The following is a 144179-nucleotide window of genomic DNA, read 5'->3' as shown; positions in this document are numbered from 1 at the left end:
TCGGCGGAACACAGCGCAAGCGCTATTTCACGCCGGTTTTCTGTGAGAACGTGGTATTTCTCCGGTTGAGCCGGCCCATTCATGCCGAAGCATGGCTTTCCCACGTATGTAAAAACTGGTGCTCAGAATTCGGAAGTTGGGCTGCGAGTGAGATTTGGTGCACGACGCATACCGCATACCTGATACCAGAAAATATCGTTATATTTACCGGTATTTTTATAACGATATTTTTTGGTTATGTTACTAGATATCGATAAAAAAAATACCGTTATCTGGCTACCATTATGCTAATACCGGTACGTAACGCCCTGCCCGGTCGGGAGTCGGGACAGGCAAAGGGAGCGTTGGCTTGCCCATACCATTGACTTTTATAAGTGGACGCGGCATAATGGTCTCTACCAAATCAAAATACTGTGGCCGGTCCGCCATTTTATGTTCTGGTTCTCCGAGGTACATAAACTGTCAAAGTGTCGTTTTATAGGGATATCTAAATTGAAAGAAAATATTTTTTCAATATATCGATATATCGATACATCGATATTTGAAAAAATATCAATATCGGTCTCGATATATTATCGCGAAAAAAATATCGATACATCGGTCAAATTTTTCGACTAATTTGCTTTTTTTTTAAATTAATTTATAGTCCGTCAAAAAGTGAAGAAATTTAAAAAAGTATGTCCTTGGATCGGTACGTTTATATTTTTACTAAAATTTTTGTTATTTTACCGATGGCTTGACTTCGTATGTGCTAATTTAGTTAATAATTAGACAATAAATAAGATTTGTGATAGAATAGAATATAACATGGCTTGATTTTCGATATTTAATCAACATAGAAATTAGTAGATTTGACGTTTAGTGATGTACTTTTTTATCGAATTTAAAAAATATAAGATGAAGAATCTGATCAGTTATTTAAAAGATTTTAACCTTAATAGCTCACTTATAACATATTACTTATAGGTATCGTCGACAAATATCAACCGAGTGTCCCATCACTATAGACCGCCATGTTTAGTTCTTGGCAATATGGCACCGGCCACACTTTTTTGTAGTTATGTCGCTTCCATCTGTTTCCTTATTCATTGGCCCATACAGCCATTGGCATAGACACCTCACGCCAAAGAGTATAATCATAGACACGGGTTTTTTTTTTGTTTTTGAACGTGGTGAAAAAAGGAATGGAAAAAGGAACTAACTAAAATCTAGCTTGCTACATAATATATTAATCTGTGCTAAAATCTGTGGAACTTTGGTCGTGTTCGTTTCGTTTTTCAATGTACATTGCGCATGCGCAAAGTTAAAAATTAGTGTCAGTGTGAGTGTCATGTTCTAAAATCTGACAGAAATTGTTAGAACATGACACTCCATTATGAAGTTGACAGTCAGCTGCCAAACTGCGAAAAAATGAAACGAACACGGCTATTTACTAGCCTACTCTTGAAACCTCTGTGGAACTAACGCTGCCAAATGCTAATGTCATCATACAAAAATGCAAGTACCTATATAGGTATATAATAGGTGGTGGCGGGCACGGCGCTCCCGCCGCGCCGACCACCTACTTCTACAATATATACTAGTAATCTGTGCCACCTACCGCCTACGTTCATTTAAAAATTTAAGCCAATTTCAATTTGTCGATAAAATATGCCATAGATAATAACGTTAAAGGATCGGAGTTCGGACCACCAGGCGTGGTGTCAGGACCATAGATAAAGTATTATTGTATAGATGAAGTCTTAGCCCGTCATTGCGTGGCCATTTTGTGCTTATTTTCATACAAGTCGTGTGCGTTTATTTTCTTGAATATTTCTATTTGTCGATTATTTCGAAGAACATTATGATACAGGAAAGAAAGTCAATTAGTTTATGATATCGATTAACTATAGTTTATGTGATGAGAATCCGTAAAAATGCGTAAAAAGCTATGCAATTTTTATAGCTAAATTATTAATTGATGTGATATTTTTAACACTAATGCCTTATAAAGCATGAATAAGGGATTAAAAACTTATAAATTATCTTTTTAGCTTACAAAAATACCAATTGAAAAGCCCAAAAAACGTTGTTCAAAACTTACATATTTAATGTTAAATCCACGTGTTTGAGGCATTCTTTGACTATTCTTATGGTTTATTATTTAGCGGAACCACAAAACTCAACAATATCTAGCATTAAATGTTCACTACAAACCTTTATTTAACACTTTTATTACATGAAATATGCAGACCGACTCCTTTGTTATGTTTTAGTAAGTAGGACATAACATTACACGCTTTTGACGCTTATACACCGATATAAGACTCTCTTCACTCTCCAGTCTATAGTAATTAGTACCTCAATGGACACATTGTATTTAATAGAGTCTGGCTCGCGAAAGATGAGACTGGAAAAAGGCGGCAAATTCAAAAAATCGACGTATAACAACCCTGTCTATAGGCGGCATTATAGTTTTGTTCTACGAACTACGAAAAATAATAACTAAGAAACCTTATTATTCGTAGTTCGTAGATCAAAACTATAATTCCGGCTATAGACAGGGTTGTTATACGTTGATTTTTTGAATTTGCCGCCTTTTTCCAGTATCATCTTTCGCTAGCCAGACTCTATTTAAATATATTTTATAAATATTTGTTATCTGTACAAAATGTATACTCTGTGAAAGTGAAACGTAGTTTGACGTTTTACATAAATGTCATATCATCTGCATCTGTCATCTGTCACATCCTCGTCGCTCACGGCAGCACTGGGTACGTGTGCTCATGAAATTTATTTTGTTTTTTGTGTAAATTTATGTAGTTTTAACTGTATTTTTTTCTATAGGAGATAGAAAAATCGACCGTGGCGTCTTAAAGATAGATATCCAGGTTGATTTGCTACAGTACATAAGGTAAGAAAAGAAAAAATTATACTCGACATGTTCCACGTCAAATGTGTTGGAAAAAGGTGACACGTACTATCACAATCCTAGATGCCACTCGGCGTAAAATAAACTTAATATCGCGGTTAAAATTTTGAACAGTATGATATCTTAATAATAAATATTATCATCAGATTATTGCTAAAACAGAAGTTTCAAAGATGTAACTCTCTTGTTAGATCATTTAAATGTTTTCATACATTAGTGATTAGGCTATGATTAGCTTGCTCCTTCTTTTTAGTGCAACCCATAAAGTTAGTTGCACCATAAAGTTAATAGTTATACTTATTAACTTTATGGTGCAACCAAAAAATTACATAAAATAGAAATAAAAGTACTATCCTTTTTCAACTATAACTATAACTTATCATGATATCTTCACTAACCTAATTTCACTTTGATTGTTGATAGCAAAGGCCCAAAAACCGAAACCCCTATATTCAGTAAATATTTTCATAAGCCTGTGTACTTTTGTAATAAATTGTCTCTATAATAAACCTCACTTATGCTTTACTTTTGTTACCAACAACACTATTATTAATAGTTAAGCAATAAAAGGATAGAATACGAAGTAGGAAAAATAGGCTGAAGAAATAAGGGATAAAGAAAATCTTATCTTTTAATAATTTGTATTTTATGTAACATTAACAATAAATTAATGATACTGCTATCAAATTGATATGAAGAATTGTAATTTTTTGATAACGATTGATAATTTTTAATAAGTATGTAATCTGTTGAAAGTCTGAATAGGACCAGTAATGAATCTTATGTATTAATTGAAAAAAAAACCTATTGCCTGCAAACAATTGTTTTCTTTATGCAATGCATCAACTATATCTTTTTATGATTATGAACATGATGTTTTCCTGTCCATAATTTTTATGATTATAAACAGATTCACACTTACAACCAGGGACTGAAGTACCAGCTAGATACAACAATATTTCATATTACGTCCAATATCCATGCTCACACATGCCTATAAAATGAAATATATATAATTTCTCCCTTATCAAAACAACTATTTTATCAATTTAAAACATAGATAATAGAGTTTAAAACATTGAATACTTACTACATTTTATTTTGACCTTTAAACTTGACCTATGTAAATTTTATCACTTCTGATACTCTGCATCATTTATAGGTGTTATTTTAATTTTCTTTAGAAAAAATTTACCTTGAATAAGCATGATATTACTCATAAGTGTTAAATGCAAATAATAAGTGAAAATCATAAATACTATGTTTAAACAAGTGTTAGTTTGTATAAATTAATGATGTCTACATGTAATCTTTACGTCTTTTAGTACTGTAACGACTTGGCGCGGACAAGGACTGCAATAGGAGACGAAAATGATGCATCAGCAATCCATGATGGTTGGCGATATGATCCCCGTACACTCTGAAATACCCGTGCATACTGAAGAGATTAACAATGTGGCTTACGACAATAGCAACTCGTTTGCCTATGATGACCTGTTTCCAGCGCTTCCTCACTCTCAGCCACCTGTGCAACGTAACATCCAACAAGTTACTAATAAAATGCGTGTTGGATCATCCTTGCATACGCAGGTAAGCTCACTTAGAGCCTGTCCAGATGAGGCGTTTTACGCGCGAGTGAGCGACTCGAGTTTTGTGTTTTACGCGCGTACACGAGATACTAGAGCTAGCTACATATAATATATCGCGTCCAGATGCCTACGCGCTTTTTCTTACTCGCGCGTAAAACGCTTGCAATGAGCGGCTACCTTATCACGTAAAAGCAATAATCGCGCAAGCGATTGCTGGGTGTCATGTATAGTGATATATTGCAATCGTATTGTTTTGGCTGATACGTGATACGAAATTGCGATTTTGGAGCAATTATCGCGTAATTAACTATTCGCTTTTGTAGCGTAAAAATGCGCGTAAAATGCGGTATCTGGATGCAGAAATTAAAACGCGCGTAAAAACGCCTCATCACAGGCACTTAGTTATTCAGAGCTATCATTAGGATTTATACTAATTCTATAGCAAACTATGTATTTATAAAGTAGCTTTTCTGTTCAACCCATTTTTTTTAAATTAAGTATGTATTTTGTGATGATTTAAAATTTTTGTGAATAAACACACTGTTTGAACATGTGCTTGTTTTAGGTTTTCCATGTGCCATATGAAGAAAGAAAACTAGACAATGCTAACACCTTTGGTGAGGGAGAGTCACTGAGGACTTGTCAGTCTATTACCAAGGAAACCGGAGCCCACATTGAGATCTCGACCGGCAAAGATGGAAGCTTAACGTTTTTGATTACTGGCAAGAATAGTGCTGTGCTTGACGCTAGGCGCCTTATACTTTCTTATTTCCAACAACAGGTGTGTATTTTTTTTTCCTAAAATATTAACTTTGACTTATACCACTTCCTGATAAGTGCTGGATAGACTATTCACAACTTATCTGATCTGACAGATAGAGTATGGATTATCTGTCAGATAAGTTGTGGATAGCTTATCCGGCACTTATCGGGAAGTAATAAAACAGCCTCATAATCTTGTAAATAATATCTTATTTTTAAATGGTTTTAGGCGAGTAAACAAATAAACATCCCTAAGGAACATTTCCGTTGGATTTTGGGAAAACAAGGTCAAAAATTGAAGGACTTGGAAAAACTGACTGCTACTAAGATCAGTGTTCCAAGCATAGCTGACAGTAGTGAAGTAATTACGATTACTGGTACCAAGGAGGGAATCGAAAAAGCAGAACATGAGATTCGTGTTTGTTCTGAGGAACAGGTAAAAATATAGTATTTTTTACTTGCACTCATCATGATATATTTACATATTGTTGTTATTTGTATATGTATTACTTGCGCTCATCATAATTTATTTACATAATGTCTTGTCTATAACAGCATTTTAAGTTTTAATACAATTAGTAGCACAAATTATTAAATTATTTTTGTAATATGTAAGAGTTGGTTCTTAGGTAAGATCTGGAATATATTATATTAATATCAAGCCCATAACATTGATTCTAAATACCATAATATTTTGTTATGTAGATGATGACTGTGTTGTATGCAGAGGATTCCAGACCATTATAATTAATTTATTTTTAAAGCAAAATTTTCCTTTTTTTTTTTCAAATACAGTCGCGTAAGGCATTGGAACGTGTTACGGTCCCGAAGATTTACCATCCATTTATACAAGGACCGTTTGGGGAGCGCGTGGCGGCTCTTAGCGCCGAAACTGGCGCCCGCATCCATATACCGCCAGCTTCCACTCAGAGCGACGAAATTGTGATTGCTGGGGAGAAAAATGGCGTTTTAGCTGCTAAAGCTCAGATTGTGCAAATTCACGAGGAAATGGTGAGTTATAAAATAAACTTGGCCTCTGCTAGCTGAGGCCGACAAATGTTTGAACAGCGCTGAGACATACTATTAATGTATGAACATCTCTGAGGCGGTCGCTTGCCGCGGACATACGTGGGAGAGCCATGCTTTGGCACGAATGGGCCGGCTCAACCGGAGAAATACCACGTTCTCACAGAAAACCGGCGTGAAACAGTGCTTGCGCTGTGTTTCGCCGAGTGAGTGAGTTTACCGGAGGCTCAATCCCCTACCCTATTTCCTTCCCTACCTTCCCTATTCCCTTCCCTTCCCATCCCTACGCTCCCCTATTACCCTATTTCCTCTTAAAAGGCCGGCAACGCACCTGCAGCTCTTCTGATGCTGCGAGTGTCCATGGGCGACGGAAGTTGCTTTCCATCAGGTGACCCGTTTGCTCGTTTGCCCCCTTATTTCATAATAAAATAAAAAACATTACATACATTTTTATGCCGCTGCCTTCCGCAGCTAGTGACGGCCTTTAGAATCATATATTTTAATGCTCTTTCACTCATATGATTATGATTTATAGGCCAAGAAGTGTTCAACTGTGCGTGTGGAGGTTCCCAAGTCCCAGCACAAGTACGTTATTGGCGCCCGCGGTACAACTATTCAGGAAATATTAAAGGAGACGGGTGTGTCGGTGGAGATGCCGCCACCGGATTCTCCCACTGGAACAATCACCCTCCATGGCCCTCATAATAAAATTGGAATGGGTAAGTTGGGTTTCGTGGAAATCATTTTGGATTTGCTATACCTATTTTGATGATATAATATGAAAATGAAATCTGTAACTAATACAATAATATCATTTAATAACTGACTGATATGTTTTTGTAGCTCTATCGAAGGTGTGCGAAAAAGCGAACTCTGTTAAGACTGCAACTGTCGATGCTCCTACATGGATTCATAAATACATTATTGGAAAGAATGGCTCCAACATCAAGAAAATAACTCAAGATTTCTCCAAGGTAAGAAATAATTTTGAAATAAAACAATGGGTTTGTTTTGTTATAAGTACTTACATACAACACTACTGTATAAATGTGTTTAATTTAAGGCTTATAATTAACTGATCACCAGAAATAGTAACATTTCACAGACAAAAATAGTAAACGAACACCAAAATACAGACCACCATTTTAATGTACAATGATAACCAAAGATTTAACATCTTAAACCCAAAAGAAGTAAATGATCACCAAAATAAGTAAATGATCACCAAAATTAGTAAATGATCACCAGCATTATACTAGCATTTTAAAGTAAAATGATCACCAAAATTAGTAAATGATCATCAACATTATACTAGTATTTTAATGTAATATGATCACCAAAGATTTATTATCTCGCTATCCTATTTATGCAAAATGACTCCAAATAAATCATTGTTACTTAAACCAAAAGTAGTAAACGATCACCAACATTATACGTTAGCATTTTAATGTAAAATTTTAACCAAATATATTTTTATTTAGCAGATATCCTATTAAAGAGAAGAAGACAGATAGACGGACAGACATAGTTCATCGAAGTCTTAGTAAAAGAGTCCCGTTTGTACCCTTTGGGTACGGAACCCTAAAAACGGGACTCTATTACTGAGACTTTGATGTTTGTCCATCTGTCCGTCCGTCTGTCTTTCTCTAGGACTAATATTGCTATACTTTTTTTTTTTTTTTTTTTTTTTTTTTTTTCTCTTTTGAACACTGTTACTTGGCGATCTGTGTTACACAATAAGCCATTTTTATGAAGGGGGTTTGAATTATTTGGCTTTTGACAGCAGAGAAAGCTTGGTTATAAGCTTTTACTCCTATGATGGGTCAATTTAGTTGTTATTGGCCAAATCTAAGGTTTAGTGTCGGTACACTATGTCTGCTCAGTCTGGAGTGAGTGACACTGCCTGTGCCAGCAAGTCTTGATGCCAGTATGTTAGTGTGTTTTGCTATTCTTTCTTGATAGACCTTGCTGTATTTTGAGATCTCTTCCTTAACCGTGCTCATTTCAAGGTCTTTGTAAATGTACTTATTAGAAAGATAGTATGGTATTCTCAGCATTGTTCTTAGCGCTTTACTCTGGAAACGTTCCAGAATCTCTATGTTGCTGATGCTGGCAGTACCCCATAACTGAATGCCATATGCCCAGATAGGTTTAAGGATGGCTTTGTAAACTGATATTTTGCATTCTGTTGAAAGTCTAGCTTTTGGACCTATGAGCCAGTACATAGATCTGAGTTTTGTGTCAAGTTGTTTCCTTTTTGTCCAGATATGTTTTCTCCATGTAAGCCTGCGGTCTAAATGCATGCCCAGGTATTTTGCATCTTCGGCCTGAACAATATACCTATTGTGTAATTTAATTGGAGGACATGTTTGCTTTCTTAGAGTAAAGGTTACGTGGACCGACTTGTCCTGGTTTGCCTGGATACGCCAGTCATCGAGCCAGGTTTCTACTTGACTGACGTGTTCTTGTAGTTTGGCTGATGCTGTGGTGGGGTTTTCATGCACAGAGAGGAAGGCTGTGTCGTCGGCATATGTAGCCGTTGTTGTATCGTCTCTAGTTGGCAGGTCTGCAGTGAAGATGAGATAAAGCACTGGACCGAGTATGCTTCCTTGCGGGACTCCTGACAATATTTCGCATAGTGCCGAAGTCTCATCACCGATTTTTACCTCGAAACATCTGCCACTTAGGTATGACTTGAGTATTAGGAAGAAGCAGTGCGGTAATAACTTTTTTAGTTTGAAGAGTAGCCCCTCGTGCCATACTTTATCGAATGCCTGACTGATGTCAAGAAAGACAGCAGAGCAATATTTTTTGCTTTCTAGCGATCGGCTTATGGCGTCTGTGAGTCGGTGGATTTGTTCTATCGTTCCATGTTGTTGCCTAAATCCGAACTGGTGGTGGGGGATAACGTGTGGTAAATGTTGAAGCATCCGGTTTAGCAGGATTTTTTCCATTAGTTTGCCTAGTAAAGATAGCAGACTTATCGGTCTATAGGACTTGACTTCATTTAATGGTTTGCCAGGTTTTGGGACCATAATGATCTGGGCAATTTTCCATTGAGCAGGAAAGAACTCGAGTCGTAAACAGGCGTTAATTATAGCAGTAATAAAAATTACACCTTTTTTAGGCAGTTGTTTCAGCAATTTTGCATCAATCTGGTCAAACCCTGGTGCTTTACCGATTTTTAACCTTAAGATTTCTTTCCAAATTTCTTTCGGGCTAGCACTTTTAATTGGTGGGCACATTTGGAGTGGCGCATCAAGATATTCTTGGATTATTTGGTCATGAGCTGGGTTTCTACTTGGTAATGGCTTGAACACTGATGCAAGATGTTCCATGTAGACTTGAGCCTTGGCAGAGTTAGTCCTTGCCCAGTTACCAGATGAGTCTTTAATAGGTGGAATGTGAGCTGTAGGCCTTTTCAGTATTTTAGTGATCTTCCAAAGTGAGTGGTTTGTGTCCTTGTAAGGTGTTAGGTTAGCTAGTTGGTTTTGCAATTGTTCATCTTCCGCGTCTGAGAGCAGACGTTTCAATTCCTCAGAGGCTTTGTTAAAAGCTTTTTTATCACAGGGATACTTTGTGCGATGCCATACTTTACGAAGATGCCTTCTTTCACTTACTTTTTGTTTGATAGCTTTAGAAAACCGGATATCTTTGGAAAAGTTTAGCTTTGGCTTTATTATGGGCGTCGACTCATTAGCTGCTTCATGAATTAATTTTACAAAGTCTTCAATAGCTTCTTCAACAAGATCTACACTGTTAAGCGGCGTTTTCAAGTTTATGCCTTCTGTGATTTTTTCTTTATACTTAACCCAGTCGGTTTTAGGATTATACAGTCTATTTGGAGTTTCTTTTAATAAAGGCTTGTGATAAAGGTTAAGTATAACCGGTGTGTGGTCAGAGGATAAGTCTGTACATTCCTCTAGTTTTATTTGACTCTGTTGGATATTCTTCATTATAAAAAAGTCCAATAAGTCTGGGACCTTTTGTGTATCTGTGGGCCAATATGTTGGGATGCCATGTGAGGCACAACGAAGATTTAAATCGTTTACAGCAGAAAACAGTTGGCGACCTCGTGGCAAAGTTAACCTGGATCCCCAGAACACATGTTTAGCATTCCAGTCTCCTCCACATATGTATCTGGTTCCTAATGTTTTAAAGTATGTTTTAAAGTCGTCACTGCATATAGTATGCCTAGGTGGGCAATATATTGCAGACACTGTAATATCAAAGTTTTTGCCTTGGATGCAAACAGATGTGGCTTGTATCATTTCTGTTTTGTATTGCTCAAGTGGATAGTGTTTTATGTTGTTTTTTATGATTATTGCAGTTCCACCGTGTGAATTGCCAGATGGGTGATCTGTTGTGTACACTTCGTAGTTTTTAATACTAAAGTGTGTTTTGTGCGTAAATCGTGTTTCGGAAATAAGGGCGACATCAACTTTTTCTGTTTTGAGAAAATGGTCCAGTTCTTGGCGTCGTTCGTTTAACCCGTTGGCGTTCCAGGTAATAATCCTCAGGTTTATGGATTTTTCACAAGGCTTGTGACTAAGTGAATCATACGATCCATCATGTTGTCTAACATAATGCTCATTATGTTTTGGAATTTCTCAAACATCACATTTAAGAGTTCCGTAATGTTGTTTGGGTCCCTGATTTCCATATTAGTGTTATGTATATTTTGATGTCTATTTTTGGTGATATTTGCATAAGTATCTTTCGAATCGTGTTTGGAGTAATAGTTTTGTTTATTGTACATATTGTGTCTTATTACTGATTTGTTATTATTAATTTTATCTTTAGTGTCATTATCTATATTTTGATCATTCTTAATTTTCAATTGGCTTGTCTTGTTCATCTTGTTTTTATTAAGCAGAAGTTCCTTGTATTGTTTGTATTTCGTGCATCCTTTATAGCTTGCGGGATGTTTTTCTTCACAATTTGCACATGTCGCATCCGTATCTGGTCTTTTCAGGCAACTAGCAGTAGGGTGTTCTTCGCCACATTTCACACATCTGAAGGGTCTGTTGCATTGGTTTTTCGCATGACCGAATCTTTGACATCTCTTGCACTGAAGGACCTCGAACTTTTTGTATGGTGCTTCAAATGAGACTTTTGTATAATTTAGTTTATTAATTTTAAATATTTCTTTGTTATTATGTTTTGGTTCTAAGTCTATGTAGAATAGAGATAGTGGTTGTTTTGTGGTTTTGTGCCTTATGTTTGTTATATTCCTAACTTCATGTCCAAGCTCTAACAGTTCTTGTTTAATTACATCTGTATCTTCTGATGCATGGAGACCACGTAAAACTACTCGGTAGGCTCTCTCACTCTTTAATCTGTAAGTATAGTGGCTTACATCTTTAGCAATAAATGCTGCTCTTATGTTTTTATATGTGTCTATGTCTGCTGGCATAATCTATAGGCCCTAGACACAGCTATACTGTGTCTAGGGCCTAGGCTGTATCTCAAGAACCACTCTGGCTAGACTTCTAAAAATTTCACAGATTGTGTATATTATTTGTTTCCGCTCCGCTATAACGGAAACAAATAATATAACTGGTTGTTATCAACCAGTACTAAAACAAAATAAAATAATTATTTGAGAGGGGCTCCCATACAACAAACATTATTTTTGGCCTTTTTTGCTCGATATCAATAATGGCAACCGGTAGGCACGTTGATATTTTCGCAAAGTCCTTGATTATATTATGTTAACTTCAATTATTAGGTAATAATAATAATAAAAAAAAATATATTTAAAAGGGGCTCCCATACAAAAACACAATTTTAGGTCTAATTTTGTTCTATAACGGTACAGAACCCTCCATGTCCGACTCACACTTGGCTGACTATTTTGTTAATAATATGCTTACATGTTTTGTCAATCGTAATGATTTATTTGGACAGAAATATCGCATTGATTTGCTCACAAGGATTTGATGATCATTTACTATATTTGGTGATCATTTACTATATTTGGTGATCATTTACTGTATTTAGTGATCATTTACTATATTCGGTGATCATTTACAATATTTGGTGATCATTTACTATATTTGATGATCATTTACTATATTTGGTGATCATTTATTTGGTGATCATCCATACTAATATTATAAATGTGAAAGTATCTCTGTCTGTCTGTCTGTCTCGCTTTCACGCCAAAACTACTGAACCGATTGCAATGAAATTTTGTACACAGTTATTCTAGAGTCTGAGAAAGGACATAGGCTACATTTTGATGTGGGAAAATATCTTATTTCCATGAAAATATCGATGAAAATTAATTCGCATTGCGCGTGGCCAGCGCTCATCCCGGGGGTCCTGGGTTCGAGTCCCGCAGGCGGAACAAAAAGTTTTCAATGTTCCTGGGTCTTGGATATGTATTAAAATAATATTTCAAAAATCTTAAATATATTTTATGTATAATATTATTAAAAAATCCAGAAATATATTGATGCAATGAACATTTTAGTTCTAATACGATTCAACAGATGGCGTTTTATTTTTTACTTCATTGTAACATAGAACTAATCATACTTATAATAATTAGTTATTATGTTTTTGTTTATAGTTTTTAATACGTAAGAATAATATGTTTAATAATATTATTACTTGGTATAATAATAATCAATCTATCTTATCTTATAGAACTCCTACTGCATTTCTAATATAATATATTAGAAATGCATGCATTATGAATGAATGAATATACTTTATTGCGCACATCACAGTTACAAACACACACATAAAATAAAGAACATATAAAATGAAGAGTTGACAACAGATGGCGGTCTAAAATAAAGGAGTTCGAGTGTTGTACCGTGTTGGCCTGTATTCCATCCAGAAAATATATCAATGCAATCAACATTTTAATTCTAATATATGAAAACAGATGGCGTTTTATTTTTTACTTCATTATTGTAACAGAACTAATCATACCTACTTTATTATATATTGTTTTTATTCATAACTAGAAGTTGCCCGCGACTTCGTCCGCGTGGAATTTAGTTTATAGCGCGCGGTGTCAACAAAATTTGTGTCAAATTTAAAAACTTTTTAAAACCCTGGTAACTGGTACCCCTCTTAGGGCCGCGCTACACCGGAATGGCAGCGCTGAAAGTGCTCGCCTCGCCGCTGCCATTCCGGTGTAGCGCGGCCCTTAATTAATCAAAATACCCAAAAACAGCTGTGCAGTGTGCACATAATCTATACTAATATTATAAATGCGAAAGTATCTCTGTCTGTCTGTCAGTCTCGCTTTCACGCCAAACGCCAAAACTACCGAACCGATTGTAATGAAATTTTGTATACAGATAGTCTATAGCCTGAGAAAGGACATAGGCTACTTTTTTACTGAAGAAAGGCTTGTAAGGGGGTGAAAATGCGTAAATTTGTTCAAATTAAGTTAGTTCCAAAAATTCATAATAGATGGCGCCGTGCGTCTTCTACATCGCACTGACGCTTGCTCAAAAGTCTTTCTATAAGAGGTGGTATCATCTTCCATGATTTTTTTCGATTGTTGATCTATTCTACGGTAGGTATCAAATAACTCAGTACTTTATCTGTGCAGTGACGTAACCTTAAACCTATCAATGATAAATAGTTTATGGGTAAAGTTGTGTAATTGGGGGGCTAAATAAGCTTTAAAATTTGGCATAAAATGTAAAGTTTAATATAAAAAAATTAAATACTTATTGTGTGCACACTGGACAGCTGTATTGATTTAAGGGGTACCGGGGTTTTTTTATAAAAGCATTTGTCACCAATTTTGTTGACATCGCGCGCTATAAACTGAAGTCCACGCGGACGAAGTCGCGGGCAACAGCTAGTTTACTATATTTGGTGTTCGATTACAATTTGAAGTGTTGTCATGACTAAAATAGCTGGTAGTATTGCAATTTTCGACTTTAATTTTTTGGTGTTAATTGTCTTTTTTTGGTAAACAAGTTTAGGGTATCAGTGCATTTTTTGGTGGTATTATATTTGTTCTCTTAATTTAATAGGTACATGTCGACATAACTCACTCTGAAGACAAGGTTAAGATTGATGGACCTCCAGAGGAAGTTGAGCGGGCGCAAGTGGAACTGGACAACTTTGTCAAGAACTTGCTCGCAACACTCACATATGTTGAACTTTCCGTTGATCCAAAATTCTTCAAACATATTATTGGCAAAAGCGGAACAAATAGTAAGTCACAATTTTATTTCGTATGAGTTAGTTGGGTTATAATCCAAATATATTCAGTACAGAGCACTTTTTAAAACAATAACACTAGCAGGTAGCAACTCTTATCAATTTGTAATAATATTGTACCCCACATAGATAAAATGATGCAGTGTGACATCATTGCAAAGTCATTCATAGTAAATAGTAATTAGCATTTAATTCTGAAACTTACAAACTTACCATTTTTGTTTTTTTTCCAGTCAACAGACTGAAAGTTGAGACCAACGTAGTTATTAATATAATTGAAAATGAAGGAAACAATATAATAAGAATAGAAGGGAGGAAGGAGGGTGTGGCGGAAGCTGAAAAAGAGTTGAGGGAAATGGTAAATAAACTAGAGAACGAAAGAACTAAAGAAGTTTTTGTTGATCATAGATACATTAAGTCGTTGATTGGTGTAAGAGGCGATAAGATTAAGGAAATACGCGAGAAATTCGATCGCGTCCTTATCAGCTTGCCCGATCAGGGTCAAAAACGAAGCCCCATCAAGCTGAGGGGCCCCCAGGAGGACATCGAAAAATGCGAAAAGTACCTCCACAAACTCATGAAAGAAATTGCGGAATCGTCGTACGTCCAAGAAGTTCCTATATTCAAACAATTCCACAAATTCATTATCGGTAAAGGTGGTGCTAACCTTCGAAAGATACGCGACGAGACGCAGACGAATATCGATCTCCCGGCCGAAGGCGACGACAGCGACGTGATAACGGTAAGAGGTAAACGCGAAAACGTCGAGGAGGCCGTCAAGAGGATACAGCAGATTCACAACGAGAAGGCCAATATCGTCACGGAGGAGGTGACGATCGCGCCCAAATATTACAACTCCTTGATCGGGGCCGGCGGGAAACTCATTCACTCGATCATGGAGGAGTGCGGGGGGGTGCTCATTAAGTTCCCGCCGACCGATAGCGACAGCGACAAGGTCGTCATCCGGGGCCCGGTGGAGGACGTGGAGAAAGCCAAGCAGCAGCTGCTCGCCCACGCCTCGGAGCGCGAGCTGACGTCGCACACGGCGACAGTACGCGCCAAGCCCGAACACCACAAGTTCTTGATCGGCAAGAGCGGCGCCAATATCAAGAAGATTCGCGAGCAAACCGGCGCTCGTATTATTTTCCCCACGGAAAAGGATGAAGATAAGGAGGCCATTTTCATTATCGGTTAGTGGCTTTATCATTTAATAAAATTATTACAGTAAATATTTGATTAAGCATATTTGATTAAGTAAATATTTGAATAAGCAAAATTTTACATTGAGTAACTGATTGTGTTTACCGATGTTTTTTTTTTTACTAGGACGCGAGGAGCAAGTTGAAGCGGCTCGTAAGCAGTTGGAGGTGGCTGTGGCAGAAATCAGCAACGTATCGGAGGGAGAGATGTCCGTGGATCCCCGCCACCATCGCCACTTTGTCGCGCGTCGCGGCGAGGTGCTGCGCCGTATCGCCGACGACTGCGGCGGTGTACAAATCTCCTTCCCGCGTCAAGGCGTCAACAGCGACCGCGTCGTGCTTAAGGGACCAAAGGACTGCATCGAAGCGGCCAAAACACGTATCAACGAAATTATCGAAGATCTAGAAGCTAAGGTATTATTTATTGATTTTTATCGTAGAACACAGAAATAAATATGTTATAAATCGTCTCTTATTTCTTAAGGGCTCCCACACACATATCTGCGAAAAAATGACATTACGATGCGATGCGAAATCGCAGTTTTGTGTGAGAGATAAATACCGCGCCTGGCTCCCATACAAAAAACACAATTTTCAGCCTATTTTTTTTTACTCAATTGTGGTACGAAACCCTTCGTGCGCGAGTCCAACTCGTACTTTGCCGATTTTTACTGTATTAATAACATTGCATGTGTCCAAAATATTTATGTGATAGCTTATTAGTCATTAATTTTGCAGGTTACAATTGAATGTATTATTCCACAAAGACACCATAGGACAGTAATGGGTGCGCGTGGAGCCAAAGTCAAGGACATCACATCCGAGTTCGACGTACAAATCAAGTTCCCCGAACGGGACATGACTGAAGGTGCCGATATCCCTGTGAGGAATGAGGAGTCATCGGAACCGACATCCAACGATATCATTAGAATCTCAGGACGCCCTGAGAATTGTGAAGCGGCAAAGAAAGCTTTGCTCGATCAAGTAAGCTCCTTTGAACACATACTATTATATAATATGTTACTTGTTAGATATTGTCTCTGTTACATAGCATATTTATCGTATAGTCGTCAAAAATACGACGATGATTAATAGCACACCAAAACGCATCTTATAAAATTTAAGGATTTTCATCAATTATATGTGTGGAAACAATTCAGTATACCAATTTAAACTACTGTCGTATCAATAATTGTATCCCGGAAGACGATTGACTTAAATTAAATTGAGATTTATTTAATCACTGTATATTTATCTGATATTTGCCTAACGGAAAACACGATTCACTTATTTTGACTCAATAGTTATATTTTTCGAAATTATGAATCTTTCTGGGCTTTTCAACAAATATCTGTTACACTTATTGAGTTACTATCATTAAATAACAAGCACTAGTACAATCACATACTTTATAAAATAATGGCTAAAGGAAATATTAGTATTGTCATTAATTTTTAAGTTAAATCATCAAAAAGTTTTAGGACTTAGGACTTTTACTTTCGTACTATAATGCGGGAACCGTTGGTACGCGATATTGTTCATTATTAGCTGCGGCGCAAAGTACAATCCTCCTGGGTACGATTCATGGAATCATTATATCACGATTGGATGATAGTGGGGTGTGAAGGCGAGGCTAGCGTGCTTTGATATTTTTGGCAGCAGGCTCTTAACATAAAAACGTGTTTTAGGTGCCAATAACGATTGACGTGGAGGTTCCAAATGAATTGCATCGTCTTCTTGCTGGTCAGAAGAGAAGAGAACTGATGCAAACCTATGATGTTCACATCTTAATGCCGCCGAACGATGATAACAGCGACATTGTCAAGGTAAAATCGTAAAAATTATTATAAAACTATTATAAACGCAAATAAGTGTTTTTAAATATCTAAGCCTAGATTTCTAGCAAATAACTTGCATAATATTGAAATCAAGCAAGCCAATTAGAATTTAAATCATAACTGAGATGCTAATTAAATATTACAGGTAACAGGAACACCAACTAATGTTGAAAAAGCTAAGGCAGCACTTGCTGATAAAATTGTAGATATGGAAAAGGAGAAAGAGGACAGACTGCTAAGGTAAGATTTTGAGCAATTTTTTTTTTAATTAAGCGTAAAAATTAAATTAAGGTTTCAGACGTATCTTTTTACTTCAATAGGTTAAGACCCAATTTCACCAACCTCTGTTTGTTAAATCCTAACAAGGCCAAAACAAGGCATTACTTCACGTACCTTGGAAAATTAAACAGACTGTTAAAATAATTATGTCCCACAGTAAAAATTTAACAGCGGATTAGTAAATGCAATGTTAAGTGAACAACGAGTGAACAACTATCAATTCGTTCATTCTTGTTATAAGGCGACGAAATTGCAATGTACAAGATTAATACGACATGTTTGCTGCAATGTGTCACTTTCTTCCTTATTAGTATAATAGTAGATAATGCGACCAAATTAAAATATCACTGATCGCATACATTTGTTACGCTATAATAGTTCTTCTTAATTTACCAGGTTAATAATTATTATTTGTCAAAGCTGAAAACATGAATCATAATACAAAACTTTTATTTACATATTTTGGTTTGGTAATTTTGATACGAGTTAGTATATTTGCAATGTCAACGAAAATCCGAGGACTGAATTTTTGACAAAGTGAAAATAAATAATTATTCATAACTATGAAAATAATTAATAATAAGGACGTAGCGGAAACATGGCGGAAAGACTCAAAAGTCAAAACAGATTCTTTTATTGATATTGCATATTATTGTCTTTGAAAGTTGTTATTTTGACTCATATAATAGCCTGTTAAATATTTAACGGACCTCCACAGCAGGAATTAAATTTAACACCGTGTTAGGTTAGGTTATTTAACATGACATTAGGGCATGCTGGAACGCTCGATAGCTCTAACAGGCCATTAACTGATTTAACAAGCCATTATTTATTTAACATTGCTTGATGAAACTGGGTCTAAGTAATTTATTTAGAAATTCTAAGTGAAATAATAGTGTGTACCTATATTGAACGAAAATTTAATTTTTAGATCATATGAATTAAAATTTAAAGTGGATCCTGAATACCATCCTCTCGTGATCGGCAAAGGTGGTTCCGTGATAACAAAAATAAGGGCCGACTATGGTGTACAAATAAACCTGCCCAAACGCGGAGAGCCTGATGATGACATCATCACTATTCAGGGGTACGAGGAGAAGGCGCATCAGGCAAAAGATGCTATAATGGCCATCGTCCATCAACTTGTAAGTAAAAATTACACTATGAGCATAGCTGGGCATTAACTCGTTAATCCGTTAATCGTTAATTAACGAAGTTAACATTTTGATTAATGCATTAACTTTTAAGTTAAATTTAGAAAATGTTAACGGACACGTTAACTTCCGTTAATTTGTAGAAGTCCGTTAATCGTTAATCCAATTCCTACTATTTACCGCACAGCACCGCGGCGTGGCGCGAAAAACAGTTTCAAGTCTGTCTCTCAAGAAAGAGTAGACGCAGTACAAAATTTTCTAAACGTAATCACGCTCAAAAGTTGTTTTTTCCTCTTTGTTTTTCCACAGAGAACGCTTATAAGTACACTAATATACCTTGCACATTTTATCTCAATTTAATAATGCATATTATCTTTTTTTCCACGGGTAAAGACATTTTAACACCAAAACGAGCCTCGCTTTAAAGACGAGAACTTCAACTTCATAAAGGGGAATATGCACCTTATGCCCGAATATTAAATAATACATTAGAATTATATGAATATTTTTTTTGTTTCTAACCTGTTAACTTCCAGAACCTAAACCAACAGGTTTTTGAATAAGTTCACTAACGCAACAATATAAAAATGCAATTTTACATAAATTAACGGATTAACGTTAACTTGCGTTAATTCTTTCGAGATGTAACGCTTTAACGTTTAACGAAGCTAACTTTTTTTGTAGCGGATTAGCGAAGTTAACTACTTGGTTAACGGTGCCCAGCTATGACTATGAGTAATTATGTTATGACACACATTTAACTCCCAGTTTTTCGTAACATTGCTATAAGCTTTTAGTTGTTAGTTTTTATATTATTTAGACCTTGCAAAAAATTTGTGACAAGGTTATATTATTATTATAAATGTTTTCTTTCTTTTCCAGGATAACCAATTCAGGGATGAGGTTGATATCGATCCTCGCGTCCACAGGCGGCTCATAGGGCTCCGTGGCAAAAATATCAGGCGTATCATGGACGAGTACAAGGTCGACATTCGCTTCCCCAAACAAGGCGATGACAGCATCGTCGTGATTACCGGCGACGAGGACAACGTTCTCGATGCGAAGGACCATCTTTTGAATTTGGCTGAAGAATATGTAAGTGACATAGCAATTAACAATGCTATGTTAAAGTGAATCTTTTTAGTTTTTACTCATTTTATATCAAACGATCTGCTACTTACGATGCTGCTAAACCAAATCTTAACGAGTTTATTTTCTCTTATTCTCAGTTGCAAGACGTCGTCGATAGATATCAGAGGCCCGCTGCACCGTCCCTCGACTTCGGTGAAGTGCTCAGTGGCGAAAGTGCCAGCAGCGGCGTTGGGACACAAAACTCCGCTGGTTTCGTAGTTAAGGGAGGCCCCTGGGAGCAGCGGGCCCCGGACACGGCGTCCACTCACGACTTCCCCAGCATGCCCTCGGGTCCCCGCGCCGCTCCCGCGCCCGCCCCCGCCGCGCCCTCCGCGCCCGCTGCCTGGGGCCCCCGCCGCTAGTGGACTATTCGAAACACTACTAATCTCATTGAATAAAAAGCTTATTTTTGTCAAAATATCAACATCACATATTTGCCAGTTTATGAATTTACATAGCCGATATATCAAGTGTAGGCTCCCTAACGATAATACAATATTATGTAGACCAGAATGTTTCTATGTATTCCATATTTCATTCGATTTTCTTCTTTACGATATTTAACTGGTTATTAATAGAGTCCTATTTTGTTTCATATTTTACAAAGTAAATGAACCAATTGATTTCTATTTTTCTTTACTATTAGTAATTATTGATATATTTTTAAATAGGTTATATCCATCAATTTATACAAAATAATAGGCATATCTAGACAAACATTATATTCATAATCTAGGTTAATTATATATATTAGCGTTATGATGATTTTAGTTTTTTTTTTTTTTGCAATCATGATTTATGATATTAATTGTTTTGTTTTGAATTGGCCTAAAATATTATTACTTTTATAATGTATTTTCATTGCAATGATTTAAAATTATGTATTCTACAAAATATGCATGTGTACACCTATTATTAATTATCTTTATTTTGTTTTTATTAGGGTATTATAGTACATATCTAAATATTTTTTATTATGTTAGAATAGTTTTTTTGATGCTTATCGGTATGTTGTTCAAAACATTTTAATATTATGTGAATGTTTTGCTTTTACTTTATTAGAACATTGCTGAAAGTTCTCATAAAACAAATGTATACAAGTTAATAATAAATAATAATATTAATTCATGAAGCCCTAAGCGGCCGTAACAATAGATAAGCTATTGTATCTCGTTATTCCACCATCGATGGGTTAAGAGGTTACCAAGTTTAATAAATTTAATATTGGGCCTCAGACATGGAAACACCATAATCCCAGTTTGCATAATATTCATAAATTGAAGTGTTCATATTTCACTAACTATACTTAATTGACTGTAACTAGAACCGTCTAATCTGAATATCTATTTTTTTTTTCAGAGCTCTTCAAATGTGTTAAATTTATGACCTTGTACTTATTGAATAACATAACAATGGATGCGTAATAATAATACTATTGTTTTTTACATGTAATGTTTTAAGCGTTATATTAAGACAAGAATGAATATTTTTACAAAAATAATTTGTACATAGTTAATTGTGTTTGAACTATTAATAAAATCTTTTACAAGAATTAATTAGTCTTTTAAAGTCATTCCCTACCCTACCAGATTCCTTTCCTCAGCTCTTTGTGCCATTGTCCCTCAGCAAGGTTAGCTCAACTTAGGGTCAATTTATAATAGCGCAGAGTGGAAGCGTCAAATTCGCATCAAGTCGAAAAATGCGCGTGAATTAGCCAGAGTGCCTACAGTGATGACTGATGACGCCACAGAGTACTTATTGATGACGCGTAGATTCGCTTGGATGCTCGATAATACGCGCGCACCAAAAAGCGGTGGTCAAGCGAATTCACAAAAGAACACGCGGACGCGCGCACCTTTTTAAATTCTCAGAATTGTAATATGTGCGTTAAGAGGAGTCCACACCGCCGTTTTTCCATACAAAACGTTGTCCCCTATTTCCTCCCTGGATGCCGATGCCGGTAGAGTTATGATTTTTTTCCTGAATATATGTATAGTCTGTCAGGAACATTGAGATACTATAATAATTTATCTAAGGTCAAGAAAGTGAATAAATTAAAAAGTGGCAACATCGTCGTGCCATCCCTTTCAAATTACCTATCTAAGAAAAAAGGGATGACACTAAGATGTTGCCACTTTTTAATTTCTTCACTTTCTTGACAGACTGTAGAGTGTAGTATCCCTAACTTCCCTAAGTAGTTAGTAGTATAAGACTATAAGTAATCTGTGGTAGTATGTGATTCATGAATCATTGGCTGTATGGGCAACGCTCCCTTTGCCTGTCACGACCGCGCCGGGACGAATTAAAAAATAAACATGAATCATGTCAATTGTCAAATGTCAAATCATCAATCATCATCAGTTAAAAGTATTCTGTGATCATCATTCATCTGCAAACACTGACCTCTATTCAGTGTCTGCAAATGACCAAAAATTTGAAAAATTTGGCCCCAATAATTCCCCATGAATCTATTTAGGTACATAAATAATACTGTAAATGTACAAGTATCCCTTAGTAGTCTGTGCAGATGTATAGTGGTGGTCACTGGTGCCTGAGGTGGTCACATTTAAGATATTTTATCTCTACTTTGGACATGTCACAATTCACATGCCTGATGGTTATTGTCTAATCTCTAGTACCTACTTATGATATTATTATACACGAATTTTAAGCCCTTGCTTTCACTATAAATATTTTTGTAGAATATTACCTACCCAAATAATGATTATGGGCGATAGCCAAGAGAAGTCTATGTAAGTCTCTATCTTATGTTAATATTCTTATTTAACTCTTTAACTACAACTGAAGTGAACCATGGTATCAACTTAACATTCTAAAAAATATAATATGAAATAGCTAAGTATTGTTAGAACAATTAAGTACTTACACATTAAATTTTCAGCCACTTAAATATACCCTTTTCTAAGAAAGAACATGCTAAGATAGCCTATGATGTGTTGGGTGTAGATGAAGAGCTAAAGAAAAGTGGAATAAAAAGGATTATTCATATTATTGATGATCTCAATTTAGCTGTGTAAGTATACAATCCCTATACTTAATTATTACTTATTAATAATAAACATTCAAACAATTTTGTATAATGTATATAAATGGATTTATGTTACAGTGAGTTCACAGGAGCAGATTTGAAGAAATTAAGAACATCCGTAAATGCCTTTTTAAAAAATATTACATTGATAGTGAAGACTTTTGAATGCTTTAGGTGAATATAGAGTAGGAACTATGCCCGAACATACCCCGGCCCCGACACCTGCAAGATCATTATATGGATTTTTTATGTATTTGTTTAGTAAAACAATGCTAGCAACTTACTGTATATGGGCATTTACTCCCAGTTACCATCTCCATTATTTAAATATCTACTACTATCCACAGAAATATTGGGCCACAGCAATACCTATACAGTGTTTGGTGGCTCTGACCATGTTTGCTTTCTTTGTATATCCTAGTTCAAATTTGATGCTAACCTGTGGAATAGACAGCATTCATTCTATTAGTGATAATTACTCTCAAACAAGTAATGTGAATAATAAACCTATTAATTCAAGTTATAATGAATGTGTGTGCTTGGATGATAAAATATGTTTTAAGAATAAATATGTAGCCTCATGTAAAGAACTAAAAGAAAACACTGTACCACCACTCTTAGATTTAGATATACGGATGGTATCAAGAAAATTATATTTAAATAGGAAATTAAAGTAAGTAAGTACAGGTAAATATTGTGCTTGTGTATTCAATTTTTTATACATTTTGTGTTAAATTTCTTTAGTAATAAAAATATTATAAAAAGGATTCTTTTCTTTAATAAAATTTACCATTTTTATTGTGCCCTGGTCTCTGGCCATACTTACATTTTGTAGATACAACTCTGAGTACTGTATTTACAGTTTTAAGAAACAACTTAGATAAAAATATGTCACCTTTATCTATACCTACCTACTGTATGGGTGTAACTTGTGCTGTATCCACACATGCCGTCGGCATATACCGGCGGCACGGTCGGCGGCCCGGCCGCCGGCCAAGCATACATGCCGCCGGCTTCGGTGGCAAGGTAGGTAATCTGAAAGCTGGCGGCAAACCCGGCGGTATAAGCCGGCGGCATGTGTGGATGCGCCATTAGGTAACGTGAAACGTCAATGTGTAGCCCCATGGCCCAGTCGATAAGAGCTTAGCTGTTGATTCAAGGACGTCGTGGGTTCAAATCTCGTGTTTCAACAACAAAAGATGTGTTGTTTTTTAAGTTTGGTTGGACAACGCAGGCTAATCACCTGATTGATAAGATAATCTATTGGTCGGATAGGCACAAGTGACACAAAGCATGTAAAAAGCCGGCTCTGCATTTTAAGTGTAGAGCCGGCATTTTTAGGGTTCCGTACCCAAAGGGTAAAAACGGGACCCTATTACTGAGACTTCGATGTCTGTCCGTCTGTCTCCAGGCTGTAACTCAAGAACGGTAATAGCTAGGGAGTTGAAATTTTCACAGATTATGTATTTCTGTTGCCGCTATGTATAACAACAAATACTAAAACAAAATAAATTAAATATTTAAGGGGGGCTCCCATAAAACAAACTCGATTTTTTCAAATATTTTTTGCTCGGTATCAAATATCAATGATGACAGCAGATAGGCACTTGAAATGTACACAAAATACTCAGCTGTATTTATACTTACTTAATAATTAATAATAAAATTTAAATAAAACAAATAATTAAGGGGGCACCCATACAAAAAACACAATTTTTTACTATTTTTGCTTTATAATGGCACGGAACCCTTCTTGCGCGAGTCCAACTCGCACTTGGCCGATTATTGTTTTCTTACCGATTTATCTCTTACCGAGAGTGTCGGACTCGGTTATCGCTGATCCCAAATCAGTTCTACTGGTGCCCTCCGTGGCTCAGTGGTGAGCGCGTTCGTAGCTCAAGCCGGAGGTCGCGGGTTCGAATCCCGCCGACGGAACAAAAAGTTTTCAATGTTGTGTATGATATAATAAAAATCTTAAATATATGTATAGTATAAAAGTATTAAATATATTTCCGTTGTCTGGTACCTGTAACACAAGTCCTTTAGGTACTTAGCACGGGGCCAGACTGACGTGGTGAGAAGCGTCCATAGATATTATTATTATTATTATTACTGGGTTTCTGCGCTCCGAGCGCTTGTCGTTTGGTCTCTACAAAATTACTCCTGCGTTTTTATTTTAATTACTAGCTGACAGCTGTTGCCCGCGACTTCGTCCGCGTGGACTTTATAGTTGTTCTCGTTTGAATAGTTTACGCGCAAATCATAAAAGTATATTATGCGGGAACCGCACATTTTTTCGGAACAAAAAGTATTCCTTGTCCCGAGATTCAAATTAGTATCTCAATGCCAAATTTCATCAAAACAGATTGAATAGTTTAGGTGAAAATCATAAAAGTTGATTGTGCAGGAACCGTACATTTTCCGTGACAAAAAGTATCCCTTCTCCTTTCCCGAGACTCAAAGTGTCTCCATACCAAATTTCATTAAAATAGATTGAATAGTTTAGGCGCAAATCATAAAATTTTACTGTGCGGGAACCGTACATTTTCCGGGACAAAAAGTATCCCTTGTCCTTTCCCGAGGTATATTGTGCAGTAACCGTACTTTTTCCGGGACAAAACCTACTTTCGTCTTCGGGACTCAAATTAGTATCACTCAAGTATCTCTATCATGGGCGTACCGAGGGGGGGGGGGGGGGGGGCTGCAGGGGGGGCAACTGCCAGAGTCATAGTAAAAGGAGGGGAAGTAGGTAGGTAAGTTATCTTCATACAAAGGCACCACGCGCGGCTTATATGTGTGCGCCATAGTATCAATGCGTCGCCTTTCCATGTGACGCGTAGATTCGCTTGTGTGCGCTTGGATGCGCGAGAATGCGCGCGAACCAAAAAGCGGTGGTCAAGCGAATTCGCGAGTGTGCGCGCCTTTTTAAATTCTCAGAAGTAATAATGTGCGTTAACGCTTTGGAGTTAAGGTTGAATTTGTTATGTTCAGTTTTGATAATTCGCTTCGACTCTGCGCTAGTATAAATTGACCCTAAGGTGAGGGGAGCATCTCATTAATCACGTTTATTGTATGGGAGCCCCTCCCATACAAAAAAACGTGATTTTTTTGGCCTTTTTTGCTTTATATCAAAAATGGCAACAGGTAGGTACTTGATTTTTTCTCAAAATCTTTGTGTACCTACTTTAATATTTAATTTTAATACTTACTAAAATAAAATAAAAAAATTAAGGGGGGCTCCCATACAAAAAAAACACAACTTTTGGCCTAATTTTGCTCTATAATGGTACGGAACCCTTCGTGTGCGAGTCCGACTCGCACTTGGCCGATTATTTTAGTATTTGTTAGTATAGCGGCAACAGAAATAAATAATCGGTGAAAATTTCAGAAGTCTAGCTAAAGCCGTTCTAAAGAATAATAATAGTAATAACTAATAGGGTCCCGTTTTTAGGGTTCCGTAGCCAATTGGCAAAAAACGGAACCCTTATAGATTCGTCATGTCTGTCTGTCTGTCTGTCTGTCCGTCCGTATGTCACAGCCACTTTTCTCCGAAACTATAAGAGCTATACTATTGAAAACTTGGTAAGTAGATGTAGTCCATGAACCGCATTAAGATTTTGATACAAAAATTGAATTATTAAAGTATTAAAAATTTTAGGGGTCATAGGTACAACTGGGTACAACTACAACTTTATACGTGGGAGAGCCATGCTTGCGCTGTGTTTCGCCGAGTGAGTGAGTTTACCGGAGGCCCGATTCTTTACCCTTTTCCCTTCCCTACCCTCCCCTATTCGCTTCCCTTCCCTACCCTCCCCTATTCCTTCTTAAAAGGCCGGCAACGCACCTGCAGCTCTTCTGATGCTGCGAGTGTCCATGGGTGACGGAAGTTGCTTTCCATCAGGTGACCCGTTTGCTCGTTTGCCCCCTTATTTCATAAAAAAAAATCATCTAACCTATGCGTATCTATGGATAGGTCTTCAAAAATCATATTGAGGTTTCTATTATCATTTTTTTCTAACCTGAATAGTTTGCGAGAGAGACTTCCAAAGGGGTAAAATGTGTGTCCCAACTTCTAAAGTAGGGGCATGATAATTCTAAAAAAGTATATGATGTACATTACTATAAAAACTATCAACGAAAATTGGTTTGAACGATATCTAGCCAGTAGTTCTTTTTATACGTCATAAATAGTAAACCTTAATTTAACTTTCATTAAATCAACTGAAATATAAAAATAAATCGAAAACCCTTTAATTTCATAGAAATAAATCTTATTGCTGCTGCGGAACCCTTCATGGGCGAGTCCAACTCGCACTTGGCCGGTTTTATTACCCTTTCGGTACGGAACCCTAAAAATATCAAATCATAACGTTTCAATCATACATTGTTGGAAAAAAACTATTAAGATTTTCACATGAAAACAGGTTTTCAATATTTCTCACAGTGAGTTGTATAATATACTAGCTGTTGCCCGCGACTTCGTCCGCGTGGACTTCAGAAGCGCGCGATGTCAACAAAATTGGTGTCAAAAGCTTTTATAAAAAAACCCTGGTACCCCTTAAATCAATACAGCTGTGCAGTGTGCACACAATAAGTACCTACTTCATTTTTTATATTAAACTTTATATTTTATGCCAAATTTTAAACCTTATTTAGCCCACCAATTACACAACTTTACCCATAAACTATTTATCATTGATAGGTTTAGCCCCAATTTCACCAACGTCTGTTAGTGTTAACGGCTTGTTAAAATGTCCTGTCTTCTCTTTCATTCATATGAAAAACGAAACAGCTAACGTGATACTAATTCGAGCATTAACTTTAACAGTCGTTGGTGAAATTTGGTCTTAAGGTTACGTCACTGCCTGCACAGATAAAGTACTGAGTTATTTAATACCGTAGAATAGATATAACAATCGAAAAAAATCGAGACTTAAATGTAAGATGATACCACCGCTTATAGAAAGACTTTTGAGCAAGCGTCAGCGCGATGTAGAAGACGCACGGCGCCATCTATTATGAATTTTTTGAACAAATTTACGACCCTTACAACCCTTTTTTCCAGTAAAAAAGTAGCCTATGTCCTTTTTCAGGCTTTAGACTATGTGTATACAAAATTTCATTACAATCGGTTCGATAGTTTTGGCGTTTGGCGTGAAAGCAAGACTGACAGACAGACAGACAGAGATACTTTCGCATTTATAATATTAGTATAGATTATGTGCACACTGCACAGCTGTTTTAGGGTATTTTGATTAATTAAGGGCCGCGCTACACCGGAATGGCAGCGGCGAGGCGAGCAATTTCAGCGCTGCCATTTCAGTGTAGCGCGGCCCTAAGAGGGGTACCACTTACCAGGGTTTTAAAAAGTTTTGAAATTTGACACAAATTTTGTTGACACCGCGCGCTATAAACTAAAGTCCACGCGGACGAAGTCGCGGGCAACAGCTAGTTATGAATAAAAACAATAATGTATAATAAAGTAGGTAGGTACATAAAAACAATAATATATAATAGGTGGGATTAGTTCTGTTACAATAATGAAGTAAAAAATAAAACGCCATCTGTTTTCATATATTAGAATTAAAATGTTGATTGCATTGATATATTTTCTGGATGGAATATAGGCCAACACGGTAAACTCGAACTCCTTAGAAATGCAGTAGGAGTTCTATAAGATAAGATAGATTGATTATTATTATACCAAGTGATAATATTATTAAACATAATATTCTAACGTATTAAAAACTATAAACAAAAACATAATAACTAATAAGTATGATTATTGATTAGTTCTATGTTACAATGAAGTAAAAAATAAAACGCCATCTGTTGAATCGTATTAGAACTAAAATGTTCATTGCATCGATATATTTCTGGATTTTTTATAATATTATACATAAAATATATTTAAGATTTTTGAAATATTATTTTAATACACATCCAAGACCCAGGAACATTGAAAACTTTTTGTTCCGCCTGCGGGACTCGAACCCAGGACCCCCGGGATGAGCGCGCCACGTGCAATGCGAATTAATTTTCATCGATATTTTCATGGAAATAAGATATTTTCCCACATCAAAATGTAGCCTATGTCCTTTCTCAGACTATAGAATAACTGTGTACAAAATTTCATTGCAATCGGTTCAGTAGTTTTGGCGGGAAAGCGAGACAGACAGACAGACAGACAGACAGAGATACTTTCGCATTTATAATATTAGTATAGATTTACTAGATGTGCCGCGCGGCTTCGCCTGCGTAAATAAGGAATTTTACAGAAACCGTACATTTTCCCATAAAAAATAGCTATGGGAGCAATTTTAATGACAATTAAAATTTCGTGAGATAAACCCTTTCTAATATTTCCCCCGCTTTTTCCACATTTTCCTAAGTTTCTTCAGTCGTACTTATCAGTCTTAGCGTGATAATATTATATAGCCTATATATAGCCTTACTCGATAAATGAGCTATCTAACACTGAAATTAGTTTTTAAATCGGACCCGTAGTTCCTGAGATTAGCGCGTTCAAGCAAACATACTCTTCAGGTTTATAATAGACTTTTATAATTATCGCTTGACAAACTTGAGTCTCGATCTAAAAGACTATGAAAAGTACCAACAACAGGGTCATAATAGGCTCATAATCATGGGACGATGCATGGTATAATATGGTAGTGATGATGATGATGATGATGAATGATTCCGTTCTTAAAACAACGTCGAAACTCCCAAACTTGTATTTATAAAGAACTAGCTGTTGCCCGCGACTTCGTCCGCGTGGACTTCAGTTTATAGCGCGCGATGTCAACAAAATTGGTGTCAAAAGCTTTTATAAAAAAACCCTGGTACCCCTTAAATCAATACAGCTGTGCAGTGTGCACACAATAAGTATTTCATTTTTTTATATTAAACTTTATATTTTATGCCAAATTTTAAAGCTTATTTAGTCCTCCAATTACACAACTTTACCCATAAACTATTTATCATTGATAGATTTAAGGTTACGTCACTGCACAGATAAAGTACTGAGTTATTTAATACCGTAGAATAGATATAACAATCGAAAAAAATCGAAACTTAAATGTAAGGATACCACGTCTTGTAGAAAGACTTTTGAGCAAGCGTCAGCGCGATCTAGAAGACGGACGGCGCCATCTATTATGAATTGTACTAACTTAATTTGAACAAATTTACGCATTTTCACCCCCTTACAACCCTTTTTTCCAGTAAAAAAAGTAGCCTATGTCCTTTCTCAGGCTTTAGACTATCTGTATACAAAATTTCATTACAATCGGTTCGGAAGTTTAGGCGTTTGGCGTGAAAGCGAGACTGACAGACAGACAGACAGAGATACTTTCGCATTTATAATATTAGTATAGATTATGTGCACACTGCACAGCTGTTTTTGGGTATTTTGATTAATTAAGGGCCGCGCTACACCGGAATGGCAGCGGCGAGGCGAGCACTTTCAGCGCTGCCATTCCGGTGTAGCGCGGCCCTAAGAGGGGTACCAATTACCAGGGTTTTAAAAAGTTTTTAAATTTGACACAAATTTTGTTGACACCGCGCGCTATAAACTAAAGTCCACGCAGACAAAGTCGCGGGCAACAGCTAGTTATGAATAAAAACAATATTATATAGTAAAGTAGGTATCCTTTAGGTTTCGGTTATGGTTTAGAAAAAAATGAATTGCACATTTTCAATGTACTATTTATGCTCTACTTTGCTGTACATTAATTGTTTTAATCGACTATGGGTTTTTTTTGGGCATTGTCCTTTGACAGTACCTATGTGGTAACTTGATGTTCTGTTATAGTTCGTCTGGTGGAACCAAAGAAGCCACCGCTTAGAATCCTCACCCTTAAGCGGCCGGACAAACTGTACTTTTACTTAGTACCCATTTCATTTTGACCGCGCACGCGCTTGTTAGCGGGCGCTAGGGTAATGTTTGCACACGGGCGTCACATGGGCTAGATACGGCCCTGTTAGTTAATATCAAATAATTGAATATTGCATGAGTTACTGAGTAACACCTGCACGTTCGAAGCGAAAACGCGTTGTGAATAGAATGTACATAATTACAGAGAACTAATATTATGTAAATTATTTATAAGTGTATATTGTTCACTTGTAACACAATTCTTTCACAGGTATTTTTTAATATGCATATGCGAAACTACGTTTAGTTGAGCTCTGCCATGTAACTTTACAAATAAAAACAATAGCAAATAAATAAAACTTAGCTTTGCTTCTGTTAGAGAAAAAATATGAAGTCGTGAGACCTCAAATTCATTTAGTTTTTGTTGTAACATAACATACCTACCTGAGATGAAATTCAAGGCTACAGTAAAGGCTATTGGTTGAGTAAAGTCTTTAGATTAGGATTGATTTATTGAAACTATAATACTTAGAGCTCAATGTTAATATATTTTATAAGGATAAAACAACACTTCCCATGATTAGTACAAAATAAAATAAGATATATTGTTAGTTTTCTTTACATAGGTAAAATTTATTTAAAAATACAGAACATATGAAGGACTACACACTGAATTGAGATAAAATTCTCAGAACTGACTTTGAAAATTATGTAAGCCACTTTAGTTTTCACAATAAGAAGTTATTGCATTGATTAATAAATAATCTTTGGCAGACCAAAAGAGATTTTCCAACAGTGCAAAGGTCATTAAACCTATTTAAATATATAAGTGAAACTTGGAATAGAAGCTGTAAGAAAATCTGCAATTAGACTAGCCACTACACCTTATATACCGAAACATTATGACTAAGAAAATTTATTAATGTGATGTTCCAGCATACAGGTTCAGCTGCATGCAGGCAACAAGAGGCCAGCATACACCCAAGTATATAAATTAATTTTTAAGTATAGTTTATAGATAGTAATTAATATATTTTGTACAATAAAATACAATTAAGTACAACTTGTAGCAAAGATATTAAAGAGAGTAATATTTATCCCAAGTGTTAAAGCTGCAATAACGTGTGTGTACGCACAAGGCATATTTACACAGCACACACGCATGGCAATAACACACCACGTGCTGCACACTATAGTACATAATTCATTTTATTAGTTATTACTTAATAGAATATAAAGACACGCCCAAGCTGCGAACCTCACCACTTTACATATTTCAATGCATGATTAGCCAATGAACATGCCCATACTTCTGCTAGCTGATCGCTATTAAATAACATATGATCGCTTAATATCACAGCTAATTATGCTTTGAAAATTATAGACATGTCTAATTTTCACTAATGTGGATAACAATGTAGAGTATAAGTAGACAATCTGAATAAATTTACATTACAATATCATGTCTTTTCATATGAAATTTTAAAAATTACATTACCAAAAATTAAACAGTGCAGCGCATTATAAATTAATGTGCATACCTTAATATTTAATTGACTAAATAAATTTGTTGCCTGCAGATCTGACATATTTTAAATATCGAGAGGTAATATCTTAAAGAGAAATTTTAATTTCAACTATTGAAAAAAAGTTTAAATCCAAATTTAAAAATATTTAGTATCTATAATGACAATTCCCTTCAAATCCACCCATTTTGATTGAATGTGAAATATCATACATTCCGTAGCTGAGTCTCCTTCACAATATTTCACTACCACTCCGTTAGTGGGCTAAAAAGTAAGGATCGAAGAGAAATAACGACAAACACTTCACGAGTGGGTGTTGCTGTTCACATGACCTTTCTTGTCCTGTGAATCTGGAGTACGCTGATCATCGCGACGTGGTGGCATACGCTCATTGATAGCATCCAAGCCCTTAGCCTCCGCAAAAGATGTAATTTTGTGGTTAGGGGAAAAGCCTTGTAAAGCATTCTTGAGAGATGTTTTGCCGCCCGAAAGTGCCCCCAGAGGCAAGGCACCAGTTGGTGTAAGCCCTTTTAGTTGCAAAACTGACTCGCTCTCTTCACGGAGTACTGAGAATACATGTGCCATCTTACCAATGGCTCGTATCTTGTTACGTATGACTTCTTTTCTGAGATTAGCCTCCTCCAGTGCATCATCACCTTCTGCAATCAGCTCATCATCAGAGCAGATGTTCAAAACATTCACCAACATTTCTGTCACCTTTTCACCAACAAATGGTAGAGACCAGGTAAAGACATCCATAAAGTTGGGTAACCAGTACGGATGCGGGGAACAATTGAACTGTCTGATATTCATTACATTGTTCTCATACTTAAGAACAGCAGCTTTGTTATTGTACACATCCAAGTAGTTAGGGGCTGAGAAAATTGTGATGAGACTTGGGAAACCAGTGGTTTGGCTTTTTCTATACATACGATAGCCTGCATCTTGAGCTTCATGAGCGCGTATAATAGATAATAAGTTGTTTCTCTGCAGGAAATCACAGCATGCTGCATAGCTGTAGAAGTAGGAACAACCTCTTACTGAGTTGTGCGAGAAATGTTCAGCGTTTTTTTCATTGCCAAAATCTTCGAGAGGATCTGACCATAACAGATCACACATAGCTCCAAATGCTGGTGGCTCTTTGAATCTATCTAGTTTTCGAATATCATCTAAGCTGTTAATTTCGGGTGACAGTCCCCCGTGCACACACAAAAACTGCTGGTTCATAAGCGCAGCTAATGGTAAGCAATCAAATGCATCCATACAGGCATCATACACTTTTTCGGAATATTTAATTTTGCACTCTTGTTTAAAAGTAAAATATTCTGTCAAATGTCGGCATTCGTGATTGCCGCGTAATAGAAATAATGTCTTCGGGTAACATAATTTCAAAGCCCACAGGTAAAGGACACATTCTATACTAAAATAACCTCGGTCGACATAATCACCTAAGAATAAATACTTGGTGCATGAGGGAGAGCCTCCCACCTCAAACAGTTTCATCAAATCGTAAAACTGGCCATGGACGTCTCCGCACACGGTCACCGGTGAATCAATCTCGATCATAGTTTTTTCAGATCGTAATAGGGTGGCACCATCTTGAATAATTCGTAAGGCTGCATTTTCCTCAATTCGGCCCTCTAAGATAAAGTGTTGCTTCAGTACATCTGGTATAGGTTTTCCAGTTTTTTCATCAAATACTTCAGATACAGTGAGCTTATGGCTGGGTGGAAAAGCAACACTTTGGATCATACGTTGCGTTGTCGACACTTTATCATTGCTCCCGGACATATTTGTCACATAAAAAACACTAGGTCTAATCCATACACCCCACTATTTTCAAAATGGCAGAATAGATGTAATACTAAAACAGAATCCCGATTTCACGACAGAGAACCTACTGCGCACTGGAAAACAATGCGCAAACATCTGGCGAGTGGTCAATAAAATAAACAGGGATATCGAGCGCGTTTTATTACTTTTGAACATATCATTATGTTAGTAACACTGGTGATATCACGGACGGTTGCCAGCATATTCATCTATAAATTAAACCTAGGTACTAAAATATATTTCTCGCAAATCATGCTTCTAATAATTATTTATAAATAAGAAATTAATAACCTCCTCCTTTTTGGACGTCGGTTAAAAATAATCATATTCTTTAAAAATTGCGATTTTTTTAGGTAACTAAGTACCAACTAGGTACATTTATTATACTTAACATAGGTAAGTTAAAAAAAAAGACGGGTTGCACTCCGTGAGTGCCGGCAGAAGTGAAAACTTGATTAATAACGTTGTGCATTATTTTTTTAACCCATTTTTTTAATCGATTTTTAAAAAATCGATTTTTTTAATTAGTCGAAACCCTTACAATCGATTAAATTTTTAACCCTATTAAAGCCGTGTTCGTTTCATTTTTTCGCAGTTTGGCAGCTGACTGTCAACTTCATAATTAAGTGTCATGTTCAATAACATCCTAACAGTTCTGACAGAAATTGTTAGGATTTTATTGTTGCCCGCGACTTCTTCCGCGTCAGCAAAATGTGATAAAAGAAGAAAATGAAAAAGAGAGAAATTTTCTCCTTCCTTACCCAAATAATAAAAATGGGATCTTGACGATCTTGTTAAGTAGTTGATCTGGTCACTTTTCATGAACCTAAAGTTGTAAATAAAAACGCCAATACTGTATAAAAAATCTTAAGGATAAGGAATAAAAGTAAAATTATTATTTTTAAACAAAAATTGAAACCGACTTCCAAGGTAAAGACAATAGTAATTTTCTTAAGAGGAGTCCACACCGCCCTTTTTCCCATACAAACGTTGTCCCCTGTTTCCTCCCTGGATAATGCTAGTAGAGTTATAATTTTTTTCCTGAATATCTACGGCCACTAATACAATGTCCCTATGTTTTCTTTTTTTTCATAATTTAATTATTGAAAAAGATATGAACGTGCAAAAACCCAAAAAAAATGCCAGATTTTTCGCTGTGTTCAAACGTCCAGAAAACAGATTTGGCTAGATTATACAAAGAAAGCAAAACATAGGAACACAGCTCAAGCCTTTTTTTAATCTTTAATGAAAAAAGTACTTAAATCGGTTAAGTTTTGTAGAAGGAATCAGGGGACAACGAATCGTTGATTTTCTGGATTTTCTGCAGTTGTCTCTATCGCGTTCTGCGGTATAGGCTTGAGGTAAGGGAGACAGCTATAGATATTTCACGTACTTTTTTTTATTTCTCTAGCCCCTGGTGTATCCTCTTAAATGAACTAAAAAATATTAATTAATAATTCATATTCTGTACTCAGTATTTCTGTTCTCAATGTTTATAATTTGAAGTCGGCACCAGTCGTGTAAGTTGCTGTTATATTTTGTCATAGAACTGGCGTTCAGGATAGCTGGTAGTTGATACCGAATTTAAAATAATGAAGACTGTGAACAGAAATACTGAGTACAGAATATGAATTATTTAATACTTTTTAGTTCATTTAATATAGATCTACAAAAAAGCGATTAATTGCACATAGAAATTGCGCTAAAGTTAGCTGCTACGGAGTAAAAAAATATTATGAAGATTGAATACAGAAATAGTTGACGCGTCTATGTGTGTCCCAAAAAATATCCAGGAGTTCCCTCTATATCTCACGAATTTCAGTACCAAATCACCACTTTCGTAAGCATTGTACCAATTTCAGGTTATTGTTACCTCCATAAACACTAAGTAGCAAGAAAAGAGTTTTGAAAATCAGTCAACAAACGGTGGAACAATAATATAATCAAAGGCTCGGCCTCATATGGAATATTGTTCTCATCTCTGGGCAGGGGCGCCAAAATACCAACTGCTCCCTCTGGATCGTATCCAACGAAGGGCTGCTCGAATTGTTGACTGCCATAGTGTTTCAAACAGCTTGGACCCCCTGGAATTACGCCGAGATGTTGCTTCACTCTGCATCCTCTATCGGTTGTATCACGGGGAGTGCTCTGAGGAATTGTTCGGAATCATACCACCTGCAACTTTTCGCTATCGTCCCACGCGAAAAACATACCATCCTCATCACCTTGATGAGTGGCAGTCTTCCACAGTGCGTTTTTCGCGTAACTTTCTGCCGCGCACTGTAAAACTCTGGAATGGGCTGTCACCAGCAGTATTTCCGGACCGATACGACCTGCAATTTGCAAACCTTCAAGAAAAGAGCGTATACCCTCTTAAAAGGCCGGCAACGCACCTGCAGCTCTTCTGATGTTGCGAGTGTCCATGGGCGACGGTAGTTGCTTACCATCAGGTGACCCGTTTGCTCGTTTGCCCCCTTATTTAATATATAAAAAAAAAAAAAAAAAGGCAAGATTTTTGAAAATAACGTGATGATTCAGGGCATAATTATAGTGATGATGATGATGATTAGTATCATTGACACATTGACATAATAATATGCTTTTAGTTGTTGAAACAACGCCAAAATTGCCGAACATTTATCTATAAGGATTCAAGAGTTCTGTACAGCATTTTCGGAACCAGGGTGTACTTCGGCGCAAATTCTTATTTTTGGGTAGTTTAAGCTTAAAATCTTTAAGAAAAACGTAAAATTGCTATATGTTTCCATATAAATTTTAAGGAGTACTGTCGATTTCTCATGGATTGCATCATCAGATCACCTCTTTTGTGATCATGTTACAAAATTCGGGCTACATCACATACAACAACAAAGGAATTTTGGATATCGGTCCACAAATGACGGAGTGGTCCGCGAACCAATATAAAAAAGGTGAAATATATCCTCTTCCTTTTCGGAAGTCGGTTAAAAAGTAGCCTAAGTTATGCCTTACTATATCGGCTATGTGCCAAAAAAAGTCCCGTCAAAATCGCTCCAGCCATTTCAGAGATTAGCCGGAATAAACAGACAGACAGACAGACAGACATACAGACAAAAATTGTAAAAAATGTTGTTTTGGTGTCTGTACCCCATACACATTCATATGCATGTAGTAAAAAACGGTTCTTTCAATATTACAAACAGACACTCCAATTTTATTTATATGTATGTATGTATGTATAATTGTATAGATGTATAGATGTATATGTCGCAGGCGGATTGTATATTTAGCCGTATTATATTACGGCTAGCTGTTTTAAAAAACGGCGCGGTTTTGTAATGTGGCGTGTCGATGTTTAGCCGGATTGAATGCGGCTGAATTACAAACCGCCGGAATGCATTCGGCGCTAAACGTTATTCAATACGGCTAGCCGTAATGTAATAAGGCTACAGACAATGACATAAGAAGTGTTTCTTATGTCATTGGTTAGAGACTAGTCGCCTTCTTGACAGTTTTAGTTTCGTATTCGTTTCTTAACACTCGTGGCGCTGCCCGTGTCACAGATTAATATATGAGAAGTAATTAATCGCGTATGCAATTTAAAAAATTGGTTTGCAAGAAATAACAGCTAATAAATAATTTTGTCAGCATACAAAGATTTTGTTAGCAATAATTAAAATCAGGCTGCAATTCGTGTTCTGTAAATAATCATGACAATGGTCAGTAATTTAAACACATAACTGGCAGCGAGTTTTATTATGTACGGTATCTGCAAAATAAACAGTCACTCGGCAGTATAATTACTTGGTCGGCAAGATTATACATTCGGTCAGCAGTGAAAACATTTCAGTATTTTATTTCATTTCATTATTAATTTATTTTATTAGTTAATAAAGACTTAACAGAAGGCCTACTTACCACGGATACCGAAGCGGGGGGACGGGGGGGGTGCTGCCCACCCGAAAGGGGGGCTCGGGGGGCGCAGCCCCCCGCCAAAATAAAAACAAACACAATCCAGAAAGTCCAAAAGTAGGTTAGGTTAGAACTTAGACCACAACACAGAGGGAGCCGAGCGAGCGAAGCGAGCGTGCTGCGGCAGCAGCCGGCGACTGTCATAAAACAAAAGATAAATCCAGAATTTTTTGCTTATTCTTACATAGGACTACGATGCGGCTAAACGTGGGCCGCCTTATTGAAGAACGTATCGCAATTACAATCCGGCTAAACGTCGACACGCCGCATTACAAAACGGCTAGCCGTAATGTAATACGGCTAAATATACCATGTGCCTGCGACATATAGATGACACGCAATTATGAAGTTGACAGTCAGCTGCCAAACTGCGAAAAAATGAAACGAACACGGCTATTTTTTAATGAAAATCGATTACAATTTTTTTAACCCATTTTTTATGAAAATCGATTTTAAAAAATCGATTTTTTAAAAAATGATTTTTTTAATTTATCGAAACTCTTCAATCGAAAAAAAAAACAATCTATTGTTCGATTAATCGATTTCGATGTTATAACACTTCTCTCCAACCGTCTAACGGTATTTCGATCAGCACGAGAATCTGATGCGAGTTTCACAGTTTTTACCCATCCCACAAAAGTGCTCAACACCGCTAAAGAAGTTTCCACTTCAAAAATTGTGGTGAGTCACCGCGATTTTTAAAGATTCTGAAAAGCAAATAATCACATTATTTCACTCTACAAAAATATTATAGACTAGACGTTCCGCGCGGCTTCGCCCGCGTAAATAAGCTGATATTTCACAGACAAATTATTAGTCCACAAAAAATTGCCTTTGATACTTAACGTGGTCTATAGACTACAGGCCCATGTCGAAATTTCAAGAGAATTTAAAAGGAATAAAAGTACATAAAATAACCCTTAAATTCATAAGAAAGATATTAAAGATGTAAATTAATGTCTTTTCTTAGTGCAATAGTTAGTAATAATTAGGTACCTACTAATAAGTAATAACTAACGCCCGTGGTGTAACCTATGTGAGAGAGGGGCGGTAGCGAGCCCAAGGTGCCATACATTCGCTTGGGACACGTTTTGACTGACGCTTTTTAATTTGATTGTTTATGTGGTTTGTATTTCGTTTAATAAGTATTTCGTTTGAATATGTATAGTCTGTCAAGAAAATGAAGAAATAAAAAAGTGGCAACATCGTAGTGTCATCCCTTTCAAACAACTTTCAAATCATTGAGGTACTATAGAATGAAGAGAGCCTTATATCGGTGTATAAGCGTCAAAAGCGTGTAATGTTATGTCCTACTTACTAGGACATAACAAAGGAGTCGGTCTGCATGTAATAAAAGTGTTAATAAAGATTTTTAGTGAACATTTAATGCTAGATATTCTTGAGTTTTGTGGTTCCGCTAAATAATAAACCATAAGAATGGTCACAGAATGCCTCAAACACGTGGATTTAACATTAAATACGTAAGTACTTTTCAATCGGTATTTTTGTAAGCTAAAAAGATTATTTATAAATTTATTAGTCCCTTATTCGTGTTATATAAAGTATTAGTGCTAAAAATGTCACATCAATTAATAAAATAATTGAACTATAGTTAATCGATATCATGAACTAATTGACTTTCTTTCCTGTATCATAATGTGCTTCGAAATAATCGACAAATAGAAATATTCAAGAAAATAAACGCACACTACTTGTATTAAAATAAGCACAAAATGGCCACGCGATGACGGGCTAAGACTACATCTATACGGCAATAATTGCCCGGCGACACGAATGGACCGATCTGGAGCAATTAGTGGAGCAATATGGAGCAATTTCAATAAATTGCGGCAATTATTTCAGCGATATTGCTCCAGATATTTCATAACGCTCAATGTCGCCGATACGAATTGACGAATATCCGATGGGCTCGTGTATGACAGTATTGCCTAGTAACTAGTTGATGAAGTTGCGCCATATCGCTCAATTGTATTGCGATGTATTGCGCAATATTGCTGCTTGTTGTTGCTTGTTGCCGAAAATTGCTTGATGTAGTCGTGACGTCAAATTTGACGAGAATCGACTGGAGTGGAGCAATTTTAGTTGCCCGTATAAGCGTACCTTAACAATTACCTATAGTATGACGCTTTTGACAATTGAAGCCAAAATACCTTAAGTTAGCACTACCAGTCTACTATATTACCTTACCGACTCTTCCTGATTAGCCTAGGAGCCATGTGAAAAACGCTCGAAGTGCATTCTGTCAACTTAAAAAAATACATTGAACTCTTTTAAAGACACAAATTACATCGTAAATTCATCACAAAATCTCTTAGTTGCTCTAAGAATGATTATTTATAAATTTATTATCTCCAGCCTTCCATGAGTTTAAAGCAATTTACTGCTTATTTAGTTTTAACCGAGTATGCCAAACTTAATAGCGTTGCTATGCCTATACTAGAAAAATCCGTCACTTGTCAATCGCAGTCTGAATAGAAATAAAAAACGATGGAATTTACAATTCTTTTCACATGGGTCAATAATCGCTACAGCCAGAATACGGCACTACGAATATACATGGAATAAAATTATTGAGATTGTATAATATAGTATACCCTGTAGGTACTTTAAAATAAACGGGCAATCAAACCGTTGTCAAATAAAATGGTAAGGTCTCACCAGTTTCTGTCGTTATTGTACCTCGCGTGACGCGTCTTGCGCTCGCACATGTGAACCTCCTCAACAATCGCTCGCTTACGTTTTTGTTCTCTGTGGTGCAGATTGAATCTCCTCAGAATTCAGATTGAATTAGCCCTTCTATCCCGCTTCTGATAAAGGGACTAGGCTGTTATCAGGATAGGTCTTCATCGTAAAGTGCTGCTTCAGGAGTCAAGATAGTGGTGTAGGAAAACGGGCGAGGAGAATTCAGTACGAAAAGATACCACCTCTACTATAATTGTTATTGAGTTTCTACTAATAGAGATTATGAAACAACGACAATTAGTCGTAATAATTTCCAATTGAAACTTTGGCGTCCGCCAAACACTTGAATTGTGAGCGCGTTCTACACCGGTCACCGGAATCACATGTCCGATTCCGACCATTTTCTCCTTCTCCTTCTTTTTTATCCACAGACAATAAATCATAGAACTTGATAGTTTTGCCATATTCGGCCAGTATTTGGCCGCCTATTCAGTGTTTAGCGTTACGTCAGAGCAATAACTCTATTTCGTTTGGAAATTACCAATTACAATATTAATCTACCGAAAATCATATTTGAAGTAAAACTATTTCCGCAGCGCCGTCATATTTATTATTTTTCATGTTATGCATTATTATTTATTTTCATTTTGTCAAAAATTCAGCCCTCGGATTTTCCTTGACATTGCAAATACACTGACTTGTATCAAAATTACCAAACCGAAATAAGTAAACAAAAGTTTGTATCATGATTCATGTTTTCAGCTTTGACAGATCATAATTATGAGGGATTTTCCTATATTTTTAATTTGATACAGTTTCCATTTTAGTAACTAGATGGCGTATAGGTAGACAACTATAGGTAATACCAGGGAATACCATCAATAATTGCTACAAAACTGGGCAAAAGAATGTAAAACTTGATTCATTGCAACTTGAAAAAGACGCAATAATATTCCAATGAATAGGATAATAAAGTTATTATAACGATGTTTAAGCTAAATTTCACGGAAGAAATAGCCCTTTTTACCAATATTCACACCAAATGTCACAGGAATTATACATTTTGTTATGAGTGTGGCACTATTGTCAGGGAACATCACTATTGTTAGGGAACATCACTATTGCGCGACGCGTGCACTGCGAAGATGGCGTCATCAATGTCTTTTGTAAATTAGTGTTAAACATGATTATACATTACATTAAACTACGTTGAGTGTTATTATTTATATTTTATAAACACCTAACAATACATGGTGTCAGGTGTCGGTCGTAACCTATATGTCGTGCAGTCAGTGTCCATTGGAAATCGTCATCGTCTGAAAAGTCGGCGTCATGTCGGAAGACAAACAAAAGCCAAAGAAGATTTCTGGAATGTCCACTCCGCAGCCTATGGTGATGAATGGTAACTTAGCGCAACAATGGAAAAGATGGGTGCAATCATTTAATTTTATTTGCGTGCGTCAGGCATGGATGAAGAAAGTGATAGCAGAAAGGTAGCTTTATTTTTACATGCCATTGGCGAAAAAGGCGTAGATGTGTTCAATACATTTGGAAAAAACGAAGACACTGTTAAGTATGACGAGCTTATTCAGTTGTTTCAAGATCATTTTGCCCCAAAAGCCAATATCATTTATGAATGTCATAATTTTTTCACATACAGACAAGGTGAAAATGAAACCTTAGATGATTTTGTTTGTACATTAAAATTACGGGCACAGAACTGTGAATTAGGACAGCTGCAAGAACGCCTTGTGAAAGTAATGTTTATATGTAACATGCATCAAAAATACAACTATATCAGAGAAAAATTATTGCTTGAAGATAAGCTGGATCTTGACAAGGCCTTGGAGATGGCAAAAGCCATGCTAGCTTCCAGACATCAAACGGATGAGTTGGCAGCAGAACAAAGTTCCGTCTTGTACAACAAAAGTCAGTCACGCTCAGTCAGTCAGTATGGGCAAAAGCTTACAAACAAAGCCTGTACAAGATGTGGTCAGATGCATCGTTATAAGTGTCCAGCATCAAATGTCAACTGTAATAAATGTGGAAAAGTGGGTCATTTTGCAGTCTGTTGTCGGTCAATTAAGTCAAAGTCAGTAAAATATGTACAGTCAGACAGTGATGTACAACAGGTACAAGGAGAACAAGATGAATTGTTTATAGGCCATATTCAGTCATCCACGTCGTTGAATGACTGGAAAATTACTTTATATATAAAGAACTCACTAATAAATTGCATAATTGATACAGGAAGTGATGTCAATATTATGTCTAAAAGTGTATTTGATTCATTTAATATTAAAAATGAGATGACTAAGGCAAATGTAAAAATTAAGTCATACACTGGTAATACTCTTGAGGTACTAGGTCAACAAAACTTACAATGTAAATTCCAGTTTAATAATTCATATGTAACAAAACAAATTAATTTTATTATTGCAAATGTAAATTCTCCAACCATAATAGGTAAAATAACTTGCTCTGAAATTGGGCTTATTAAAAGAGTTTTTTGTGTAGAAACTTCTAATAGTCAAAATAATCATAGTAAGTCCAATGTAAGTCAATCACAGTCATTCCCATTACAATCAAGTCAGTCACAGAATGTTAATTTAAATAAACTTATTGAATGTAATAATTCTGTTTTCACCGGTCTTGGTTGTCTTCCTGGTGAGTGCCACATCAGTACAAATCCTGAGATTCAGCCAAGAGTGGATGCTCCAAGAAAAGTACCATTTGCATTACATAATAGACTGCAACAAGAACTTGAGTAGAAAAAAAAAAAGGTCAATTAAGGGTGTGTCTAGACCCACGTAATTTAAATCAGGCAATTAAGAGGACTCATTATCCTATCCCATCAGTAGACACGGTCCGTGCTAAGGTGGCTGGGGCTAGATTTTACTCTACGTTGGATGCAAGTAGTGGATTTTGGATGTGTAAATTAAGTAAGAAAAGTTCTTACCTTACAACTTTTAATACACCTTTTGGTCGATACCGCTTTAAACGCCTTCCATATGGAATCAACTGTGCTCCTGAGTATTTTCATAGAATCATGACTGAAATATTTGGCGATATACCAGGGGAGGCAGTATACAGCGATGACATTTTGGTAAGCGGACAAACAATACAAGAGCATAACGAACGGCTTAATGCAGTATTCCAAAGAGCAAAGGAATATAATGTAAAATTTAATAAAGAAAAATGTACATTTGCCAAGGAGAGTATTAAATATCTGGGTCATATTTTTTCAGGATGCGGAATCACGGCAGATCCAGATAAAATCCGAGCAATCAAAGAGATGCCTTCACCTACTTGTCTAAAGGATTTACAAAGATTTCTTGGTATGCTGAATTATTTAAGTCCTTTTATTAAAAATATGGCTGGTGAAACAGAAATGATACGCCAACTTTTAAAAAAATCTGTTGATTGGCAGTGGACAGCTAATCATGAAGCAGCATTCTGTCATTTGAAGCAATTAATATGTCAAGTTCCAGTATTATCACATTTTAATGTTCATGATCCTATAGTCATACAAAGTGATGCAAGTAACAGAGCTGTTGGAGCAGTGTTGTTACAAAATCAACATCCTGTTTATTATGCTTCAAAAACTTTGACAGATACACAACAAAAAATGGCTCAGATCGAAAAAGAACTTTATTCAATAGTTTTTGCCTGTATAAAGTTCCATCAGTTCATATATGGACAATCTATAACTGTAGAGACAGATCATGCACCTTTAATAACATTGTTTAAAAAATCCCTTGTTGAGGTTCCAACACGTCTCCAACGAATGATGTTAAGAATACAACCCTATAGTTTAAACGTAGTTTACAAAAAAGGTAGTCACATGTACATTGCTGATACCTTATCAAGAGCAGCACTTTCTGATACAAGTTCCGATGAATTGGATGATGATGTTGTTGTTCATGTAAATTTACTGATTAAGTCATTACCTGTATCTTCTGAACGTCTACAGTGGTTAATCACTGGCACAAACCAAGATGAAAGTATGCAAATTTTGAAAAAATACTGTAAAGAAGGATGGCCAACAAGTAAAACACAAATTCACAAAGATTTGCATGAATATTGGCAGCATAGATTTGATTTACATACAGAACATGATTTAATTTTTAGAAGTAGCAGTATTGTCATACCTAAAAAATTAAGGCCAGATATTTTGAAAATAATACACAGCGGTCATTTGGGTATAGAAAGGTCAAAAGCATTTGCTAGAGGACATGTTTTTTGGCCATTTATGTCATCTGATATAAAAAACCTAGTTCAGTCATGTCATATTTGTTTGTCTCATAGAAGTTCGAATGCTCCAGAACCACTTTTGCCTCATGATGTGACATTATTTCCATGGGAAAAAGTTGGTGTTGATTTTATGGATTATAAATCAAAAAAATATATTGTAGTACAAGATTATTACTCCAATTATATTGAAATAATGTCAGTGGCAAGTACTAATGCTAAAACAGTAATTGTCTGTCTCAAGAGCATTTTTAGTAGACATGGTATACCAGTGGAGTTATTCTCTGACAATGGGCCACCATTCAATTCAGCAGAGTTTAGAAAATTTACCTTTGAATGGGGAATAAATCATACTACGTCAAGTCCTTATTTACCTCGATCAAATGGGTTGGTAGAATCTGCAGTAAAGATATGTAAACGTTTTCTCACCAAATCAGAGGAGTCTGGAACTGATCCATATCTTGCTTTGCTTCAATTCAGGAATACACCTAGAGGAAATCTGCCATCTCCAGCACAACTGTTAATGTCACGTTCACTTAGAACACAATTGCCAACAGTCACAAGCAATTTAAAACCAAGAACGGTAAAATTTCACAAATAGGTAAAGGCAAAGGAAGAAAATAAACATAAAATGAAAGACTACTATGATAAAAAGACTAAATCATTAACAGAACTACAAGAAGGAGATAAAGTATATTTTAAGAAAATGCCAGACACTCCATGGGTTCCAGGTGCAGTAAAGGCCAAATGCGAGCAGCCGCGATCCTATACTATTGAGGGTTCAGATGGATTTATAGGACGAAGGAACAGACAGCATATACTGAAGCCTCAAACTCAACCTGAAACTGAATTTCCAGAGATATCACAAGAAAGTCCAAATATCAAGACACCTCCAAAATCACCTACTACAACAATATCTACTGAGGAGCATACCACTCCAGTTAAAAAGCGCACCAGATGTGGAAGGGTCATAAGGCCACCAAGACGGTTAGACTTATAGGTTTTATATATTATTTATTGGTTGGTTTGGATAAGTTAATTAGACTAAGTATATAAAATAACTTAAGTACATTGTATAGTTTTATATTCTTCCCTCTCTTTAATAAGGGGGATGTTATGAGTGTGGCACTATTGTCAGGGAACATCACTATTGTCAGGGAACATCACTATTGCGCGACGCGTGCACTGCGAAGATGGCGTCATCAATGTCTTTTGTAAATTAGTGTTAAACATGCTTATACATTACATTAAACTACGTTGAGTGTTATTATTTATATTTTATAAACACCTAACAATACACATTTTGGTTTTGACAACATCTTACCTGCACTTGTGCAAGATAACGGATATTTAATGGCTAATATTTTACCAATAATGAATATCAAAAACCCAAATAACACAATTTGGAAAAAAATAATAAAAACCACACCAACAATAAAAAGTAGAAGAAGTTTGAAAGTAACATGCCCGCCAAAACTCTTTCAGTTGTCAAGTTTCAGTTTGACAAGTTTTTATTATGTCAGCGTGTTCCTAAACTATTACCAGTGTACTGGCCTAATCGCTTAGGCCAATGATCGCTTAGGTTTAAGATATTTTGATTTATGTCGCACTTGACAGTACACTGATATTTTTTGGAAACACAACCCATATGTAGTCAGCGATGCCAACCTGCAGATAATTTCAGATCGGTGAGGAACCAATAGAAAATCTAGAAGTGTCTATCCTTACGCCATCTAGTTAAGATTGTTAAAATTAGAATTAAAAAATATAAATGAAAATCCCTCATTAACCTGGTAAATTAAAAAGAACTATTGTAGTGTAACAAATGTATGCGATCAGATCGCATCGAATTTCTTGAGCTACTTCAAGCAGAAGCCTCAAAAATTTAATTATATAATAAAAAATGTAATGCACTCAAATAAAATAGAATGATAGCGTCCACAAAATAGTCGTCCAATCTGTCAGCCATCTTTGCAATAACTGTGCCGTAAAACATTTGAAAACAAGTCTGGCAGGCATATTTGTGATCCTGTTTGCGCACATCAAAGTTTTCAAAAAGTTTGCTCAAACTTTGAAGCACATGTCTGGCGCCGGCTTTAGAGTGAATAAAATTCAATTCGCTCGTTCTTGCTATAAGGCGACGAAATTGCAATTTACAAGTTTAATACGACATGTTGGCTGCAATGTGTCATTTTCACCTTATTCGTATAATACGTCATCTGGTAGATAATGCGACCAAATTAAAATATCACTGATCGCAAACATTTGTTACACTACAATAGTTCTTTTTGATTTACCAGGTTAATAATTATGATCTGTCAAAGCTGAAAACATGAATCATGATACAAACTTTTATATAGCCGTGTTCGTTTCAGTTTTTCGCAGTTTGGCAGCTGACTGTCAACTTCATAATTGAGTGTCATGTTCAATAAAATCCTAACAATTTCTGTCAGAACTGATAAGACGATTGAACATGACACTCAATCAAGAAGTTGACAGTCAGCTGCCAAACTGTGAAAATGAATCGAACACGGCTATTATTCAGGGCTTCAAATACCGGTATTTTTTCATAACGTTATTGCTTCAAGGGCACAGATAACGGTATGAAAATTTACCCGATACTAGAAATAACGGTAAAAATTGGAATTAATACCGGTAAATGTTATAACGGTAAATAGGATTTACAACGGTAAATATATGTTCTTTGATGAAGATACCTTTTGTAAAATAAGTACTTAATTTAATCAGTCAATTCAGTATGCAGTATGCTAAATTAAACTAGACGTGTCTGGTGACCAGCAGGTATATATTATAGGAAAAACGACGTCTTATGAGAATGACATGGTCAGTACTCAGTAGTTCTCAGTTCAGTGCATCAGTACTCAGTTCAGTGCTCAGTATCTTTGTTCAAATATTACTAATTTATGGTTTGTATAGTAAATTATTGTACTGTCAGCACGTGCGCCGTGCGCTGGCTGACATGACATGACGGACTCTGTTGTTTTGCAGACGACGGTGGTACACAAAGCACACGACGAGTGGAGGCAGTCAGTTCAGGACGTTCGTTCTAGTGGAGATAGAGAGAATAGAGCTAGCTGCCACCTTGCGCCGCCGTGCCGTCTGCGTTTCTGCATGTAAACTGGTTTGTGTGATCCACGGACATGCCGCGCCGCCAGAGCCCGCCGGGGACCTGCGGAGCGGTCTTTTTGCCCTTGGTGTGCGACGTGCGTTGGTAATACATATTGTAGAATTCCCTTTGTGCTATCGTTCGCGGCGAAATTGACCGGTCCGCCCCGCCCCGTCGTGTGCAAAGCGCCTCTGATCCGACGGGCTACGCTCCTTAAAATATTCTCCGTGTTATAATACCTACATATTTTGTAAATGCTATCATATAATTTTGTGCTTCCTTTTTTAAATATGTTGATATTTTAACTACAGTCTACAATATATACAGTGTGTAACAAAAATAAGTGATAATATTTTAGGGTGTGTACGTGTTCCTTGTAGAGAAGTTACTGTGAAAGTAGCAGCGCTGAAAGACGAATTTTTTTTTTCACTTTTGTATGGGCAAGGGCCCGAGCGTCACGAGTTTCCCCATACAAAAGTGAAAAAAAAAATTTGTCTTTCAGCGCTGCTACTTTCACAGTGAACTCTCTGCAAGGAACACATACACACCCTAAAGTATTATCACTTATTTTTGTTACACCCTGTATATGTATTAAACTTAGAATTCTAGTAATAAATACAATTAATTATCCTTATATTGCCAATCCCCCGCATTCACCACAATTAAAACAAGTAAATAAATACGGTCATAGGTACCTTGCCTAATTTTCTGCATTCATTGACAAGTCAAGATGGTGCTGCAATTTGTTTATTGCAGTACCATCTTGACTGTAAAGTCAAAGTTTTTTTTGTAATGAAAATAAGGGGGCGAACGAGCAAACGGGTCACCTGATGGAAAGCAACTTCCGTCACCCATGGACACTCGTAGCATCAGGAGGAGCTGCAGGTGCGTTGCCGGCCTTTTAAGAGGGAATAGGGTAATAGGGGGGGTAGGGAAGAGAAGGGAGGGGATTGGGGAGGGGATTATGCCTCCGGTAAACTCACTCACTCGGCGAAACACAGCCCAAGCGCTGTTTTACGCCGGTTTTCTATGAGAACGTGGTATTTCTCCGGTCGAGCCGGCCCATTCGTGCCGAAGCATGCTCTCCTACGTATATAAAAACTGGTGCTCGGAAGTCGGAAGTTGGGCTGCGAGTGAGATTTGGTGCACGACGCATACCGCATACCTGATACCAGAAAATATCGTTATATTTACCGATATTTTCATAACGATAGTTTTTGGTTATGTTACTAGATATCGATAAAAAAATACCGTTATCTGGCTACCATTATGAAAATACTGGTACGTAACGATATTTTTTCGGGTATTCGATAACGTTATGAAGCCCTGCTATTATTTCGGTTTGGTAAATTTGATACAAGCCAGTGTATTTGCAATGTCAAGGAAAATCCGAGGGCTGAATTTTTGACAAAATGAAAATAAATAATTATGCATTACATGAAAAATAATCTATACTAATATTATAAATGCGAAAGTATCTCTGTCTGTCTGTCTGTGCTTTCCCGCCAAAACTACTGAACCGATTGCAATGAAATTTTGTACACAGTTATTCTAGAGTCTGAGAAAGGACATAGGCTACATTTTGATGTGGGAAAATATCTTATTTCCATGAAAATATCGATGAAAATTTATTCGCATTGCACGTGGCGCGCTCATCCCGGGGGTCCTGGGATCGAGTCCCGCAGGCGGAACAAAAAGTTTTCAATGTTCCTGGGTCTTGGATGTGTATTAAAATAATATTTCAAAAATCTTAAATATATTTTATGTATAATATTATAAAAATCCAGAAATATATCGATGCAATGAACATTTTAGTTCTAATACGATTCAACAGATGGCGTTTTATTTTTTACTTTATTGTAACATAGAACTAATCATACTTATTAGTTATTATGTTTTTGTTTATAGTTTTTAATACGTTAGAATATTATGTTTAATAATATTATCACTTGGTATAATAATAATCAATCTATCTTATCTTATAGAACTCCTACTGCATTTCTAAGGAGTTCGAGTGTACCGTGTTGGCCTATATTCCATCCAGAAAATATATCAATGCAATCAACATTTTAATTCTAATATATGAAAACAGATGGCGTTTTATTTTTTACTTCATTATTGTAACAGAACTAATCCTACCTATTATATATTATTGTTTTTATGTACCTACCTACTTTATTATACATTATTGTTTTTATTCATAACTAGCTGTTGCCCGCGACTTCGTCCGCGTGGACTTTAGTTTATAGCGCGCGGTGTCAACAAAATTTGTGTCAAATTTCAAAACTTTTTAAAACCCTGGTAAGTGGTACCCCTCTTAGGGCCGCGCTACACTGGAATGGCAGCGCTGAAATTGCTCGCCTCGCCGCTGCCATTCCGGTGTAGCGCGGCCCTTAATTAATCAAAATACCCAAAAACAGCTGTGCAGTGTGCACATAATCTATACTAATATTATAAATGCGAAAGTATCTCTGTCTGTCTGTCTGTCTGTCAGTCTTGCTTTCACGCCAAACGCCAAAACTATCGAACCGATTGTAATTAAATTTTGTATACACATAGTCTAAAGCCTGAGAAAGGACATAGGCTACTTTTTTACTGGAAAAAAAGGGTTTTAAGGGTCGTAAATTTGTTCAAAAAATTCATAATAGATGGCGCCGTGCGTCTTCTACATCGCGCTGACGCTTGCTCAAAAGTCTTTCTATAAGCGGTGGTATCATCTTACATTTAAGTCTCGATTTTTTCGATTGTTATATCTATTCTACGGTATTAAATAACTCAGTACTTTATCTGTGCAGGCAGTGACGTAACCTTAAGACCAAATTTCACCAACGACTGTTAAAGTTAATGCTCGAATTAGTATCACGTTAGCTGTTTCGTTTTTCATATGAATGAAAGAGAAGACAGGACATTTTAACAAGCTGTTAACACTAACAGACGTTGGTGAAATTGGGGCTAAACCTATCAATGATAAATAGTTTATGGGTAAAGTTGTGTAATTGGTGGGCTAAATAAGGTTTAAAATTTGGCATAAAATATAAAGTTTAATATAAAAAATGAAGTACTTATTGTGTGCACACTGCACAGCTGTATTGATTTAAGGGGTACCAGGGTTTTTTTTATAAAAGCTTTTGACACCAATTTTGTTGACATCGCGCGCTATAAACTGAAGTCCACGCGGACGAAGTCGCGGGCAACAGCTAGTAAATAATATTATGTAAGGATGTGGCGAAAAATGGCGGAAACACTCAAAAGTCAAAACAGATTCTTTTATTGATATTGGATATTGTCTTTGACAGTTGTTGTTTTGACTATTATAACGGCCTGTTATATATTTAACGGACCTCCCCAGCAGGAATTAAAATTTAACACCGTGTTAGGCGATTTGACATGACATTAGCGTATGGTGGAACGCTCGATAGCTCTACAGGCCGTTAACTGATTTAACAATCCATTATTTATTTAACATTGCTTGATGAAACTGGGTCTAAATCAAAATGTTAACTTTGTTAATTAACGATTAACGGATTAATTGCCCAGCTATGTTGGTGACAAAATATAAATTGAAGTTAGCCGAATAGCCGAGTCACAGAATTACTGGGTTGATACCAATATATTTTGAAAAATATAACCTCAAATAGCTGAAATAAAAGCTGCTAAATCGTATCCATTATACGTAGTATCCCCTTAGTAGTCTGAGGGTGTAATGAAAAAATATATAATATTAGAGACCAAAAAATATTTTTGCTAACATTTGCAATCTTAAGTAGAGTATAGAAATACATAATCTTAAACAATTTGCGGCTATTTAATTACCGATATTTTACAATGTCACCTTATAAAACTAGCCTCATCTAACAAAATCAATTTAAGAGCAGTAATAAGAACCAAACAATAAATACAATTGAAACATAATAATATAAATTGTATTTCTAAAATTATTAGCATACAACAGTTTTATATATACTTTACTCTGCCTGTACTCTGTGTCAGTTCACTGATAGAGATGCATCCACAGTTCTGTATTTGGGCTTATTGTGAGTGAAAGGCAAGTACCGGTACTTGATCATGTGCTGAAACAAGCAAAATTTAATTGTTAATTACATAGCACTTACAAAATTATAAATATATTGATGAAATGATAATATTATATAAGAAATAATAATCGGCCAAGTGCGAGTTGGACTCGCGCACAAACGGTTCCGTCACTTCCATACCATTATAGAACAAAAATAGGAAAAAAATGTTTTTTTTGTATGGAAGCCCCCCCTTAATTATTTATTTTATTTAAATTTCATTATTAAATATTAAAGTATAAACACAATTAAGTAATTTGTGAATATTTCAGGTGCCTATCTATTGCCATCATTTATATCGAGCAAAAATGACAAAAAAAACACATTTCTTGTATGGGAGCCCCCCTTAAATATTTAATTTATTTCGTTTTTAGTATTTGTTGTTATAGCGGCAACAGAAATACATAATCTGTAAAAAAATATTTTCTCTAGCTACAGTAATAATATATAGGTATAACTCAAGAACGGTCTTGAGTTACAGCCTGAGAGACAGACAGACATCGAAGTCTTAGAAATATGGTCCCGATTTAACCCTAGAAAACAATACTTACTTTTATTTGCCTTTTCATTGTTATGCAGAATAATGTGATAAAATACATAACTAGTATAGGCCAAAATACTGGAATATTAAAGGCATCTATAAATGTGCAACCAAAAGCAATAGTTGTGCTGTTGGTAACAGCAAGCCAAAATTTAAATTCTGGCAATCTCCGTATAAATGGTCTAAATTCTTCAGTGGCTCTTGTTGGCAATGCTGGACCATTGTCATCTTCTCCTGCAAGCAAAACATATATTTATTTAGTAGAACAAGACAATTTCATAATTTGATTTTAGTTGTAAATTTTGCTGTAAAAACAATAAATAAAAAGCAGTTGATATAAAAATTTGATGAACCATGGAATTGTTTATGAGTTGAGTTGAATGTTTCAAAATGAATGAATAGATAATAACTAATCTCGAAAATTAGTTATTATCTATTCAGGATATAATGAACTGAATGTGACAACACTACAATCTAAATATACTCACCATCAAAGTCCATGGCTGGATCTATTTTTGGTGTAAGGAATGCAATGAATAAGTTCAAATGGTAGATGCCCAAGGCATAAGTTACGATGTACCAGCCCTGAAAAGTAGAAAAGATTAAGAAAGTGCTTTTTCTATAATAACATTTAAATTTGTGTTTGGATAATTAAGTAAAATAAGAATTGAAAAAGTTAAAACATTGTGCAACTATGATTTAAGGTAACACAATATTCACACATGACACAGTAAATCTTTGATTTTGCCTGTTTCACTGGTTCAGTGCATGGGCATACCCAAGATTTTAGCTGGGGCAGCATATCTGTTTCGAGAAGATGGTCGGTCTGGTATATTGAAACAAAAAAAATCATGAAAATTTACTTTTATTAATCTGAATTGTGCATTTTACACAGAGTAGGTACCAATTTTTTTAATTCCCACTTACCAGGAAAATTTACATTTATTTTATCTTCTAGGGGACGGGGGGCCGCTGCCCCCCCCTGCTCTTACCTGAGTATGCCCATGGACTTTAGTGACTTCAGTATTCCCTACACAGGGTATGTAACAATAGTATAATTTTCTTGCCTCTGGGGACAGTGCTTCAGAAAGTATAATCGACTTGGCGGGGGGCACTGCCGTGCCCCCAGATTATTGATCTTCAGAAAGTAAATTATCCATGTCAGATAATTTTATTAGCTTTATCTTTTTGGACTGTTTTAAACAGTCCAAAATATAGAAGCAGGCAAGCTTAATGTGTCCAAAATTTATTGAACAACAAGACGCAGTTGTTCTTTAAATAAAATAATAAAAACTGTATAGAATATACTTACTTGCTTCAATACTACCCGAAGAATAAATATACACAAGAGGAAAATAGCCGCAGCCCATCGAGTTTTAGTGTAAGGAGTCCATTTGTCTAGTAATCCTTGATATATCTACAAAAACGTTATGATTAGTGTAACTTTTAATCCTTGACATATCTACAAAGACGTTATGAGTAGTGTAACTTTTATTTAGTTTGTTATTGCAAAAATTATCAAATTAAGATATTTACCTGGGATAAACGAGTCCATGCCTGTGATACTACACCTTTTCTATTAGTTTCAGAGGCTAGGTCATTAGCATCCATCATCATAATATAGGTATTAAACACATGTACAGTTAATTACAATAACTACTTAAAGGACTTGGATATTACAATTAAAATCAACTAGTTTTAAGTATTGCTTTATTGAATTAGATATTAAACATCTTTACATTTTAATAATTTCACGTCAGCGAGCGATTTTATTAAAATGACAGCAAAATGCAAATTGACATTTTGTCTTTTGACAAATCAGTCAATAAACTGTCATCGTATTTTTTTTAACGAGCTTAATATGGGTAGCTTAGCATTAAATCAAAAATCCATAATCAATATCAAAATATTTATTTCTATAGGCTGGCAAGAAAGTGAAGAAATTAAAAAGTGGCAACATCGTAGTTCCATTTTCCAACATAGGTATTCGTGTTCGCTTCGTTTTTCAATGTACATTGCGCATGCGCAAAGTTAAAACTTAGTGTCAGTGTGAGTGTCATGTTCTAAAATCTGACAGAAATTGTTAGAACATGGTTAGAACCAATGAATAAGGAAACAGATGGAAGCGACATAACTACAAAAAAGTGTGGCCGGCGCCATATTGCCAAGAACTAAACATGGCGGTCTATAGTGATGGGACACTCGATTGATACTTGTCGAGGATATCAATAAGTAAAATGTTATAAGTGAGCTATTAAGGTTAGAATCTTTTAAATAAATGATCAGATTCTTCACCTTATATTTTTTTAATTCGATAAAAAAGTTCATCACTAAACGTCAAATCTACTAATTTCTATGTTGATTAAATATCGAAAATCAAACCATGTTATATTCTATTCTATCACAAATCTTATTTATTGTCTAATTATTAACTAAATTAGCACAATAATAGTGGCTACGGTCTTCATGGCGTTTGCAGAGTTTCATAACATCTCCACAAAATGGCGGCACTACTATTATTACCGGCGCAGCGACAAGCAGCAGCTAGACGACGTCGGAATGGCGCGCGCGGGCATACTGAATTCGCGTCGTACATCGTCTCACACCTGGCCCTGGATGTGGGCCTGGGTGGGGAAACATGCCCAGGGGCTAAGCCCCTCTACATGTGGAGATCCATGTTGTTTTTACGCACCCGGTGTGGTACCAGAGTGCGCAGAAAATTAAATTTATTTTTTTAGGGTAAAACCCCGCTGTAACGCGGGGAAAACCCGGGGGCCTGGGACGACCAGGGGATGTCTTGTGGCCGGAAACCCGAACTCGGCCGGGACAGGTAGGGTCCCGGCGGCACACGAGGGTCCCCGCCCGGGGGCGGAGAAATACGTGTATGAGTCCACTCCCGCGCGCGCCGTCTCTCCACTACTCTGTGGGCCAGACCGAGCTGGGAAAGGGGAAAAACGGGAGAAAGTGAATTCCCGAGGCCCTGGCTTGTGTTGCCAGGGGGGAAAGGGACACCGAGGGGTCGGCGGTAATGGCAATAGGGCTGCCACTCGCCAGGCCCCTGGTGTCACTCAGAAGTGTGGGGAGTAGCCGCACTGGGGTTTAAGTGCCCAGTGCCGGGGGGGCTGGTTGGGGGGCTGCATCCATGGGTGCAGCTGCCGGAGTGGTGCGGGGCGCTGTGGCGCTCGTCCGCACGGCTCCTCCTCTTCGGGGGCGCTGCGGTGGGCGGCGCAGTTCTCCGTCCTCCGTGGGGATGGTGTCACGGGGGTCATTTTAATGACGAAAAATTGTTTAAGACTAGGAAACTTAGGAAGATTGCATTAATATTAGTTTACTAAGCATAATCAACGCATGTGTGACAGTTGCGTGGTTTATGTCTAGGAAATGCACTATGTTTATCAAAGGTACCTAATGGAATTACTTACATTTAATCACCTTCAGAGGCTTCATGAGCCTATAACTCACTACTTTGACATTACATATACCCATGGTTCTCCAGCTTTGTCATTAGAATAATTATTTGTATCGCAGAACATACACGGCACGAATGCGTTTTCAGAAACCATATTTGCATAAGGATCGGTATTTCACGATCGGAAATTCTAGTCGTGGCCGTAGGGATCTTCTGGTAGAAGCAAACTGTTCTCCGGTTCTTGTGCCTCTGTACTTACTAATGGGGCTTCTCCCACTACCAAGTACCAGATAGGTACGCTTTTAATGCTTAGTATTTCATACGTCGAAATTCTAAGTAAACTAGACACTAGTCATAAAAAACGCATGTTTGCCTATTCATTATGATGCTTATTACTAGTATAAATAGAACGATGCTTATGACTAGTAATAAGTTTGGAAAAGATCACATACGTTGTTTATGACTAACAATAAAATGAAAACTATAGAAGATGAAAAACGAGTGATTGATCCTGGTAGAATATACTATTAACTCAATTTCGTAAAATATGTCGATTGCGTTGTTTATGGTAAGGACGGCAGAATTACTATTGGTATGAATAGCAAACCTTTTTATAGTAATATAAAATTTTAGTAACCCAACCTATATTTTATAGTGGTTTATATATTCGATTAAAGTCCAGGAAACTTTTACAATTTAAACATAGTAACTTGTGTTTATTTCTGTGTAGTTTGTGTGTTTCTTTGTATGAAATTGGTTTATTTGCTATGTTTGTATAGTTTTTATCTACTTTTTGTATTTAAATACTTACCTTATTCAAATACATATTTCATTGGCCTCTCTCAATTGTTCATTTTTAAGTATAAGATCTATAACGATATTGTCACAGCGGTTAAATCAGTATCATGAATAAAATTCCTCTATGATCAGTAATCAGTAGATACGCGACGAAAAATCTTGCGCGTGCGTCACCGCTCGCTTGTGAGTCCCTACTGATTGGCCACCCGCGGGTGGTACTTACAGTTCGATACCTATTCTCGCGAGTGGGACAGCCGACAGGCCAAGTGCCAACGATATCAAAATGATGCATGAAAGCAGATGATTTCCAAAAGGCTGATGACGCGGCTCCGTGCTCTATGCGATATGATGCGCCTTCTCAATCTAGTCGGTGAGACCCGCTTGTGGGAGGCCGACCAAACCGATTCGCTTTGTTAAAGTTGATGATGATATATATATATTCCAACGTTGGTGATAAATGATACTATGATTGATAATCTTGATTGTTTGCCTTGATTGATAATCTTGATTGATTGTGTTGATTGATAATCTTGATTCCTTCGGAAGTAGATGATTTCCAAAAGGCTGATGACGCGGCTCCGTGCTCTGTGCGATATGATGCGCCTTCTCAATCTAGTCGGTGATACCCGCTTGTAGGAGGCCGACCAAACCGATTCGCTTTGTTAAAGTTGATAATGATATAAATTCCAACGTTGGTGATAAATGATATTGATAAATCTTGATTGAAAATCTTGACTGATTGTGTCGACGTCTTGCTTGATCCTGATATGATTGATACTCTTGATTGATTGCGTCGACGTCTTGTTTGATGCTTGATTCCTTCGGATGCAGATGATTTCCAAAAGGCTGATGACGCGGCTCCGTGCTTTATGCGATATGATGCGCCTTCTCAATCTAGTCGGTGAGACCCGCTTGTGGGAGGCCGACCAAACCGATTCGCTACCGCACAAAACCCAGAACCACTTGCTTATGATTGAAGGACCACAAAGATGCACGGGTCTGTACACCCAGTGTGTAAGGTGTACAGACCCGTACCTGATATAACAAGAAGTGCTATAAGAATAAGTGATCGCGTATTATAGCAGACACATTTTTTATACACAAAGATAATGATGAGTATAGCAAAAATTAAAACTTTACGAAATCGTATTTGTAAAAAATTAAAATATGTTGTGTTGTGTGTGGCTTGACAATGAGCACTAGAGAAATAATCAGCGACTGATTGATTGGATTTATTGGGTACCATCGTCCACATGCATTGTTACACACTAAAAACACTTTACGCTTGCCGTTTGTGTAAGTATGAACTACCCCAATTATGAAGTTTTATATTTGTTTTTCTTGTGCACATTGCCGAGCCACTATAATAATTATAAAATAAAGAAAACTATTGATAAATTCACTGAATGTTGATTTAAATTACAAAATAAGTTGAAGGCTTAGCTTGAATGTGATCTGAAAACTTTTTACGATAGATATATTGCATGGCTACGCAATATTTTGCTTGGCTCCTTTTTACATTTAATGTTTTGGTGTTTGGTGGGATATATATATATATATATATATATATATATATATATATATATATATATATATATATATATATATATATATATATATATATATATATATATATATATACAGTGTGTGTAACCAAAATAAGTGATAATACTTTAGGGTGTGTACGTGTTCCTTGTAGAGATTTCACTGTGAAAGTAGCACGAAAATTTTTTTTCACTTTTGTATGGGCAAGGGCCCGAGCGTCACGAGTTTCCCCATACAAAAGTGAAAAAAATTTTTGGTCTTTCAGCTCTGCTACTTTCACATTGAACTCTCGACAAGGAACACGTACACACCCTAAAGTATTATCATTTATTTTTGTTACACCCTGTATATATATATATCATGATTAGGGTATGTTATTCGAATATTCGAATAGTCGTTTTATTCGAATATTCGACGATTTTATTATTCGAATATTCGCCAAATAATTTTTCGAATAATTCGAATAATAAGAATATTTTTATTTTTCTTTAAAATGCTATTAACACATAAAATTAATATGAACTAAGAACATAATTAAGTTTATTTTATAAAAATAATATTATTTATGAATATTCTAGATCTTTTATGATATAAAAATCTATTTTTAGTCTAACAAATGAATATATACGACCATTCATCGTTGCCGTTGACCATGTTTTAGTCGTTAGGATTCAACTTGGACTCAAGGACTTATTGACTACAGAACCCTAATACGGAACCCCGAACCAGCAGATTTTTTGTATGGTGATAGGTTATTTTATTTAATTTAACAGTAGCATTGTCGTTACAGATAGAACAATCCATATTTTAGGACCATCAAATCGAAATATTTAATCCTTTCTAGATAGAAACACATAGAACAGAGATCTGTTAGCTACATCTTTCGAGAATTTTCGCGGAGGAAATTGATGTTTGTCTTACACCTATTTTCTAACATACCCATTAAAGAATATATAAATAATATTGACGAAATTTTTTGCACTTCAAATTTATTTTGAAACCGGTCGTGTAATTTGTTAAAATTTATAATTATTTCTGAATATAGTGGAAAAAGTGCACGAAAAATAGTGTTTTAGTGTTCAACATGAATTTCGGTGCCAGATCTCGGTCTTGGCCGAGAACGGAAACCCCGTCTCGGTCGGTGGCTCCCTAATATCATGTTATTAATGGCATTAGCAAACTTCAAGTTACTAAAGTCACCAGCTCCATGATTATTTCACCCTCCCCAGAGCTTCGTTGCAATTTTTTTCTTTGTTCGGTGTTTGTTTTCTAGCGGGCCTTTTTTATAGTTTCGAGCCACGTTGACACAGGCGAAGCCACCTACGTGAATCAGAATGTGGCTCGAAAATATCAAATAGACGGGTGAGCTGGCTCAGTATCAATCCCTAAGCGGCAGCCGGCTGCCGCATAACAATTGAAAATCTATTGTGTCTGCGATACCCACGATGGGGGTGTTAAGGAACAGATACCATAACGTCGTTAGACTAAGCATAATCACATTAGAAAGTAAAAGGTGGTACGATCGAAAACTGTTTACAATTTACAGCAGTTCCTTTGCCCAGCTGTAACCTTATATTATAAAGTTTTAAAGTGTTTAACAATGAACATTAACTGTTGATAAAAGTAAAAACAAGAATTATTTACTTTATACTATTAACAAAAAGGTTGTACAAAGCTTCGTCTTACTTTTAATCAGAGTTTTCAGCATTTTTCAGAATTTTCCAATTATTCGAATAGTATTCGAATTATTCGAACATTTTTGTAAAATATTCGAATTATTCGAATAGTAAATTTGTCGAATAATAACATTCCCTAATCATGATTCATGACAGACAAGATGTTGTTGAATCTATAAAGCATAAAGTGTTCATTTTGTTGGTTTCTGACTTGGAGATAGGACACACGAGGACGTGTGATATACAGGACGGCCGTAACGGCGTGCGCGATTAACTTGTCTATTGGCAACTTATTTTGAGATAAGTTTCATAATGTATGCTGTTGGAGCGGCCAGTACCGGATGGGGTTTTGAGTGACGCTGTCTGACTGACGATGACATTTGGATAGGTGACAACCATCGTCTGAAAAATGCCCGGATTATTGAATGTCGGGAAGTACGGTGGATGCTCCCAAACCCATCGGCTCCAAATCTGACGATATCTGGTGCAGTATTATTCCACAGTCATTGAATCTGTTTCTTATACCGCTCGACGATCCGATTATATATATATATATATATGTAGCGAGAGTAGGCAACACAGTCGGGTGACGGTTGCTAGGCGACGGACTGTGAGGGATCGGAACTCGGTTCTTGGCGATATTGTATGTTTTGTAACCATTTCTAATTTACACTTTGTGGATTCTGTGGTAATAGACGATTGCACTGCATTACACTGGCGCCCAACCCGTGGCTATATTTTTTTTCAAAGAAATAACAGACCCAATCCCAGTGCTCCGTGAACTGTTTAGCTAGCCGCTAGCCGGACTGGTATCGAAAATGCCACGAAACACAAGACAACATCCCCGTTACGAGAGTGACAAGGAGACACAGCAAGCAAGCGACGACGGAGAGCCCGGGAACGAGACGATGGTTTTCGCCGACCCGCGGCCCACCCCGTCTACATCTACCGCGGCTGCTGGAGCATCTACCACCACCTCGACAGAACGAGTGATGACGGCGATGTTAGAAATGATGATGCAATCGCAGCGTACGCAGGAGGAGACCAACAGAGCCCTCCTGGAAACACTTCGAGCCCTCCCACGGTATGACCCATCCGGCAATTTCGGAGCTTTCACCCCAAACACGGCGACCTCAATGCAGAGAAGCTCGACTGCCCCTGCTGCAGTCGCCGCCCCGCCGGGCAATTTCACTAAATGCACCGCGCGGTTCAACGGGAAATCACGCGACGCCGAGAAACTGGAGGCCTTCTTGGACGCCGTGGAGGTATATAAGGAATGCGCAGACGTCAGTGAACAGCACGCGCTACGCGGCCTGAGCATGCTGCTGGAGGACGACGCGGCTCTCTTCTGGCGCGGCGTCAAGGACAACGTCTCAACATGGGCGGACGCCGTCGCGCGGCTGCGAGGCATGTACGGCACCCAGCTGCCACCGTACAAGATCTTCAGAGAAGTTTTCCGAACTGAACAGTGTGAGACTGAACGTGCCGACGTATTCGTGTCGAGACTGCGTGCCCTAGTAGTGAAGCTACCCTATAAGGTTCCGGATGCGATGCAGATCGATATGGTTTACGGGTTATTGCATAGGCGTATTCGTAAAAGACTGTCGCGAGACGATGTAACTTCTATGGACAAGTTCATAGAGAAATTGCGAGCCGTAGAGGATGCGATCGCGGAAACCAATAGGTTATCTATTGTAATCCCTTCCCTCTCGCCCGCGCTCACGACCCCGGCTAAAATCGTAGAACCCGCCCAAGAAAGAGGCCCTAATACACGTTCGGCCCCTACTATGAATTCGGTTCTCACGCCAAACTCGAATCAATTATTGAAACGTAAACGGATACGTTGCGCGTATTGTAAATTGTATGGCCATATTATTGACAATTGCCGCAACCTGCAAGGTAAAAGCGAGAACATCGGTAAGTCAGAGTCTAATGATATTTCTAGTACTTTAAGGTGTTATGGATGTGGCCAGCAAGGAGTAGTAAAGTCGAAATGTAAAGTCTGTTCGAACACACAGAGAGCTGGTTCGAAACCAGCTGATTTCAACACTTTTTCTTGCGATATCGATTTGTCAAATACTTCTTTAAGTACGGTCCCGAGTGAGAATAGTGTGAGTTCAAACTCACAAAATCTGGGGGCACGGCAGTGCCACCGCCAAGTCGAGCACGATATATTTTTGAATCATAATAATCGCCCTTGCAATTTACTTTCGAGTAATGTTTATTGCGACGGCGACGACAAAGCCGCTTTTATAATAAACAATTCCAATGTAAAGGAATCCGAGGCTTATGATATTGATGCGACATCACTTCCCACCGTATGTATTAATGTTGCAAATCGCGAAGGAGTGGCTATTATTGATACCGGCGCAACTCATTCTATAGCTAGTACTAAGCTGTACTCCGTGTTAGTTGAACAGGGTGTTCGATTTAAGGAGACAGAGCGCACAATAGGATTGGCTGATGGAACGCATAGTAAAAGAAGAGTACTTACCGCTGATGTAAAAGTCACTATTGGAAATCGCGATGCAATTATTGAGGACCTGCTTGTCTTACCAGGAGCCTCAACTAGGACGTTGTTAGGACGTAAATTTGTTAAAGAGGCTAATATTATCCTCGACATTCCGCACGATGTATGGTATTTTAGGGATAAACCGGATCAGACTTTTGATTTTGTTAAGTCTTATTTCCTTATCAGTCCCGAGCCGATCGCGGACAGCAGTGGATACGGTTTGGGAGCGGCTTTAATGCAGGGGGAGAATCAGGTAAAAGATCCGCATATTAGGAAAATATTAGAAGACATTAAATCCGAAGATCCAATCCGTCGTAGACTATGGATGGATAAAGGTCAGACTTATTTTGTGCCCAAGAGGAATAGCCCTTATAAAATAAACAAAATAATAAATACCTATGAGTTGGGTAGTTTCAGTAATGGCACCTCCATAGGCGAATATCACGCGACACGCCTTACCCCATTTGTTGGTCCCATCCAAACTCCTCTAAAGGACAAGCGCAAACGTGGACGGCCACGAAAGGGTCCTATCCCAAACGCGGGGACGTCAGGTTCGGGATAGAGGGGGAGGATGTAGCGAGTAGATGTAGCGAGTAGGCAACACAGTCGGGTGACGGTTGCTAGGCGACGGACTGTGAGGGATCGGAACTTGGTTCTTGGCGATATTGTATGTTTTGTAACCATTTCTAATTTACACTTTGTGGATTCTGTGGTAATAAACGATTGCAGGGGGAGGATGTAGCGAGAGTAGGCAACACAGTCGGGTGACGGTTGCTAGGCGACGGACTGTGAGGGATCGGAACTCGGTTCTTGGCGATATTGTATGTTTTGTAACCATTTCTAATTTACACTTTGTGGATTCTGTGGTAATAGACGATTGCACTGCATTACATATATATATATATATATATATATATATATATATATATATATATATATATATATATATATATATATATATATGATGCAAGCTGCGACAACATTCACAATCCTGCATAAGCTGGCGAGTGGCGGACGGCAAAGCGGTCTGCCGTGAATGGGCCCCATTACACGGTTATATTACCATATTTAAATAGATCATTACCATGCCAATACCAACAACGTCGACTGCGAAAAGCGTGCGCCCGCGCCGTGTGCACGCCGTCCGCCGCGCGTGTGGCAGTTCGTCGCCCGCGTCCGTGCTCCGTCGCACGCGTCTGCGCTGCCCATACTATTTTTCATTATATACACGCGTGCGTGCGCCCGCGCGAATTTTAGCCCGGGCGCGCACTAGCGGCCAGGTTGCGGCGGCCATTGAAAGTATGGTGTGGCCGTATGCCGCGAGGCGGCCAGGTGCGCGTAATCTATACCGGTTTGATACTAAGGTATCGTCCACACCATACTTTCGATGGCCGCCGCGACCTGGCCGCTAGTGCGCGTCTTGCCTTAGCGTTGGCCCTAAAAACACGGACCCGTATAATATTATATTTATTATTTTTATATAAGTACGGCACAAAAATACCAGCACTACTAAATACCACTAATAAAGTCCCGGTGGGCTGCAGGTTGCGTATGGCTGACCTATTGGAATAATTATTTATTTCAGGTATATGCAAGCCAGGGCAGCTTAAATTTAAACGTGGGAGAGCCATGCTTCGGCACGAATGCGCCGGCTCAACCGGAGAAACACGTTCTCACAGAAAACCGGCGTGAAACAGCGCTTGCGCTGTGTTTCGCCGAGTTCCCTTCCCTACCCTATTCCCTCTAAAAGGCCGGCAACGCACCTGCAGCTCTTCTGATGCTGCGAGTATCCATGGACGACTGAAGTTGCTTTCCATCACGTGACCCGTTTGCTCGTTTGCCCACTTATTTCATAAAAAAACTACTTATTTATTATGCAAAACAAAATATTTATATTTAAGAAATTTATTTGTATATTTCTACTTACAATTTTTACAGATCCTTATTTACACGATATTTTATCTAGAGAAAGATAGTAGGTATAACTTAATTAAAAGTTAATTAGGTACTATTTATTTGCCTTTTTTATCTACTATTATTGCAAGTTTTAATTATATACAATACATAATAATATGTACTTAGTTCATGTAACACAACAGTAATAATTACCATCCTAATCTATTTTCATTTATTGAATTAAAAAATAAATTTTGGTCCAGCTAAGTCCTATTGCTAAAGCACAACTCTCTATAGTGTTCAAAGTAAGATATAATTATTGACTTATTTAATAAAATAAATAAGGATGATAAAAATTCGTAACATACATTAAGCAAATAACTACATACAAAATATAATATGTACACTTGTTTTATTATAACCCTAAATGAAATTAAAGAAAAGTTTTAAATGCATTTTTAATGTTAAATTTAAATACTATTTTTTAATGACGATCAGCATGTACATAATTTCGAAGTACACACAATTTACATCTACTGAAAGATTCTACTGTAGTGTTAAGGCAAATTGTATGTTCATATACATTATACACAAATAAAAGTACCATTATAATTATCGTTATAAGAACAAAATATAAATTTTTTTTAACAAATCTAAAATTATATATTCTAGAGCAGGGTTTCTCAAACTTTCGGCTCCACGAACCCCTGTTAAAATTTCCAGGTGACAGCGAACCCCTAACTAATGAAATCCCCACAAGAAAAAAAATATTGATCGTGAAGAAAATAAGGTATTTATTTGAACTAGAGATCGCCCAATGGTCGAAATTGGACCTCAGATAAAAAAATAAATAATTATTAGTTTCAAATTTCAACGCTTCAAAAATGACTTTATTATTTTTTAGACATAATTCCTGCGACAGGCTCAGATTAATAAAGTCAAATGATGGCCTGATCAGACTGGCCGTGTAATAATTGTCAGATTCAATTAAAAAAAAAACTCAATCTATTTTCAATTTGACAACAGACTTCAACCATAAATATATGGGACAATTCGTATTCACTACGGGGCCATTTTTAAAAAGAAGAAGAATAGAATTCGTATGTATAGGCTCCCTAGTGTGTGTGTAATGTTTTATTTGTTAAAAAATGTATGATAAAAGCATAATTTCTTTTTATTGTTTTATCGAATACCGAGCACAGCTCGGTCAAATAGCTAGTTATAAGAGACAATTCGTATGAATAGGCTTGTCCCTAGTGTGTGTGTTGTAGTGTGTGTAATGTTTTGTTTGTTAAAAAAATGTATGATAAAAGCATAATTTCAAAATAATATTAGCTCGATGCACCATATAAACTATAACTGTGCGAAATTTCATGCACCTACGTTTCCACATTCACCCCAAAGGGTTGCAAAGTTTTTCGCTCGCGTATTAATATTATGATAAAAGGCAACACATAAAGAGCCAAAAAAGTGTCGCGCATGCCTGCCAGTTACCAAACCACCATTACGTTAATCTTGTGGTGAACCCCCTGCCGTTGAATGGCGAACCCCTAGGGGTTCGCGTACCCCACTTTGAGAAACCCTGTTCTAGAGTAACAAAAGGAAACCACTTTATGATCAGTAATACGTCTAGAGCATAACATGCATATCATATTATAGTTGTATATATTACACCTTAATGTAACTTTAGATTGAATATACTAATATTATGATATATTGCTTATGTTTTTGTTACATTTAGGTATGAAAATCAATTTGACATCAAAATGGTCTTACAAAAATTTCCAATTAAAATAACTAATTTTAATAATAATACTGTCTTTTAGGTGTTAAAATAATATTATTACAATATTCAGTTCTTCAATTGTACAGAATTAAATACAAAATTATACAATAACAAAATAGTGCACAAATCAGGTGTCACCTTTTTCAATTTCACAAAAATATAATTCAATTCTCCATTGCACTTACTTCACTGCTGAAAAATTTTGCATTTGATTATTAGAATTTGATGCCACCCACGAACTAAAAACGTCTCTGTAACAAAAACAAAATACTGGTGAATAAGCTGAATTGCACTTGACTTGGTGTGAACAGTGTACACTTTTTTAGCTACGCCACTAATTCTAATCATTAGGGCCCGGAAAAAATATGTATTAAAAATCCAAAATATGTACTTAAAATATGGACTAAAAAATCGAAAATATGGAAAAATATGGAGTAAAAATAGTAATATGGAAAAAATATGGAGTATAAAATTACAATAATTAAACATTGTTTTAGTGTAGGTAAGAAAAGAGTCACTCGTGACAGTTAACAATGAGATAGAGGCCAGAAATATGCTATGCTAGCCAGCATAGCATATTTATATGGCATAGCTATGCCAAAAAGCATATTTGGTTTGGGAATAAAAGATTTATTATAGAAAATAATGGGTCCGCTTAATATTAGCTAAATGATCTCTGCACGTCACATGACGTGATGGTTGCATACGTCAAACATTAAAAAATCGGCACTGTTTTTTTTGTGTATTATATTTTAAATCCTTTATTTTATACGAAGACCGAAACATACTTCAGTTTTTGTTTAGCCATTTCAGCAACAGGACCTTTAGCATCTGAAAATTTATTTTCTAATTCTTCAATAATCTTCTTTGGAAACAAAATACGACGATAAAACGCGAGAGGACCGAAATACGCAGCCGCATAGTGGCGGGAACGTATTTTTTTATATTTTTGTGAAAATATGGACGACTAGCTGTTGCCCGCGACTTCGTCCGCGTGGACTTCAGTTTATAGCGCGCGATGTCAACAAAATTGGTGTCAAAAGCTTTTATAAAAAAAACCCTGGTAAGTACCCCTTAAATCAAAACAGCTGTGCAGTGTGCACTCACTGTCACTGTATATAATATAAAGTACTGACTTATTAAATAACGTAAAACAGAAATAACAATCGAAAAATCGCAACCGTGTATTATTTTCCTCTATGATCGATACTGAAATGTAAGATGATACCACCTCTTATAGAAAGATGTTGGGCAAGCGTTAGCGCGATGTAAGAGACGCACGGCGCCATCTATTATGCATTTTTGGAACTAACTTAATTTGAACAAATTTTCGTATTTTCACCCCGTTACAACCCTTTTTTCCAGTAAAAAAGTAGCCTATGTCCTTTCTCAGGCTTTAGACTATCTGTATACAAAATTTCATTACAATCGGTTCGGTAGTTTTGGCGTGAAAGCGAGACAGACAGACAGACAGACAGAGATACTTTCGCATTTATAATATTAGTATAGATTGTGACATTTTCTTGCAAAATATGGAAAATAAAACTTGGTTTTGCACAGTCTAAACATGATAATTCATGTAAAAACACATTCTAGGCCGAAAATCGCGTAAAATAAAAATATGTATTTACATATAAATCCGGGCCCCACTAATCATCAATAAATGATGATGGGCAAACATATATGGGCTCTGGTATTGGGCTCAACAGGAATGGATTGTATATTTTAAGGAAGGTATATCCATGTACCATCGAGGAAGTTGATTCCTATGCTATGTTAATTGACAGACCAACGTTATTTGGTCGAATATGTCAATTCAATGTTAATTGTGATCTGTCAGCTGGATTTGACGTAAAGCAACCAAACTACTTAGGTCCCCGATTTGCATAGGAATCAACTTCTCTGATAGTACATTAATGACCAATAGGGCGCTTGTCAAGATTTGTTGTACTTTTTGAGTAAAGCCATGTTAAAAGTGACATCAGCGCTCATACATTTCATATTGTTAACATTATAACAAAATTTATTTTTAGGGTTCCGTAGTTAACAAGGAACCCTTATATTATAGTTTCGGTCTGTCCGTCTGTCCATCCGTCTGTCCATCTATCCGTCCGTCCATCCGTCCGTCTGTCTGTCCGCGGTTTTTCTCAGAGACTGCAGGACCTACAAAGCTGTAATTCGGCACGAATGCGCATATTAATGATGCCGACAAAATGGTGTATAAGATCTTTAAAATATAAATTTTAAGGTACCTCCCCTACACATCAAACGGGGGTGGTTTTTTTTAATAATGCTCTTGTCCCTGGTTTTAAGTTAAGGGATTTAAGTTCTTAATACAATTTATACACTTATACAGTCTTATGTCTACACACTTATCTTCCATTTATATTTTCTGTTCTGTCATCGTTACCTGCTCCGCCGTCCAAGAGTGAGCAGTATGAGGGAGGGGTTAAACTACTACTGTGAGCGTAAATCTAAGGTGCACTGTCTAAGACAAGACATTCGTAACCTTTCTAAGCGCAAATAAATCTTACCACATAGACGACAAAAACTACGCCGGTAACGCTGGCCTTGTACGTTGACTGTACATTATTTCAAAAAGTACAGTTGCTAGAGGCTGGGCGTCATATTACTTTCTTACCTACTCACTAAGAGCTATCTAATGGTATATATTTTATCTCTGTTGAGACTTATACCAAAATGCCGATGATCCTTTACTATTATGTATAGATTTTTCAAATAGACTTTCATTTAGAAATATAATTAAAAGTATAAGTACCTGCAGTGATTCACAACACATTCATTGGAGCAATATTCATCCTCCCAACCACTATTTGCTATTGCAGGATTTTTACATCCTTGCCTGATGCAGGCCTGTGCACTTCGGCTTTCATTTTGCTGTAAAGAAGTACAGAATTATTTAGAAGAAATGTTGGTCCTATTATAATAGTCTCATGTGTTTTTAATTAAAATACTTTAAATTTGGTATAGCCTAGTAAACGAATGATTCTGGTTGGAAAAGTCGAAAACAGAAATTATGACTACGGAACTTTGTTTGGACTAGTTAGCTAATTTTCGAAAAAGGTGCTTTGTACGAAATTTTATTGTACTACACAAGAAAAGCTAATGAAATTCTCTACAACTTTGTTCTTCACACTTTGTATCTATCTCTAATCGTTGCCTAGCTATGAGCTTCTAAAAGTGGTAGATTTTCAAACACACATCAATACGACATAAGGATATTTGTATTTTCTGAAATGTCAGGAATTTTTCAAGACAGTAAATAGATGAAAGATAGCTTATTTTATGGTCTTTTATAAAAGACCAAAAAAAAGTTTTTTGTTTTATAAAACAAAAAACTTTTATGGATTTTCTTGTCTCTAAGAAAAAATCATTGATTTTTCAATGGCCATAGAAAAGTCGTATACTTACCAACAAATCTTTACTTTATACATTTTTTTTTATTATTATGGCAACAAACAGTTATGTATACATAAAAACTTACATTGAGTTTACAATAATTAAGGTTAAAGACCTACAGTGCCCAAGAATTATACAAATACATTAGAGAAGAAGTTATTGGTACTCAAAGAAAACAAAATTACATAATATGTGAAGTGTATACAGTGAAGATGTTATGAGATCAAATAAAGGTGAGGACTGCTTATACATAGGAATTAGGAAGTTAACATAACTTTAAGCTTATTCTTTAGTGTGTTAAGGAATACATTAAATAAATCTAGATCTAAAAATTATTTGTAATAAGTATTGGTGGAACGATAAAAGAATGAATTTCTAGTATAATTTTTATTGCGACGAGGTGGAACAAACAAAGGTATTTTACGTAAGAGGGCACGCGAATACGAGATGGACAAGAAAATTCTAAACTGGCAAGAAGCACTGAAGAATCAATTAGGGAATTTATAATTTTAAAGAGATAAGTAATATCAAATGATTTACGCCGGTCGGATAGAGTAAGTAAATTGTATTTACGCAAGGCTTCATTATATGTAGTGGCTACTGCGTTATTCCGGTAACTAAGTGATTTGATAATTTTTTTTTGGATTTTTTCAAGTCTCTTAATATGAATGTCGTAACAAGGATTCCAGACAGTTGTGCAAAAATCAAGGATGGATCGAACGTAATAAAAGTAAAGAATTTTTAATGTATTAAAATCTTTGAAGGGTTTACCATTCTAAGTATAAATCCGAGTCTTCCATAGTAGGAGTAGGATATGGAGGTATGGAGCAGGTATGGAGTAGGATAGGAGTAGTAGGATAGTCATTGTACTTTTGCAAGATCCTTTTCGTTAGATATGAGGATAACCTTTGAAACATCACTTTTACGTAGAAAGATCTTACACTCCGAGAGCTATATATATTTATAATCCTTTTCTTTGGCCAAGCTGCGAGCTCGTCTGAAGAGAAGTTTGTTTAATGGCGTGAGATGATTATTTACAAAAATGGGTTTAGACCCACCGTTCCAACCCACGTCTGTGGTATTTAACACGCGACGCGCACGCACTGCTGCCAACATCTGGTTTTTACGTTTTCTCTATGTGAATCTCACAATTATGTTAGGGATAGCTGGTGCATTTTGAGGTGATTGGCCGATAATATCCTCTTCGCTTGAATTATTTTTGGAGACAAAGCGTCGAACTCGGTGAATATAGTCAATAACAGTCGATGCCAAATTGAAACCGACTTTATTAGCAATATTATTAACAATGTTGAAAAGGTTTTCCCCTTTAAGAACGGGCACACCTGATATTTCCAGGTTGTTTAACCTTCCTTGCTGCTCTTTTCCTTGTAGCTTTTCATCTAAGACTTTGATTTCATCTTGCATTTCCGAAGATTCTTTGTTAATCAGATAGATCTGATTAACAAAGAATCGTGGAACAATCAATAACCAAAAGGTAGACCTTTTGGTTATTGATTGTTCCAGATAATTTTAAATCTCGGATATCGTCTTTTAAAGCTACCTGTTTAGATTCCAAATTTTGAATTTTTTCAATCATGTTTTGCAAATTCTTCCTTAAATGTGCCCAAGTCATTTCGCAAGGTATTTAAGGTCCCTTTTATGTTATTATTTTGGGTTTCGAGAGTAGCGTTAATAGACAGCATTAAATTTTTTGGTTATCTAAAAGCTTTTCATAAAAATTCTACAGCTACATTCTGGGTTTTTTCTTTTTTTGAGGGAAACATGTTTCGTGAAGGCTTCTTCCCGCATCTTAGAAAAGTCAGGTTGCGATCCGGAATTTCCTTAAGATGGGCTTCGCTGTAGGCTCATGTTTGAAAAAAGTTTAAAGAGCAATAAGCCAATAATTAAATCTTGCAGTTGAGGAGACGATAAAGCCAAAGTGCTTATTATGTTACGCCTGAAGTGTTCTGTAATCCGAGGGCCAGTTTTTGCTGATTTAATATGACAGATTTTGTGGTGGCAATTCAGGTCTTAAGATGGCAACCCTGGTTTTAAGATGACAACTCAGTTTATAATATGGCAACTGGAAATTCATTATGGCAACACTACGATTCTCTATGGTTTGCCATTATACCGCTACGGCGCGGGCGGTAGATTGAAAAATTAACACAATGGGTTGTCAAACACTATTTTAAATCACTGATATTGTAAAATTTTAGCACACTTTTATTTGTTTTATACGTTAAAACCGAAAATTTAGTGGAAATCTTCAAGTCACAAAACTTTTCTCTTAGAACTGGGCACTATTACGCGTGTTACAATAATCGAATTCGAGAGATTGGATTATATGTGTTCTCTTACGGCCGTAAGTGACAGCTCTTGACAGTCTGATTTGTATTGCCAATAGTCAAATTAATAATAATTAATCTTAATCTATGGTTAGTGCAGACTATTTTTACCTAAAAATACATTTTTTGAGTCTTTCTGCGGTATGAGGCTCAGTGTTCTTTGTAATTTCGAGTAATCATTTTTCCTGTTATCTAAGTTATTAAAAAATCTGTTAAATGATTTCATCATTGCCTGTTCTAGTCACAATAGACCGAATTTATGTCAGAACACCCTGTAGACCAGTCCAAAACCAGAATAATCTGGTCGAATCAACCCAAAATAAAGCCGATGCGATCAGTAAAAAGGCCAGGAGAGCAACCAGTCTCTAGAAACCGACCAAACCGTGCCGAAGGGTTCCCATTAATGGCCGTTCCCAATATTTGATCTATCTCTGGTTTTGCCCTACTAGAGATAGGAATAGCTCACATTAGACATTAGAGACATATATTTTATGTCAATTGTGAGCTATTCCTATCTCTAGTAGGGCAAAACCAGAGATAGATCAAATATTGGGAACGGCCGTAAGATAATCCATATGATATCAATGTATTTTGTTTTCCAGCATCCCGATCTGGAAAATGCGAAAGGTTTTTCCATGAGTTTGGGATATGGACCATGGTATCACCAAGAAATTGTCTCTGATGCTGGTGCTGATAAAAACACCAGTTTGAATTTCATCTGGATTTACTATAATCAAGTGCTTGGTTAATTCTGCGGTGTACTACTATCGTCAGCCGCGTATGGAGAGCCATTATTCGCGTCATAAGGTGTTACCATGGTCAATCTCCCAAACTCATAAAAAAGCAACCGTCTGCATTTTCCAGATCGAGATGCTGGAAAACAAAATATTATTATTAATTAAATATTATTATTATAAAATTATAAATAAAAGTTATCAGACATTAATGTTTATAAAACTATTTATCACATCATATTTGAACTAAGTAATATTGTTTTAGAATGCGCCTATTCAACATTTGACGTGGGAGAGCCATGCTTCGGCACGAATGGGCCGGCTCGACCGGAGAAATACCACGTCCTCACAGAAAACCGGCGTGAAACAGCGCTTCCGCTGTGTTTCGCCGAGTGAGTGAGTTTACCGGAGGCCCAATCCCCTACCCTTTTCCTTTCCCTACCCTCCCCTGTTTCCTTCCGTACCCTCCCCTATTACCCCTTAAAAGGCCGGCAACGCACCTGCAGCTCTTCTGATGCTGCGAGTGTCCATGGGCGACGGAAGTTGCTTTCCATCAGGTGACCCGTTTGCTCGTTTGCCCCCTTATTTCATAAAAAAAAAAAAACATTCTCATCATCACCCTAAGGTTGGCTGGTAGAGAATGCCACTAGGCATTAAGCCCGCCTATGTAAATATTTGCATGAAGTGTTTAAATAAATAAATAAATAGTATAATTATAAAATTATAATATTATTAATATAATAAAATTATAATATTATTAATATAATAAAATTATAATATTATTAATATTATAATATTATAATATTATAGAGAATTTTATTAGCTTTTCTTATGTAGTACAATAAAATTTCGTACGAAGCACCGTTTTCGAAAATTAATCAAAATCCTCCGGATCACCTCCGAGGGGTCAGGACTTTTAGTATGTTTATCTACTAACTAGTCCAAACAAAGTTGCGTAGTGATAATTTCTGCTTTCGACATTTCCAACCACACCCCCATTTTGAGCATTCATTTACTAGGCTAGTATTATTTATTTCAGGTAATAAAATCTTTTTATTTGTAATAAGTAATAACTAATAGGTTTATTTAATAACTAATAAAAACCCACCTCCGAATTCTGTTGTGGCATTCCTGGATTTCCATTTCCACTTGAAGACTGTTGGTCATTTGAATTAGATGTATTTTGTGATGGTGGCTGAGACTGCTGAGATTGTTGCTGCTGCTGCTGTTGTTGTTGTTGTTGTTGTTGTTGTTGTGGCTGGTGTTGCTGCTGTTGTGGCTGGTGTTGCTGTTGTGGCTGGAGTTGCTGTTGTGGCTGGTGTTGTTGTGTTGTTTGCTGCTGTTGTGTTGTTTGCTGATGTTGAATTTGTGCTTGTTGCTGCTGTTGTTGTTGAGCCTGCTGTTGGTTTTGTATTTGTTGCTGTTGCTGGTATTGCTGTACTTGATGAGCTTGTTGCATCTGTCAAATAAGTTTTTTTCACTATTATCAATTTGTTTAGTTAATTTTTATTGTATAATATTTATTGACATACATATTTTTATTTTTTATCTTTACTTTTGTTGTACAAGTTAGGTTTTACAAATTTTTATAGTATTTATTACCTGTTGAGAATGATGATATTGCATTGGTGGATGACCTGGTGCCATAGGAGGTGACTGCGACTGCACTTGTCTGTAGCCCTGCGGTGAAATTGCTGCACTTGCGACGTAGTTTGGAGATTGTGCATTCTGGTAGCTCCGGGGTGACTGGGCCATATTAGGTTGACAATTTTGAGGGGAACTTGCAGGGTTTATTTGGTATCCTTGTGGTGTTTGTGCTGGAACTCCCTAAAAATGTAATTTATTAATTTTTTATATTTATTAGAGATGTGCCGATCATGATTTTGGCACAGTATAGCAATATTAGTTCCTACAGTAACGAAACGCCTTTGACAGTGACGTCGCACGATGCCGCCACCGATGACAGGTACCGAGCAGATATGCCAGGGTTGCCACGAAACGGGAAATAAAATAAAAATAAAATATTGTGCTTGTAATGCAAATGTTATCATTTAATCTGTTTAATCAGCGTGTTATATTTACATATTTATTTATTTTAAAATATTTATGCACATATAGGTACAAAGGTGGACTTAATGCCGTATGGCATTATCTACCACTCAACCTTTGGGCGATACAAGGACAAAGTTGTATAGGTGCCAGTCGAGTTGAAAGAGGAAAAGACAGAAAAAAATAATAAATATATATTATACTTATAAAATATATATTTTATAATATTATACTATACTTATAATATACATATTATCACACATAAAATTATATATAAATAAAACCAATAACCATACGTAATATATTCTTATATAATAACTATATTATAATAATATATAGTTCATCAATGATGATGCTAAAAATATTATAAATATTAATTTATGCCATAAATTATGAAAACTAAGAGTCTGCCAACTGTTTTTAAGTAAAACTCACATACCCTGCGTTTAAAAGTATCTCTGGTTTTTGACATCCTGATTTCCGGAGGAAGAGCGTTCCAGAGGAGAATAGCCTGGATATTAAAAGAAGAGTGGACGGAACTTGACTTGTAAGAAGGGCAACTTAAAAGCTGATTTGAAGTGGATCGGAGGTTTTTATCGTGCCTGCTGCAACGGTATTGAAAGTGAGGGGCGAGATATGGGGATGATGCAGCAGTGAATATAGCACACACAGTGCCTGTACAGAGCGGCGCTGACGTACTGGTAACCAGTGTGGCTTGGAGCGATACGAAGAAATTTATTAACCTATCAGGCCCCATAAGCTCACTGGTGAGCGAGACACAATAGAATAACAATAGATTTCCAAGGATCCACGAATCATGATCGAAGGATTAAAATAATGAAGACGCATTCGAAATTTCGAATATATAAAAGATCCAATAATTAATCACACGTCAGGTTTAACAGAAGCACTTCAAAACTCTTATTGCGTGCGCGGTAAGGGCGCGGTATGTTACACTTGATATGTGTACCTGGGTAGGTAGGTACTAATTAGTATGTAACAGGGTATTTGACAGATTTTTAATTTATTATATATTGTTTCTCTCCTTGTTACACTTCTTACAACGTAAACAATAAAACAGAGATGCAAATACATGCGTCCAAGGCCAACACAATATTAGTGTAAACTGTGAGCCGATATTTATGAAAATCTAAATCCTTTTTGTTTTTTAAATCAGATTTACATCCGTAAACTGAACATTTATTATAATATCCCATTGTTTATAAGATAAGTTATCGTTTTATAACACAAAATTCGTAGACAACGCGCCAACGTCACCCCTGTGGGCGCAGGTACACAAACTCCGCGAGTTTATGTACGCGGGCCTGCGCCCGCTTCCCTGCGGGTTGCTCTGCGCAAGTACATTCGTTTCACTACTGTAGGGATATGTCATATTGCTATACTGTGACTTTGGCCTACTAGCCGATTAGTCGGCTGCAAAGAAGCCGACTAATCGGCCGACTAGTCGGCCAAGCCGATTATGGTTTCGGAAGTTTCCGTAATGCTTTTTACTGCTGTTTCGCGGGTAATGGCGGCTCTCGACATAGGCGAACGCGTTGGCCAACGCGTCTGCAGACGCGTTGGCCCAATGTGTAGAACGGGCGTTCGCGCGTTGGCCAACGTCTAAATACCTACGGCCAACGCGCGAACGCCCGTTCTACACATTGGGCCAACGCGTCTGCAGACGCGTTGGCCAACGCGTTCGCCTATGTCGAGAGCCGCCATATGTCGAGAGCCGCCATATGACGCACACGCCGCGCCGCCTGCAAACGTGTCGAATCGTGTTATGTTTACTTCGCATACGTTACTTTATTTTGTTTCTACTTTCTATGATACAGTTGATGGTTTTCATTAAATATTTCATGTATATGAAATCTCGATTTAATAATACATACTTACTTAATTTGTTGTTAAAATTATATCTACAAAAATAATATTGTCTACTAGTAAGTAATTTCAAAAACTCTTCATTTAATTTTTAAACGTGTAACACTGATTGAGTATGATACGAGGGCTGCTATTTATGTATCCGGAATTAAAAAAAGAAACAAACATATATCATTTAATATGGTTTTATTGCTTTTCAAAATATTCACCGCGATGATCGACACACTTTTGCATACGCTGGAACCAATTTTCATAGCACTTTTTCCATTCTGATTGAGGTATCTCCAAAACGTGCATTTTGAACGCATCAACAGCCTCTTCGCGGCTCGAAAAACGTTGACCACGTAATTTGTTCTTCGCGTATGGAAATAAAAAGAAATCGTTAGGTGCCAAATCAGGGCTGTACGGCGGATGACCAGTCAATTCGATCTTTTGACCCTCCAAAAACTGAGTTGTTTCAGCTGAGGTGTGACAGCTAGCATTGTCGTGATGTAATATGATTCTGCGTTGTCGGTTGTCCTTTCTTATTTCTTCAAAGACTTCTGGTAAACAAATGGTCGTATACCATTCAGAATTAACCGTTTTACGATTCTCTAATGGCACTGTAGCCACATGTCCATTAATTCCAAAAAAACAGGCGACCATTTGCTTCAAAGTACTTTTTGCACGAGTAACTTTTGTTGGTTTCGGCTCATCTTGGAACACCCACACCGTTGACTGTTGTTTAGTTTCGGGGTCATATGCATAGATCCAAGATTCATCACCTGTGTAGATATTATAAACGGCTTTTGACGTACCACGGTTGTATTTTTTTATCATTTTTTTGCAGCAATCGACACGAGCCCGTTTTTGATCGATTGTCAAGTTGTGCGGAATCCAACGCGAACATATTTTTTTTACAGCCAAATGTTCGTGTAATATCTTATGTATGCTCGTCATACTTATGCCTAAGGACGCCTCTATCTCGCGATATGTAACATGACGATCACGCATTATTAGTTCCCGCACAGCATCTATATTTTGTGGGACAACAGCTGTTTTTGGGCGACCTTCTTTATTTTCATCCGTGAGCATAGACCGCCCACGATTAAACTCACTGTACCAGTGATAAACAGTGGTTTTTGATGGTGCTTCATCTCCAAAAGTTGCGGTGAGTTGAATAAAGCACTGTTGTTGATTTAGCCCACGCCGAAAATCGTAGTAAATCATTGCACGAAAATGTTCACGCGTTAAATCCAGGGCAAATGAAGACACGCAATTTTCAAAATGACGCCACAATGGAAAAATAATTGACAGTCACATGAAACAAAATGTATTCTTCAACCAAAGAGTTCTATTTTCAAATGTTGTAATTACTTTTTAAATATTGTTCTTGTAAGTGGCCAGTTCCGGATACATAAATAGCAGCCCTCGTATGACCTCTAGAGTCTAGTCTGTCATTTGCTGCCCGGCGGTCTGTCAAAACTCAAATCCCACCCCTGTCTGTCGCGTGCCGCCCGGCGGCACACATAACAACACTCATATTACGCGCGTAGTTTATCGCTATCATATTATTTCTATCAACACTTGAATACGTTGGAGAACATACTTGGCTGTTTAATTTATTGCCTAACGTTATTGAGTCATTCACAATAGTAAGAAACAAAAAACCCTTTTTTTTTGTTGACAAAAAAAGGGTCCGCCCTTTTTTTGTTTTTATACCCACTTTGAAAACAAGTGTTGTGAAAAAAAAAATTATGGAGAGATCTGGGGTTTACTTTTTATTTCATGTATATATGTGCAAAGATGATAATAAAAGTTAATTTAAGTAATGTAACCTCTTTTATTTTATTTCAAGCAAGGAAATCTAGATAAATTCTAGGTACCCTAGATTAAAATTCTTATATTAGATTCAAATCGTTGCTTTGACAAACATGTTGAAAGAAAATGTGAAAAATAGCTTATTCTTATTATAATAGTAATTGTAGCAATACATACATGTTATTAGAATCGTAGAAAATCAAGTTTTAGTTAAACCTAACGGCTCGCAACCCGCGTCTGTCGCGGTGTCGCCGGGCGGTTATTAATATGACGGCAGATTTTAATCGACAGTCTAGAGGATGAACAGTATTATAAATAATAATAATCAAGGTTTTTCTTTAATGTAATTTCAATAATAACAAAAAGTAAATAGCCGATTAGTCGGTGATTTTTGCCGACTATTCGCCGACTACAAAAGTGGCCGGATAGTCGGCTTTACCGACTAGTCGGCACATCTCTAATATTTATGTAATTTTTTTACTGCGCTTTTTTAAGGTACACAAAAAAAGTCTTATCCTATGTCAAGAAATAATGCACTAAAGTTTTAGGCATTATTTTTAATTTGGTGACCCATCACCCAGTCTCTTCGTGTTACTTACTTGATAACTTCCACTTGGATGAGGCATTTTCCCTTGATAGTTCTGTGGAGACTGTTGAGGATTAGTAGGATATGTTTGAGGACCAGCAGTGTAAGTATTTTGATTTTGTCCTGGGAAATTTTGTGGCGAGTATCCCTGGGGTGCTGAATTTGGTCCATATGCCTGCGGGGAGTGCCCATTACCATAGCCTTGACCAGCATAATAATTTCCATAATTGGTGTTTGCATTGTTGTGATTGTATATAACAGGATTTTCTGGTTCACCACTCTGTAAACAATAAAAGACATAAATTTGCATTGCGGGTACAATTTTGTCTTATTAGTATATTGTATAAAATATAAATTGTAATTGATGACTCATATGAGATAGATTATCCATTCATTCATAGCCTTCCTGCTCTATGTTGTACCTGCAATGTGGGAGGATTGTGGGAGAGTTTAGGGGAGGCCTTTGCCATAAGGCAATCAGATTTAGTTAAGAAAAATTAATGTATAAAGAATATAAATGTAAGAGAAACAAAATGTAAGTGTTTGATTAAAGGCTTATTTTATTTATGAGATAGACTGGCGTATTCAGACACATTTAATTATGACTAACCTTCAATTTAATGAAGAGTTTGACAGGTAATGTTTTTGGCTTTTTAAAAATTTTAAATTAATTACATTTAAGTAATTAATGTTCCACTCTGAGTGCGGCAGTAAGCTTATAAAAAATTATTCTATACCAGGCACGGCGAACCAATGGCAAACAACTTTTATGTCACATGCCACTTTTAGCACGTGAAATAAAATTTTGAGCATGCTACTGCCTACTGGTCACTGGTCAGAGACTATAGGACCTACAAAGCTGTAATTCGGCACGAATGCACATATTAATGATGCCGACAAAATGGTGTATAAGATCTTTAAAATATTTTTTTTAAGGTACCTTACACATCAAACGGGAATGTTTTTTTTTTTAAATGCTCTTGTCCCTGATTTTAAGTTGAGGGATTTATGTTCCTAATACAATTATATACTTATAGTCTTATGTCTACACACTTATCTTCTATTTTGGTAGGCATCTGTGTAGCCCCGACGTTCAGAGAATATTTGAAAAAATTTATTCTGAATAAAAAATTTTGAGTTTGAGTTTATTTTCTGTTCTGTCATCGTTACCTGCTCCACCGTCTAAGGGAGAGCAGTATGAGGGAGGGGTTAAACTACTACTGTGAGCATAAATCTAAGGTGTACTGTCAGACAAGGCATTTGTAACCTTTCTAAGCGTAAATAAATCTTACCACATAGACGACAAAAACTACGTTGGTAACGCCGGCCTTGTATGTTGACTGTACATTATTTCAAAAGTACAGTTGCTAGGGACTGGGCGCCATATTACTTTCTTACCTACTCACTAAGAGCTATCTAATGGTATATATTTTATCTCTGTTGAGACTTATACCAAAATGCCCATGATCCTTTTAAGTTATTGCATGTAAACCTACACCTATACTATTACCGTTTTAAATTTGGTTCCCTTTGAACTGTCATTTAACATCAGCCTGATACCGCTCAAGGCCATCTAAATATGTATTTAGGTGGCCTTTAGGCATACATTTTTGATAAGTATTGTAGAACATGGTTTGTTACTTTTCCTTAGTTTTTATTATTTGTAGATGTAAACACAAAATTTAGTAGCTAGTTAAAATTTAGTAAAGTACTAAAGATCATTTGAATTTTGTAAATTTTTCTATTAAGTTGGTCGGCGGGGCATGTCACTTGACACATTTAGACATGCACTAAGTTGAGTTAACTAAAGAGCTTACTGCTTAACTACTTAAATACTCCATATGTATTTAAGTAGTTAAGCAGTAAGCTCTTTATACACTTAAATATTTAGTCACTTAAAATTAAGTTGACTACTTAGCAATTTAATATGTGTAAACCATCCATAAAGAATTCTTCGGAAAAGTGGCACATTGATAAGACAAGGTTCGCCATCCCTGTACAAATTTCAAAATGGTTTTAAGCAAAAATCTTAACCCTAAAAAGTTTGTGATTTTTAAGACATTGTTGTGGAAGCAGCCAAAGATAATTTTTTAAACCAAACTAGCTGTCCCGGCAAACATTGTTTTGCCATAAAATGATTTTCCCTGTTTCGTGCGTTCTGGAGTTATAGCGTCAGGAAGGAAAACCCGACTTATTTTTATATTAAACCAAATATCATTATTTATATCATCTATATAATATCATTATTATCAATCAAAATATTTTATTTAACCTCTGCTACATACTTACATTGTAAATACTATTATTGTCTTACAATTTTCCTACCTTCAATTATTAACTTCAAGTCTACTTTATTAATGGATTTATGACAAGCATATGGGAATTGGGAACTGAAGTTATTAAACAAGAAAAGAAAAATGAAATCGAATCTACACTTGAAGCTTTGCGGCGCTTACCTCGATAAATTCATCGAAAAAATTATCTTCAGAAAACATTGCGAACGTATTAAACACGATATCAATCAAAATTTTATCTTATATTAATAAGTTCTTTTGCGCTCAAAATTAATGTAGCAAACAAAAGCACATTAAAAAGCTCCAGAAAAGCTCGAACGAAAAATGACAGATGCTTTCTTCTTCTTCTTTTTTAAAAATGGCCCCGTAGTGAGTTGCCAACTAATCTATGGTTGCCAATGTCAAAGTGGTTGAGACTTGAGACCATAGATAAAGTATTATAGTATAGATGTATAGTGCGTCAAGAATGTCTAGGAGGCGAAACTTTTTTTTAAGCAATAGCAACACTCTTTTGACATTTGTCCCTTTGTTGTATCAATACTCTATGACATAAAATTTACAAAACAAAGATTTTCAATTTGCTTAAATTTAGTTTTACAATGTGAAAACTACATGTTACTGAGATTAATATGAATAATTAAAGTAAAAGACGTGTCATAAGTGCTGAAAATTTGAAGATTTTCATTGAAGAAAAATAGTAAAATGCGAAAATATTACTGAAATTCTCGCGTCCATATTTCCGATTCTAATCGCCCCAATCACCATAGTAACAGGTAATTAAGCGTTTGTTTTATAAATTTTGTTACTTAATTTTATTGTTTATTGCAATTTTAAGTAGCCTGAGTAAGTATTATGTAGTTTAATAAAGCAATAATTTTACATAAACCCTATGTTTACGTAAACAATGAACTGTCAAAGAAATCTATCATATAACGCGCCTAACAATGATTGATACTTTGACTTAGGTGCTTTGCGTAATTATATATCTTAGATGTATATTAAATTCTCGCGTCACAGTATATGTGCTTAACTCCTTTAACACTTTGATGAACCGTAATATAATATTACAATTATTATGTTTTATGTTTACAGGTAGCAGAAAAAGCGTTTAACGAAATAACTGAAATTACTGGGAGAATTTATGCTATAATTTTGAAAAAAACACTGAATATAAATACAAGAAGTGGGAATTAACCCTTTATTAGGATATTGAAGAACTGCTTATTGAAGATGAAAGTGCCTCTTTACTGTGACACCACTGCTGTAACTACATGGACCTAGAAAGTGGCGATGATTCTGTTTCCGGCTGCATTGTAGAATATTTGGATGGTCATATTTTATTAAAATAACAAAACCGAGTTTTTTTGTATTTTCTTAAAAAAGGAGTTCCTTAATAAAAAAGGAGTGAGCTTCTCTCAGCTTTCACTGGCAGTCATCAAAGTAGCTCTGCAGCTCTCAGGGAGAGGGTACTTAAGTAACAGGTGCTATAAATTCATAATAATATGTCTCACTAGTGACTGGATGTCCCGGTGAACCTCGTGTCACTTATAAACCTTCCCTGGACTTCACTTTCTTGACAGAGACAGACTATGACATATACAAAGATTATAATACTTTACATAGATTAGATTGTTTCTTGTAATGTCGTAAATTAAACACACTATAACTACATCATAATTATTTAAAATTTTCTTAACTACATAATATACATAGCTGGGCATTAACTCGTTAATCCGTTAATCGTTAATTAATGAAGTTAACATTTTGATTAACGGATTAACTTTTAAGTTAACTTTTAAAAATATTAACGGACTCGTTAACTGCCGTTAATATGCAGAAGTCCGTTAATCGTTAATCCAATGCCTACTATTCACCGCACGGCACCGCGGCGCGGCGCGAAAACAGGTTCAGACATTTAGTATGAAACGACAAGTGCCGGGCGGGCGGGCAGCGCGGCGCCGCGGCACGGCAGCAGCGAAACAAAAACAATACTAGATACATTTTCAGGCGCATGCGAGTGAGAAGAGATTTGTTTCGTTTTAACATTTTATTACTCAGCGCCGGTGCTTATAGAGAGAGTGCTTTGTTTATTGTTATTATAAAACATTTGCATGTTGATAAAGAAGAGTGCAGTATAATTTAGTTGGTAGAATAATCATTATAGAAGTATTTTGTTTTACTAACTTCCAAAACCTTAAACCAACAGGTTTTGTATGAACACTAACGCAATGATATTATAAGTTACAACAAGGCCATATTACACATATTAACGGATTAACGTTAACTTGCGTTAATTCGTCCGAAATGTAACGCTTTAACGTTTAACGAAGCTAACATTTTTTTTAACGGATTAACGATTAACGAAGTTAACTATTTGATTAACGGTGCCCAGCTATGATAATATATATATATATATAAATCATAATAATATTTACGTGTTTTTTACACTGTACTTAATAAAAAGTATCAAAATCTTTTATAGTGACTGGATACAGTGTGGCCATAAGAGGCCACACCGGAAACAAGTGACGACTCTATTAATGTCGTGACTTTTTTGACGGGCTTGTCGTCGCATGGCCATTTTGTGCTTATTTTCATACAAGGGCATTTCTCTGGATTCGGATTATTTAATTGATTCCCTGGTACATTTTTATTTCTGCATATTTTTTAAAATCAATAATCGCATATTATTCTTAAGTGAATTATAAAAATAATTATCTATTTGGGCCCTTTTTCACTTCACAATTTTAGAAGATATTTTGATTTAAATTTTTCTAACCTAGGGAATCAACAAAGCTAATAGAAAAAAGCTTTTTCAGCTAAATAAACGTGTTCAATTTAAATATAAACATGTATAAAATTGTCTACAAACTAAACTTGTTCGTTAAAACCAAGTACAATTAATGGAAAATGAATTTATTTGAAATATTTTGACTTTAAGAAATTTTTTTATATATTTTACTTATTGGTGTCATTTATTTGTATCATCATATGAAGATAATGTAATTTATTTTAATAAAAATAAACAGATATGTACCAATTAGATAAATAAATGTAAAATATTTTGATTCCCTACTTAAAATACCCAGGGAATCAACAAAATGTATGTAGAGGGAATCAATAAAAAGTTAGTTTTTCCTGAGGTGTACAAAAACTGTGCATGTAGGTTAAACAATAAACAGTCTAACTAAAAACCATACTCATTATCGTCGTTTACATCGTGTCTAAGCAAACTTAACTTTGGAAATGACATTGTAATTAGCGAATAGGGAATCAATTGTGTAAGGAACCTAGGTTGAGGGAATCAGATATTTTCCTTTGTAACTCGGAAACGGAGCAACGAATTGTGTGACCTCCTTCCATGATGTTTAGAGGGCTACCGAACCTCCCGCCCTGCGCACCCGCAACCACGTGCTTCTTATAACTAGGGAGTTACGAGCCTCCAAGTGAAGCGTATAGGGAATCACTATGTGAGCCAGGACAAATCTTAAAATGACTTTTTCTATTTATATAACGATATATACGTTTATATACAATTGTTTTATAAATATTTTGTTTATACTCTTACGATTTATTTACTTTGAAATTAGAATTTCATTGTATTTGTGGGGTTTTTTTGGGAATTTATAGTGAATTCTGGGGACAGACCACGTCCAGGGAATCAATTTTTCGACCTTTAAATTAGTTTTAATTATATTTACAATTAAGTTTTTCTACAGTACCTAAGTGGCCCAGTTAGATCACACCTTATATTACTATAAAAAATACAAAGGTCTACATATGTAACTCTGCGGGTAGTTTATACTTTATACGTCTGGACAACTAAATTTTGCGGTTTGGAGAATCAGCCACAAGTAGTGTGCGTTTATTTTCTTGAATATTTCTATTTGTCGATCATTTCGAAGCATATTATAACACAGAAAAGAAAGTCATTTAGTTCATGATATCGATAACTATAGTTCAAGTGATGAGAATTCTTGAGAATGAGAACACACGTAAATGGCTATGCAATTTTTGTAGCCAAATTATCAATTGATGTGACATTATTAGCACTAATGCCTTATATAGCACGAATAAGGGATTATTAAACTTATAAATTATCTTTTTAGCTTACAAAAATACCGATTGAAAAGCCCAAAAAACATTGTTCAAAACTTACGTATGTTATATCTTTAAACGAGCAATTCTTATTTAATAATAATATATATATATATATATATATATATATATATATATATATATATATATATATATATATATATATATATATATATATACACACGTGAAGGGACATAGGCTATTTTTTGCTGCAATATGTACGGTTACGTGAAATTTCTAAATTACGCAAGCGAAGCCGCGCGGAACATCTATATAAGTATAATAACTAAAGCTAACGCGGACGAAGTCGCGGGCAACAGCTAGTACTTTATATGGCAAAGAAACGTTTGCCGGGACAGCTAGTTTAGTATATAGGGGGTTTCGGGGGTGATAAATCGACCTAGCTAAGAATCATTTTTAGAAAATGTTATTTTATTAATGTTTTATCGAATACCGAGCAAAGCTCGGTCAAACAGCTAGTTTAATGTTAAATCCACGTATTTGAATTTTGAAGCATTCCTTGACCATTTTATGGTTTATTATTTAGCGGTACCACAAAACTCACTAAAATCTTTTGTCATGAAAATCAAAATCACAAAATGTTCACTAAAATCTTTATAACACTTTTATTACATGAAATATGCAGACCGACTCCTTTGTTATGTCCTGGTAAGTAGGACATAACATTACACGCTTTTGACGCTTATACACCGATATAAGCAATGATGAAAAACTCAAAGCAGATATTATGTTACTACCGCGCGCGTTGTGAAGATTCAAATACGGCCCAATCGGGCCGTCTGTTGTTTAGTCTGCATCGAGGGCAGTCACGAACGTGCCGCGTCTTGTCTTACCTAAATAAATTGAAAATGACGTAGTGCGTGTATCGAAAATGTACCAATTATGACTCGAAAGTAAACAAAACACATGGAATCTCTTACCACATGTCTTGATTGCAATAAATACCTCCATTATTAACATTTTCAATTATTTTTTCGAACAATCTGGAAAAAATCGAATTTTCGTTATGACGAAAATTCGATCAAAATTTCGCTCAGGCGAAGAAAGAGACAGCGATACGATTCGATGTTTAAAAATAGAACTGTCTCTTTTATGTAAATGGTTTTTCGTATCTTTTGTTTCACTTATCTATCAAATTTGTCAATGTTTGCAATTTTGAATTTGAAAATTGTTCGGAAGAGATTTAGGCCGAAAAATAGTATGGATGTAACATATCTGTATAAGTAAAATATCATTGGATATAAGGCTCTCTCCTAGTAATAGTATCTCAATGCTTGAGACCACTGACCTCCATTATACAAGTTGTATAATGGAGGTCAGTGCTTGAGACAGATGCTTTGCAGACGCAGGATGTGCAGGATCATGCAGGATGTGCAGGATCATGCAGGATGCTCCATGTTTGACAGTTCAACTTCTTTGACAGTGACACTCAATCAGGGTTGCCAACCTTAACTTAACTCTAAGCAATGAATAAGGAAACAGATGGAAGCGACATGACTTCAAAAAAGTGTGGCCGGCGCTATATTGCCAAGAACTAAACATGGCGGTCTATAGTGATGGGCTTAAGCCGGAAAATAGTATGGATGTAACATATCTCTATAAGTAAAATATCATTGGATATAAGGCTCTCTCCTAGTAATAGTATCTCAATGCTTGAGACCACTGACCTCCATTATACAAGTTGTATAATGGAGGTCAGTGCTTGAGACTTATTTGAACGCGCTAATCTCAGGAACTATTGGTCCGATTTGAAAAATTCTTTCAGTGTTAGATAGCCTATTTATCAAGGAAGGTTATAGACTATATTTTATTGCGCTAAGACTAATAGATGCGAAGAAATAGAGGAAAGTGTGGAAAAAACGGGAAAAATTATTTGAACGCGCTAATCTCAGGAACTACTGGTCTGATTTGAAAAATTCTTTCAGTGTTAGAGAGCCTATTTATCAAGGAAGGCTATAGACTATATTTTATTGCGCTAAGACTAATATACTTTTCTGATTTGCGCGTAAACGACTCAATCGATGTACGGGAACAACTATAAACTAAAGTCCACGCGCACTAAGTCGCAGGCAACAGCTAGTAACATATATATAATATTTTTTTTATACATACTTACGTTGAACAGAACTTAGATATTACGATCCTTTTCTTGAAGTCGTAAACAAAAGAATCGTCATATTTTAATATAGTTAAACTTTTATTATATTTCAGTTGCAACATTTAATCATATTTCAATAATAAAACCACATACCTAGTTAAAAAAAAAAAAACTAGAAATATGTTGTATGCCGAGAGCTACAAATAATAAAAACTAAGGAAAAGTAACTCCGTCAAAAAACATGTTCTACAATACTTGTCAAAAATGTGTTACCTAAAGTACACATTTCAATACATTTGCAATATTTAGGTGGCCTTGAGCGGTATCAGGCTGACGTTACATGACAGTTCGAAAGGATAGTAATAGTATGGGAGTAACGTTTCCTTAGTTTTTATTATTCGTAGGCCGAGAGAGATAAGAAAAGTCACTGTAGTGTGAAAAAAATTACCTTTGACACCAAACTTGCTCGATAAGCAGCTAATGCTTTTAAATATTCCTTTTTGGCAACTTCAGTTTTCTGTTTATATACCTGCAAGGAAAAATATTATGTTAAAAAAACCTACTTAATGTTTACTATTATTTTAATTTTTTAATTTGCACACTTGTAACTTACATAACAATGTTTTTAAGTTTAATTTTTTTTTCTGATTATTATGACATTCATAATTTAAGGTGGTGCAGACGGCGATAGTAAAAGTTACATTTAATTTACATTGTTAGTAAATAATTTCATACTTACACTTTTGTGTTCCGAATCCAAGCCATCCCACATTGATGCTACAATTTTAGAAACCTCTCCAAAGCTTGCATTCGGGTTTTGTCCTTTAATAGCTGCTTGTGTATCTCGAAAAAATAGAGCATATGCGGATACTGGCCTAGAATGGAATATATAACATGAATATGATGAACATTTTCATTTTTATGCATAATATAATTTATATTAAACTTACTTTTGTGGTTCATTTGGGTCTCGTTTTTTCTTTTTCTTTTGAATTTTGGGCTTTTTCTGCATTTGTCCTCTATTCATTCCATTTTCCATTGGTTCAGGGGAGGATCTCTTCACACCCATATTGGAAACACCCATCTGCATCAAAATAATATTACATCAATCACATGTAAAAATATTTAAATAGTTCATTGGCTATACAAATCAAAACTAATATGAATTCTGTTTAAAGGCTGTATAGTGACAAAATTTGCCTATACCTGATGAAGCGTGGTTTGTTGCTGCCGGCTCGCTGAGCAATAATGGATAGGCAGAAGGCTTTCCGCATCACCAGGCAACTACCAACAAACAATGAATTTATTAGAATTTAGAACTATAACAATGGACTACTGCATAAATAATATTGGAATTGTATATGCCAATGAACTATTCAGGCCTCTGGTATTGCAAAAGAAACATGCTTATTCATTATTCATTTATTATAAACCTTTAATAAATGCTAAATGTAAATTTAATAAATATAATTAATTTGTACCAACAAAATCAACTGAACTATGTATTGCAGTAGACTTTCAATTTATTTCCTATAGATATATAAAATTAAGTTAATTTTAATAGCTAGAGACATTGACAATATTATGTAGCTTGTTACATTCCTTATATCAGCAGAATGAACCACATACAAGCAAAATTTTAATGAAAAAAACATAGAATCACCTGTGAGTGTGAAGGTACACTGTCATCCGAGTCATCACTTGTTGTTCCGGGGGGAGAGGCTCTCTGGGGTGATCCGTACACAGGAGTAGGCTGAGTGGGTGTACTGGGAGTCGGAGGCCCATTTATAACTTGACTTGGCTGCATCATCAGTAGCTGTTGCTGACCACCTGGCTGTTGTTGAATGATGTAGTTTCCTGCAGGTGCACCAGCACTGTACAGCAGAGGAGAAAATAAGGTATTTTTTTTAAATGAATGAAGTGCAATAATGTATTTAATCCTTTTTAGAAATTGAAATAGGGTGATTATAATTACTATGACATATCAAAAGGTTATGTAGTCACCTTTAACCTAGCCTTACTATTGAAATATAATATAGTTCATGCTGTTATCAATGTAGGGTCATAATAGAATGAGATAAGGCAGGTCGCAAAATGTAAGTAGGTATAACTTATTTAAATAATGACGAGGCCTGAGTCTAAATATTATGGTTAAAATATTTTGTACCGAAAACCTGTATGTAGATAGTAATCAGTACGGTAATCACATTACGAACCTGTGTGAAGTTACCGGCGTATGAGGTTCCTGTAAATATAGCGGTTGTTGATAGGACGGGGCACCGCCAGGAGGAGCTAATCCATCTTGTGCAGGATTCATCATGCCAACCTAATTTTCAAAATGTTTACCATATTAGATACCATTTACCAATCATTTAACAATTTTAAAAACTAACAAACAAAATAAAACGTACAGTTCGACAAGGCTTTAATTGAATGTGTCAATGTCAATTGTCATTTGTCAGTCAATGTGCGCTGCTCATTGAGGTACCTACCGACGGTAGGTACCGTACAATATAAAATGGTACTATACTTTATCTATGGCGCTGCTGGTAGCCGGTAGGCCTAGCGCGCACCACGATTTTAATTTTTGCGACACGATTTCAAAATCGCGCTGTGAAAAATCGCAGAGAGTATGGTGCGCGCACTGCGATAAATAAATAGTGATCTTTGCTCACTTTCACCAAGGATTTCGTACAAGTTGCTTGTCTTTATTTACTACTTCGGAGGATCAGAAGAAAAAAAAAAAAGAAAATTCGTCAATACTGGACTCATCCTTTTATGCTAATTACTCACATACGGTTTTGCAGTAATAGTTTAACTGTGTGGACCGCAAAACTCACAGCTCGAATGCTCGCATCGAGCCGGTTTGATGGAATTAAATATATCGATTTAGGCGTTTTGCAGACGACGGGACGGGGCGGGCCGATCAATTTCACCGCGAACAATAGCACAAATGGAATCCTATATTACCAACGCACACGGCGGGCAAAAAGACCGCGCCGCTGGTGCCCGGCGGGCACTGGCGGTGCATGTCTGCGGCTGCCCGCCGTGGATCACACAAACCAGTTTACATGTAGTAACGCAGATGGGGTGTGCTTTATATACGCGGCGCGGGCAGCCGCAGACATCGACGGGCGTACGCGGCCAAATTGACCGGCCCGCCCCGCCCCGTCGTCTGTAAAGCGCCTTAGAGTAAAACTATCGAGCAATGCTGAATGTGTGGACGAAAGCCCGAGCCGCAGGTTTTGCTCGACGTTATTGGCTCGATCGAGCAAAACCGTATCTGAGTACTAAGCATTACAGCGGATAGAATTATCAAAGGTTTCTTTTATAATGAAATACCATGAACTTTGGATGTATCGCAGTGGTTTATATTATAGAGTATAATATAAACCACTACGATGTTTATTGTTGGACAGATGAAACACAAATGAAGTGCCGGCCGGCCCGAGTGTGCGATTTTATTATCGCAGTGCGCGCGGTACCACACAATTTCATATTCTGCATTTTATTTTCGCGACAATCGCGTCGCGAGCAGTCGCAGCAAAATGTGACAAATCACAATTTTAAAATCGCTGCGATTATTTACTCGCATGTGCGCGCACTGTCAATATGTCATACTAACTCATACGTTGTATTTCTGCGATAAAATAATCGCGCTGCATAAAGTCGTGGTGCGCACTAGGCCTTATTGGCAGAGTTGTCTATTGTTTTTTTTTTTTTTTTTCATATAATGGCACTTCGGCTATACCCATGGCCAGTGTCGAGTATAATATTATGGCGGGTAAACAATATTCTTTAATACAATTTTTTATATATATTATATATTTATATATTATATTATCGTCAGGTCAGTCAGGTCCAAAGTCTAGTCAAAGTCTAAGTATAAAGTCAATACAGTCAAGAAGTCAAGTCGGTCGATTCAGTAAAGTGGTAGGACGCTTTACTGAAACTTTTGATGGAGTTTTGGAGGGAACACAAAAGTCAAAAGAGCACGTTTCTGGTTACTACATCACTTTCCCACACTTGTGCACGATAACGAATATTTAATGGTTAATATCCTACCAATATTACACATTAAAAACCCAGATAACACAATTTTAGGAAAATAATATAAAAACACAACATCACTCTTTCACATTCTCCCAAAAACCTGTCAAAAATGACGTTTTTGTATGATTTTTTTTTCTTATAATGGCACTTCGGCTATAACCATGGCCAGTGTCGAGTATAATATTATGGCGGGAAAACAAAATTATTTAATACCTACAATTTTTTATATATCGTCAGGTCAGTCAGGTCTAAAGTCTAGTCAAAGTCTAAGTATAAAGTCAATACAGTCAAGAAGTCAAGTCGGTCGAATTCAGTAAAGACTAAAGTGATAGACGCTTTACTGAAACTTTCGATGGAATTTTGGAGGGAACACAAAAGAGCACGTTTTTGGTTATTACATCATTTTCCCACACTTGTGCACGATAACGAATATATAATGGTTAATATCCTACCAATATACACATTAAAAACCCAGATAACACAATTTTAGGAAAATAATATAAAAACACAAGATCACCATTTCACATTCCCGGCAAAACTCTTTTTTGTATGATAGAAGCGTTAGTTCCTTTTCTCGCCACGTTCTTAAACAGCCTTGTCGAACTCTCCAATTAGTCGTGTTCGTTTCGTTTTTCAATGTACATTGCGCATGCGCAAAGTTAAATATTAGTGACAGTGTGAGTGTCATGTTCTAAAATCTGACAGAAATTGTTAGAACATGACACTCCATTAAGAAGTTGACAGTCAGCTGCCAAACTGCGAAAAAATGAAACGAACACCGAACACGGCTATTCTCTTTGAAACAAAACAAAATATATCCACAGCCGAATATATAACCTCCTCGTTTTTTGGAAGTCGGTAAAAAATACAGATCTCTGTTTATATTATCTATAATGATACAGTCATAGATTAAGGACCTATATCCTTAGATGGATTCTTAGCTCGCCAGCGCGCTGGCGAGCTAAGAAACCAGAGTGCTTTTGTGTATTGCGCACACACTTGGGCACTATAAAATTACTCTTGTGGAACTGGCCTGGTTTTATTGAAACCGGCCACCATTTTAGTCTAAATACATTCTAATCAAGTTATATAGTGCACAAATTGTACTTAATCAACCTGATTAATTTGTAATCTGATTAACAACAACTACAAAGTATTAATTGTAATTCCGTAATCGCTAATCTAATTACTTTTCGTCCAACTCTGAACTTTCTCGGGAAAGAACACTGGATACTTTTTAACCGACTTCCAAAAAACGAGGAGGTTATAATTATATTCGGCTGTGGATATTTTTTTTATTTTTTATTTTTGTATGTTCAACCACTACTCCGCCGTGTGTGAACCGATTTTCAAAATTTTTATTTTGTTATATTAGGTTTCACTCCAATTTGGTCCCATTTTCACAAAAGTGGTGATTTGATGATGGGATCCATAAGTAATCGAGGGAACTCCTCAAAATTTATATGGAAACATACGGTGATTTTGGTTTTATGAGAAGCATCCTAAGCATATGCTACCAAAACGCAAGATTTTGCACTAAGGTATACTATGGTTCCAAAGATACTAAGAGAACTCCGGATTCCTTATAGATACAAGTTTGGGGGTTTAGGCGTTGTTTTAAGAACTGAAAGCATATGCTACTATGCAAATTACATTCATCATCATCATCATCATCACTACCATGTCAGGGTCACCAATGTCACAACTCACATGGTTGTATATGGATACAATATACACACAACACCATAAAATATCATCAGTCATCACGTTATGTCCTTATTTATTTGGTATATTTCAAAGCGATTTTAATATAAAAAAAATATACTTAATGTTGTTTCATAATGTTGTTTCAAAATACATAATATTTCAAGTACCACAAAATTGAACTTATGTAACAAATTCAACATTTACTCCAGAGCGTAATAGTAGGGGAGGTCGCGCTCATTTTAAAAAGTCATTTCATACCGAGCAAAAATCTTAACAATAATACTATTCTATTAATACATAAGAGTTTTGATCGTCAGCTACTCCAGTATGGGTGGAATAAAAATTGAGAGTATCTCAAAGTTGTTGTTGGGAATCGTATTGAATTGACATTAAAAAGATATCAGTTCGCACCCAATAAAGGTTCATATCAAGATTATACACGTTTAGGTTCGGTAGGTGCTATTTTAGTTTTAGTATATAACAACAGATGGCGCTTTTAAAGTAAAATGTATATAATTCTTCACAAATATTGACTATCGAATTAATTACTTAAAATTGCTATGTGAGACAATTTTATGGTTAATTCAAACGAAAATCGCCGTCAGCTGAATATTTGCAGCTGGAAATGTGGTCTACGCGACGCCCTAGGATACATTGAGCGCAAAGTAGGGCTATATTGGTTATAGCTTATATCGCTGGCTGACGGGCTTTCCACCCGCATATTAACGACTGACGGTGGTCTTTATTATTAAAAAGGTATCAACATTCACCCAATGATATTCTATGTTACTAAGTATTTTAGAAACTCATTGCAGTCACCTGTATAAATTTTGTACGGTATGAAAGGACTTTATATTTAAAATTTTTTAACATAGTTCAGTAACGCGACTGACGTTGAGTCTGCGATACGGCTGACGGTGCATTTTTGGTTAAGCATGACCTCAATAATCATCCATAAAATTTTCATTCGGTATAAAATCACTTTTCGCAAATATTTTTTTTACAACTTTGAAATACTCTCAGTAAACATCCCATCACGGGTGCGGCGACTGACGCTGATTATATTGATTGATAAATGTTAAGCTACCGCTGGACAAAAATTTGGTTGGTATGAAATGACTTAGCAAACGATAGCACTACCTCCCCTACTATAAGGCACACATTTGGGTTGGACTGAGGAAACGGGGCACTATGGAAAAAATACTTCGTCAAAATTTTAACCTCTTATAACCACCCTTTTTGAATATACCAATCGATAGGGGGCGCTAAGGGGAGCAAAAAAGCTCAGATAAACTTTTCTCAAAAATCAACCCCTGTCGAAAGACAGGCCGAAATGTGACCCTCGTTAGCACGGAGAAAATACTTAAAAAAATTTGGACGAAAAAATCCAACCTCTTATAACCACCCCTTTTGAATACACCAATCGATAGGAGGCGCCAAGGGGAGTAAGAAAGGTCAAATAAACTTTTCTCAAAAATCAACCCCCGGCCAGATACAGGCCGATATACGAACCTCGTTAGTATGGCGAAAATACTTTGACGACAAAAATACAACCCCCTATGACCACCCCTTTTTATTATACCAATCGATAGGGGGCGCCAAGGGAAGCAAAAAAGCTCAGATAAACTTTTCTCAAAAATCAACCCCTGTCGAATGACAGGCCGAAATGTGACCCTTGTTAGTATGGTGAAAAAATTTGGCTAAGAGGAACATGTTGGTGACATGGGTTAAGGAGGATTGTTTTGGGTGAGAAAAACTCCTACTTACTGTTTCCCCCGCCAGTAAACTCTTCGTTTAGAAGAAATTCGTATTTGAGATTTTCGTAATCTTCAGATAAGATCATCTGTTTTCTGATGTTTACGAAGTATTTTTAAGGCATCTCAAGGCTGTGATGAGTGGGTCTTACTTAACTACTTAGCCACGGATACCGAAGGGGGGGCTCGGGGGCGCAGCCCCCCGCCAAAACAAAAACAAACACAATCTAGAAAGTCCAAAAGTAGGTTAGGTTAGGTTGGAACTTAGACCACAACACCCAGATATAGGAGCCCCGCGTAGCGGGGCTCCGTCGACTTTCTTTTGTAGTAGTTTGTCAAATAAATTGGGGTAGGTTTGTAAACATTTACCAAGAATAAGATAATATTAAGGGGTTGAAGTATTTTCTTACGCGATGGTTAGTAGGTAACTAAAAAGAGTGAAATTATTATTTTTAACAAAAAATTAAAACCGACGAAAAAAACAATAATAACATCCTTATAATATGAACTAAAAAGTATTAAATAATTTTTCCTATCTAATAGTGCCTTTTTCCGAATTCGGCTAAACCTCAACTATTTCTGTGCTCAATCTTCATAATTTTGAAGTCGGTGCCAGTTCCAAAAGTTTCAAATATTCTGTCAGAGAAATAAAGATTCAGCGTGGATTCAGCTATCTGGTACCGACTTCAAAATGATGAAGATTGAGTACAGAAATAGTTGAGGTTTAGCCGAATTCGGAAAAAGGCACTATTAGATAGGAAAAATTAGTTCATATTATAAGGATGTTATCATTGTTTTTACCTAGGAAGTCGGTTTTAATTTTTTGTTAATTATCCTGGAAAAGCCGGTAAACCGATTTAGATGGTTACATTAATATTTTAAGACCCGGTTAGCTGATAAGGATATTATAATAATATGGTTTTTATATGCCATAAATGTACGGTTCCCACACGAAAAAACTTTATTCTTATGCGGTTTAACCGCAAAACTGATTTTAAGGAAATTTGGTATGGAGATAATATAAGGCCCTGGAAAGGACGTAGGATAGTTTATAATGCGGTAAAATGTACGATTCACACGTGATAAACTAATATTTAATCAAAATCGGTTCAGCAACTTGATCGCGAAATTAATAAAGTTTGTTGCGTGAAAACCGTGCATTTTCCATGATAAAAATTATCCTATGTCCTTCTCCAAGACATAACGTAATATCTATAATATACTAAATATCATCGATATCATAAGCCAAATTCATTTTTGTTGACTGCGCGGGGACCGTACATTTTCCGGGACAAAAAGTATCTAATGTCGTTTAAATTGATTCAAAGTATCTGCATACAAATTTTTATCAAAATCGGTTTTAGAAACATAGTACATAAATGCTATATAAGTGCAAAACCTCACTTAGGGTGGATTCGACCAAAGTGGAGTAAAATTTTACTCGAGTATAATAACTGTTTCCTGATCTAAGAGTAAGCTGGTTTTGCGTTTTTATAACTTCTAATCCAAGAATGAGGTAATTACATGGGAGTAAATATTTACACGGGCTATTTTGGTGGAGTAAATATTAAACTGAGAAAAGTTGCACAACGGGGTGTTAACGGTCACGGTCGGTGTCATTGTGAACTATAATTGACATTTTATTTCATACTCTTTGAGTAACTTGGTAAAATGCAAACGATAATATCCTAGAGTAAATTAAAGGAGTAAAATTATTCTCATGATTTATATGAAGTTATACTCGTGTAACTTCAAGTTTGGTCGAATCGGGCCTTAGAGAAATAAGCATTAACCATTTTGTACTCTAGAATATGCTACAATGGGTTTTCAAAAAAATGGATTTCACTGTCGCACTGCTACTTTCACAGTGAACTCTCTACAAGGAACACGTACACACCCTAAAGTATTATCACTTATTTTTGTTACACCCTGTATAACTCAAAATCCGTTTTATGTGCTCGATCAAATAGCTATACTATACTCGGCGAGACATGGCGGTAGCGGTCATTGCTGCACTGTCAAAAACTTGTCATTTTCTATACAAAGATTTAAATACATTTAAGTATCAATAAGAAACGGGTTTCAAATCTTTGTATCTATTTTTCAATTAGTGGTTAATAGATTTCATTCGGCGAACGATTTTATTTCAATGAGAGCAATTTAAAAAGTGGGGCACTCGATTGAGGACGAATTTCATAAGGAATTTATTTATGCTACCTACCTAGAGCAAAATGATAAATGCGAACCATTGAAATATACTTTTTAAACGAGTTCCAAAGAGGTAGTTTTGGTGTTCGGAATGTTTTTCTACTGTCTACCAGAATCTGATGGCAAAAAGTGAGAAAAGAAATTGACTCTAGCAATACCGGGGTAATTGGAATAAAACATTTTGATCCTTTTTTTCCTTATAGCGGCTGATTCTGTGTACATTAAACATGTACCTAAATATAAAAAAAAATATCCAATGATCAAGAATATTTTTTGAAAATCTGCGTGGTAAAAAGAGACGTGTGATACTGTATGGTAGCAGAACCAATTTTATTCATCTGTTTGACGTCCAGTCGGCATTTATCGGCACGTTGACGAGTTAATCTCTTATGCCCGGGCCGCACCTGCATAGTATATCTGCGTGTATCGTCCAATGGTATCGTCTCATAGCACGAAGCCTCGTACGGTAGACGCACATGCGTCTATTAGAAATTTAGAAATTAGAAAGATGCTTGTATAAGTGTATCAAATTTTTACACACAGACGTAAATCAATTTCGGTTTCGTTTGACAGTTCGTGATTGTTGCTCAGGAAAATAACCGGTTGCTCTATTACGCTAGGTATAATATTAACTTTATGGGTATTGGGTAGACCTAATAGTAATAGGTATAGGTCTACCAGAATCTGATGGCAATTTTTGACAGCAGATTTTCAAAAAATATCCTTGATCATTGGATAAATTTTTATATTTGCATGTTTAACACATAGAATCAGCCGCTATAAGAATAAAAAGGATCAAAATGTTTTATTCCAATTACCCCGGTATTGCTAGAGTAAATTTATTTTCTCACTTTTTGCCATCAGATTCTGGTAGACCTAATAGGTATATTTAAATTATTTTAAGGTAAAGGATTTGACAGAATATAATACAAGTACTTTAACATTTGACAGAATTCGAGTATTTAGGTATGCGGTATGTCTGTAATTGTATGTCTATTTTGGTCAAAGGGCTGTTTCGCGCGGATATATTTTAATAACCGACTTACAAAAATGGAGGAGGTTCTGTATTCAGATGTTTGTTTTCAATAATCTGTTTTCCCCAATGATATTATATGAAAATATAACTGTAGAATATCATTGGTTTTCCCTATTTGCGTTGCTCTTATCTCTTAATACCTGCGGGGCGGAGTGGTGTAGTTGTGTGTACTGGAGGTGGGGATTCTGTGCCCCCGTGCTGGCCGCATGTTGGCCGTGGATCAGCGGGATGTCAAACTCCTCATCCCCAAAAGATGGCGTGTGAAAAGTCTAGAAAATAAAATATTCTAATAAGATCTACAATAAGTGGTATATCGATAGATATAGTAGTAGCTTATAATAGCTAATAATATAATATGTTGCAGTTTAAAATATGCTTCAGAGTACAAGCAGGTATCAAAATGTAAATAATAGGCCAAGTGCGAGTCGGACTCGCGCACGAATGGCCAGGCCACAACACTGCGTTGCTTCGTCGCGGCGCATCGTAAAAATCTACGACGCCTCAGAACGAATCATGGAAATTTCCGATGCAACAGTGACTATTTCCAATTTTGCGAAATTTTGGGCTCCGACATCGCATAGCATTTCTGTGCGATGTTGTTTTTGCGATGCTATGCCGCAACGCAGTGTTGTTGCCTGTCCCGAAGGGTTCCGTACCGTTAAATAGCAAAAATAGGCCAAACATTGAGTTTTTTTTATATGATTATCCCTTAGATTTTTATTTTATTTTAATATAAATAATTATTATTAAAGCACAAGATATAATTAAGGATTTTGTGAAAGTTTCAAGTGCCTAGCTGTGGTCATTATCGATTACTAGCAAAAAAGGCCAAAAAAATCACGTTTCTTGTATGGGGGGAGCCCCCCTTAAATATTAATTTTATTTTGTTTTTAGCATTTGTTGTTATAGTGGCAACAGATATAAACAATCTGTGAAAATTTCAGAAGTCTAGCTATTACTATTACTACTATGCCCTTTCAAATAATTTCCCCCCGTTTTTTCCACACTTTCCTCTATTTCTTCGCTCTTATTAGTATTAGCGTAATAAAATATAGTCTATAGCCTTCCTCGGTAATGGGCTATCTAGCACTGAAAGAATTTTTCAAATCGAACCAGTAGTTCCTGAGATTAGCGCGTTTAAACAAACAAACAAACAAACTCTTTCCATATATAATATTATATACAGAGTGTAACAAACATAAGTGATAATACTTTAGGATGTGTATGTGTTCCTTGTAGAGAGTTTACTGTGAAAGTAGCAGCGCTGAAAGACCAAAATTTTTTTTCACTTTTTTATGGGGAAACTCGTGACGCTCGGACCCTTGCCCATACAAAAGTGAAAAAAATGTTTCGTCTTTCAGCGCTGCTACTTTCACAGTGAACTCTCTACAAGGAACACGTACACATCCTAAAGTATTATTACTTATTTTTGTTACAACCTGTATATAGAATATATAGATATATTTATCTATACTAATATTATAAAGCGATAGAAAAATATAAACTACTGGAGCAATTTTTCTGTTATTTGGCACAGATAAGAAGTAGACCACGTGAAAGGATCATAGGCTATTTTTTGTGGACTAATTTGTCTGTGAAATATCTAATTTACGCGGGCGAAGCTGCACGGAACGTTATATTTCGCGTGGTCACATCACGCGTAAACGGCTTTTTGCTGAAATTTGGTATAAATATACTTTGAGTCTCGAAAAAGAACATAGGATACATTTTGTCTCGGAAAAATTTACGGTTACTAAACAAGATACTTTTATGATTTGCGCGTAAACTATTCAATCTATTTTGATGGAATTTGGTATAGAGATACTTTGAGTCTCGGGAAAGGACTAGGAATGCTAATTTTGTCCTGGAAAATGTACGGTTCCCGCACAATAAACTTTTATGATTATAGCCTAAACCACTCCCTAACTGTGTGCGCCGTGGAAAGGCAAGAGGCGCGCCGCGCGCCGTGAGTCGATCCTCCATCATTATCCATAACCACAAATATTATAAAATAAAATTATAATATAAATTATACAAAGCAGGCAGCTGATTAAATATTTGTTTATTATTATTTACCTGCTTAACCTAACGATTATCATTAAAAGTGTTTATTTATGTATCTAGGTAGAGTAAGGCGCCGTGACCACAGTATAGCAATATTAGATGTCATATTGCTATACTGTGGCCGTGACAAAAGATTGACTTGTAAGTGCGCCGCAGGCTGAAAAAGATTGGGAACCCCTGGCCTAAACTATTCAATCTATTTTGATAAAATTGGGTATGACAATATTTTTAGTCTCGGGAAATGACAAGGGATACTTTTTATCCCGGAAAATATACGGTTCTCGCACAATAAACTTTTATGATTCTCGTCTAAACTATTTAATCTATTTCGATGGGCATGGAGATTGGATATATACTAATTTGAATCTGGGACAAGGAATGTTTTTTGTCCCGGAAAAATGTGCGGTTCCCACACAATATACTTTTCTGATTTGCGCGTAAACGACTCAATCGATGTAAGGGAACAACTATAAACTAAAGTCCACGCGGACAAAGTCGCGGGCAACAGCTAGTAGGTACAAATATAGATTTAGTACCCAAAGGGTAAAAATGGGATTTATTACTAATTCGTTGTCTGTCCGTCTGTCTGTCTGTCGCCAGGCTGTAACTACGTGTCTTTTTAGGATAAGTACCCAGAGTACAAACTTCTCTATTACTAATGCCGCGGCCGCACATGCGTCTATCGTCATGAGTCATGACGAAGCTTCGTGAAATGATACACGCAGATGTAGTCGTGAGCCGCAGAATTTCTGCCGGGCAGAATTTTTTTCATACAAATCACGACTCACAAAATTACGCTCGTGTGAATCACACAGGACTTTTGTATGAAACTGAATGCAGCAGAATTCTGCCCGGCAGAAATTCTGCGGCTCGCAACTCACAAATTACGCTCGTTTGGCTTCGCTCTTAGGGGGGCTCTCGTCAAACGTGATTTTTTGGCTTTTTTTGCTAGATATCAATAATGTCAACATGTAGGCACTTGAAATATTCACAAAATCCTCAATTATATTTGTTGTTAAATAATAAAATTAACATGCAATAAATAAGTATTTAAGGGGGGCAGGCTCCTTGATGGAATCTGACTCGCACTTGGGCGATTTTTTAGTTTTGGGTTCTGCTAAAAGTCGGCCTTCACGCAGACACTATTTACAACTATATGACCTATGTCTTGGGTGGGTCGTTATACCCAGTTCATAGCCAATTTGAAATTTCGGATACGCACCTGATCATTCATAGCGTACACAGTCTTAGCGTCGCGAGATGATAGACTCGTCTCCAGATTTTCAGGCCTCTGCAAATAAAAAAAAACACTTTTAGTTCTATTTGTACGGTATAGTAACCTGCTATGGTGGAAATGGAAACAGGGCCTGATCTACAGGGCCCCGAGAATTCAAGGGGCCACCCATCTGTGTCAAACTCAAAAATTGACGATATAGTGCGAAAGAATTCATAATTTTATTAAATGAAACTGATCGTAAGGTTTGCAAATTGCAGCCCTGCTAATCCTGCGATCAATCAAACCCCAATTCATTTAATTCGAGTCTACGTTTGGGTGTTGGTACTTTGAACTGACCATAAAGTTAACATATCTAACGGAAAGGTATATTAACTTTATGGAACTGACAATTAATATTTTATACTTAGATTTAATAGCCGGTTTACATAATTTTTGGAAGTATTAGAGGGCCCCCTGAGCTCACGGTCCGACCCTGAATGGAAATGATATTAGTTCACCTCTAAAATCTACCACATATCATGGCAGGAGTTTATTTACAAGCTGTTTTCACTAGGTAATATCCAATTCCTTTAAAACTTGGAAAACCTTGAAAGCTGGACTTTACTGGATGTATACCGATCAACTTGACCCATCATTCTTTATAAGTTTATTGTCCTAACTCGATCTTAGTAGTAGGTCATTACTTTTATGGCGGATGCCTTATATATATATATAATAAGCGGTAAAGTGGTTTCGTAATCACGATTGCAGGTCGGTAAACGGTCCAACATTTATCTCAATGTTACATTTATAACGATGTAGCCCCTATTTATTTCCTGTAAACATGGTCCTGAGAACGAATAGACTTTAATGCTGTGAAGGATAAAATATGGGTTTTTTACGTTGTATGTACGTGTAGGCACTATCAGAAAATTTGATTCATCTAAGTGTGTTATGTCAATCAATATTGAATTGACATAACTCGACTAATTAATGTCGTAGGTCCGTCATGACCTTATGTGGTACCTACATGAATTTAACTCTTCAGCTCTCATTTCTCTAGTAATCGCTAACGTCTACGGGACCTTATGTAACATAATATGCATTTACTAAAACAATGTAAATGATATTGTTAGTAAAAATCCATGCAAATCAGTTTAGCCGTTTAAGCGTGAACAGACCAAGGAGCTAATATAGAGATGAAATGTGATGTTATTTATATTATCAGAATGTCTGTCTTAGTAGAGTAGTGTAGAGTAACTTTGACATTGTAAAACACAATACTTTATCCTTTCCTTGTTAAAAACGCAGGAAACACCAATTCTCGTTACGTGTGCACCTGACAAACGCCGAAAGTGTACTGACTTAAGCCCCGCCCACAATGATGACGTCAGGACTTAGTTGAAAATCATGGTGCACAGTTGCTTAGGCCAGCTCCTCTCTATATTAGCTCCATGGAACAGACGCACGTAGATTGTAAACGTTTATACACACTTTCGCATTTATAATGTTAAATCGCCAAATAGGTAATGGATATTTTTAGTATATTCTATCATCTATGTGAGGCTCTTATTAAATAAATTAAGCTATACAAGGTGTAATAAAAAAAGGATAATACTTTGGGGTGTGTATGTGTCCCTACTCAGTACTCCCTTGTATAGAGTGGACTGTGAAAGTAGCAGCGCTAAAACAGCAATTCTTTTGTGATTTGGATGGGCAAGCGGCCTAGCGTCATGCAATTTCCCACACAAAAGTTATTCTTTCAGCGCTGCTACGTACACGTAGAACACTATATAGGGGATATACACACCCTAAAATATTATCTCCAAATTTTGATAAACGTTAAATCCGAGCATACGGTTCTAAATAAATAATTTCCGGAGAGGTCTGCAGTACAGGGTACTCGATCGCTAGTCGCAACTCGCAACTAAAAGCCTTTCCATATTGCAATCTTAAGAAATATCAACTGAAACTAGAAGTTATTCTGCAATAGCAAGAAATTAATATTGTTATTACACTGGGTGACTGGGGTCGGAGCTCCGAATCTAAACTAATTTGAACTTTTGCCAATTTGCTAAGTACTCGGAATTTATTTACTGGAACTTATTCGTTTACCTATTAATATTTGTGTTTATTAGGCAACAATATGTAATTATAATAAATTAATTTATGTTACACCATGTATCTTTATGGAATCCGGAGTTCTCATAGTATTTTCGGAACCATAGTATACCTTGGTGCAAAATCTTGCGTTTTGGTAGCATATGCTTAGAAATTAGGACGCTTCTCATAAAACCAAAATCACCATATGTTTCCATATAAATTTTGAGGAGTTCCCTCGATTACTCATGGATTCCATCATCAGATTACCACTTTTGTGACCATGGTACCAAATTGGAGTGAAACCTAATATAACAAAATTAAATTTTGAAAATTGGTTCACAAACGGCGGAGTAATCGTTGAACATACAAAAAAAATCCACAGCCGAACATATTATAACCTCATCCTTTTTGGAAGTCGTTTAAAAAAAACTAGCGATATTACGGAACCCTATATTGCGCGTGGCCCGACACGCATTTGGCCGGTTTTTACCTTTTGGGTAGGTGCGGAACCCTAAAAAAAGTCTCACATAATATCATAATAAAAGCAAGTAGATTTCGCTATAATGTGGCTATAATTTAAGAGTTTCTTGTAATTTCATAAAGCTATCATAAAATAACTATGTAAGGGATAGCAAAAAATATAGGAGCTCTACTCACACCACTGGTAGGAAAAAAAACAATAACCAGTAACTACGAAGGTTTGAAAATAAGGTTTATCTCGACTTTAAATTATCGCGAAATATTAACAAAGCAATCATATCACGGGCGATGTTAAAAAAATCGATTGTTCAGTCCAAAGTGCCTTGACTTGAAGTTGGTCCCATTCCGCGACCGGTTTGTTCACCGGCTGCTCCCAGCGCTGCCGCTATCAGCCAGCAAGTGAAAGGACACTAGTAATTGCTTTCGTGTATTTTGTAATACGTCAAACTTCAATTTATTCCCATAATTTTTCATTAGATTAATGCAGTTATTACTATTGTAAAAAGAAAATCGCGATGAATAAACTTAAGTTAAAATGTATAGTAATTGGTTTATGGTAGCACTTATTAAATTACAAGGGAATGTTACTTAGGTGCTGCAAATGAAACTCATTTAAATTTTATTTGTTATTTTCGACAGACGTTGACTAGAGATAAATATCATCAATAATATTATTGATCCTCAAGAGTACTCTGGTGTTTCGCCCCAAGGTTTTTGGGCCCAGTGGGCCCAATGAATAGATATGAATTTGAAAAAAAAAATCATCTGGCGATTGGTAATTAGAGTAATTATTTTTTATGACTTTTGAGTTTATGTCCGTAGGGCTAGCAAAAAAGTTGTAGATTTGAATAATAAAAAACAAAATAATTACTTACTTTGAATGAAAATATTTATTACACACTGAATGAATATAATATGACATTTAATGAAAAATAATTCAATGGACATGTATAATAAACTAAAATCTCTTATGACATAAATAATAACAAAGTACTTATTTTCTAGATAATCTAATAATATTATTATTGTATAGTTATTTCAGTTTGAAATTTATTTATAATAATTATTTATTCGCCTTAAATATATAATTTATAGCATGACCAGATGAAAAAATGTTAAAAATTCATATCTGGTCATTGGGCCCACTGGGCCTAAAAACCTTGGGACGAAACACCAGAGTACTAGACGACAACGCACAGCCTGAAAGGGGGTAAAAGTTTGTAGGTTGTAGCAAAACAATACCTTAGTGATTACTGATTAGTCCATCAATGTTCTTAAAGAAGGAAGGGCATTTCGTACCTACTAATGTAGCACTTTGAGACATACACCAAATGAAAGGGCTTGAAAAGTCAAACATATTTTTATTGTAAGTATGACAAAAAAATTCTAAACCATGGGAGAAAAAAGTTAAGTTAACTTTTTTATAAGTTATTAAGTAGGTATATAATATATAACTTATAAAAAACTCACTAATAATATTATTAACATAGCTTATAATGTTACTATAATACAAATACGTAAAATAATATTACCTATAATAAGTACCTAATAACTTTAGTAATGACTATTGACTATGCTAGTATAATATTATAATAGGACAATTTGTTATTATATGAGTAAGTAACTTAATTTATGCACTACTTTGGGAATTCGTTTCGTAACTTTTATGTTCGGATGATTGATGTTTCAATAATGAGAGTCATTTATAATGTAGCCACTATTTGTGTGTTTCTAATATGTTTTTAGAGCGTGAAAAGTAGAAAGTTTTAAAAGTAGGTAGCTATCATAAATAAATTGAAAGACGTATTGTTTGAAGTATCTTTTAATTATTATCATCTTTGGACGGATGTAGAGTCTTTACTGACTACTTTTAGACATCTAGCATTTTAAAAAGCAATTACGATTCAGCAATTCTACTTATTTTGAAGTTTGTAGGAATCGTTCTTTACGACTAGAAAGCTCCAAAAATGGAATTCTCATGGAATTCTCCCCTATTGGCCGTACATTTAAAAAAACGCAACCCCCTTTCTGGCGTAGTCAGGTAAAATCGATAGTTTATATGACCAGGCACTGTTGCACGTCAAACCAGCTGTACTATGCTTGTATTCCATATAAAGATGTACTATCTAGTATTTAGTCTTTAGCTCTACATTTTCAATGAGAAAATTGGTTACCTACGTATGGTAGGATTATTGTTGTCGTAGGATTTTTTTGAGAAAACTCTTTTCACGAACTTGTATTTGAAAAATGTTGTTACTCTGGAATGTATATAGTGTGTGTGGTGCCTAGTCATTGGAATTGTTAATATTATTATTATTATTAATGGGGATTGTCCATTTTTTTTTAATTTTGCTCATTACAAAAACATTTCGAGGAATAAGGTCAGTGATCGTTTTTCTGTATATAAACGAAAAAAATACCCATTGGTTACTTATATTTTTGAACAAATACGTTTAACCTTTGTTTGACCTTCAATGGCGTTAAATTAGCAATAAATTCGACCAACATTACGTTTCAAACTTTTTTTAACCGACTTCCAAAAAGGAGGAGGTTATACGTTCGTCTGTTTATATATATATATATATTTTTTTGTATGTTCAACCATAACTTCGCCGTTCGTAGACCGATCTTCATGATTATTTTGTTGTTGTACAGGGTTGAATCCGAGGTTGGTACCATGTTTACAAAAATGGTGATCTGATGATGGGATCCATGAGGAATCGAGGGGACTCCTTGAAATTTGTATGAAAACATATAGTGATTTTGATTTTTTCTGAAGTGTTTCAGGCATATACTACCAAAAAGTAAGATTTTGCACCAGGATGTACCCTGGTTCCGAAGGTACCCAACAGAACTTTTGAATCCTTTTAGATACAAGTTCGAGGATTTTGGCTTTATTTATACTACTCCAAGCAAAAGCCAATGAATTCTACATTATTTCTACTAAACATAGGCTAAATTTTATTTTGGAAAAAATTGGGTTTCGTAAGATATTTGGGTTTTTCGGACGCCAGGTGTAAAATCAACCAGAAAAGTTACTTATTTTGCGTACGCTGCCGAAACTATATAAGATAGAACCATAAAATGTTCTAAGTAATTGTAGATCTTATAAATATCTACAAAAAAGTCCGCGACACACTATACTTATCTATGTCGAGTAAGGCACAATAACAATTTTGTTAGGTATTTAAAAACCTTGAATTTTTTTTGGACAACATTTAAACGCGTTTATTTTACTTATGCAATTAATCCTTATGAAAATAAATTATTTCATCACTAAGTACGGTTTATGTAGATAACATTTGGTCTTTTAATGATTAAAATTGGACGTTTAGTTTTGAAATTATGGCGAAATGAAAATATAACGATAGTGGACGTAACCAAGCGGGGGTGTTCGTGCGGGAGGAAGACAATCTGTGCAGTGTGCACAATATGCATCCCTTCGGATAATGACTGCGTCCGCGTCGTCGATGTCAGTGTTGCAGTCTGTGAATTGACCTGAGAATCAGTTTGCTGACCGACTCTTTCCTGAGTAGGCTTTTTGCAGCCGTAACCGACATCCACGCGGGCGGAGCCGCGGGCGACCGCTAGTAATAATATGTACAACTCTAAGACAACAAGCTATAAGTAATATTATAGCCTTGTGGTCTCATGGGTAACTAAAAGGGTAAAATTATTATTTTTTAACAAAAAATTAAAACCGACTTCCAAGGTAAAAACAAAAGTAATATTCTTAAAAATAATCTAAAAAGAATCAAATAATTCTTATTCGTTATTATAGTGCCGTCTCCAGACTTCGCCTAAACCTCAACTATTTCTGTACTCAATCTTCGTACTTATGAAGTCGCTACCAGCCCGGAAAAGTTCTGAGATCCTTGACATAGAACTTACGCTAAGGTAAGCTGGTTTTTTTTGGTTTGGATTATTTGATTCTTTTTAGATTATTTTTAAGAATATTACTTTTGTTTTTAACTTGGGAGTCGGTTTTAATTTTTTGTTAAAAAATAATAATTAAGCTTCTCGTATCAGCTTTCACATAATGAGAACTTGCATTTGACGAACCAGCCATTATAAATAAGATTGAAAGGAAATTTAAAACATATGCAGAGGTCAATTGGCGGCCGATGATGACATCAGAGTGAAACTTTAAAAATTTATTGAGAAAAAACTAGCCAATGAATTTCAAAATTATTTAATTTATATTCTTAAAATACCCTATTTTAACGAAAAAAAAAAAAAGTACATGTGATTTTTTTTTGGACAATGTCCATTATTACTATCGTGCTGAGTCTGCGGATTGTGATTTTTTTATAATGTGTTTTTTTTCATATTATTTTGTGTTACATATGTATCAAAAGAACAGGAAATCTCACGAGAAGTGTATTAAATATAATTAATTATACTAGTTACAGCACCATGCCCAAACCTCATTCAACAGTTTGAAGGTGAGTTTGAAGCCTCTTGCAAATTATATATTAATGATAATTTAATATCAATAATAACAATTAATATTAGTATAGATCACGAATTTAGGGAACGCTACCATCCCTAAGTTTAATGTAATGGGACAGTACCTATTTTTAAGAGGTTATAGAAAACTATCATATTAATAAAGGTTAGAGTTACTTTAATGTACGTAAAAACTAAGCACGTATTTAACATTGGTACTCTTTAGCTCTACATAATATCTATTCACTTAATGAATTTAAGCTTAATAATATGTTGAAACTAATTTGTAAATATTTCCCAAATGCTATATTTTTACTTTACAATGCTACTGATGATTATTGCTTGAAACTTAATTTTGCTATTGATAAATTAGACTATAATGAAAAATATTTGTGTGATAAATCTTTAATCTATAAGTGGAAAAAATATCATACCTCTAAAACTTCTAGCTTAGGCCATTTGAATGTCTCAACTGTAAATATCTTAGATAAACCAAAAAGGGGTACAATACCATATTACTTTCCTACTAAGATAAAAGAAAAAAAGAGTAATGATCAGTTGTTTTTTCAGTCCTAAAAATGAGGTAAATTCACATGTATACAATACGATAAACTATAGGTTACTACACCAGAACATTGCTGGACTAAACTCAAAACAAGATATTCTAAATGTTACAATTACAGAGTTATTGTCTCAAAATCTAATTCCACATATATGTTGTTTCTCAGAAAGTTTTTTAAATAATGAAAATGCAAATGTAAGATTACATGGATATAGAATGGTATCAAAATTTTGTAGAACAAATAATAGTAAAAGAGGTGGTGTCTGCATCTTTGTAAAAAATGGTATGACATATAAAGACTTACCTTTTATTAAAAACAAATATGCTGAGGACAAAAATTTTGAGTGCTGTGGGATTGAGCTTATTCCATGTGGTATAATTGTCATTTGTTTATACAGAACTCTTAACTCTGATGTGAACTTATTCCTACGCAAATTAGATTCTATGTTATTTGAACTGCTAAAGTGTAAAAAAAAAAAGAATAATATTAGCTAGAGACTTAAGAGGATACACCAGGGGCGAGAGAAATTGAAAATAGGTATTTGAAAATGTATTGCTGTCTCACCAATCTCAAGTCTCCCACCGCAGAGTGCGATAGAGGCAACACGACAAAAGTTCTAATATAAGAACAGAAAATCTTCGATTCGTTGTCCGCTGATTCCTTCTCCAAAACTTAACCGATTTAAGACTTTTTTCATTAAGAATTAAAACAAGGCTTGAGCTGTGTTCCTATGTTTTATTTTTTTTGTATAAAATATACAAGTCAGTTTTGTTTTCTGGGTGTTTGAACACAGAGGAAAATCTTGCCATTTTTTTTGGGTTTTTAGACGTTCTTAGCTTTTTTAATAATAAAATTATGAAAAAAAAGAAAACATAGGGATATGCTAATAGTGGCCATTGATATTCAGGAAAAAAATCATAACTCTACCGGCATTATCCTGGGAGGAAACAGGGGACAGCGTTTGTATAATTACTTTTAAATATTGACACATTAAAACAAAGTAGAGCTACATGCGATTTGAAATCTCTTTTACTAAACTACAACCTCTCGCTTCACATTAATAAACCAACGAGGCATCAATCGTGCATTCATCACATAATAAGCAACGTTAATGACGCTTCAAGTTCATTGTTAGAACTTGCTCTTTCGGATCATAATACAGTTAAAATGTTACATATACTTACCTGTAAAGAATGTGCCTTACATTCCAACAACATACTTTATTTATAAAAATGACTACAGTCAAGAAAACATAGAGAAGTTTCGTTATTATCTCAGTCAGCTGTCGTTTAGCGATGTTTTTGCTAAAACGGACATAAATAATGCGATGGATGCCTTTTACGGTGATTTTCTACTTTTTTACAAATTGTGTTTTCCGTTAAAAAGAATCAAAATGACGAATAAATATTAAAAAATAAAATGGATAACGAAAGGAATAAAAACGAGCTGTAGAACTAAAAGATCACTTCGCTACATGTTTTATAAACACAAAACTAATAACAATAAAAATAAATACATAATATATTCGAAAATATTACGCAAATGCCTGTATGTCTCACAAAGAATATTTAATGAGAATTATCTACGTACTGCTAAAAATAAATGTAAAGCCTCTTGGAAATTAATAAATAATGAAAAAAATTACAAAAATAATTATGATATTATAAAGGACATAAAAAATGAATTAAATGGTACTATACTAATAATAATAATAATAATAATAATAACGTGACATTATCAAACACAAATAGTGAACGTATATTCAGCTCAATTTTTTATTCCCATGTAGTTTAACTGAAATTGATAGTGTAATTCGTTCATTAAAAAATACTAATGCTGAAGGTTATGATGGTGTATCCACGAAAATCATTAAGTATTGTAAAAAAGAGTTAGCCCCAATTATTTTACATCTTATCAACTTATCATTTGAAACTGGCAGTTTTCCAGAATTATTAAAATTATCTATTGTAAAACCGTTGCACAAAAAAGGAGATAAATCAAAAGTTGAGAATTATCGTCCAATAACTCTTATACCAATATTTGCAAAAATTTTTGAAAAAATTATGTAAGTATAAGCGACTAATGACTTTCATAAAAAAGATGAATATAATTAAACAACCAGTTTGGATTTCAGAATGACAAGGGAACGGTATTAGCAGCGTCAACTCTGGTGCATACCGTAGTTTCTGATCTAAATAAAAATAAATCGGTCGTAGGTATCTTCTTTGATATGCGCAGGGCATTCGACTTTGTATCTCACAAAATCCTAATAAATAAATTAGAAGATTTAGGTATACGAGGCCCAGCTCTAAACTGGATAAAATCCTACCTCTCTAATAGAAGACAGTATGTGGAAATAAAATCTATAAATGAGAAAAATATACTAAAATCATCTAAATCACATTATAAAGTCAACGATACAGGAGTTCCACAAGGCAGTGTACTTGGTCCACTGTTATTTTTATTATATATAATCTACCTGACATTACAAATTATGAAAATGACATATCGATAATAATAAATAGTAAGGAAAATATTGACATTGAAACTAATAATACAATTAATAAAGTAGTAGAATGGCTTGATAAAAATAACTTAAATATAAACTTGAGACAAATTATATACAATTTCATAACTATGGTACTAGACTAAATGATCTGAATATTAATTACAAAGATGAATGCATTCAAAAGGTGCACAGCACTAAGTTCTTAGGTATTTATATTGACGAAAATCTTAACTGGAAGGCTTACATAGAGTATACGAGTATATGTAAGAAATTAAATAGTTACGTATATGTTCTACATAGACTGAGGCAAATATCAACCTTACCAACTGTACTTTCGGCATACCAATAATAGTCCGTATCTGAGTACTGAGGCCACATATCCAATGTGGCCTCAGTACTCAGATACGGACTATTACTATGGGGGAACTCAAATGACATTAACAAAGCATTTATAGCGCAGAAAAAATGTGTACGGGCCATATGTGGTAAGCCCTCATATGAGTCTTGTAAGTCTCTTTTTAAAAAATTAAGTATTATGACGCTTCCTAGCCTTTATATATACGAACTAGTAAACTTCGTAAAAATTCACTATAGTTATTTTACAGAGGCAAGTGAGATTTACCCGAGAACTAAAAGAAAACCCAAACGTCTAGTATTAGATATCATTCCCAGAACGAATCTATATCAAAAACAATATTATGCCATGTGTATAAAGGCGTATAATGCTACCCCAACAACCATAAAATCCCTACCTTATAATAAATTTAAGGAAGAAATGATTAAATGGCTAAAGCTAAAAAATTTTTATTCCGTCACAGAGTTCCTAAATGAGAAATAACATTTTCTTATTAAACTGTTGACATTGAATTACTATGAAAATATTCTATTATACTTAATTATTATACTATTGACATTAAATTATTGTTTTGAATCAATTGAAGTGTAATATTAGCTCGTAGGATTAGGACATACTATTGAATTGTTTATTATATCGAATTATTTATAATAGAAAATGTATTTAAATGAAAATAATGTATTAAGAATAAGTACCTAAGAATTTGCATGCTATATTATTAGTGAAAAGTGTGATCTAAGAAAGACTATTAACTGTAACACCAAAATGTACCACTTTTGAAGCAAATAAAGAAATATGAATATGAATATTCCTCTTAAAATAAAAGAAAAAAAAATTCAAACTTCTGCTAAGTGTACCTAATAACTTAAAGGTGCATGATGCATTACCGCGAGCATTCACGTGTAATGTAACATTATAGATTCGTTTTTGAGCATTACTTTACAAAAATACCCCCCTGACCGACGAGCATTCACATGCAATGTAACATTAAAGATTCGACTTTGAGCATTACATTACAATGCCTCCCTGACTGACGAGCATTCTGCATTCGCGTGTAATCAATAATGTAACATTCGACTTTAAGCATTCCAAAGCTAGTTGATGTTACAAACTTACAAGTTGTATCAAGATAATTCACACTGTATTATTACAACGCATTGTTCGCATTGTTTATAAAAATCGAAGTAATTAAGACAATTTTGTATGGAACTCTACATTTTATTCTAACGAAAGTAAAGAAAGAAATTGGGATTTTAAGGTTACCAACATTGAATAATAATATGTAACACACAACTATTAATAATTGTTTCAATTGACATTTCCTGGATGTCCCTTCATGTTTTCAATGTGTGTCGTTAGAAAGCATCTATTACAAACGGCGGAGAGAATTCTTTGGTAGGACATAATTGTCGGTCAGTGACCTCGTTTGGTCTCTTCTAAAATAGCGTTAAATAAATTGATGTTATTACAATTGGAACGCATCTCTCGTCGTAGCTCGTAAGTCGTAACCTGTCCGAGGGAGGCTCGGGTTGGATGGGAACAAAAAAGGGACGCAGGTGAATGTTTTTTGTGTGCGCTCCTAAAATGTATTGTCAACAAATCGAAATTATATTTTTAGATGATCTTTTCGCTGTGCTATTGTTTAATATAGGTTATTTTTTGTGTTTGCATTTTTTATGACTTTATTTGTGATGTGTAGAGTGTATTTAAAAACAACATCATAATTGCCTTTTTAACGCATTTTCGTATTTATTCATTATTTAACTATTATAACTATTATTTTCATACTAATCATAATATTATTTTCATATTGGAAAGGGAAACCACAGTTATGGCATATTATATAATTATAATATTATGACGTTATCTCCATTATCTACGTATTATATCAATACTATGACCTACTTCGTAGTTCGTACATATCTCGTTATATCTTATCAAAAGTATTTTTCTTTTTTATTAATTGAATTAGATTAAAATAGCTTTAGAAATGTTACATATGAATCGGTATTTAACTTTTTAATAAGAAATTCAATTTCAGTTACTACATCCCGTGCATAATATAAGTAGTCAGATGTTAGTCTAAAGTTGGGGATACCAATTATATTATACTGCATGCATCTATAGGTTATAAATAAGACATATTAAAGATAATAATTATTATATTACGATGATAACATTGCAAAAATATAATTGACAAGGGTGTTGTTATCAGAGATTTAAAAATTGCTTAAGTATATTTAAATAAGGTAATTCTGAAAAAAAAAAACAGTAAGTAACTCACTTAATTATTCATGAATGCTAATGCCGAGGAATTTATTATATCGGTATAAGTCCACAGGACGTTTATGATGAATATTTTTCAATCATATAATGTTAAATTGTTGCAAAATAAGTTAGTTTTCCGTGCGACGTCCAATCGTATGCCTACTCATGCAAAAGAAAGTACGTACCTACCATTCATTCGGCTACTGCTGATTCATTCTATTAAGTTTGTAACAGCAGAAATATTAAATTATTGACTTTAATTAAACACGCTCCGGTTCCATGTAATATATAATGAATGTTCGTGGGCAACGTGAAGCACACGATCGCAGGCCACTCGAGTTCACACAATCGCGAGTCCACTTTAGCACAGATTCGACACAAACTTTTCAGAGCGAGAGTATAAAAATGTAGAGTTCGGAAAGGTTTAGTTGGAGTCGAGTGTAGAGGCACGCTAGAGTCTAGACACACGTGCGGGTAGCGCGGGAAGACTGCGTGGCGGTCGGCCGTCGGCCGCGCGCCGCGGAGGGGGCGCCCGCCGCTGTTGCCCGCGCTCGCCGACCGACGCTGGGGGCGCTGCCATCGCCTCTACTGAACGACTAAATTCAAAGCCTTCGCTCTATTCGGATAACCGAATTCAAATCTCAGGAAAAACTTTATTTAACGGCTTTCTGTGGTTTACGATTTACTATGTTAAATAATCACACATTCGGATACCAATTATTGTAAGTAAAAACTTACAATAATTGGTGTCCGAATTATTTAATTTAGTGTTTTACTATGCGATAAAAATAATTTACTAAAAATATTATAATACGAATTTAAATATAAAACTGAATCCTTAGGTACTGTAACATTTAATTAATGAAACCTTTAATTTACTATTAATAAAGTTAGAATTACGAACTTTATAAATTATAATTCATACTAATAATATAAAATGTGAAAGTATTTATCTGTTACCTCTTACGTTTAAACCACTGTCGGCTAGTCGTAGTAGAAATAAAAAAAATCTATACAAAATTAAAATATCTCCATAGATATATTTTAGAGTCCTCGTAAAGGATATAGGTAGTGTCCAACCGAAGGTCTATTTTTGGCCGAAGCCGAAGCCGATTAATCGGCAATCGCCACAACCTTCGGCCGAAGCCGAAGGTTTATAATCTTAATCGCTCGACTCTCAGTAATTAATTTTTAACCGACTTCAAAAAAGGAGGTTATCAATTCGACGCGTATGTATGGAATGTAATATTTTCAGAAGTGTCCAATTTTCGTATATTATGTTAGTCTGTAATCTGTAATTCTGTATCAGCGTCTGAACAAATGTGCCAAATTACAAGTGAATGTATGTGATATGTATGTATGTTTTATGTTTGTGTTCGCATATCGGTGGAACCAACTCTGGAACTACCCCCCCGTTTTCAGTAATTCTTTTTTTGTTGTACTAGGTATTGTTCAAATTAGGGAATAGTGCAAGTTTCATCAAATCAGTTCAGTAGTTTTGGTGATACGGAGTTTTAATTGTCAATTACGTATAATTTTGAAGTCGGTTTTATCTTTTTAAATTAAAATACAGTTATGTTCAATATTGTCTACACTCTACAAGCTACAATTATTAATATTAAAATTAAGTATTTCAAAACTTCAATATTGAAGGTTTACCTCTATATTGACGTGATTTAGAGATGGTAATAAAAGTTTGTGATTTCGTGATTTATTTATTACTTAATAATTTGTGGACTACAAATAAAGAATGACTCAAATGTGTAGTTCGAAAACGGATGAAAATTCGGAATAAGTGTAAAGAATCAAAATTACTTATAGAGAATTTAATGAGGTTTTTTTTCAATATTTTTTGCTACAGCGCATTGTTTTTTAGTTATTAGCCAAAAGCCAAAAATTGAGACTTTTGTCACTCGCCCCTCACTCCGGCTCACCTCCTAGACTTCAGGACTTTTAGTACGTTTTGTCCCTAAGCACCCTGAATAAGTTCCAGCAGAAATCTCTTAGATTCCCGCTCTTTATTGACTGAACTATTGTAAAAAAATAATAATTTCTTTATTATTTCACAAATAACAATAATAATTGGACTTTGTTTTACACGACTAGACCAAAACTAGTCTAGATAGAGATAGATGAATAAAATAAACAAACACTAACATATTTTAATAATAGTTTTTGTTTATTGTATTTGACAGTGACTCCCAGCGGCCTCTGCATACACAACCGGTCCGTCGCTCTCTCACGACTCACTCAGTCTTTCGTAAGTTCGTAACAGAGGCCGTACCACGAAACCTTTTTGAGACTCAAACAATCGTACGAGAATGCCGCGTCCTACTCTAACAATGTCATTTCACGTTTGTAACTCTAGTATTTATAAAAACTAGTATTAAAATATGTTAGTAAATAAATAAAATATCTTTTTATTCAAAATGGGTATCATGATACACTTTTTGAAAGTCGAACGAAGAAACTACGTTGCCTACCACCGGCACCGGCACCGATTGTTTGAGTCTCAAAACAATTTCGTAGTAGGCCTCCAGTTTACAGTTAGTTCAATTTCGACGGTTGCTCGGACCTTTGGCAAAGCTTCGGCTTCGGCCGGGTTTTAGGCCGAAGCCGAAGGTTTCGCCGAAGGTGGTTTTTTTGGCCGAAGGCGGCCGAAAGCTTCGGTCGGACACTAGATATAGGACAATTTTTACCCTAAAACAGGGATGTTTTAGGCGTGATATAAACAAATTTCGGCGTAAAAACGCTAGAGCTTTAAAAAAAATATAAGTAAGTATAAAACTGTCGTCCTGATCTTATGAATAGGAACTGTCCAATAAAATATCATTTTTTTTTTTTTTTTTAATGAAATAAGGGGGCAAACGAGCAAACGGGTCACCTGATGGAAAGCAACTTCCATCGCCCATGGACACTCGCAGCATCAGAAGAGCTGCAAGTGCGTGGTATTTATCCGGTCGAGCCGGCCCATTCGTGCCGAAGCATGGCTCTCCCACGTATAATCATAACCCCATCGGGTTCGGATATGTTTGATTTGTATATTGATACGAGTAAGTACTTTGATCATATTCTAATATACTAGACGTTCCGCGCGCCTTCTCTCGCGTAAATTAGATGTTTCACAGACAAATTAGTCAATAAAAATAGCCTATGGGCTATGATCCTTCACGTGGTCTATTTCTTATCTGTGCCAAATTGCTCCAGTAGTTCGTGAGATAAGTCCTTTCAAATAATTCGCCCCGTTTTTTCACATTCTCCTATATTTCTTCGTTTTTATTACTCTTAAGTCATAAAATATAGCCTATAGCCTATTAGTCTTAGCGGGATAAAATATAGCCTTCCTCGATAAATGGACTATCTAAAACTGATTTTTTTTTAAATTGGACCAGTAGTTCCTGAGATTAGCGCGTTCAAACAAACAAACAAACAAACTCTTCAGAATTATACTATTATATAGTATAGATTAGTACCTATAGATTATGCTGTCCAGATAATGAAGCCGGAAAGTAGGAAATGGAACTTCAGGAGAAAAATTCGTGTCATAGCCGTGTTTCGGCTCATTGAAGAGGTTTTGCGTTTAAATTTGAGTGTGTTTATGCTTCAAAGTCTGATGATAAAGCTGGAAGGTATTAACTGGAACTTCGTGATGGAAAATCGTATCATAGCCGTATTTCGGCTTATTAGGTACATGTCTTGCAATTAACTTTGATCATGAGAAGAGACAAAAACCATAGAAATATTTCATAATATTATACGGAGCCCTAAAGTCGCCCTGCTATGTCAGACGCTAAAATTGTTTTTAAATGTAGTATGAAAAAAGATATGAATATTATTTAATTAGAATATAATAAATATTTTAAATAAGTAGATTTTAATTCTTTTCTATAATTTTTCATAGAGCGCATAATTAACAGTTACTTTAAATATGTATTAAATACGAAATACTATTGCGATACATTTGTAAGAAAGGAACAAAAATTGTAAAAAATAAAAATAATAATAGGTTGGTATTTGGTACTCGTATTTGACCTTTTATCATACTTTCATATTCACTTACCGAGAAGGTGGCATTATGTTATTTGTATAATTCTCATAGACCACAAAATTTTAGTTAAAACATCACCAACTGAATATGACTCTCACACTGACAAATATGTAGAGTCAAATCTCGAACTTTACACCGCCTAACTTTTCCAGTAATTGGCGAAATGTAGAGTTTCAGCTTATTTTTTTGTATTATTTTACAGATATCTGTACAAAAAATTAAAGCGATTATATTTTGCACTGTTTAGTACATACTAAACAGTGCTAAATACATTTTATTCAACTCAACTTTCATATTATTATTTATATTATGTATGTAGTGAAGTGATCAAATCGCACATTTTGTTCAAATGTAAATTTTTATACCTTGCATCATAATGATGTTCTGAGAATCTAATGAATAATAATTAATAATAGTACCTACATAAATATTGTATATTCGGGTTAAAAAGACTGTAAAATATGAAATACTTAAGTTCATTATTTTCCTCCTCTTTTTGACAGTCGCGAGTCGGTTAATAGCAATAATTAATAATAACCTGTTACAAAAATATATGTTATTTTAACGCGAATATCCTAGTTCTTAATTTTACTTATAAGTTATAACTTACCTTATACATGTTGTAGATCTTATAAGATCTGTCGTCATCGTGGACAGGTATCTGTGGGGACTCCATCCTGACTCCTGAGCTTATACAATTTGGGGCCCACTTGAATTTATTTGGTCCATTCCAATATTCGCTCACTATTGTCACTTTATTTTACGATCCTTCATAAAACCTCATTTCCGTAAACCTAAAAAAATAATTATATTTAATACCTAATCTAAAACTTAATTCCTAACTTTTGACAATAATTATTGTGAGGTGATTTAAATTAATTCGTAGTATCATTATTATCTTAAAATTAGCGATGAACGAAAGGTAAGCGATCCGGTGCCGGTACGGGCCGTATTTTCAGAGGGAAATCGGGCTGTATTGCGGTAGGTCCACCCGGTAACCTAGAAGAAAACCGCGACTATAATAATTAAGATTCAATCCCGGTTAAATAATGGGAAATAAAAAAATTGAAGAATGTATTCGGGTTTAAAGTTGAATGCTACTCTTGAGTCGGAAGTTGATATCGTTAATCGCGTAATTACGTGGTATCGGGAGGCAGCGGACGCGCGGTGCCTGTCCGACGTCGGTGTCAATGCGGGCCGAGCACGTGGCCGGTCAGCGCGCGGGCCCGTCCGGGACACAGTCGCGAATCCGCGAGGGAGCGCCCGCCGGAAACCGAGGTGTACCGGAGCTCCTCGAGCACAGAGAAGTGGCGGCCCGCGGCGCGCCGCCCCCGCCGCCAACGCCCCGCGCGCCCCGCACACCCCCCGCACCCCTCACATGCACCAGCCTCCACCTCACCCCGCATGCTATGCTCGCCTTAATCGCGAATTAAGGTTCCAGAAATGTTTACTGTTGAGCTTAGAGCTTAATTTGATGCCATTCATTTTTGTCTTTAATCAGAAGTTTTCTTGTGCGAGAAGATTTGGCGGTACAATGTGATTCGTTTGGCAGATTAGAGTTAAGCGGTGCTCGAAATAGACAATACTTTCTGAATATGGCGGCGACGGGCGAGGTTCCCTTGTGACTCGTGTATAGATGAATATTATGCAATATGCTCGACTCGTTACAATGTATATCAATAAAGCAATGACGATGATGATCGTGAATTAGATAAACGTAGCGGCGATAAACATTTTATCTCCGATATTATCATCCACTTACGTCGTACTACATTTTATCACCAAAATTAAGCAAATAAAGTGCAATGTCGTCGCTTTGTACCGGACGTGCTATGTATATCTTTATTTTTAGTATTACTGACTAATAAATAAAGTCAAAGAACGAGGACAAAAACGGTCCTAAGTCGTAACATCCATAATAATATCTTGAAAACATAACATGTTATAGAATGGGCTACAAAAGCGAGCGTTTGCAATAAAACCTTGCGATACTCGCGGACCGGTTTCGCAGCATCCAGACGAGGGGTACAGAACACCACAGTCCACAACAGACTTAATTGCTGTTTAAGGAATACTTTAACATTCTATATTACTTTCTTTTTTATGTAATATTAAAGAAAATTTAATGTTTTAAGCCAGCAAACCATATTTAGATTTTTCTGTAGTGTACTTTCACCTTTTTTTTTTATCGTTATAAGTTTTTAATACACTTCCTGGATGAAAATATTACACGGTACTCTTTATTTAATTTATAAAACTTAATTTTCGAAATTAATTTACCCTTCTTGTTTTTCCTGCTGGATGTCAACATCATAAGACGAACTCCTGTTCGTTTTATCTAGAACCTAGGTAGGACGGTTGTGACTTGTGCGACGTGCTTGTACCCTCTAGGAAAGTATTTTTCAAAATTCCTCCCCAAATACGGTTCAACAGGGAGACAAAGTTTGATTGCCATGAATCCTTGACGCGAAGTCGCGGGAATAACCTACTTTTCGTTGAGGTTCTATCCCACAGTGATGACCCCAGGCCGCTGAAATGTGAGCACCAACCGTTTTACTAATTATCACAATATTAATACGCGAACGAAAAACTTTGTAACCCTTTTTACGAAAAATGGGGAAACGTAGGTTCATGAAATTTTGCACAGTTATAGTTTATATCGTGAAGGAGTGCATCGAACTAATATTATTTTGAAATTATGCTTTTATCATAAATTTTTTTAACAAATAAAACATTACACACACTACAACACACACATGAGAAATGACAGATTTTTGAGTGACAAGCCTATATTTTTACAAAATATAGGTAGTAGTCCAAATGTCATTGAAACTAAGGTCGAATTTCAAGTTCTCTAGTTATTATTATTATTATCAAAACTTTACTGAAAACTTGCTCAGCAAGCAATGTTAGAAAAATTGCGTCTCTAGTACAGATAAACCTTAATATTTGTCTATTGATGGGTTAGGTTAGCTTCACGCCAAACCGCTGAATTGATTTTGGATGAAATTTAGTGTAGAGTACTGAAAATGGACAATAAAGTATAGTTTTAATTGAGCAAGCAATAACGAATTTTGCGGGAACGAAGTTGCGGGCGAGTGGCGACATCTCATTTCATAAATATTTTTAAACTATTCTCGTTAGATGGCAATCATATCGGGGTTAACATTAAATGGTATTTACTATTTGCCCATCATAATTATTTTGTATTGCCTGGTCATTTAATACGAAAAAATCAGGGCCAATATGCCAAGGTTTCGCATATTAAGTTAGCTTTTGTTTCGAGTCAATTCTTAAATATTTTTACATATATTTCAACAAACCTCGAAATAAGAATTATAATCATGTATTTAAATTTATAATAACTCTTTGATTGCTTACTCAGTTGTCTTTAGTAACTATAGCACCTATTTTTGGCACTTGGCAGTAATTATTTTCTATATCTAAAATTACCTTAGTTATTATGCAATTTAGAAAATAATATAAAGCAACTTACCAGCATAATTACTTTTTTATAAGTAATGTATTTCACTTAATCAGCTTGTTTCTATTTTATTTGGATTTTTTTTTGTTTGAGCATGGAAGGTTAAATATTTTGGTACGTTTTATAATAATAACTAATTAGTACACATAGTAGTATACGCCTACCTACACAAAACATGCGCGTAAAATTGCATTTAATTTTTGATTTATATTTTGATATAATTAATTCAGTTAAACTCTTTAAAGTGTATTTGTAGTTTAAGTGAAGCCGCAAGTAGTAAAGTGTCTGAGAATACCCTCTGTTGACATTTGACTAAAGAACTTGTTACGTGGCTCCAGCCCATGCAGGAAGTCCAACGTACTTTAGGAGCTACAATTTATAGCTGCTGTAGTCGACTGTTAAACTACTTTTAATGCCATGAGATTTGATCAAAGAATAAATAAGTTTGTTGGCAAAATTTATGACACAGAGTAATAATGTCTCCCAAAACGATATTCAGTGAGGACTGAGGGTGGCAGAATTATTTCTATAGTCGTAAGTGTGTGCGCTATACACAGTAGCACATATAAAGTAAGAGTTCCTTTACTCTCATAACCACGTAGGATGAATGAGAATGAGGTTGGTGAGAGATCACACGCAGCTCAGGCGGCAGGACCGACTTTTTACATGCGTATCTGACATATTTAAAATCTTTCTTGGCATCAGCCGATGCCCTCTTCGCCCAACCCAAACTTGGAAACAACATTCCTAATTGCAATTTAAAAATGACTTCAAACGTTATCTCATTTTTAGTCATCACCAATCACCATACTCTATACCACCACACTATAGAAAACGTAAATGTAACAGCCAATTTCAGTATGCAGCATCAAATCAGTTTAGCATACGCCCATAAAGTTAATATACCTAGCGGAATAGAGAAACAAAAGCCTGAGCAAGAGAGATGTCACTATCAGTGTGACGTGTGATACATAACATCAGCATTCTTTTTTTGACGTCCAGTCGGCACGTGCCGCACGTTGACAATTTAATCTCATAGAAATCATGTTCAATATGTGTACGTATACGCTTGTGTAAGTGTATACGTACACATATTTTTACACGCAGATGAAACCAATTTCGGTTTCGTTTGACAGCTCGAGATTGTGGCTCTATTCCGCTAGGTATATTAACTTTATGCATACGCCACGGTTATGTAGCTGTGTCAGCCTGACAGGTGTGATATAATTGGTGGTGGGAATCAGTGATAAAGAGTGACGTATAGAATGCTCGAGGATTAGTGTGTCGTGACGGTGACCGGGAGCATGAGATGCTCGGAAATAGTTTGTCCTGACTCCTGAGTCGTGACTCAATATGATCTCAATATGATGACTCAAAATTTTGTAAAATTGTTAGTCTTTATCTTTAATGTGTATTGTTTTAACGCATGAATAAAGTATTATTATTATTATCTCATAAACCTATAGTACCTAGGCACACTTCTGAAAAGTTACGGTTGTAGGCACGTCTAAGAACGCACCGATGGGTTGCGGCGATAAACATTCGAAGTGTGTAGCGCGTACGGAAGTGAGAAGGCAGGTCGTTTACGCTGACGAGCGTAATGTAGCGTTGCAGGTTGCGAGTGGGCAGGTCTATTCGTGGTGACAGGAGCGTGGGTGCGGCGTGGCTGGAGTGGCAATGACCTTGACACTAAGCGAGTGGCCTTGGGTAGCACGTGGCGGCTGACACCCGCTGTCTGTTGTCGGAACGCCGCCGCCGCCTTTCCCAGGGGAGTCTAATGTGGATAAGCCTGTAACTATTTTTCATTCAGTTTTTTGCGCAAAGATTTATCAAGGGGTGGTTTGGCTTTGTACTCTACAAAGCCAAACAACCCCTTGATAAATCTATAACAATTGGAAACTTTGTAGTTCAAACGCTACGGAAATCAGCATAATAGATGTAATCTCTACATTGGTCATGGTAGGGTCAAAGAATTCTATTTAAATAGAAGTCTTTGGTTAGGGTAGATTTGGGAAATAGTGTGGTTTATGGTTCAGATACTAGACAGTCACCCAAAAATTTTAAATAAAAAAATTGCATACTTAATCATACATATTTGATGTGCAGTATTACCGTTAAACAGTTGGAACTAAATTGATAAAAATAGCTATGATAGTCTAGATTCTATAGAAGGTACGCGTTGCAGATATTAAACGAATTGAATAAAAAAATTGTAGAAACAATCAATTTTGTAATTTAAAATCTGGCTGCAGCAGAATCTGTATAATCTGTATAACATAGTATATTACGGATACGCGGAACGGATAAACGGAACGTAGAGGAACTATCTGCAGTTGCAGTCTGTTCGTAGCCTGAAATATCAAAAACAGAAATAAAAAAAAATGTTTTTGCACTGGTAGATCCACTTAGTGATATCGTGTGAATGCTTATCCGAGGTTCGGCGACGTGCGGTGCGGCGTGTCGAGTGCGGTCGCCGCGGGGCCGGGCGCTCAGCCCCCGAGCTAACTGACCCCGCCCGAGCTCTACTCGCCCGGACGCCGTACTCAATGAAACCTACCCTTTTTGTGTATCGCTTTAAAGCCTTCGCTCTACTTTCGGAATCCCCTTTTCTTACCCTAATAACTTGCGAGAGATGCGTAAAACAAATAAACGAATCGGTTTGACAATTTTGCGGGTCAAGGCCGTACTATTCTGTTTTATTACCGGAGCGCTGTCGTACCGTGTATCCATTATAATAAATTACAGGTTGTGTTTTGTTGCCATCTATGTATTTACGTTTGATTATCTAGATACAGATGTAATCATTACTAATCTATAATAAGATAAGTAGGTGTCTAATTAAAGCAACATAACGAGTGGTAATTAATTAGTTACAAGTCTATAATCAGGCACTAACTAATTGAGATGAGAAAAAGCGCTCGATTCAGAATAATTCAAATGCCTGGTACGTGTTAAAATACGTGGTTACTGTAGTGCGTGACCGTACTAGAGTATTCATTGAATGGTCGGAACTCTGAACGCAAACAAGATTATCAGCTGTCAAAGAATGCGTGTGCCGGCGGTCCGCCCGCAGCCGGCGGCGGCCGGCGCCCTAGAGGGTTGCCGACTTTGCTACTATTTTACTCGACCACGCAGTCATTTATATGAGCGAGGCTCGTGCTGCTGGCAGCCCTGGTCGTAACGCGGAGCATCGCGTGGCGTATGTCGGCCGGGCTTCGAATGAATGAATGCGACCGCTCGCTTTTTATCGCCACTTAGTTGGATATGGGGATTTGATTGCCGACACCTGTAATTTGCTTCGGTAGTGAACAACGTAAACATTCGTACAGCAGTATCACAGCTATGTGCCGCGAGCGATACGGTTTTAATGATCCTTATTGAAGAAACAGGATATTATTCAATATAGGAAATATTGAACAATATCTTTGGTTCAAATTACCTCTACATTGTAAGCGAAATTGTTTATACCATTAATCATAGTATACCTGCATAGTAATAACTTATAAGTTATAACACATATTTTTTATGTCAGTAAACATAAACCTGTGGTTTGAATAGGTTGTTGGTTGGTAACACAATAACTGCGGAATACTTGTTATCACTTTTCACAACCTCATCATTTTGCGTAAATTTAATAGCAAATTACATCTCACAGCGATAAAATTCTGTTTTAGACTGAATTTTTTTTCTCCTGCAGATATTTAAAAGCAAGAGAATCAATTTTATAGGTTTTTTTCTTCAACTCTCTTTAAAAAGAAACTGAATTTGAATAAGGGCGTTTGTGCACTACACGGAATTTTACCATCCGGCGCGGCGCGGCATCTCGATTTCCTACCTTATTTATATGGCAAACGTGAAAGTTATGAACGCCGGACGGTAAAATTCCGTGTAGTGCACAAACGCCCTTACTCATATTTTCTCATATTGTCAAATTGTCGTCTATCTAAACTGGCTGTTTCAAATATTATATTCTCTCACCCGGTTTCTGAAAGGTCTGTCAAATCATTGATATAATTAACTTAGCAAGATGTCAAATCCATTTGAGTTTCTGAAATTAACTAATCAATGATAATTTGACATTTGACTTGCGACTTGATTAATTTCGTTCAATAATTCATTCTTAGCTGTCAAAAATGACACTATTTTCACTGTACACGTTTTTCACTGATTTTCGCACTATATTGTCCAATACAGTGTCTTATATTATTAATATAATATAAAGTTAACACGATTATTTACTGTCCGTTATACACAATATCGTTCGTACACGAAGTTAACACGACTATTTACCGTCTGTCGTGCACAATGATCTAGGCTTGACAAGCGTTATGGAAACCCAAAATGGCGGTTGACATAATATTATGATTCTCAAGTTACATTGAGCAGCCATGTCAACTGACACGCTGATCAAATTCAGTAACTAACCATGCTTCTAGCAACCCCATTGATACTTGACAAGAGATTTAACAGGCGATTAGTTAACTTCACTAATTAAAACGCCTCCGTGGTCCAGTGGTTAAGAGCGTGGCTCTTGACTCGGAGGTCATGGGTTCTATTCTCGCGTTGGAAACATGTTTTTTCCAAGTTTGGTTAGGACAATGCAGGCTGATCACCTGATTGTCTGACAAGTAAGATGATCCACGCGTCGGATGGGCATGTAAAAAGTCGGTCCTGCGCCTGATCTCTCGCCAGTCGTGTCGGTCTTCCCTCCCCCTGGGTTATGAGAGTAAAAGGAATAGTAAAGGCAAAGGCGAGTGCTCTTGTGTACTGCGCAAGGGTGTGCGCAGTACATAAGGGCACATTAAATTTACTGCTGCGTAACTGGCCTGGTTTTAATGAAACCGGCCACCGTCACCGAAACCGGTATGGGAGTTATGTATATTTAATTTTAGTGTTGATCAGCCTTTCAGAAACCGGGGGTGAGAGCGTTCAGCTTAAATAAATAAATAACCTATACCATACCAACGCCACTATACAACTTATACAACAAACATACTACATCTATAATAATTACTGTTGTAACCGGTCAGTTTAAAATGTAGTTTCTGACATGCAAAACTAAGTATTTGCACAATAGACATATCATTCTGTCTACTCTGGTATTTGACTCCTGAATAATATCAATCAAGTTTTTAATCTGTATCATTATTATTTTATTATAATGCCGCTCCGTTCCTTATTTGGTTTATACTTTATTATCGTATGAAACTACCTATACAAAATACAATTCTTAATGAAATATCGAATTAAAGACATTAGATGTAACATAATATGAGAATATTATTTTAAGTTTCACTGTAACCGGACTGGATCAAACAAGAACTATTAACAAAAATAGTACAATTGGGATACAAATATTATAATAAATATACTTAGTACTTATATCCAATACGTACGTAGCCATTTTCTTTAGAACCCGCTCAAAACACTATAAATATGTATATTATGTACTTTGTAATATCTGAATCGCCGAAGATTGTCCAAATATTTACATTATTATACTGTTTTTTTTCCTTTGAAAGTGACATCTAAGGTAATTTTTTCTAGCTTAAAAGAAAACTTTAGGTGCTGTAATACACAGTAAGACATGCACTATTTACATATTTTATTATACATATGCCATAGACTACTAGAATAGACGAAACTTATATTATACTAATTTAAATGCCAACTTAATATACTTTAGTTGACACGAAAACCTCATTAGTATCGCAGGAGAAAGCCGGTGCATTTAAATTATGAATACAACCTACATACAACATAATATTTAATTTGATATTAAATAATATAATAAATATTATGCTGTTCAATGTAAATATTTATATGGATATAAATTTCTTTTCCTTAAATAATAAAACATAATGTTCATTTGATAGAATTTTGTAACATAAAACTTAATATGCACAAAATTATTCGTCTTGCAATAATCCATTATTATTTTACAGAAAGACTATACTGTACTGAAAGTCCGTTCTAAAATCTAAATACACTTAGGGCCTGTTTCACCACTTCCTGATAAGTGCCATGTAGGCTATTCACAACTTATCTGACAGATATCCAATCCGGCACTTATCAGGAAGTGATAAGTGCCGGATTGGATATCTGTATTGTAGAGGTGTAACAGGCCATAAATATTTTTATTTTTAACAGATTGAAATTAAAAAAAACAGGTATTTTTTCTTAACAGGTCATATTGCCAGAGAGACAGAACTAAGTTATTACGATGCGCTATGTTGTGCTACGTCGAGCTACGACGTCCTTCGCCGAGATACATTTTACGCTACGACAAAAAATGACATGCCTACAAGGATGTTATGGCACGGGAATGACATTGCCATGGGAGCGTGGATGTGAAACAGCTGTCACTCAAGCGACACTTTACAGTTTACATGCTGAGGACGTTACGTCTAATTTCGGTTACGTGACAAAAAATCCTCGTAGGTTGTGACGTGATACGACGTCACTGATGGTCTATAAATACGGACGGCTGGTAGTTCTAACAAAAACATCCCTTCTTTCATGTTCGATATAAAAATTATCTATCTCAGAAATAACTACTCACTTATAAATAAACTAGAATTTTCTGAAAGAGATACGAAATAAGGAAGAAATTAATTTCGAAATCTGTTATTTAATGCTGAAACAATAAGTTTTTGTATTTATAATAGCCAACAGTATAAAAGGATCTTTATAATGCGATTGAGTTGAATATTATTTTCAACAAAGTCGTCCTCCAGGGCTTTCAATTTAATTATTCTCGGACACGAAGGCGACGAGACTGAGCTGCGAACGGATAAGGGAAACCGGGATTCGATCGACTAACACTCGTTGTATCGGGAAGTCAATAATTTATGTTACCGATTTTTCATTCCCGCTATTGTTTTTAAACGTCTTCTTATCGTAATTGTACACGTTTGTAAAACATTAAAGTACGTCCCGTAGTACTACCGACGAATGACGATATTTGGAGGAATCCAAATGCGATATAGATAATATAATAAAATAAAATTGCTATGCGAATTCGTGAGAAAATTTAAATAAATGACTTTTCTGTTTGCACATAAAAAGAAATATATTGCGGCACAATGAATGTCGGGTGGTGGTGTGGGCGTGGGCGGGCGGGCGCGGGCGGCTCCGGCGCCGGGGGGTGGGGTGCCGAGGGGGAATTGGGGGGAAGGGGAGTAGGGGGGAGGCGCAGGGGGAGCGGGCCCAGGGTGACCCACTTTAACGGGACAAGTAATATTACTTTTTACTTTTAGGTAACTATTTCACGTTTTATCGCGTTATTACTTTTATTAATAACATATTTATGCTTTTCATTAAAGATATTGCCTTCCAATTTGTAAGGGAAATGTTTATGATTGGTATTATCGAATACGGTTCAATAGTACAGGAATGAATAGAGCTTCATCGAATGGAACGGGTTTCGGCGAGGATGCATTCAATATAAGTCGACTTGGTTTAAGCTTATTTGAGTAAGCTATAAACAATAATTAGAATTTATTGTACTACCATCATAACATAAAGGAGGTAAATATAAATTTGAGAAATTGATGTGAATATAAAAAAGACTTATTAACTTTACAATCGACGTTTTCGTTTTCTGAGACAGGATACTTTTATGTGTAGTGCTTAGTTTTGGCTAAAACCTAACATGCCAGACAGAGACAGTCAATACATTATAATACCCCGTTTGATAGCTGGTTCAGATGTGACTGCCAAGAGTTTTACCATTACGGAATCAGCATAACTAATCTGGCACATATGGCTGTTTCAAGAACGAAATGAAGACGAGTGCTCGTTTATAAGCGTGATTTAACAACTCCAGCATATTGATTTTTACGTCGCCGTGGGCCACCCCCTCCCCGCGGGAAGAGTTGTGCACGGGGGTAATGCTAAAATGCTTGTTCCCCTATTTGAGAGTACATACTAGCGGGACGTTCAACGCGGGCCGCGGCTAAACAAAAATTTATCATATTCGATTCTTCCATTGACTTATCGCGCAATTTGCGTTTACGACCGGATACCGAGTTATGTGACACACTTTCTATCGTATTCTATTGTTATCTAGGCGTTTTCGCGTTACTTAGAACCATACGCGATAACGCGTTTTCGATAAAACGTTTGCGTGAATTATTTCTAAAGTCATACTACAACATACTAAATTATCTGGTTTCTAGAGTTGGCAGTTTTAAAAGTAAAAAGTTGAAGAGTAATAAAATTGTTGCAATTTAATAAAATTGTTATTAGAGAAAATATACAAGAGGTATCGGGGTGCGGTTGTATGTCCCCGCGAGTTTGTACAGCCCCACCCGCGCACTTTTCAGTGGGCCGCCCGCCGCACCCTTCGCTGCACCCCATGTGTTATTCTCCACTCCGTCCCGCGCCGGGACGCTCCTTCATTTTACTTCAATTTACAACTGAAAAAATTCAAACAAACATTTTGTAAATTAAATCTCCATTTTTAATTTAGATTCATATTTTATTGAAAAATATTTTTTTGTGTTGCCCTCCTCCTCGATTTATTTATCAACGTTTAGGAATGTGTTTAATATTACGTAATCTTGGAATTCATTTTAGTTGGAAAATTAATTTCTTATGTTTATATTAAAATATCTTCTTCTATGAGATTCAAAAGGAAAGGTCAATAGCTTTCAATTAATTTTACTGATTTTAAATGGCTTTAAAATGCAACATATTTTGTTGGGACTTCACAACATGCCATTTTGTGGCATAATCTATGTATTTTGATTTTTGATATCGGGATACCAGATATTGTTTAACTTTATAGACTACGCCGCTTTACGTCGCGCTACATTGTAAATTGCAACAAGCTACGTCGCTACGCCGCTTCTACGCTGCTCCTACGCCGCCGCTACGCCGTGCTACGCCGCGCAGCGTAGCAGGAATTTGCGCATTTTTTCGCAATGTTTTGACAATTTTGGGGCTTATCATTTTTATACAAAAACTTTTCTTGGCGTATCATAATCTTTTATCATTCAGATGCAATTTCTAGAGAAAGACTGTTTTCGCAGCTCCGAAATAATATCCCGGTGCAAGAATCTTTTATCCCGGGATCCAAAGTACCCTGGGTCCTTTTCTTCTTCATCGTTCTTATCGAAATATTATGTCTTTCGGTTTATGAAGAAACAAAAATATTCCCTATTCAAAGAAACAAAAATATTTCCTATTCAAAGAAACAAAAATATTTCCTATTACAAATACTAAACTTACCGTGTCGGTTATATACATACGATTTTTTTTCTTATGTTACAAGCTACGCGTAAGATTCGAGATTTAAAAAAAAACTCATTTTTTATTATAACTTATATCATTTTGCTTGTTTGATAAATTGATAATTCTACAACACCAGCACTCTGTGATCCTCTTTATCTTAATTTTCTCTTGGAAATTTAATTAAATCGTAATGTATTCAAGCTAAATTGAATTTATCCATGTTCAATTTCAATTCAATGTTACGGAAATAATTATTTCGAGGTAAATACAATTTATATCCCATCTAAGCCGTTTTCTATATTTTATCTGAAATTTTACTTTTCTTTTTCTAATTTAGATTTAGTTAACTATTGAAATTTTTTTGACTATTGTACTAATGTTTGCATAATGAAGACTTCGAATTGGAATAAAGAAAATATATTTGAAGTATATATTATGTTTAGTGTTATGTGTATTAAAAGCTACTTATATACATACATCTCTCTTGCTCAGACCTTTGTTTCTCTATTCTGCTAGGTATCGTAACTTTATGGAGTAGACATAACTATTATACAGGGTGTAACAAAAATAAGTGATAATACTTGAGAGTGTGTACGTGTTCCTCGTTGAGAGTTCACTGTGAAAGTAGCAGCTCTGAAAGACCAATTTTTTTTTCTCTTTTGTATGGGCAAGGGCCCGAGCGTCACGAGTTTCCCCATACAAAAGTGAAAAAATTTTTTGGTCTTTCATCGCTGCTACTTTCACAGTGAAGTCTCTACAAGGAACACGTACACACCCTAAAGTATTATCACTAGTTTTTGTTACACCCTGTATATAATATGTTATACCTGAATATTGTTTTTTTTTGTGAAAGGAAAAGTAAGTAAAAATAATCGTAGATTTTGTATCGACACGAAATACCTGCACGAAATCTAATCACCTGGTCCAGATTTTTAATTAAATTCAATTAAGTACGTATAAAATACTCGTAACGCTATATCAAATTCATAACATATAAAGGTAAAAGAAATGAACGTGAAATTTAGGTTGCTAATAAAATAACGGAGGGCGCCACCCCAACTCTACTGCGATTGGAAAGGCAAGCTTTTAGGAGCTTTTTGTTTTGTAATTAATGTTTTACTCCAACACAACTGTAATGTCACGATTACTTTTTATTGTATTTTAAAAGTTAAGTGATCAATTTACTTGTTGAGACCACTAAAAATCTGAAGCTTTATATTTTTCAATGTGAATTAATATAATGATGCTTAGTACTTTTTAAATTTTAGAATAAATAGAGCTGAAAATGTAACAATATAGCCCACGGCTATATTGTTACATTTTCTTTATTAATAGCCTCTTTAATAGCCTTTTTCTATTAATAGCCAAATAATAAACTTAGTTAATGCTTATTGTAATTATTTATATTTATAACCTGAACATTTTGTGGTACACTTTAAGGAAAAACTATCACGCCTATTGATTTGGGCTTTAAGATAGTAATTTGTATTTATATGTAGATGTGTTATCATCAGTCAGTCAAGATGTGATGACGCGAGCCCTCACAAAGCTCAGCTTTTAGCTAGTTTAAAAACATATAGCAATAAATAGTTATTTTGTACTTGTATCTGATACTTTAGATATCTAAGTACACTATTTATTATAAGCAAAGACGTATGACGAGCACAGCGCAATTTTCGACGATATGTTTACTTACCACTTTTTTAATTTTCATGGGTTTTCTAACTATAATGGTAAAATAATAAAATTAAATTGGAATAAATTGAAAAAAGTTTGAGTTTCTGAATATTTAATTACGTCGAAAAGAGATTGTGTGGGATTGGTAGCTAGCTAAAAAATTTATGAGTTCCGGATGCTTCACATTTTCAATTTATCTCATGTTTATAGCCCCGCATTGTTTTTACTTTTACGATACAAAAAATTGTTTCAGGGTTGTTGAATCGGGGTCGAACTGGTTGGTCCTTTAGTAAACTAACATTAATTGGAGAATGTTATCATTGTATCTTGCGAGAAAGACTAATCCTTAAATACGACTCATAAACATGAATTTACGGAAACAAAGAACAAAAATTTACAGAAATATAATTTAATTTATTTAATTGGAAGTCGTCAATAGATAATTGAAGACATGAGTGGATGAAGTGGGCAAGTTCTAGCAATTTGAAAAGCATCGTTTTTTTTTGCGTAAATGGATGCTTTAGGATGAAGCAGGTAAGTGACAAGGTTTGTTTAAATTATATGGGAAAAAATTTGCTCTCGTGTTGTGAAATGTTAATTGTCCACTTCAGCCACTCATAATATCTTCAATTATTAAATGTTAACACCGACAAAGGCTAAACACACTAACCTCCATTATACAAGTACGCTGGACTTATGATACCCACCTGTTTTTGTGCCTATTTGAAGCGGAATCAGCGCCCCCAATGCGGTGGAAGAGAACTAAATCTGACGTAAAAATGACGATTGAAAGTCGCCATATTGGCGCTGATAGCAGTAGTGAGAGTACTTGGAACTAATACTAGTGATGACAACTGTTGTTATTGGTTGTGGTTGTCAGATTTAGTTCTCTTCCACCGCATTGGGGGTGCTGATTCAGCTTCAAATAGACACAAAAAAACAGCAGTAATTTCAAAATAAGTCAAGTCGGTGGCTAAACACCTTAAATTTCAAGGGTTATAAGTTTAAATAAGGCCGATGTCAGACACAAATAATTATTATCAATAGAATTAGTTGTGTTGATTACTTTGTTCTTATTATTAAACTAACAAGTAGGTACCTATTATGAGCTCAATCCTAATTAAATGATAATATTATGTTTTACGGGCTCATAAAATTCAAACGTCAGTAATTTGGTCATGAGTTCATTTTACTGGCATTTTCTTTAACAATAAAATGAAAAAAAAAAATCGGCCAAGTGCGAATTGGACTCGCCCATGAAGGGTGCCGCAGCAGCAATAAGGTTTATTTTTATAAATTAATTAAAACGTTTTTGATTTATTTTTATAATTCAGTTGATTTGAAAGTTAAATTAAGGTTTACTATTTATGAGGTTTTTTGTTATTTAAATAACAAAAAAATTGAACCCGATTTATATAGTAAAAACGATATTCTTAAAATGATCTAAAAAGTATGAAATAATTCTTATTCTCACAGTTCTCAGAACTGAGATCCTTGATATATTATAACTTAGCCGGAACCGACTTCAGAAGAATGAAAATTGGGTGCAGAACAATGATATTAGGTATAATATGTAAAATATGTATAAGTGGGAGAGCCATGCTTCGGCACGAATGGGCCGGCTCGACCGGAGAAATACCACGTTGTCACAGAAAACCGGCGTGAAACAGCGCTAACGCTGTGTTTCGCCGAGTGAGTGAGTTTACCGGAGGCCCAATCCCCTACCCTATTCCCTTCCCTACCCTCCCCTATTCCCTTCCCATCCCTACCCTCCCCTATTACCCTATTCCCTCTTAAAAAGGCAGGCAACGCACCTGCAGCTCTTCTGATGCTGCGAGTGTCCATGGGCGACGGAAGTTGCTTTCCATCAGGTGACCCGTTTGCTCGTTTGCCCCCTTATTTCATAAAAAAAAAAAAACGAAAATATCATTGGTGCAGAAGTTGTTGAGGTTTAGTCGAATTTTTAAAAAGGCACTAATGTAGAATAAGAATTATTTCATTCTTTTTAGATCATTTTAAAAATATCGTTTTTACTTTTTACCTTTAGGTACGCGTACCTAAATAATTACTACGAAAATTAACTATTCACATTATACTGTAAGCAAAATTGTGGTAAATGCTTGCAGTTATCTAAGTGATGCTGAAATTTCCAAACTTTTATCTTAGGTTCAGGAGTTCTAGGAGTTCAGCCTTTGGATCCAGAGACACCTTCGTATGAAATTTCACTTATTTGCAGCTTATATTTGAGTTACTAGACACAACATTTTAACCACCACGTGTGTTTTAACAAATTTTAAGATTTTCCCTCAATTGCTCATAAATTCCATCATCAGATCATCACCTTCGTAATCTTTGTACCAAATTCGGATTACATCCTAAACAATAAGAATTTTTTTTCGAAATCGGTCCCCAAACAGCGGAGTAATGATCAAAGACATATTCTGTCTCAATGTATAAAACTATGAAAAACACTAATAATCTATATATTAATACTTCACGTAGAAAAACTTTGTAACCCTTTTTATGAAAAATGGGGAAACGTAGGTGCATGAAATTTCGCACAGTTATAGTTTATATGGTGAAGGAGTGCATCGAGCTAATATTATTTAAAAATTATGCTTTTATCATATATATTTTTAACAAATAAAACGTTACACACACTACGACACTACTACTAGGAAAAATGACAGATTTTTGAGTGACAAGCCTATACATACGAATTATACTCTTTTATTTATGGTTGAAGTCTGTTGACAACAAGTTGACAAATTGAAAATGGATTATTGTTTTTTTTATTTAATTTTAGATATTATTAGACAATGCTTAAACGGCCAGTCTGAGATCAGCTGGGTCCCAGAGACAAGAATAGAAAAAACTATGATGAAGTCAATATTTTTTACAAAATATAGATAGTAGTCCTAATGTCGTTGCAAGTAAGGCCGAATTTCGACCATTGGGCGATCTCTAGTACTTATTATAGAGTCATAATTTGATGTTGCAAGGTATAAGGGTAGTGACGATGATGATGATTAATCTAATGTTCCATAGGCACCATTAGCATATGCCTTAGATTCTAAAAACAACGTCGAAACCCCAAACATGTATCTATGAGAAGAATAAGAATAAGTTTATTTTGACAATCACACACCACAATATAACATTACTACAAATATACACATAGAAATAAAGAACACAAAAAATACAATAATATTAAATTGTGTGACGTCAAGTCTGCTGCACTGGTTTTCTGCTGGGACCAAAGGTGTGACATCACAAAATATTTTTTTAAGGCTAGTAATAAATCAAAATAACAAAAAATAACATATAAAACTAGAGGCCCGGCCCGGCGATCTGTTCACCACCTTCGAAGCATGGTACTTATATCTTGGTGCGAAATCTAACTTTTTGGTGAGATTTACTTAGAATACTTCATATATATATATATATATATATATATATATATATATATATATATATATATATATATATATATATATATATATATATATATATATCCAAAATTACCATAATATTATGTTTCCATTTCAATTGAAATACTTCAGATGAATCGAAATCACAATGTCAATCAGATGCATTTTGGTTTTTTATTATAAATTTCGAGGAATTTCCTCGATTACTCCGATCCCAACATCAAGTCACCCTTTTTATGAACATGGTACCAAATTCATGATTATACCCTATACAATAGCGAAAAAATCTTGAAAATCGGTCCACAAACGGCGAAGTGATCGTTGAACATACAAAAAAGAATATAAACAGACGAACATAATATAAACTCCTCGTTTTTGGAAGTCTGGTTAAAAAAAACTTGCTAGATCTCGTTCAAACCAATTTTCGTTGGTAGTAGTTTTTATAGTAATGTACCATCGAGGAAGTTGATTCCTATGCAATTGACAGAACAACGTTATTTGGTCGAATATGTCAATTCAATGTTAATTGTGATCTGTCAGCTGGGTTTGACGTAACGCGACCAAACTACTTAGGTCCCCGATTTGCATAGGAATCAACTTCTCTGATAGTACATCATATGTTTTTAGGGTTCCGTACCTTAAAAGGAAAAAACGGAACCCTTATAGGATCACTTTGTTGTCCGTCTGTCCGTCCGTCCGTCTGTCAAGACCCTTTTTCTCAGGAACGCGTGGAGGTATGAAGCTGAAATTTATATCAATTACTCAGGTCTACTGTCCCTTGAAGCTGTGAAAAAATCAAACTTCTAAGCCAACGCAATCAAAAGATACAGCCGTTTATGCCGCAAATTTTCGACACTTGCAAGGGAATCAAAACCTACAGGGTGCTTCCCGTGAACTCAGAATCTTGAAATTTGGTACGAAGCAACGTCTTATAGCATAGATAAAGGAAAAATTACGAAAACCATAAATTTTTAGTTACATCACATAATATATTTTTTTTAAATAATTTTAAACTTACTACCCATTTCCTCATAAACGCGTAGAGGTATTAAATTGAAATTCATACCAAATACTCAGGTCTATAATACCTTTAAGCTGTAACAAAATCAAACTTCTATGTCAACGCAATCAAAAGAAACAGCAATTTAAGCTGCATATTTTGAAACTCGCAAGTACTCGCAAGGGAATCAAAACCTAAAGGGTACTTCCAGTCGACCTAGAATCTTGAAATTTGGCATGAAGCAACGTTTTATAGCACACATAAAGGAAAAATTCCGAAAACCTTAAATTTTGTTATGAATTTCATTTTGCAATAAAAATACCATAGTTATGACTCGATTGTCGTAATGAACGAACTTTGTAAACCTTGCAGATTTGTACGGAACCCTCGGTGCGCGAGTCCTACTCGCACTTGGCCGGTTTTTTTAGACTTACCATGCCCCTACTAGTTAGAGAGGGGGGCGACATATTTAACCACTTGGGAAGAGCCTTTCTTGCAAAAAAATTATATAATGTAGAAATCTCAATATTATTTTTGAAGACCTATCCATAGATACATACACGCATAGTGTATCTATGGGACCATTAAATGTTTTAATAATTTTTCCATTTTGTATTAAAATCATAATCCAGTTCACATTCTACATCTACTTACCAAGTTTTAAGTTCAATAGCTCTTATAGTTTCGGAGAAAAGTGGCCGTGACATACGGACGGACAGACAGACAGACATGACGAATCTATAAAGGTTCCGTTTTTTGCCATTTGGCTACGGAACCTAATTAACCAACAATAAAAGCTAGATACTTATTTAATTTATTAACTAACTAAATAATACTAAATAATACAAGTCAATTTACTAGTGGTATGTTTCTGCTATTTTAGTATTCCAATTAGCTGGAGGATTGTGATTGATATGTTCCATATAAGTAGAATTTAGTGGCAGTATTTAGCTGTGATAAATGTGTTCCTGTTACGAGACAGCCTACGGATTTACGAGTAAGTAATGTGATCAATTCAATAAAAATATTAAAAGGAGGTTTTATTAAAAAGTAGAGCTTTTTTATATATTTTGTTGAATACCATTTTAAATAAATAAATTAGGTAAATACCCAACTGTAAAAAACTTACTGCATTTTGAAATGTTTATGTTTCGTTCTTGGCACATTGAATGCGATCAATATCTCGTTTTGCAAATACAATATATTTAATTCGTTATCATTTAATTCATTATTTCTTTAAAAAGTCAAAACGAGATAAAAATAAGTTATAACAGCGTTCTTTCTTCTCATCGTGAATCTCTCGTGGGCCATCTAAAGAAAAGGGTTTAAATTGTTTCTCGATGTTAATAAATTTTAAACAGATAAACCTGTACATCTCGAGCTCGGGGTTCGAAAAAAACGACTAACACGAGTACAGAATCCAGACGAAAAAAGTAGTCGCGCAACATTTCACAAGGCGCAACGGCCTGCTGCACTCTCATTGTGTGCCCACAGCGGCCACGTCGCCGCGCAGCTCCCAATGCCCAGTGCCCACAGTGCCCACAATCGATTACACAAATCGAATTATCAACAAGTAAACACCTCGTTTACCCCGTCACTTTGTATCTATAAAAGTCCCGTCGAAAACACGCTAGTTTCAAGATTTAGCCAGATAAAAAATATTAAAACGCACCGAAAATAAACTCCTAATCTCGACCTTCATCGCTTCCATTGTGCTCGACTCGGAGATCTCGAAGATGAAATAAAAATAAAATGATGTTTATGCCTGCTTCGAAATAATCAGCATTTAAAGACTAGAAAAGGCGTCTTGTGTTAGTTGTATAATATTCAGGATATTATAATATTATTATATCAAATTAAAATATTAATTGTTCTTTGTTTAAGACAATAAATTGTAGGTACGAGTTATGAGTAAAATGTTTAATTGTTTTCTAATTAAAAATGCTTTTCTTTCTTGTTGAATATAACAAAACTTTAAACTACTAATCATATCATTTCATGCTCGTAACAGTCTCATAGATGAAATACAATAATTAGAAAAACATCATAGTTTAAATGTTTCTAATAATATGAGCTCTCCAATCTCGAGGGAGGGGTCGCAAACAGGTTATGACCCCGACAAGTGACTCGCCCGGAGCGACTAGGACCAGGACCGTAGAGCTCTCTATCCTACTTCTATATTCCCTGCTGCCCCGCCGTAGCGCTCAACCCTGAGGAACGAGGGGTCCATGCAGGCTGGCCACGACATTGACTTGTTTCTTTCGTTCGCGGCTGCGTTGAGATTGAAAATAAATGACATTATGACGCAGGTACAAATAATTCGGGAATATTCCTATTAGACTAGATATTTCCGATGGTTTAATTGTTCATTATGGGGTATTTAAAATAAAATCTTTATGATTCTATACTCCGAAATATTATATTCTACGTACCTACGTAGGATAGGTTTATGTAAGTGATTAAAATATACTTAGGCACTTTTTATAAGCAAAAATTAATGATTATAATATCACAATTTAAAAATTGTAGCGTTGTATTGATTTTACTGCTTACATCACTGGTCGCTGGCCATAATAGCACCACAGAATATATATTATATAGTAGTACCAAATAGCACGTAAATTAAAAATAGGTACTCATGTACAAAGATATTCTGAATATTAGTATTTAATACGTCATATGGCATAGTTTTGGGATTTCTTGAAATTATAAAAATGGGGTCCTCTCAGCGCCTCCAATAGTAGTAGACTGCAACCACTTTCCTGTCTTTAGTTTAAGTAGTATTTTAATTAGTACAGTTTTTTAACTGAGATCGTGTTAGTTATTTAGCAGATTCTAGTAGAAAGACAAATTCCACATAATATTGTGTCAGAACAATTTTTTTTCAAATAAGTGCAGGAAATAAGTATTTAAAACAAACCAGGCCCCAGATTCCCTTATTTTCGTTTCTTTTCAATTTTTATTACATTTCCAGCATTTCCTTTACAATTTAAAATTATTTAAATGAGCTTAAAACTCAAGGAGCATGTTATCATGTTTTGTACAGTATCAAAATACCAAATTGGACTTCGTTAAAGGTATTGAAGAAATAAAGGTCATTTTATTGTACAATGCGATCAATAAATCTATGGTGTATAATGCGAGTCGCCAGCAATATATTATGGAACGTATGACCATAACGATATGAAAAACCGCCGGTCGTTTTATTCCTATATTCAGTATAACAATACCACGATTTGTTTAGATACTTTTTTTTCGCATAAGCAAACGAATATATTTCCACTATTACCACATAATACTCCATTGTTCTTTGTGAAGAGATCCAAACGACATTTTTAATATTACAGAGCTATCAACCTTTTACTTATTTCAGTGCAGGGAAATATATTTTATGCTCTGTATTATTAAAAATAATGTTAATTAGCTTCTAAACAAAAACGCAAAATTTATAGATTAAAGTACTATAATAGCTTGCTTTTTCAAAAATATAGATTCAAGTTGGTACGGAACAATTTTATGTAGAGCATAGTAAAATTAAAATAGATTTGTATAGGAGAAGGTGGTAATGTGGCCCCCCACTTTGTTTATCAAGCTTTATTTAAAAAATACAGTAGTCAGAAACCTAAAAAAACACATTATGAGTCTTCTTGTTCATTTGTTTAAACATTATTAGTTATTAGGGAATAAATAAAACTCGTACAGGATAATCGAAATTATTATTTACTAGCTGTTGCCCGCGACTTCGTCCGCGTTAGTATAGTAGATCACGTCCCAAGTATATTGTACAAAAATATTCAATGTACAGCATTGACTTTCCTACGATTTTATTATACATAGATGTTCCGCGCGGCTTCGCTTGCGTAATAGCCTATGTCCCTTAACGTGGTCTATTCTTCATGTTTGCCAATTAACATAAAAATTGCTCCAGTAGTTCTTAAGAATCTTAAAGATAATAAGCAATTTCATATAATTTCCCCCGTTTTTTCCACATTTTCCTCTATTTCTTCGCTCCTATTAGTCGTAGAATAATAAAATATAGCCTATAGGCTTTCTCGATAAATAGGCTATCTAACACTGAAAGAATTTTTCAAATCATACGTGAGATTAGCGCGTTCAAATAAGCCCTAACAAATAATTTCCCCCCGTTTTTTCCACACTTTCCTCTATTTCTTCGCTCTTATTAGTCTTAGCGTGATAAAATATAGCCTATAACCTTCCTCAACAAATGGGCTATCTAACATTGAAAGATTTTTTTTAATCGGACCAGTAGTACCTTAGATTAGCACGTTCAAATAAGCCCTTTTATATAATTTCCCCCGTTTTTTTCCACATTTTCCACTATTTATTCGGTCTTATTAGTCTTAGCGTCATAAAATATAGCTTACAACCTTCCTCAATTAATGGGCTATCTAACACTGAAAGAATTTTTCAAATCGGATCAGTAGTTCCTGAGATTAGCGCGTTCAAACAAACAAACAAACTAACAAACTCTGCAGAATTATAATATTAGTATAGATTCTTAACTAATCATATTTGGTATCTTGAGATCAAGTGATGAATATGTGGCCCCCTGGGTCACATTAAATGTAAATATTGCACAGATTAAACAAAAATCACAAATGTAATAGTCACCTTCAGAGCCTCCACAGGCTACATTAGCCCATAAGTCACAACTTTGATACTCTATCCATGGCTATCTCCTGCTCTGTCAATGGAATAATTTGCATCGCAGAACATACACGGCACGTCCGCGTTTTCAGGAACCATACTGTATAATACATATAATTATTTATTATAATAGTCGTCATAATCGGTATTTACAATGTCTTCGTCACTTTACGCTACTGCTGGATGTCTGCCTGGCGTCAAACGGCTTTTCTACCAGCGCCTTCTACTATCTCCATCATGTACTCACATGAAACACTCTTACATGTAATGTGACCTCAGGGGCCACATTACGACCAGTGTGAGGCGGCCAAATTACGAATATTGCTAATATTTAAACAAACATACTAAAAAAAATTATTAAACGTTTAATTTTATATTTACTTACCTTTTAAATTCCGTAGGAGAACAGTTTGATGTATCCTCAGAACAGGAAAATAAGTCTATAAGTAATCTGTGGATGTATCCGACGTTCGAACACAAAAGCCAGATGTTTCTATGTTTTATCAACTATACTAAATAAAATCACACATACTTACTTAAAAGTTTCGCTGGTCGCAAGTTTGCACTCGATTAAATAAAAATCGAACATGACAGTCTCTGTTGGATTTTTCCGGTGATAAATTAGTCGCATGCGAGCAAGATACTCCTTAACGTCATCAACAATAGCTTACAAGCATATCTACAGTGGCAAATACCCAAAGAGCGAGCAGGTTTTGTTAAGGCCGAGGGACGAGAGAGCGCAATAGTCAATATGAGACACATAATTGAGAAATGTCGAGAATTTGACTCCGCACTCCTAATGTGCTTTGGACTTGCCATCAACCAAAAATACCAAGGTAATGCTCATTGACAGAACTGGTCAATACTCTAGAACCGGAGAACTTGCAGATTTAGAGTTTGTTAATGAGTTCATTTACCTAGGATCATTGCTCTCAAGCCAGGGCGGTAGCGATGGAGAAATCAAAAGAATAAAGCACATTAGGAATGTGCTTTATTGACTACTCAAAAGCCTTAGTCTGCGTAAAATGGGAACATCTGTGAGATATATTACACGAAATGGGAGTACCTCAACATCTTGTGACCTTAATCGCGAATCCATATCAGGATTGCGACTCTATGGTGAAAATCAATGACACCATCTCTGGTTCTTTTAAGCCCGAAAAAGGAGTGAGGCAAGCATGCATTCTATTACCTATTCTATTCAACATCTATGGCGAATATATTATGAGAAAGGCCTTATCAGAATGGGGAGGTAGAATCTCTATCGGAGGCGTTAAAATGAGTATGCGTAACCTGAGATATGGGGAAGACACAACTGTCTTTGCGTCAACAGACGCGGAACTTGCTAAACTCTTTAGAAAAGTAGAATATTAGTGTAGACTAATTGGACTTACCATTAACCAAAAATACCAAGGTAATGCTCATTGACAGAACTGGTCAATACGTAGAATATCAACAAATACGAAGAAAAGACTCGTCCAAACATTGGTTTTCTCTATATTTCTCTACGGTTCTGAGTCATGGACCATCCGGGCAGCAGACCGCAAAAAGATCGATGCATTTGAAATGTGGTGTTAGTGGTAGGACTAACAAATCTTTAATCTATTCTCGAACAGCTCAGCGTTACAGTCAGACTGTCGACAACATGTTACAGGAGAATTTTATCCTATTTTGGTCACATCGCTCGCCGGCAACCAGACAACCTCGAAAAGCTAATAGTCACGGGAAAAATTTAAGGCAAGCGACCCAGTGGTCGATCACCTACCCGATGGTGTGACCAAATTACGACACTCACTGGACTAAAAATAACGATAGAAGCAGACAGAATAAGAGAAGCAGAAGACTGAACAAAATGGAAGAGCATAACAACCAAAGTAGAGGAGAACTTTTC

The 144179-nt window shown here is 35.7% G+C and overlaps 5 protein-coding genes and 1 pseudogene across 9 annotated transcripts; 2 read left to right on the top strand and 4 right to left on the bottom strand.

The window, feature by feature from the left end:
* Positions 1-2702: 2702 nt before the first annotated feature.
* On the top strand, positions 2703-20806 carry LOC121731516 (vigilin). Its single transcript, XM_042120963.1, has 17 exons — positions 2703-2753; positions 2827-2893; positions 4237-4501; positions 5066-5281; positions 5492-5698; positions 6058-6273; positions 6824-7007; positions 7132-7262; positions 14298-14481; positions 14721-15677; positions 15814-16100; positions 16425-16670; positions 17375-17512; positions 17670-17764; positions 18735-18948; positions 19840-20052; positions 20187-20806. The coding sequence occupies exons 3-17, from the start codon at positions 4283-4285 to the stop codon at positions 20448-20450; spliced, it is 3771 nt and encodes a 1256-aa protein (XP_041976897.1). The 5' UTR covers positions 2703-2753; positions 2827-2893; positions 4237-4282; the 3' UTR covers positions 20451-20806.
* A 1670-nt stretch (positions 20807-22476) lies between these two features.
* Positions 22477-23834, top strand: LOC121731967 (phosphatidylinositol N-acetylglucosaminyltransferase subunit P). 2 transcript variants are annotated; one of them, XM_042121678.1, is made up of 4 exons: positions 22477-22564; positions 22791-22841; positions 22991-23122; positions 23216-23834. In XM_042121678.1, exon 4 carries the CDS (start codon positions 23332-23334, stop codon positions 23812-23814), a length of 483 nt encoding a protein of 160 aa, XP_041977612.1. In that variant the 5' UTR covers positions 22477-22564; positions 22791-22841; positions 22991-23122; positions 23216-23331; the 3' UTR covers positions 23815-23834. The 2 variants fall into 2 exon arrangements, with proteins under 2 accessions (XP_041977612.1, XP_041977611.1); XM_042121677.1 differs by having other exon boundaries at positions 22477-22705.
* Positions 23835-31509: 7675 nt separating this feature from the next.
* On the bottom strand, positions 31510-34547 carry LOC121731663 (serine/threonine-protein phosphatase 2B catalytic subunit 2-like). The gene has a single exon (XM_042121221.1). The coding sequence runs from the start codon at positions 34331-34333 to the stop codon at positions 32846-32848; it is 1488 nt and encodes a 495-aa protein (XP_041977155.1). The 5' UTR covers positions 34334-34547; the 3' UTR covers positions 31510-32845.
* Positions 34548-52065: 17518 nt separating this feature from the next.
* On the bottom strand, positions 52066-54793 carry LOC121731628 (protein RER1). Its single transcript, XM_042121150.1, has 5 exons — positions 54558-54793; positions 54334-54438; positions 53510-53606; positions 53032-53255; positions 52066-52477 (listed from the first exon to the last, which is right to left on the bottom strand). The coding sequence occupies exons 1-5, from the start codon at positions 54636-54638 to the stop codon at positions 52394-52396; spliced, it is 591 nt and encodes a 196-aa protein (XP_041977084.1). The 5' UTR covers positions 54639-54793; the 3' UTR covers positions 52066-52393.
* Positions 54794-66714: 11921 nt separating this feature from the next.
* Positions 66715-120069, bottom strand: LOC121731667 (TOX high mobility group box family member 3-like). Of its 4 annotated transcripts, XM_042121226.1 has the most exons (15): positions 119932-120069; positions 119402-119585; positions 102023-102091; positions 98877-99005; positions 90195-90304; positions 89642-89852; positions 89185-89262; positions 88929-89062; positions 88718-88853; positions 88427-88507; positions 79481-79747; positions 74748-74972; positions 74254-74604; positions 69423-69541; positions 66715-66894 (listed from the first exon to the last, which is right to left on the bottom strand). In XM_042121226.1, exons 2-15 carry the CDS (start codon positions 119465-119467, stop codon positions 66825-66827), a joined length of 2046 nt encoding a protein of 681 aa, XP_041977160.1. In that variant the 5' UTR covers positions 119468-119585; positions 119932-120069; the 3' UTR covers positions 66715-66824. The 4 variants fall into 4 exon arrangements, with proteins under 4 accessions (XP_041977160.1, XP_041977162.1, XP_041977164.1 ...); XM_042121228.1 differs by lacking the exon at positions 89185-89262; XM_042121230.1 differs by lacking the exons at positions 119402-119585; positions 119932-120069 and adding an exon at positions 114929-115220 and having other exon boundaries at positions 66716-66894.
* Positions 70925-72440, bottom strand: LOC121731668 (annotated as a pseudogene).
* Positions 120070-144179: the final 24110 nt, after the last annotated feature.

The sequence above is a fragment of the Aricia agestis genome, chromosome 11 (genome assembly GCF_905147365.1).
Source record: "Aricia agestis chromosome 11, ilAriAges1.1, whole genome shotgun sequence".
NCBI lineage: Eukaryota > Metazoa > Arthropoda > Insecta > Lepidoptera > Lycaenidae > Aricia > Aricia agestis.
This window is presented reverse-complemented; position numbering and strand designations above follow the sequence as displayed.

Excerpts from the sequence above, each read along its gene's own strand:
- LOC121731516 (XM_042120963.1), top strand. The coding sequence starts at position 4,283 with ATGATGCATCAGCAATCCATGATGGTTGGCGATATGATCCCCGTACAC. Across the intron at positions 6,274-6,823 it reads TGCAAATTCACGAGGAAATG|GCCAAGAAGTGTTCAACTGT; the intron begins GTGAGTTATAAA and ends TATGATTTATAG. Across the intron at positions 17,513-17,669 it reads ATAACAGCGACATTGTCAAG|GTAACAGGAACACCAACTAA; the intron begins GTAAAATCGTAA and ends TAAATATTACAG.
- LOC121731967 (XM_042121678.1), top strand. The coding sequence starts at position 23,332 with ATGCCCGAACATACCCCGGCCCCGACACCTGCAAGATCATTATATGGA.
- LOC121731663 (XM_042121221.1), bottom strand. The coding sequence starts at position 34,333 with ATGTCCGGGAGCAATGATAAAGTGTCGACAACGCAACGTATGATCCAA.
- LOC121731628 (XM_042121150.1), bottom strand. The coding sequence starts at position 54,638 with ATGATGATGGATGCTAATGACCTAGCCTCTGAAACTAATAGAAAAGGT. Across the intron at positions 53,607-54,333 it reads TTCGGGTAGTATTGAAGCAA|GGCTGGTACATCGTAACTTA; the intron begins GTAAGTATATTC and ends TCTACTTTTCAG. Across the intron at positions 53,256-53,509 it reads TCCAGCCATGGACTTTGATG|GAGAAGATGACAATGGTCCA; the intron begins GTGAGTATATTT and ends TTTTGCTTGCAG.
- LOC121731667 (XM_042121226.1), bottom strand. The coding sequence starts at position 119,467 with ATGGAGTCCCCACAGATACCTGTCCACGATGACGACAGATCTTATAAG. Across the intron at positions 74,973-79,480 it reads ATCCAAGTGGAAGTTATCAA|GGAGTTCCAGCACAAACACC; the intron begins GTAAGTAACACG and ends TTACATTTTTAG. Across the intron at positions 66,895-69,422 it reads TGTGTTGTGAATCACTGCAG|AGACGTTTTTAGTTCGTGGG; the intron begins GTACTTATACTT and ends TTTTTGTTACAG.